Source organism: Gymnodraco acuticeps, unplaced genomic scaffold (genome assembly GCF_902827175.1).
Source record: "Gymnodraco acuticeps unplaced genomic scaffold, fGymAcu1.1, whole genome shotgun sequence".
In the NCBI taxonomy this organism is placed as follows: Eukaryota; Metazoa; Chordata; class Actinopteri; order Perciformes; family Bathydraconidae; genus Gymnodraco; species Gymnodraco acuticeps.
This window is the reverse complement of record NW_022990461.1, coordinates 90,729-234,907: the sequence shown is the minus strand read 5'-3', so window position 1 is coordinate 234,907 and position 144,179 is coordinate 90,729. Positions and strand designations below refer to the sequence as shown.

The following is a 144,179-nucleotide window of genomic DNA, read 5'->3' as shown; positions in this document are numbered from 1 at the left end:
TTTAACTTAAAGGTATCAGCTAGAAATTTCTCCAGTTAATTACTTAGAATAAGGCAATTGTCTTTTGTATTACAAGTTTTCTGAAATAGCATGTTTAAATATGCAAATTACCCATTATCTCATTAAATATGCACATATTTTAACACATTTCAGGAATCGAAATCTGAACTTTGGATATAGCCAGATTCAAAATGCTTGTTTCATTTTGTAGTCATATTAGTATCTAAGGCTTTTACAGAAGGGATATTGGATATCTCTTTTTATCATTCCATAAATCAGAAAATACTGTCAACAGCCCTAAAATATCCATTTTCGCCATGTTTTTAGGTATACAATGTTGTATAATTCAGGCTATGAATTATATATGAACAAACCCTTCTGTAAAAGCCTTCATAATAGTGATAGGAATATAACTGGTTTGGTGTCTCTACGTGCTACTGAAGTTGCAATTTCGAACTCAGAGTAGGAGAAAAAACTCATTTTGAGAAAACGACCTTTAAAGATTGCAGTGAGGCGCTAGCTAAACCCTCCTGTTCTTTGAATGACAGCTTGCGCATCGACGCACTCCGTGAAGGTATTTCATGTTCAGGGTCATTTTTTTTTATATAACCTTGCTTCATGCAAGTGACAATTGTTGTCGTCTTCTCTGTGAACGTTTTTTTCGCCGTTCTTTTGGCATTTTGAGATTTCAATTTCTAGCTGAAAGCTAACCAGGAAGTGTTTTAGCACACCACGTGACGCATCTGAACGAATCACGTTGTCAGAAATTGACACCAGCCAATGAGATTCGTTTCTTGGTTTAAGACCCCTTTGTGCTTTCACGATTGGTTGCTGATACAAAGGAAATGACCATATTTGGATCCGATGAGATTGTGCAGGAGAGACGGAGCTTTCCAGCGATACCTCTGTTGACATGGTGCACACAGCGGTCGCGGTACTTTATGTTACGTTAGAATGCTAACTTTTGGTGAATTTAGGAGAAATCTACAGACGCAAATAGACAAACTATAGTAAAATAAACACTTAAATGTGTATTTTGTACGTTTTCCTTCCAAAAGCCTGAAAGAAAACATGTTATGGAATCAAAATAGCACAAAATCTCAAAATTGACCAGTAGGCCTACTTGAAAAACGATGTTTTTGCCTGCCGTGTCTCGCCTTAAAACCGTGACAGTTGCCACACCCTGTACCACACCCGCCAGCATCCTCCTCCGTGCCGGTGCCTCCACTACAGACGCTACCTTGCAGCACATCAACAGGTACTATTGGGCCAGCAACCGCTCAAAGACCATGCCCCAGATGATCTTGGGGTTAATAAACCCAACCAGGTGAAACTGGATCGTTATCCAGGGAGATTGTTTTCAGGAAAGAAGCGCACTTTTGCCACTGCATGGTACAACAACAGACCATGGCTTGAATATTCGTTCAAAGCAGACGCAGTCTTTTGTTTCCCCTGCAGTTTAAAGTAAATACATCTTCATCTGATGCGGCTTTTACTGTCAAAGGTTTTTGTTTTGTTTTGCGACTGGAAACACGCATTACAGACTGATAAAGGACTGCTAAGGCATGCCGCATCAAAAGAACACATTTCATTTGAGAGTTTGTGGAGAGAGAGATAGATACGAGAGGAAAAAAATAAGAACATTAGTACTTTGGTGCACACAGATCAGCTGGCACAGAACCATTATTACGTGTCAGCTGTCGTTGATATTATAGCTTTTTTAGCTGTCAACCAACTTCCTCTCAGAGGTGACCACGATTCCCTCCACAGCATGTCCGAGTCAGGCAGTGGGCTCTTCCTATTGCTGTTTGAGTATACGCTGCACAAAGATGCAGAGTTGGCCAAAATAATGGAAAGCATTCCCCACACAGCAACATACACCTCTCACGACATGCAAAATGCAGTTAATCATCTCCGTCTCATACTATTTATCTCCGAGTGCAACGATGAGGAATCTGCCATCCTTAACCAGTGTGCCTTGCTCGTGATTTACCAGTGTTTGTGCTGCCACGCACACAATGTTTCAAAAGTGGTTTCTATGTTGCCCTTTATTTGTGTATGTATTTGCGATAAATGTGCGTCTTTGCGCAATGCCGTTGGCCTTGCTGTTTGATATATTGTGCCGCAGGCCCGCAGCACATGACGGTTTTGTGCCCTCCCATGAAAATCATATATGATTTTCATTTTATATGCATATATGCCCTCCCTTTAGATTTGTTCTGGTGCCGGGTCTGGAACTAAACAATGATATACATTACATTACATTTCATTTAGCTGACGCTTTTATCCAAAGCGACTTAATTAGAAATTAAAACTGCGGTCGCACATGTGCGTGCAGTGATGAGCGGCCCTTCGCGTCTGTGCGCCTGTCGGGGTGGGCAGCCGGTCGTCCCGGCGTCAAGCAGACGCGCGTGAGTCCTCCGAAATGACCCGTTTGTCATTTGTCTACATTTCGCATCCCAGCCTCCCAGGTCCTCCGGCAGCGACCCGGAAACGGATGTCGGTACGCCGTCTCGAAGGAAAACAATTTCTCTAAAGGCTCGTCGAGGAACCGATTATTGAGGAGGCTGTCTGGAGGAGTCTCTTTGGAGGAGCTATAACCGAGGGTACACTGATGCAGAGGAGAGAGGAGTCTCTCTGGAGGAGCTATAACCGAGGGTACACTGATGCAGAGGAGAGAGGAGTCTCTCTGGAGGAGCTATAACCGAGGGTACACTGATGTATTCTCCGGAGACTATTTCAGCCAACAGTGATGTTTAAAAGAGGCGTGACGCATGGCTGGACTTATGTCAACGAAGCACAGCTCTGCAAACTGTTTGTGTTTGTTGTACAATGTGTAGGTGTGTTTTGTAGAGTGTATGTGTGTGTTGTACATTGTGTTGGTGTGGGTGTGTGAGAGTTGATGTGCCGGGCAGACAGGCGGGTCTCAATAGCTTAAGGTAGTATCTGACATATAAATGGCCAAAAATGGTACATTCTCCGTTAGCCTACGAGCTCCACGTTCAAGCGATCAACTATTCCTTCACAATGTAGCATCACTTTGGATATGCACTTAAATTGTCCTGGACTGGAGTCTTTCCGATCATTCCCCTAGGAGGAGTTGGCAGGAATGTGCTTAAAATGCATGAGAAACGCACATTTTTCAAAATGGCCGACTTTCTGGGGGGCGGGGCTAATGGAAGGCAATTTGAAATATGTGTGCAATCATAATAGCAATATGTACACAGCGTTTCGTGAATATCGGAATAACTATATCCGAGTAGTTTGGAGTAATTTGCGACATGTAAATCGTCAAATTGTGTATTCGCTGTTAGCTTACGACCTCCACGATTGAGCTATCAAAAATGTTCTTCACAATTTAGCATCATATTGGATAGGGGCTGAACGTGTCTTGGATTGGAATTTTTTCGATCATTCCCCTAGGAGGAGTTCGCAAGAATGTGCTTAAAATGCATGAAAAACGCAATTTTTTAAAAATGGCCGACTTCTTGGGGGGGCAAATGGAATCTATTTACAAATATGTCCGCAATTCCATGAGGAATGTCTGTGCCAAAAATCGTGAAGTTTTGAGAAACTATATGTGACTACCACACAATAGGGGGTGCAGTGAGCATTTTTTTTTTTTTTTTTTTTTTTTTTTACATTGTCGAAAAGGTCATGGGCTCTGACGTGTGTCCCAAGTTTTGCGTCCGAAGCTCATTTTATGCTATTGCAATTTAAAAAAAATGTATAGGCCACGCCCACATTCTGAATTTGTTGCAACACTTTAAATCTGAGTTCGTAGTCACCCCGAAAAAATTAGTCCATCCGCTCTTGAGTTATAAATTGGTGGTGTTTTTGGCGCCCCCTATAGTCCAAAATGAAAATGCTTTGGTGTGCCTATTCCCCAAGACAGACTGAACCTATCTACCAAAATATGTGATGTTTGGATACATTGTTGATGAGTTATGAGCATTTATTTCTAAGCCCCGCCTTTTTGCGAGTACGTTTTGATTGACGGCGGCAATATTTATCGTCCTAACATGCTCATTTTCTACGGTAATGTGTCTGACCCTCCACCGATGCTGTATACGAAGTTTGGTGTTGAAAAACTGAAAATTGAAATGTAAGTGAATATTTAACTGTTTTGAACATTATGCTAATTTAAATTTTAAAAAATGTAGGCGGAGCTTAGGGTTCCAAGAGGATTATTTGTAAAGCAGGTCCACCCGGATATGTGTGCAACATTTCAGGTCATTTGGAGTTACGGTGCGACTTTGTAAATGTATTCCGAATTGGGATTTTGATAGGTGGCGCTAGCGAGCAGGTTGGAATATTTAACCCATTGACTCCAGAATGTCAAATTTTTCACCGGTCCTGGCGTCCGGGCAAAATTATACAACTTTTTAAGCATCCTAAGGCCTCAAAAACAGGAAACAGTAGCAGAAAAATAAATAAGATAATTCCACCAATAACAATAGGTTCCTCGCACTTCGTGCTAGGACGCCGTCGGGTCCTGGAGCTCCGTGCTCGGGCCCTAATTACAGGGACATTCTCCCTGGAGTAACTAAGGGCTAAGTGCCTTACTCAAGGTCACACTAGTGGTGGTGTTCCAGGCGGGATTTTAACTCACAACCTTCCGATCTTCAGCCTAGTTGGCGCAGGACCATCTGTCAAACTCCAATCTATCACCCAATCATGATACTCGCTATCCATTGTGAGATTGGACTTAAACCAATCACGTCACGGCATCACAATGGACAGAGCCACTCACGGCACGGCTTCTCCCCGAACCCATCATCAGAGGTATTCAGAGTAAGTAACAACACTACATGTTTCTATTTCCCGTTTACAGTCATAAAACCTATTTTTACAACCGTCGTTTTGGCGTCAACTTTTACATTACGGTATACAGTCGGCAACTTCAGTCTGCATAAAGTTAGCAAGCCAGCATTGCTAATGCTATTGTGTCTAGGTTAAATACACGTTATTATATTAATCAATGTCATTGTCAACATCCATGTGTTATACATCCGATTGACAACAGTCATTTAAATAAGTTGTTAAACGACTCTTGTAAGATTGGGCATGTTGTAATTAGTAACTACACTTCTGTGAGCAGTGGTACAGAAGTCATACAGCATACTGTATACACAGAGGTGGGAAGTAAGTAACTAAGAACATTTACTCAAGTACTGTACTTAAGTAGAATTTTGAGATAGGCCTACTTGTACTTCACTTGAGTGTTTCCATATTGTTCTACTGTGTACTTCTACTCCACTACAATTCAGAGGTAAATGGTGTACTTTTACTCCACTACATGTGTTTAGGGTCCGTGTACTTTTTGTCAGTTTGATTTTTCGTTTAAACCAAAAGCCAAAAAACGGAAATACCAGGGTCAGTGTATGTTTTGAATCCGTGTATCTACCGTCCAATTGTTTTTCTTTATTAAACACGTAAACGGAAGAGCGTCTGAGAGGCGTTTTTGCTTTTTGCCTTACTAAATGGTCTAATGGTCCTTGGAGCGAGGGGCGGGGTGAAACTCATGGAAGTGATTTCAAAACAAAAGCACTCGTTTGCTAAAATCACACATCACTACAGTATCCTGCTGAAGGAACGGTGATTAATATAAACAAGGGGAATTTAGCAATCACAACGAAAACGGCCAAGACACATATTGAGCCCAGAAAATGGATGTTATTAAGGGCTGTAAATATAATAAGCCTATGTTTAAAATGGACAACATTGTTAGGAGATTTAAACTATACAGCGGTTCTGCACTGCGGTCAACTTAGCCGCCTCTCGAGTTTGTTTTTTCAAATCAGCTGCTCTTCATTGTTTCTGCTATATTTGACGAGTGATACAAATGTTTGTTACCACAAGTTCTGACACTGACACTGTTCGACTCGGTTCTAGTTTGACTTCTACCAGAAATAAAATGAAGTAGGCCTACTTACTGTGTACTTTGTGAGTAATCCTCTGTCAATGTCCCCTCCTGAGAACAAGAATGCATATTTCTCTGCTATTTTTAATAAGCGTTAAAAAAAAACCTTTCTTCATGAGACTGATATTGTTGGACAGAGTATTTTAAGAGGATGGTAGACTTGATATCAGCAATATTTCCAATCAGTACTCCGGCAGCAGCATTTTACACCTTGGAAAGTCTTTAGAGTCTTTTTGTATGTGATATGGACCTTGAGTCTGGAATAAAGATTGGATTATCCTTCAGCACACTGACATACTCTGTCACTCTTTGTTACGGTAGAGTGAAGCAGGCAGGACCCAAATGCAGAATAAACTGATAACACCTTTATTTCAAGGATATGAATAAAACTCGGACAAAACAGAACACTCCCCGGTGAACTCAGTCACCAACAAAAGACGAACCAACACTGAACACAGGAAGAGCCAAGACTAAATACAGGGAGGGGTAATCACAAGACGAGAAACAGCCGGGCAGGGGAGGAGAAACACAAGGGCAACAGGTGAACACAATCAGACAACTAGACACACCAGGGAAACTAACGACAGGAGGAAAAACACAGGGAAAAGGACCAGACAATATAAACGGAGGAAAACACGACAGGGAGAACAGCAAAACACCCAAAACAAGACATACAAAACATGACATAACACAATAATCGTAACACTCTTGTTGGCCTCTTATGAAGCTGCTGTCTTTTAAAATATGATTATATATATGATATGCTCCTAGTTCATTCCTCTCAGATTCTTCCATCAGTCCCAGTCATTGCATGTCAGTCAATAGAGCTTTGAAAAATGTGTGAAATTCAACAAAAAATGTTTTGTGAGTGAAGGCCAGAGATAAATTATAGATGGTTTGATTGTGTAATTACAAGGTGAGAGAAAATAAATCCAAAAAAATGCTGCTTCAATCACATTAGTATGCATAGAAAGTGACAGGTGGGCCCGCCCCTAATTGTGTGTGTGTGTGTGTGTGTGTGTGTGTGTGTGTGTGTGTGTGTGTGTGTGTGTGTGTGTGTGTGTGTGTGTGTGTGTGTGTGTGTGTGTGTGTGTGTGTGTGTGTGTGTGTGTGTGTGTGTGTGTGTGTGTGTGTGTGTGTGTGTGTGTGTGTGTGTGTGTGTGTGTGTAGTTTCAAAGCGTTAGTCTGCATACTCTCCCTTCCTGTCACACTTACCTCTTCCTGCCATGGTATGCAAAACCTTAAAACTAGAAAATGAAGTACATTGTCTGATTAGATTTTTTCTTAAAGACTGTTTCTCTAAAAGGCAAGTTTGTGATGTTAACACTGTTTCGATGAAACAATGCAGTCTTGATAACTTGACTTGACTAACATTACTTTTTTTAAATATATGTTTTTTTTAGATGCTCTACTTTGATTTCTTTCATGTTATTTGCAAGTTAGCATCCAAATGGTTGGAAGATAAGGAGGAAGGACAATCAATACTGTATATAGTAAAGTGTGTCGCCAATGTAACCGGTTAGAACTGAAAGTGGCGATGAGGTCTTAAAATGTATGGAAAGGGTCTTAACAAAGGTCTTAAAAAGGTATTACATTTGACTTCAGGATTCCTGCATATACCCTGAATGGTCAGTGTATGTTTTGGTCATTGGATTTTCTTTTCACAAAAGGATATTCAAAAACAAAAAACGACTGGATATTTAATTTTCGTTTTCAAATTGAAAAACCAAAATTGAAATACAAGGCGTTTTTCTTTATCATGGTCAAAAATGGATTTACTAAACTTAAAAAACGGGATGATTTTCATTTTCTACTTCTCAAAACAAAAAATAAAATCACTAGAAAACAGAAACAAAAAACCCCTCGTTTTTTCATATTCTGCTACCGGAAGTTGTCTTTCAAAATAAGAGCGCAGATAAGGACGGTCAATCCGTGTGTCTACGGTCCATTTGTTTTCACAACGAAAACAGCCAAGACACATATTGAGCACAGAAAATGAATGTTATTAAGGGCTGTGAATATAATAGGCCTATGTCTAAAATGGACAACATTGTTTGGGGATTTCAACTATTCAGCGATTCTGCACTGCGGTCAGCTCAGCCGTCTCTCGAGTTTGTTATTATTTTTTCTGCCAATAGTTCTTCGTGAGATCGATCCTGTTGGACTCAGTAGGCTAGTAGTGAAACGACTCCCACAACAAGTACTATGAAGTACTTACTGTGTACTTTTTGAGACATGATATCAGCAATACTGCCAGTCAGTAGTCTGGCAGCAGCATTTTTACCCCTTGGAAAGTATTGCCCGCTATTTAAATTGACTTTGATTGAAGTTAATAACACTATTGATATAAGATATATAGATATAGCATATGTGATGCAGTCTTTCTGAAAGTTAAGAATATTTGTAATGTTCTGCACAGATAGTGCCTTAATTAACTTGAATCTGAAAACACGTGGCAGCTTTATTAATACAGCAGATGAAAAGATTTGTGGAAGGATACATTCTTCATGGGCTTCAATGGCTCTCAGATAAAGGGCGTTTTATGGTTGCTTGTGTTATCCTCAGATAGTGGTTTGTTTAAATAACTAGTGACATTTTAATAAATATTGCAAAAAAGGGCTCCAAAAAAGGCATATATATATATGTAACCTGGCCGGCTTAACCAGTCTGTATTTCTTCAAGCACCACAAGATTCATAGTTTATAAAGTACAATTCTGGGCCATTGATTGTGTCATTTCTCCAAACACATACAGTAATAATGCCTGTTTTGAAGCCTTAAAATTGTGCAGGAAAAGGACTTCACATTGTAGTATGCTTAAAGACAGGACTATTCAGTTAAGAGAAGAGAAAAAAGGGAACCAAATTGTTATAATGGGTGATGTAACATTAATGACAGACATAATATGAGGTCCTTGGCACTCAGACTTTAGAGGGGTCATTTTGTGATCATGGGGCATCACCCTTACAGCATCAGGACAATATCATATGGAGTCAGACACTGGAAGTGTGCTGGAGGCGTTGACTGGGACTGATGGAAGGATGAGGCTGATGAGACTGAAAAATCTGCGAGGAACGACATACATACACACACACACCCACATACACGCACAGACACATACACACACACACACACACACACACACACACACACACACAGACATGCAGACACATACACACAGACACACACACATACACACACTCACACACAAAGAAAACCTTTTTAATTCATATAGAGTTGTTTTTTCTATTTCTTCTGAATTGTAGAAATCCTTGGTGTTTCAATAACCTCGTAGCACATTGTTGCCCTGAGGCAACAAACCAACCCCTGGTTGAGGGGTGTGGGGGGGGGTCACATTTTATAATTGATATATCAGGGACCCCTAAGCTCCTAAAACACATGGTGAAAAATGTTTTTCCTTCCAAAATAAAAAGTCATACCATAGAGGGTTAAGGCACTATCTGTGCAGAACATTACAAATATTCTTAATTTGCGGTATTTTATTTTAAAAGTGTTCAGAAAGACTGCATCAAATATGCTATATCTATATAATATCAATATTGTTAACTTCAAAGGGGTAAAAATGCTGCTGCCGGACTACTGACTGGCAGTATTGCTGATATCATGTCTACCATCCTCTTAAATACTCCGTCCAACAATATCAGTCTCATGAAGAAAGGTGTTTTAACGCTGATTCAAAAATAGCAGAGAAACATGCATTCTTGTTCTCAGGAGGGGACATTGACAGAGGATTACTCAAAAAGTACACAGTAAGTACTTTATAGTAGCCTACTTGTTTTAGGAGTAGTTTCACTACTAGCCTACTGAGTCCAACAGGATCGATCTCACGAAGAACTATTGGCAGAAGAAATAATGAGAGACGGCTGAGCTGTCCGCAGTGCAGAATCTGTATAGTGTAGTGCCGAGAGACGGGAGTTGGAGGCGGGGTATCAAAGTTACAAGCTAGACTTTTATTTAGCATCTGAACACACATGTCAACAACTTCATGCCCGGGAAGCGAAGACCGGCGGAAACAGGAAGTCCGGCTCACTCAAATGTCCGTGCGGAACAATACCCCAACCCATAGATCCGTGGATGAATAATGTCAATCACCACACAAGCCCCCCCAGTATTGACCCATAGTCAAAATCCTCGTGCCTGGGAGGAAGTACCACCCGACCCCGGCGTGTACGGACCACAGGGGCCGAGGAGGGCGGGGCCGTAGGCGAGGGCAGGGGCGCCAACGAGGGCGAGGGCATCCCCACAGGGGGCGGGCCATGGGAGGGTGGCCCCGACGTGGGGGCAGAGCCAACTCCAACGGCCTGGAAATGTCCACGTGAGCAGGCTTAATCCGATCAACGGACACAGTCTCAGGCCTGCCACCAACGTCCACCACCAGGCTCTTGTCCCCGTGACGTATGACCCTGAACGGACCGTCGTAAGGGGGCCGCAGGGGACCGCGGTGGGCGTCGTGGTGAATAAAAAGGAAATCTGCCGACCGTAATCCGGGGGACACGCGGAAAGCTGGGTTGCTGTGCTGCGACGGGCGTGAATGTCCCGGCGGTCTCCAGCAGGGAGGAGCGCTACCCGGCTGCAGACCAGGGCACAGTGGCGGTGGGAATGAATTCCCCGGGGACCCGTAGCGTCTGGCCATAGACGAGCTCCGCCGACGAGGACTGCAGGTCTTCTTTGGGGGCACACCTGAGGCCGAGCATAACCCACGGGAGCTTATCCACCCAGTTGCCGTCTGTCAAGCCGGCACGCAGTGACGCCTTCATGGACCGGTGAAACCGCTCACACAATCCGTTAGCCTGGGGGTGATATGCGGTGGTGCGGTGCAGCTTGACCCCCAAACCCACAGCAACAGCGTTCCACAGCTCCGAGGTGAACTGAGAACCGCGGTCAGAGGAGAGGTCAGACGGGGTCCCGAAGCGCGCCACCCACGTGCTGATGAAAGCGCGGGCGACGTCGGAAGCTGATGTCGAGGCGAGGGGAACGGCCTCGGGCCAGCGGGTCGTCCTGTCCACCATCGTAGACAGGTAGGTGAAACCGTGAGAGGGGGGAAGCTGACCTACGAGGTCGACATTGACATGGTCAAACCTCCTCTCAGGCACCGCAAAAAGTTCAAAAGGGGCCCTAGTATGGCGGTGGACTTTGGCCCGTTGACAGGCCACGCACGAGTCGACCCAGGACCTCACGTCCTTCTTAAGCCCCTGCCACACGAACTTCTGCGACAACAACTTCACGGACGGCTTCCTACCGGGGTGGGAAAGATTGTGAAACGCCTCAAAAACGGGTCGACGCCTGTCCGCGGGGCCAGCGGTCGAGGCTGGCCCGTGGAGACGTCACACCACAGCTTTGCACCAGAGTCACCGACCGTGATCTCCTCCAGGCGTAATCCCGTGACCGAGGCCTTGAGGGTCTGGACCCCGTGGTCAGAGGCCTGGTCAGCCCCCATGCGGAGGTAACGGCCACCTTGGACATGCAGAAGGTCAGTGGCTTGTGATCCACGAACGCCGCAAACTCCCGGCCTTCCAGCAGGAAACGAAAGTGGCGAACCGCCAAATAGAGACCAAGGAGTTCTCTGTCGAAAGCGCTGTACTTGCGCTCCCTGGGAGTCAACTGGCGACTAAAAAAGGCGAGCGGTTGCCAGGCGCCGTCGACCCATTGTTCATGCACCGCGCCCACTGTAGAGGAAACTTCTGTGTAGCTATGCAGTGGGAGTCACCGACTCAGGAAGGAGACACGGGAAGAGCAGTAGCTTTGATGTCAAACACATGATGGTTTATTTGGAGTTAACGGCCGGAGGATTCACATCACAAGTCCAAGAGTCAGAGGTTCTGACTTCACGGTAGAGTTGCCACGTCAATTCTGGAGAGCCTCTCTCTTGCCAGCCCATCTAACTGGTTTCGCAGAGAGTAAACAACATATTTGAGAAGATAGCCTAAACAATGTGGGAACACTGAGCTACTTGCCTCGGACACCTATGACCTCGAAGATTTCACCTTGGAGTCCACAAATACAGAGAAGGAAGTGTCCCAGTGTACCCACAACACAGACCATCTGTGACCCAGTATTGACCGGTCACAGAATGGGAATAATAACATTATTGGCTAAGCAGCCTGTGTCCTTAAAGAAGGTAAACAGACATCAAGGTTTGTCCTGTATGTTACATCTTGGCGTCTATGACAATTATTTCCATAACACCCACTGCGTAGTCAGACGCGTCGGTGGTGATAGCGATGGGGGCCCTGTGTGACGGGTGAGCCAACATGGCAGCTTCGCTCAGGGCGGCTTTGGTGGCGTTGAAAGCGACCTCCCTTTCAGCCGTCCAGTCTATGGCCTGGCCGGGGGACTTGTCCCTGAGGGCCTCGTACAACGGGTGCATTGGTGTCGGCCGCCCTGTGGATGAACCGGTGATAAAACGTCACCATCCCGAGGAACTCTCGGAGCGCCCGAGCTGTAGGCGGTCGTGGAAAGGCAGACACGGCCTCAACTTTTGACGGGAGGGGGGCGGCCCCATCCTTGCTGATGAGGTGCCCGAGGAAATGGATGGAGGACAACCCGAACTGACACTTCGCCGGGTTGATAATCAGGCCGTGTTGGTTGAGCCTCGCGAAAAGGACCCCGAGATGTGCCTGGTGCTCTTCGGAGGAGGAGCTGGCGACCAGGATGTCGTCTAAATAGACGAAGATGAATGGCATGTCTCTGAGCGCTGAATCCATCAGCCGCTGAAAGGACTGAGCTGCGTTCTTAAGTCCAAACGGCATACGCAGGAACTCGAAAAGCCCAAACGGCGTAATTACCGCAGTTTTGGGGACGTCCGAGGGGTGCACCGGAACCTGGTGTTAGCCCCACACCAGATCCACCTTGGAAAAAAACCAGCTTGCCCGCCAGGTGTGCAGAGAAGTCCTGGATGTGAGGGACCGGGTAGCGGTCTGGCGTAGTGGCTTCGTTAAGGCGGCGGTAGGCACCACACGGTCGCCAGCCACCGGCTGATTTAGGGACCATGTGAAGCTGCGAAGCCCAAGGGCTGTCTGAGCGGCGGATGATGCCCAGACGCTCCATGTTGACGAACTCCGACTTGGCGACTGCCAGCATGTCAGGGTTGAGCCGCCGGGCCCTAGCGTAGACAGGGAGGCCTTCAGTGTCAATGTGGTGCTCTACCCCGTATTTGGCAGTGGCAGCGGAAAAGGTGGGCTGCGTCAAGTCGGGAAACTCACTGAGAAGGTGCTGGAACTTGTCGCCCTGTGAGAGTGAGCTGGAGAGCCCGCTGAATGACGCCTCGCCGCATGTACACGTGAACGAGGCAAACGTCAGTGCGTCCACCAGGCGGCTGTTCTTGACGTCCACCAGCAGTCCGTGAGCACACAGGAAGTCTGCGCCGAGGAGAGCGAAGGAGATGTGATCCGTGACGAAATCCCACTTAAACTGCTGACCCTCGAAGCACAGGTCCACTGTCTTTGTGCCATAGGTGCGAATAGGGGTGTCGTTAGCGGACGTTAAAGGTGGGCCGTGGCCTCCACCGGCAGCGTCCTCCACGGTAGCCGGCAGGACGCTCCGCTGGGCTCCTGTGTCACAAAGGAGTCTGTGACCAGAGAGGGTGTCCCTGATGAACAGGAGCCGGTTGGATGTGCCCACGCTCGCGGCCACTACCGAGCGCAGGCCTTGGCGTTTCCCGTTACCTTGTAGGTGCAGGGAGGACGGCACATCTTCGCTTTCGCCCCGTAGCGTGCATGGTAATAACACAGGCCAGGGCTGGAGTTGCTGACGTCGGCCCCGGAGCTTCTGCTAGGTGGCATGCCTGTACCAGGGAAGGTGCCGCTGCGTGTCGGGGACAGCACCTCCGGGGCAAAACGCTCGGTTGCCAGGAAGAACCGGTCGGCTTCTTCGGCCAAAGCGCGGGGCTCAGTAATAGCCGTGTTAGCGAGCGCTGTCTGTACATGCGGCGGCATGTGCCGAAGAAACAGTTCTATGAACAAAAAATTAGGTTCTTCCGTACCCAGCAGGCTGAGCATCAGTGGTCAGAAGGCTTGTTGTCCCCCAGGCTATGAATAGCGAGCAGGCGTCGGGCCCGTTCCGACCGTGACAGCTCGAAAGTCTTTAGCAGGAAAGCATTGAACGCTGCATATTTATCCTGGGCAGGAGGAGATGTAATAAAGCCCACCGTCCGGGTCGCAGTGGAGCTCCCCAGCGCCAAAATGACGTGAAAATAGCGTGCTGCGTCGTCAGTCACTCCGCGGAGGGCGAACTGAGCCTCCACCTGAGCGAACCATGCAGCCGCAGATGTCTCCCAAAACTCCGGCAGTTTGAAAAAACTGCGTTACTTGCCATGCTCGGTTCAGTCTCGGATCCTTCAACGAGACTTATGTCGGGGTCACCAATGTAGTGCCGAGAGACAGGAGTCGGAGGCGAGGTATCAAAGTTACAAGCTAGACTTTTATTTAGCATCTGAACACACATGTCAACAACTTCATGCCCGGGAAGCGAAGACCGGCGGAAACAGGATGTCCGGCTCACTCAAATGTCCGTGTGGAACAATACCCCAACCCATAGTTCCGTGGGTGAATAATGTCAATCACCACAATAGTTGAAATCTCCAAACAATGTTGTCCATTTTAGACATAGGCCTATTATATGTACAGCCCTTAATAACATTCATTTTCTGGGCTCAATATGTGTCTTGGCTGTTTTCGTTGTGAAAACAAATGGACCGTAGATACACGGATTGACCGTCCTCATCTGCGCTCTTATTTTGAAAGACAACTTCCGGTAGCAGAATATGAAAAAACGGGGATTTATTTTTCTGTTTTCTAGTGATTTTATTTTTTGTTTTGAGAAGTAGAAAATGAAAATCATCCCGTTTTAGAAGTTTAGTAAATCAATTTTTGACCATGATAAAGAAAAACGCCTTGTATTTCAATTTTGGTTTTTCAATTTGAAAACGAAAATCAAATATCCAGTCGTTTTTTGTTTTTGAATATCCATTTGTGAAAAGAAAATCCAATGACCAAAACATACACGCACGCACGCACGCACACACACACACACACACACACACACACACACACACACACACACACACACACCAGGGTTTCCGTTAGCCGGTAATTACCGGTTTTTAGCTGGTAAAATTTAATAAAAACCGGTAAATTCAAAACCTGCCGGTCAAAATGTCCGATGCTCCGATCGATCGGCCGTCGATCATTATCGGCCGATATTCACTCTTAATAGTTTGATCGGTGCTCTCTATAAAGGCCGATCAGGAGAGCTGGATCTGATCGATATGGACATAAACGCGAGTGAAGTGTAACCGGACGGGAGAGAGAGATCAGATCAGCTGCTCCATAATCACCTGAAGCTCCGCCCACTGTTTAGTGAGCTGCATGAGAAACTGACGGGCTGTCAGGAGAGAGAGAGAGGGAGAGAGGAAAAGAGAGCAGGGTGGGAATTTCACGACGGCCCGCACTTTGGCCGTGATGCCCTGTGAAAAAAAATGCAATTCACGGCCAAAGTGGCCTTGGTGCCCCTGTCAAAAGTTCCAGTGTAAACAACGCTAATAAAGTCATATTAGTGCGCGCAGTAGGATAGTCCCGGGCGATGCCTGTGCCCTGTGGATCAGAGCGATTGCTCTGCTGTGATTGTTCCGTCAGACATGCCGTGTAAACAATGCTAGTAAAGTCATATTAGTGCGCGCAGTAGGATAGTCCCGTGTCTGTGGATCAGAGCGATTGCTCTGCTGTGATTGTTCCGTCAGAAATGCCTGTAGGGGCCAGACAGCCTGCTCCTCAGCCGCGGGAGCAAGACAAGCACAGGTAAGCAAGCGGACCAAGCTGTTTTGATATGATTTAACTGAAGTATGTGGTAGTATTTGAAAGGACTTAACATTTACGTGTTTATAGAAAGTACTATTGATAGGTAATTACTAGGGCCGGGACTTTAACGCGTTAATTAAGATTAATTAATTACACAAAAATTAACGCGTTAAAAAAATTAACGCATTTTAATCGCACTTATTTTTGCACCGCGGAACGTTTCTCACTGGATGAGTTTCAGGCGTACCGATTATACTGGAGCACCAACTAACGTTCATGACTTCAGACAACAACAAACCACAGTGAACAACAGTGGGAAATGTTGTTTTAAAAAACGGACGGATGGAAGCGTCGATAAGAGCACGGTTGTGTGCAAATTATGCAAAAAGGAATTCGCATATCACCGCAGCACATCAAGCCTCAAGTATCACCTCAATGCAAAACATATAGCAGCTAGCGTGGAAGCTAGCGTGGACGTTAGCCTCTTTTATCGCGTTCACACCAAAAAGAGCCGGTACTAAAATTAGTTCATGAGAACCTTTTTACCCCCACGAAAGTCCCTGCTAGAGAGCAGAGAGCTGCTAGAGAGCAGGGACTTTCGTACGGCTCTCTTGTGAGAAAAGAGCTATATTTCTGATTGGCTGGGCGGATTGCAAACCACGCCCCGTAAAACTCCCAAAAAGTTTTGTGAAGCCGCCATTTTATTATCCTCGTATTAGCATTAGCCCAGCGCAGAAACGCAGAGAGACTAACTTATGGCAACACAAAATAAAACATGGGAGCGGTGGAGATGAGGAGGTGTCGGCGTTCTGGCGATTTACTCGGAAGGCTTCAGTAGAAGCTGCTGGGAGTCCCAGCAGCTTCTACTGAAGCCAGTCCCCAACTCCGGGGACTTCCGGCCGGGGACTTTGGGTGGTTTGCGGCCTGCCAGTAAACCCAAAGCAGAAGAAGAAGAAGTGACGTCAACGGCTTCATTTGCCTAATCCACCCCCAGGTTCAAAGAGTTCTCATGAACCAAGTTCTCATGAACCTTTGTGGGAAAAGTACTGCGGTGTGAATGCGCCTAATGGTATACTAAAATCCATGTGAAAAAAATTGCTTCTCACTGTTCTCAGGTCAAATATTTATATGTGATTAAAAATGCGATTAATTTCGATTAATTAATTACAAAGCCTCTAATTAATTAGATTAATTGTTTTAATCGAGTCCCGGCCCTAGTAATTACCATTGTATTAGCCTATTTAAAGTCGACTCGTTACATTTTGTCATGAAAACTACCGATAGCTAGCTAGTTTGGATAGCGCTAACGTCTTCCCTTCAAGGGGTCTACATCTAGTGTTGCTTCTACAAGCTAGCAGATAGCTGCACCTTTGAATCTAGTATTTTTATCTAGTATCTAGTATTTTTCTTGCTAAGCGGTTTTGATATAATACATGACTGACTTATGTGGTTTATGGCTGAACTTAACGTATACGTTAAAGAAACACTATTGCTAATCAGCCATTTGTAAAACGACTGGTGTTGACGTTAGTGCTACACTTTTCAGTCATGTTGATTGACCAGCGTAATTTAACCAAACGGCCTTTGTGCCCTGTCATGTGGCCTGTGTGCCCTGTCATGTGGCCTTTGTGCCCTTGAAAAAAATGTGAACGGGAAGGCCAAATGGCCTTGCTCCTAAAATGACGAAATTCCAAGCCTGAAAGAGAGGCTCCGTTTCTCCCGTGTTATTATTCAAAGTTAATGTAAACTTTTGAATAATGTACTTCATCTACTACAAGTAGTTTATTTGAATGTAATAATTATGGTGTTTGTTGTTTGCGGAATCATTTATTGAAAAATTAATCTGAATTTTTCCGATCCGTTACGATTATAAACTGAAGCAATATAAAAACGATCCCCATTAACTGAGTTTTAAACATCAGCATATCCGGTCCTAATCCGTAATTACCTGCTAACGGAAACTCTGCTACACAATTCTTATTATTATTATTGAAACATGACCGGTAAGTTTCAAATTTGTCCGGTAAAATTAATTCTGTCCGGACATTTGACCGGTGAGAAAAAATCCTAGCGGAAACCCTGACACACACATTATTTGTTATCTCCATCTATCTTACTCCCTCTCTAACACACATACTTGCTCTATCTTCATCCATCTCTCATTTTATTCAACACACACTCATACATATCATTGTTCTGTTTTGACTGTTTGATTTGTTCATGAATATTGATTGCAGTTTGCTGTTTGGAAAATAAATGTTGACATTGATACCTGATACTGATTTAAAAATGGTTTCAGAGAAAGTTGAAAATAGTATTACTTCAGTGTTTTTATAGGTCATATAATTCAATGGTAAAATGTCACATCTGGTGATATACAGTAAAAAGGGACACATTTAACTATTTTCCTCCAATATAAAACCCTGACATTATAAAATGCATGATTATATACCGGTATGGCGGAGAGATCAAAATATGTGGTTATAATGGGAGTGGATGGGACGTGAGTGGCTAATGTGTGAGTATTTTTGTTTAATCTGATTTTGTGCAAAAACTAATAATGCAAAAAATAAATGTTGTTGCTAATCTTTGACAAATTCATGTTTTAAAACTGGCAGTTAAAGGGTTAAAATCCTGAACATAATTTAACATTTCGTATTTTTGATCAGGACTGAAGTTGATTGAAAGATTTAACCCCAAAAAGTTTTTTAAAATATTAATCTGTTGTCATTTTAGAGCAGTTTTTGGAAGTGGACATTTTTGTCCCGAATGACTAATATGTAACTTTTTTGTTCAATCTGATTTTGTGCAAAAACTAATAATGCAAAAAAATAAATGTTGTTGCTAATATTTGACATATCCAAGACTGTGATAAAAAAAAAAAAAGCCGACCCCCCCCCCAACATTTATTATATGGAAATTAACTGCCTTTTTGTGCATGTTTTTCATAGAAAACGCAAATTCATGTTTTCAAACTGGCAGTTCAAGGGTTAAAATCCTGAACATAATTTAACATTTGGTATTTTTGATCAGGACCCTTACAGCATCAGGACAATATCATATGGACACTGGAAGTGTGCTGGAGGCGTTGACTGGGACTGATGGAAGGATGAGGCTGATGAGACTGAAGAATCTGCGAGGAACGAATTAGCGGCTGAGAAATAGTTATATATTAAAAGACACCAGCATCATAAGAGGCCAACCAGAGTGTGTCAGTGCTGAAGGATATTTGTGACCAGCTATCCAGGCCAGACTCTAAAGAAGTTCCAAGGTGTTAAAAATGCTGCTGCGGCGGAGTACTTGACTGGAAGTATTGCTGATATCATGTCTGTCATCCTCTTAAAATACTCTGTCCAACAATATCAGTCTCAGGAAGAAATGTTTTTTAACGCTTATTAAAAGAAAAACATGCATTCTTGTAGTCGGGAGGGGACATTGACAGAGGATTACTGGAAAAGTACACAGTAAGTACTTCATAGTACTTGTGGGGGTAGTTGCAGTAGTACTGAGTCCAACAGGATCAATCTCACGAAGAACTAATGGCAATAAAAATAATTCCCTCATCAAACTTAGCAGAAGTGGCTTGATTTTGTTCTCAGCAGGGGACTTTGACAGAGGATTTCTCAAAAAGTACACGGTAAAATTACTTCAATGTATTGTTAGTAGTATGCTAACTAATACAAAGTCAAACAGTATCAATTTCATTCAGTGTTATAGCAGAATGTTTAATACAGCGTATTTCTGATATTCATTAAAGATCACATGGCATTCCATATGATGTGTGTTATTGAGTTGGGTCACACACAGTTAAAGAGACAATGGTCGTTCTGAATTATCAATAGATGTATTCATTTTAAGTGAGCTGACACCGAGGTTAGAGGAAGTTCAGAGAAGGCCTCAGGTTATAAAAAACAGTTCACCTTTTTGTTTGTTAACTAGTAAAGATGTCAACGATGACGTTTAAACATATACAAGTATAGCTTTCAGAGAGATAAACATGTGGCATTTGTGTGGTAGGCTGCATGATAAAATGTGTGTGCGTTAAACATGCTTAGGGAAAATGTGTGTGTGTTCATTGCAGTGGCTATGCTGTATGATTGTTGGTGCGGGGCATTTCTGCGATTGGCTGCTGTGGCAGCAGGTGATGTACTCCCCATATTGTTTGTCTGTTGCAACAACTAAATAATAATTACTGATCAGCTATATCTGTGTTTGTGTTTTATTGATTCCTCTCTGTTTCATTCTTTCCTGTTGTGTTATGCTGGACCGCGACAACAAACTAATGGTAAAATTGTCTTTTTATCATTCATCAAAGATAGCAGAAAAACCTGAATTATGTAGGCTACTATGGAGGACAGAGGATTACTCAAAAAGTACACAGTAAAAGTAGCCTACTTAATTTTATTTCTAGTAGCAGTCAAATTAGCAGATGTGGGACCAAGTCATTGTTTTGCAAGTCCGAGTCAAGTCTCAAGTCTTTGCGCTCAAGTCCAAGTCAAGTCTCAAGTCAGGATGGGCAAGTTCAAGTCAAGTCCAAGTCCTAAACTTTGACAAAACGAGTCTTAAACAAGTCCTTATGTGCATTTCACCAAATGTAATGACATCGATCAACAGAATAATACTTACTAATCAAACTGCTCTTTATTAGTCACATTAATAATTTAATAATCCATTTTCTCTCTGCTGGTAAAGTAATGTGTGTTTTTCTCATTTAAGAGGGATCAGTAAGGTAAGGCTACCATGACAGTTTGATTCAGAAGGAGTTTAATGTATAAGATCCCTGATGTTGAGGTGACCAGAATGTTTATTTCCACTGTGTACAACATGTTGTAAGGGACCCACAATCTATCTTTATGCAAGGGATAATGTGCAGCGAGGCGGTCTCTACGGGGAAAAGAACACCTGAATCTATAGATCCCTCTGCAGGTGGTACTTTAAGTATATTTTGATGATAATACTTTTCTACTTTTACTTGTAACATTTTGAATGCAGGACTTTTTATTGTAACCGAGTATTCCGACACTCTGGTACTTTTACTCAAGTAGGCCTACAAGACCTGAACTTCTCCCAAAAATATTTGTATCACTCATTGAATATAGGCCTAGCAGGGGAACAAATGAAGAGCAGCTGATTTGAAAAAACCAACTCGAGAGACGGCTGACCCTGGTGCCAGAAAGCCACACATGGGATACACTGTGAACCTCTATAGCCTGTCAGCGCAATTTACATGATGCCTTAAAACATATAATAAAAAAGGGCGGTGCCGGCCATCAGCAAACCGAGCCGGCACGGTAGTTTTTTCATATTCTGTTTTCTATTGATTTAGTTTTTCTCAAAACAAAAAATAAAATCACTAGAAAACAGAAACAAACAAAAATCCCGTTTTTTCATATTCTGCTACCGGAAGTTGTTTTACAAAATAAGAGCGCAGATCAGTCGTGTGTCTCTATCGTCTCTATCCATCCATGTGCTCGGAAGTAGAAGGTCAAAAAGTGCGGTGCTAGTTAATAGACATGGATCAATACGTAGTCTTTCGCAACAGTCAAAGAGTGTGTCTCAGAGAAGAAGATATGACTGCAGAAAAACTAAGCCGCATTTTTCAGGTAAAAATACAAATAATACTATATAGACGACATAATCATAATGACTACAATCAGGGAATTAGCTAGCTACTAGCTAACATTACAGCTCTGTGCCTTTGTGAAGCCTGTTAGCCTAGTTGTTGGGGATTTTGCATCCTTGAAGTTCGCCTGAACCTGAATTATTATTATTATTATTATAATGTGAATAATTATAATAATAATCACTTAATTTAGAGGTTCACCATTTGGTGAGGTTTCCTCAGTAGTCACAATCATATATAAAGGTTTGGAAGTAACGACTAGGAGTTAATTGACTTATGATTGTTTTTGACAGGTCTCATCTCAAAGTCTCTATGTGAGTGATGACGCGAACGTGGCCTTGTTTCCTGGTGCATCAGGTGTTTTCAACTCCTATGATCTCACTCCCAGAGGTCACTATGAGGTGCATGGTGAGGACGATGTCCCGCCATCAGCTTCAAGTAACATGGGCCAACGATTTTCTTTCATGCGAACACCTGCAACTGCTTCTGCTAGTTCATCTGCACAGCGGGCTTCAGCCCCCCCAAGGGCCACTGTCTCCAAAACATTTCAAAGGTAACCTTAAAGTCGCTTACTAAGTTACTGTGAAACGTTATTTTAAAATGTACTAATTACGAGATGGGAAATGAATTATAATTTAATTTAGTTGAAAAATCGATAGATAAGATTTGAAATGAGGAAATTATCATTTCAAATCCAGTTTCCATTCTTTATATAATTCGTAGTTATTGTGTAATAATAGTTAATACCACTTTATGCACATTTTAACATTATTCCCTAAAAAATGCTCTACATTGTCTTTTGTTGATATACAAATGACACATATATATTAACCATTGCTATGATTATTAATGCCTTCAGTGTCATAGCATTTATGTGGGTATGATATTTTTACAGATCAGTGTACAGTACCTTGCTGAGCTGGTTGGTGGGAGACTGAGTCCCAGCAGAATGGTGGTTATCCGGTTTTTGGAATGCAAGGCTTCCATTCAGGGGATCATTGGAAAGGTGCAAGATGCCATTGGAAGTCATGACCCCATTATATTAACCGATGCCCAGGGAAATGAAATGTTGGAGTCAGAGGGAACAACAGGTGGACAATATTAATGAATTATGTGTATATATTACATGCCACAATACTACTCGTGACTGAACTAGCCACTTAAGTTATATTGTTTTTTTCTACTCCTAAGGGTCACAATACTGGAAACAAAATGCAAGAAGAATTCTTGCTGTAGCAGAACGGGACTTTCAGGACTTGCAAGGCACAAAGCGGAGAAGAGTGAGGTATCTTATGTATTCATATTACTCGTAGGCCTATACATAATTCAATCATTGAAGTACATTGTGTTTTTCTTGCTTTTATCCTTAAGCTTTCTTATTCCGACTATTAAAAACAACAGTTTTTTATTTCAAATCAGCACATATCTTCTGGCCATTACTGCTTATTTATTAACACTTTTGCATGCTGCTAGTGAACGGGTTCCCCCACCAAAAAAAGTGCCTGTCAATAAAAAAACTAAAAACTTTTCCCCACAATCAAGATTAGCAATTTACCTTGATACACCCTATTGCAATTTTGCTGTCTTGTTTTGAACTATGTATAACATGTAATAAAAACCCCATAGTAAAACAGCCCTGACTTGGCCAAGCTACATTCATAAATAAAACACTTGCATTTTATAATATTTCAAACAAACGGTAAGACCACGATTAGCATAAACGATTTAACAGTACCATTAACTATGTGTTATGTTGTTTCTGTTTAACAGCAGAAACGATGAACATGCTGCAGGCATTGGAGAAGTGACAGAAAAAATGTAAGAGCTGGTACTGGCATCACAGAGCTTATCAGATGTCACTGCATCAATCAGAGAGCTCACCAATCTGACTGCCACTCAAAGAGTCACCCTGAGTCCTTCCCAGCTACAGATCATCAAGCAAGGGTTTTGCTGAGTTGTTTGTTTGAGTAAGTATGCAATGAATACTTGAATAATTTTCACACACATAAGGTAACTTTAAATCCATTTAATATTGTGTCTACCATTGTACAAATACGCATTTTTACATTCACATAACAAGGTCATTTGTGTCTTATACACTACAGGTAATTGCATGTACTGACGTAGACCTTTGTGTAACAGGCCATAGTATGCTATAATAACAAAGACATTTTCCACAGCATTAAAGTTGTGTTATAAGTAAACACTATCACCCAATACACCAAAAATATTTAACAGGGATAACAGGGATTTTAACAGCATACAGAGAATGACTAGGTTTTCTCAATTTTCTTTTTAGGGTTCATCGAAGAGCCAGTCTTCACACAATGTTTCAAGAGCATCATTGGCTGCAAAAGATGTGTGGAGCAGTGGCAGGAGACCTCTGACTACTGTGCAAAATGTAGGGGGAACTCCGATAACAGCACCATAGTTGAGGTTAATGGTCTGTCAGAAGTATTTTCTGTTCTGAAATCCCTTTTTGATGAGTAACATGTTTCCCTTTTATACACACAGACAGGCATGGTGTTTTTGAGTTGACTTTAGTTACTGATATTTGGGTCACAGTTCTTGTTTATTATTTCTTAAGCATAAAGAGTAAAAATGTGACCACTGTTTTTATTGACATAATTATTTGATCGACATTAACATTTGTCTTTACCAGTCACCCACTGTCACCAAGTTTGTGTTGCCATTACTAATTTACATTCTTCAAAGGAATTGTTCAACATTTCAATGTTTTAGCTTGTTGCATCACTCTTCAGGTGACAGAAACCATTCGTTTAACTGTTGTTGCATCTAGAAAAAGAGACAGAAAAAGATAGCTCATCACTTGTTAGCTTTGCACAAATACTGGTAGTCAAAAGGAAGTGTTATTCTGCCTTGCTGATAGTCAAAAGATTAACTTTACAACAACACTAAACGATCCTGTGTGCTTGTTGTGACTTTTTTTATTTAGCACGGTCTCAGGACCTTTATGTGTTTAGTAAAGTTATATTCTGATGCTAGCACTTCTTATTGACTACCAGTATTTGTGCAAAGCTAACAAGTGATGAGCTATCTTTTTCTGTCTCTTTTTCTAGATACAACAACAGTTAAACGACTGGTTTCTGTCACCTGAAGAGTGATGCAACAAGCTAAAACATTGAAATGTTGAACAATTCCTTTGAAGAATGTAAATTAGTAACGGCAACACAAACTTGGTGACAGTGGGTGACTGGTAAAGACACATTTTAATGTCGATCAAATAATTATGTCAATAACAAGTATTTTACCCTTTCAGTTCTAATGGAGCAAATGTGTTTTCACACATTGCGCTGAGTTGTAGTTATGAGATGGAGCAATGCCTCTTTGTATGGAGCAAAGTCGTTATTCACTGCTCTAAAGAACAAGTCTGATATGTCAGAATATTTCTCTGCAAACTGATTCTCAACTGTAAGTTTGTCCTGTTCGGTTGAGAATGGATCAACTCCAAAAGTAGAATGTATGGTCAGTTGGGATCCCAGATGTTGTTTGTAAAGGTCGGCTGCTTCAAGTGAATGAGGCAACAGCTCCTGGGGGATTTTTTTGGGGCAACCACTGCCAGCCAAGTCGTTTGGTATGCCTTTACCTGTGAAATAAAGAACATACGGTTGATCTCACTTATAACTGCTTGTTGTCATTATTTGAATCTTCGCTACAGTGGTTTATATAACCTGGTATTCGGTGAGCATTCCACGACTCCACCACCATTGTAAGACCAATGTGGCACAACTGGCCTGTCAGGTTGGACACGCAGTATCTGACAAGGTTTTCATCCATGTCTAGTTCCTCTTGATCCACCAACTGCAGCAGGGCTGTCTTTAGGGGATAGTTGACACGATTATTGACCTCAGGCCAGATTCGTTCAACTACATGATTCTGAAATAAGAAACACAGATTTGACAACAGTTAATTAATCTGAAGGTTTAATGATAAATACTGTATGTTTTGGTCGATTTGGGAGACATGGTCATGCAGAACTGAAACAAAATATGCAACTATACAAACTCAGCAGTCATTATGCACATGTTCCAGACATTCTGCATACTGACTACCTATCCAGGTATTATGCATAATCACTGCAGAGCTACTCTTCACGTTTTACCAGGGATTGACCTTAAGGAACATTTCCAAATTGAATGTAAAATATATCTCATCACATAACTGGAATATAAGCTTTGATAAAACAGTGTGGTTGCCTCTGCAGTTTAATGTTAAGCTATAACAAGATTGAAATAAAACCTGTTTTGGCCAAAGTTAATGTCCAGTGGCATGTTGACTCTGAAAGCTAGAAAGCATAGTTATTGTAAAGAAAATGTGAATTATGTACGCAAGAAGACAGGCTGCTGAAGAAACACAGATAAAAGGGATAATAAAAGTGTGCATACAACTAGCGTGTTGCTAAATGAATCATTCAAATTATTGCACTGTACTCTTGTGGATGACGTCTGTAAGTAAGGCCTTCTCTCCTGATTATGGCGATAGGATGACAGCAGCTCCTGCATGAAGAGTGTCAAATAAAATTCCTTGCCATGATCTACTCGCACCTGATCCCACATTCCATTGGCAAGTACTGCAGGCCTATTGGATGAAAATAAAAATTGTTTTAATTTGTGCAAAACATTTGAAATGCAACTTCCCTGAATAAGTTGTTCTCAACAATGTATATGTTTAGCAGTTATTATATGGCCACATTGCAATATGAATGTGGTGGCCTTGTGTAAAATATGTACTATTATTTTAGGGGCTTAAGAGTAGGGGATTAATATATATATTACATATTTTATTTGCCATTTTTCTTTTTTCTCCATTGTCTAAAAGGCATTATTGTAATTGGCATGTGGTCAATGAATAGTGAATATCTGCAAATGGCCATAACACAGTGGGGGGGGGGGCCTAGGGCTGGGCAACAAGATAAAATATCACATTGTTCACATCACATCAACAACGTCTTGCAGAAATAACAGATTTGCACTGTCTCCAGTTTTAATAAATCCCTTTAGTGTCTGCAAATATATGGGCTTTTACCTGAAAACATCTTCGTAGATGACTAGGTTGTTTTTTATAGGCATTGAAGAATGAGCAACAATCTTTTTGCTGAAGCCATCAATGGCCACAACATGGGTGACCCCAAACATAGCCAGCTTTTCATTTTGGTCCATATGAACCTTTTGACCCATGTAGTCTGCTCGATATGGTGTGGAGTTGAGATTGCGAGCACCCTAAACGATAGGAAAAATTATTAACACAAATACAAAATACCATTACTCCATCTCAGCAATGGTTGCAGGTTTTGCGAATGTAATTACATGTTTTTGTAATTGTTAATATATATTGTCTATGTCAAATTAATGAGCAAAATAAAGGAAACTTTGGCCTGGTAATATCCAATCTCATAGTTTGTTGTCTTATATAAACTACACATACATTTCAAAAGTTTCATGATGCAAAATGTTAAGACTGAGACAGTAACATTGGCTACCTGACATCTTGCTTCATGGTAAGGCTGATGCGAAGTCCTGAGCACTGCTCCAATTCGTGTCTCTGCAGCATGCACTCCTTTTGTGGCGAGATACCCCTTCATCATCCTTCTTCCATATGTAGGTCCTGTCTAAAAAATATATACCAATAAGAAAAAATAACACACATGACTTTTTCATTCCAAATCATACGAGCTAATATGTTTATCATGAAAATAAACAAAACACACACACACACACACACACACACACACACAATCAAACTAGCAGTGTCATACCTCGGTAATGGCTTTAGCCACCTCCAACTCCAAATGAGCGTCTGGTAGTCCCATCAAGCTTGAACCCTTTGCAGCGCAAAATCTCCTCACATTTCTTGCAGAAATCCTCTTCCGCCTCCACTTTCGTGGGATATGCGTGCAGAAATTTCTGCAGATGGCAAACCCTGTTTTGCCATATCTAAAATGATATCAGAGTAAGGTTGCAAAGACATTTTCGCTCTTTCCAGTTTCAATCATTTCAATGCGTTCCCTTAAATATCATGTTTTGGCGAGCTGATTTCACCACGGAACCCCGAATCACGGCCTTATTTTGAAAGACAACTTCCGGTAGCAGAATATGAAAAAACGGGGGGTTTTTTTGTTTCTGTTTTCTAGTGATTTTATTTTTTGTTTTGAGAAGTAGAAAATGAAAATCATCCCGTTTTTTAAGTTTATTAAATCCATTTTTGACCATGATAAAGAAAAACGCCTTGTATTTCAATTTTGGTTTTTCAATTTGAAAACGAAAATCAAATATCCAGTCGTTTTTTGTTTTTGAATATCCATTTGTGAAAAGAAAATCCAATGACCAAAACATACACTGACCCCAAAGCCGTTTTCTGAATAAAAAAACGGATAACAAGAAGACCTAATTAAAAAAACTTCATTACATTTTCCGTTTTGTATTGAAGAATGAAGAAAAAAGGTCCGGTGGACCGGAAGTTAAAGAACATATTTCAAAATAAAAGGCACGAGGCAATGCTGTAAAAGTTCAATCCTGGAACCCATATAGATATGGCGCTGGATGCAGTGCTTGAATTGGAATGAAAAAGGTGCCAGTACTCTAAAATCAGCAACTTTTTCAAGTCAATTTTATATATACAGCCCACAAACAAGAATGTGGCTACTATAATGCTGGTGGGTTTGTCTCTTTACTACTGTATATTTTAGAAAGGTTCACTGTACTTAACATTTTTTATGATAGGCAGCGGATATGGCTAAAGCTCAGTAAGGTCAATATTAACTGAAAATATAGCAATCAAAGTCTAGATCTTCTGCTGAAGACACATGAAGCAGAGACCTTTCAGGTGAGAGCCCCTCTGGTGGTGTTCAACATTAATGACAAGGAAACAAAGCTCTGGTCAGAAGCATTTTTTATAAAAAGCTTTAACAAAATTAAGTATTTCTGTACATTTTGAATGCAATCTAACTTTCCAACTCAGAAAACGAAAAAGTGCCAAAAGTCTTCTCACATGGCTGAGCTGCTTTGCAATATACTTCACCACTGAAGAATACAAATATGTATAAAGTAAACTATGATGCAATCTAACTTTCCAACTCAGAAAAATGATAAAGAGCATGAACAAAGAACATGTAAAAACAAATGCAAAATGTGCACAATCTAAAATGAGAAACTGTAACTGCAAGTAACAAAGTCTGAGCCATGGTAAAGAGTTACATTGAACACCAAGCTGATCAGATAACTCCCTGGTTGGTCTGAAGTCCTTCTATCTCCAGGATCTGTACAAATCGGCACATTATGCCAAAAGTCTTCTCACTGGGTGAGCTGCTTTGCAATATACTTCACATTGTTAGAAAAGGCTCCAGAAGGCCTTGTGGACATCAGTATCAGGGGCTGGAGCTGGACAGGCTCTTTCATCAGCACTTCTCCTTCCCTTTGCCAGCCAGGACCTCACATACTGTTCCGGATTGAACTGTCCTAGTGATGGTCCATTACATTTAATGAAAACCAGGCTGGACAGTCGGCTGACAGAGAGAGCATTCCTTTTTGCAGTAAGGATATCGTTCATGCAGCTGAATGCCCGCTCACACTCACTAGTGGAGACAGCGATGGTTCGGACTGCTTTCAGTAGAGGCTCCATGGCAGCAGGTGTACGGGATGCCCTGGTTTCCTTGTATTCGCGAAAGCCCCTGAACAGTCTCTCTTCTGTCCACTTTCAGCACTTCGCACAAACGTAGCACCTCTACGTCCCCATACTGTACGTCTAACTCCTCTTCAGGCCAACTTCCAGGATGGATAACTTTCATGTCCTGGATTAGCTGATTGTCCCGGGCCTCCCGGCCATGTAATGGGATTTCTCTTGTGCTGACATGAGAGGAGGTTGTGGAAGTCATTCTGTGTCTCAGATTCTCTACCATACTGCGGAAAAACTGACCTGCATGAATCTGTACAAGCCTGCCATTCTCACGCAGGGCAACACCCTTGAAGGACTTCTCAGCTAGAGCTGTATGAACTGTAGTCATGTGTGGGCCAGGCATGGTGACCATGGATTCAAAAACTCGTATTTCTCGAGTTAAGAGCCTATCTGCTGTAGGCAGTGTCATCTCTCTTTTTTGGAGTTGCCGAGAGAGGTCGCTGAGCTCTGTGAGCGCATCGTACATCAGTCCCAGATTGCTGACAAACGTTGCAGATGTGAGCACATCATCCAGGCCCTTGTACTTTGCTCTGTCTCTGGAATCCCTGCTCGTGTCGTTTGCAGCATTTGTGAAGTGATCATGAAGCACTCGGTAGTTTTCCCAGACTGCTCTGACGCTCCTTTCACTTGAAGCCACCCAGCGGATGGACAAAACACGCCCTATCACCAGGAGACGCTGTCCGACTGCTTGCGCACACTGCGCTAACTGCCTCTGATTTTTGGGGGAGGCATGGAACAAGGAATAGAGTTTGTCAAAAAAGATCTGGAAATGATTGAGCCCTGAGACCTCCTTGACCACATCCCCAACTGCCAGCTCTAGACGATGATTGATGAGCAGTGCCACACAAACAGGCTTGGGAATTTACTACACAACTGGGTAGCAACGCCTGTTCTCTTCCCTAGCATGACTGAAGCCCCATCACATGCAAAAGAACGAAACACTGACCTAAAAAGTCCTCGTTAACATCTCTTCCAAGACACTCCATTAACGCCTTTGTGATGTCATCAGCCGTTGTTCCATCCAACTCGATCAGCTCCCAAAAAAACGTTTCGGGCTCAGCATCAGCTAATGCTGAGCCTAGACACACAACAAGCACCGTTTTACCACTAATAGTGGTAGATTCATCGACCAAAACACAGAGTTTTCTTTGGTTTTCTGTAATGTCTTTTGCCATTTTTTTCTTCAGCTCATGAGCTATGTGGTCGATGATTTCGCCACAGGTTTTATTGGAGTGCAAAACCCTGCCCACGTTCAGCCCATTCAGTTTCTGTACATTCAAATCAATTGGCATGTCTGTGAATGGCCGGCTATGTTTGCCAATTTTATATGCCGTTCGAAAAACTCTGATAGTGGTGTCTAATTCAGATTTATGCATAGACTGCACTTGATGTTGAATAGTTTCACGTGAAGAAGATGTAAGGATGTCAGCAGCTTTTACATGGGCTTGTGATTCTTTATGTTCTTTGATTTTTTTTCTCAGGCTAGCTTGTTGTTTGCCCTTGTCAACACCGAAATGAGACACTGCACACTCACCCCATTCAGTTGACAGTTTCAGTCCTTGTCCAGTGTGTATTCCCAAAGATTTGACATCTCTGCATATCCGACATCCTAGCTTCTTATCTTTAAGAAGGAGCCATGCATTGGTCTTGCAAAAATATTGCACCTGATCCGTTGTCCAGCAGTCAGGTGCATCGCTTTGCCCGGTGTTGGTGGTGGCAGTTGCGCCAGCAGCAGCTAACGTTAGAGGCTCTGGAGGAGGCGGCGGAGCTAGTGCTAATGCTAATGCACTAGAACTTGGAGCAGGAGGATCAACCAAAGAAAGCTTCTCTGTATTACAGGGTTCTCTGTATTTGAAGTTTCTTCCGGCGACAACCGCTGTCTTTTTGCACTTTTATTAATCCACGCTAACATTTTAGAAATGCTAATTTGTGACGTGACTTGCTTTCCTTCTCTCGGGGGCGTGCCTGCTCTGTTCTATCACTCTACATAGCCACCCACTGGGTGGGAGTTGCACTGCATAAACACAACACACGTGCATCTAGGTATGTAAATTGTAAAGCATTAAAACATGGTTTTACTAACAGTTTTCAGTATGTTGTTACTTCGGCATTATTATTATTATTATTTTGAAACGTGTATTACTATTAAATCACGGTCAAATAGGTTAATTTTGACATAGTCGTTTCCACCACAGTATTTACATGGAGAAGATAAGCCCCGCCCCCTCTCCAGCACGTTCTGTTTGAATGACAGGAGTAAACAGCTGACAGCCGCTGTGAAACTCCAGCGGTTAGAGAGATGAGAATGTCCGTTCGGCACCTCATGACGCATCTACTGAGTACCGGGCGGCTGTATATATATATATGGATGTATAATAAGAACGGCGGGAGAGTGTTGAGTACTGGTACGGTGCATGAGTACCGGAGTACCGCTAGCATGCCGGTACTGAGCAAGAAGTGCCGGTACTCCATGGGTCAGAACCAGAAGTGCCGGTACTGCGTACCGGTGAGTACCGGCCCAATTCCAGCACTGGCTGGATGCGCTGTAGGCTACTCTTCAAAATAAAGGTTCTAACTCTTTACACAGTGCAAAAATGACAAGCTTCATCTTTGATGAGCGATAACATTATTTTTGGCCATACGTTTTTCATAAGTCTGATGAAGTTGGAATCAGTTGTAGTTACAACTATCCCAAAAACTATGAAATACTTTTACTGTGTGTAGGCCTACTTCTTGATACTCTCCTGTCAAAGTCCCCTCCATGGTACAACAATGCCTGTCTTGCTGCTATATGTGACGAGCAATACAAATACTTTTAAGTTCTTAAGAAGACTGATCATTTTGGACTCAGTAGTTAGACTACTAGCGCAAAGACTATAAAATACTTTTATTTTGTACTTTCAGTCAAATTGTCCACCCTGAATACCCCATGCAGATGCTCCTGCTGTCTGTCAAGAAACATTACTTTCCAAAAATGGAAAGTTATCTTGGTCCCGCTCCCCATGTGAAACACAGGGTAAGTTTAGTGTTGCTAATGTAATGAAAATGGCTCCAGGCCCCACAAGGTATACGTTGTCAGCCATGTCGAGACCTGAAGTCAGCATTGAGCTCTTCATAACACCATCAATAGAGGATTGATAGACAATATACCTGAGATTGTGAATTTAAAGGTGAGGTGCATGCATGGGACAGTTAGGAGTTGGGTGGGAACCACTTACAAGCCCACATTGAGTGTATAAATCAAAAAGGGAGGAAACGGCATGCCTTTGGAATGCTGACACTGGAAGGGAAATATTTCCATATTGACCCCAAACAAATGTTACTATCCTTGATAATATACTGTACATTTTTTAAATGCCAAAATTGTACTTGGAAATAATATAGATAATTTGACAACAGCAAAAAGATCATCCTTTAAAATATTACGTCAATCAGTGAGATTTTATGGTGATTTATATATTTTACAATGGTCATAGGAATTATGGATGTATAATGCTGTGGGTGGAGGTGGGGGTAGTGTTTTATTTAAATGGATATTTAGATAGTCAACTTAGAAACATAAAGTAGGCTACTTGAAACATACATTTTGGTAACAATTGATCAATATGATCATTTTCTTGAGCTTTAAACTCCTGGGGTCAAAATTACCACCAAGGATAAAGGGTGTAAAGCAAATGTGAAGATAAAGGAGGGTTAATTATATAGTAGATTTTTGTTTTACAATATCCTAAAGTCTATTTTTAACACACTATTGAGTCGGCTTTTTCATTATATTTAAAGGTCATGGCCATTTCTACTGTTCATAATTCCATTGTTGAGGTGTACTAACATAAATGTATATTGTGCAATTTTCCAAACTCACATTGGTTTCTCATACAGCATCTCTGTATGTGTATTCACTCTCTGTCCTAAACGGCTTATTGGAGCTCCTGCCCCCCCTATGAGCCCAGTGGCCGTCTGCGAGACAGCGAGACACAGCAAAACCCAGGTGGATACCAGCCCGAACACACACACACGCAGTCTGGCTGGGAGTTTGTGTGTGTAATCACACACCGACTCACAGCCTTGCTGCGTCCCGCCGTTTCAGGGAGGAGAAATCGGCGGAGCTGCAGCTGAGAAAATATTGTGTGTGTGTGTGTGTGTGTGTGTGTGTGTGTGTGTGTGTGTGTGTGTGTGTGTGTGTGTGTGTGTGTGTGTGTGTGTGTGTGTGTGTGTGTGTGTGAGGAACGGCTCCGCGGACGTAACTTAACAGCTCCACGGATTGGTCCATTTGAAGATCGAGGATGTACTTTGTACGCCAGGGTGTACTCTGAGGGTTTGTGACTTTGCAGACCGTTTACATGCATAAAAACCTTCATATACAAGGGGAAGGGTAATAACCGGAGAAGCATGACCATTTTTTAGTACATTTTTCTCTTTTAAATTAAAGTAAATTATTTTAAAAGGTTGAGTCAATATAAGACTAAAATAGTTTAAATTGAACGTAAACTATGTCAAACACCACTCCTGAAATTGACTTTGGTTGAAGTTTATTATAATATTGATATTATATATAACATTGATTAAGCCTTACGGGTCCCTTTTAAAATATATATATATTTTGTATAATGTACTGGGCTGATCGTGCCTTATTTTCTATTTGAAAACACATGGCAATTTTATTAATATAGCAGATGAAAATATTTGCAATTCTTCATGGGTGTAATTGGCTCTCGAGATATAGGCAGTATCTGTTTGCTAACCTCAGATATTGATTTAATAAAATAAGTGACCTTTGAATACATTGCAAACATAAAAAGGTGCAGGAAAGGACTTCAAATATGACTTAAAGACTGGACTTTTTAATTCAGTCAAGAGAAGAGAAAAGAGAAGAAAGGAAAGAAAATTGTTATAAGGGGTTATTAATGACGGACATAATATGGCTAGGGAGGCTGTGGCTGATCGTGCGCTGATCTTCGGATCAGCCCTTAGCAAAAAAATCTATAAAATCCTATAGAATCTTGTAGAAATCTATAGAATCTTGTAGAAATCTATAGAATCTTGTAGAAATCTATAGAACATAGTCGCCATGCTAAAGAAATCTGTAGAAATCTATAGAAATCTCTAGATCATTCTGTAGAATACTATACATTTGTACTTTTCTATAAACTTCTATAATTAAAACTATAACAATCTAAAGAATTCTATAGGACAGAACCGACTCATGACATATCTGTAGAAATCTATAGATCATTCTGTAGAATACTATACATTTGTACTTTTCTATAAACTTCTATAATTAAAACTATAACAATCTAAAGAATTCTATAGGACAGAACCGACTCATGACATATCTGTAGAAATCTCTAGATCATTCTGTAGAATACTATACATTTGTACTTTTCTATAAACTTCTATAATTAAAACTATAACAATCTAAAGAATTCTATAGGACAGAACCGACTCATGACATATCTGTAGAAATCTATAGAAATCTCTAGATCATTCTGTAGAATACTATACATTTGTACTTTTCTATAAACTTCTATAATTAAAACTATAACAATCTAAATAATTCTATAGGACAGAACCGACTCATGACATATCTGTAGAAATCTATAGAAATCTCTAGATCATTCTGTAGAATACTATACATTTGTACTTTTCTATAAACTTCTATAATTAAAACTATAACAATCTAAAGAATTCTATAGGACAGAACCGACTCATGACATATCTGTAGAAATCTATAGAAATCTCTAGATCATTCTGTAGAATACTATACATTTGTACTTTTCTATAAACTTCTATAATTAAAACTATAACAATCTAAAGAATTCTATAGGACAGAACCGACTCATGACATATCTGTAGAAATCTATAGAAATCTCTAGATCATTCTGTAGAATACTATACATTTGTACTTTTCTATAAACTTCTATAATTAAAACTATAACAATCTAAAGAATTCTATAGGACAGAACCGACTCATGACATATCTGTAGAAATCTATAGAAATCTCTAGATCATTCTGTAGAATACTATACATTTGTACTTTTCTATAAACTTCTATAATTAAAACTATAACAATCTAAAGAATTCTATAGGACAGAACCGACTCATGACATATCTGTAGAAATCTATAGAAATCTCTAGATCATTCTGTAGAATACTATACATTTGTACTTTTCTATAAACTTCTATAATTAAAACTATAACAATCTAAATAATTCTATAGGACAGAACCGACTCTTGACATATCTGTAGAAATCTATAGAAATCTATAGCATTCAAAGAAAACATTTTTCTCTCTGGTGCAACCTATACTAAATTCTATAGAATGATATAAAACTCGTCTTTAAATTGGAATAGAGAAAATCATAGTAATCTACATCATTTTGTGGAACTGAGCTGCTTTGCAAAAGCTGTACGGGTAGATCCCTTTGAAATCTTTACAAATGTATACTGGATTATGTGCCCAATTAAATTATGTAACCTATCTAAACAAGTTTCTATGATACAGTATTCTATAGAATTCTATTGAGAAAAACAGTGATCCACAACATTTTATGAAACGCATTTAATAATCTGTAGATTTTTTATATCATTCTACAGAACTAGAATTATACCAAATAAATACTATTCTATACAGCAGATATACCGGTACTTGGCTATTATACCAAATGCTGGATATCCATATATTTGCACAATTTTGAACGGACTTCATTGTTGCTTATATGCGGATACAAACAAACAAAACAGTAGAGTCACTATTAATGCATTTATTACAATGAAAGGTTCACCCTGTACAGTGTATAAGAGTTATTTACAGTGAGAAAGACGGTAAACTGGAACTCATCAGTCTAAATACAAAATACATCTATATCTAGTCTAGCTCAAACTTCGGGAGTTTGCATAAATACATCCTGTCACCTACATTCATCATCACCCCTTTGTTTGCAATCTTCGTGGCTGGTACTGCAGACAACCTCAGTGAGGTCTGTACCAGTACAGTATCACTGGCAGTGTCACACTTTACAAAGTTATCATATGCACGGAACTGTGGAGCTTCTGGGACCAATGTCCTGTAGAATACATAGAGTCTATCACATCTACAATCTCCAATGCAGCCACATATGTTGTCCACCACTACCAATGAATGAATTCTACCCCAGTCCCCATTATCCAATAGGATTACAGAGTTGTCTCGCTTTAGATTTTCGCAATATGCGGAACTTGTATACACTTTACTGTCAATGATTGCTCATGTGTAACAAGACAGCGGAGAACCAAAATGTACAACATTTTGGTATTCCTGCAGTGCAAATCGCTCTGCAATAGTGAATTGTCTGATACGTGGTGTACCAAAGACGCTAACACTTGGCTGGATCTGGAGAATTTTCTGAGTATTTTTTGTTTTACTCAACATTCTACACAAGAAAGTTCCAGCTTCATCGGACATTTGTTCCATATATTCCTCTGCATACAGTGTCAGTTTTTGTCTGGCAAAGAAATATCGGAAGACTTGCATTTGCACTGCCTGAGTCCCGGAAAACAAATCCAAAAGCTTTCCACAGGCATCCTCAAAAACAAATGCCGAGTACGACCAAAGTGGACCCCAGTGCCGCACACTATTGGCCAGATGTGTCAGTGTGTGTATGTTGTAGGACATATGTTGTACTCCATACAATTCTTGTATCATGGTGACAAAAAGTATACTTAACGTCTAAAATATTGCTTTCCTGCAATGTTAACTATGTTGAAGCACTTATTTTAACTGATATTATACACATTAATTATACTCTTATGTATGTAGATAGTATAAGAAATGTGCAGAATATGACAGTTTAATGGTGGAGGTACACACATATTGATAGATGTCTTGTAATGCGCTGTTGAGGAACCTGCGACCCAAGTTGTGTATAAGATCAATACACCTTTGAAAATCTTGAAAGGGATGTGCAAAATATCTAAAGAATACCTTTATTAGTCCCACAGAGGGGACATTTGCAGCGTTACAGCAGGAAAGCTTAGTGTTGCATATCTTACATGCATTAAAATGTACTAAGTTATAATATAATAAACAATATGCTAAAAAAAGATTTTCAAAAATACAGATAAAAAACAAATCAAATCTACAAATCTAATCCTGTTGCAGTTCTTAGGATTTAGCAGCCCGGTATTACAGTTATTAAAGATGGCATATGTATATAAAGTATATATTGCACATAGTTTGACGGTATTTAACAGCAGCAAGTTACACAATGTTATAATCGGGAGATAAGTTTCCATTCATTTCGGCAAGCCTGGGCAACAACGATTAAAAGATTTCTTGCTCCCAAACCAATTGTATATTTCATTACAAAAAGCAGTTATACCATACTATGTTTAGGTAATGAATTATATCCTCAAAACAAACGCACACATAAATAACAAAGGAAAATACATAATTTAATAAATCCACAATATGATAACATTTTACAGATTCATTTAATAAACTTTTACAAAACATAGGTTGATGTTATATCAGGGGGAAAAATACATATTTAAACATTTCAATTATTCTCTGCATATTTAAGTAATGCTAGTTTATATAACAGATGAACAGATGTACAATATCCAGAAAGTAAGTGCAAAAAATATATATGATGTGTGCATTTCCAACATATCCTCTGAAAGAGTGTTAGTCGTTGAGTTGAGTAGTGAGCCATTCGTTTTTTTTTCGTGGTGCGATATCTGCTGAGAAGTCCTTGTATGCGTCTCCCGCTCTAACGTAGACTTGAAGTTTACAAGCACACACTCAATGAACCGGAAATGGAATTACGTCATCCCGTGGATCATCCAATGAGCGCGTAGCTCTTATCCGGAAGAAGTGGATCGGGACATACCCTAAATGTGATTGGACAATTCGAAACCTCGTACCCAGAGTTCAATGCAGTATATTAGCGGGATTTTTGATCGCTGGAGAGTGGAGATATATTTATTTTGAAGTTGAACGCATTATCACTGATTTTTCTATTTGTATGTTGTATCAGCTTTACCAAGATTCAATAACTAGTTGTGGAATAGATATAGATGGCAAACAAAATGGGTTTCGCTCTCTTTGACTTTTTTAATGAGAATGCGGTTGACATCGGCAAGGTTTCGTGGATCCAAGAGCCTTCGTCTTTGACAATGGAATCCGTGTCGGAGAATGAAACTGTTGTTAAAGTGGCGTGGCCCAAAGGCGGAGTGGAGGGGAGCGATATCCAATTGTCGCTGGCTAAGGTGGTCAAGTTTGCAGGTAAGCAGAATCCACACAATAAATATATATCTATCTATAGATGTTTTAATAGAGCTATGTCTAAATAATGTATCCTCACTCATAGCTTCGTTTTTATGAAATAATATTGGAAATAGTATATGAGCTTTATAATATCGGAAATTACTCACACTTTTGAGATCAATCTGAATCTGCTCTGAATCTTTTGAGATCAATCTCTGCTCTGAATCATGGAACCAAAAGTCCCACATATCTTGCGTGTCTGGAAAAAGTTATTTGGCATTTTTAGGGGGGGCACTTGTTTTGCCAAATAACTTTAGCTAATTCCAAAAAATCTAATTAGTGTGTGGTCCGACTGCTGCATTACACAAATAAGCAGTCAACAAGTAATATTGAAGTATTGTGCAAGAATTTACCTACATGTAACTGTCTTAATTGACTTAAGACTAAATAAACGAGGCGCCACAATAGAATGGAATGGACTAGATCTATAATCATATAAAGCTTGCTATAGATGAGGCTGCGTGTGTAGTATACGGGGAATGGAGTAAATTGTCCAGTACATTTTGTGGTAATTAATAATTAGAAGAAACAAATGTTGGACAAAAAGTGTGTGTGCTAGCCGGTGAGAAACATTGATATTTGTAAGCACCCTGAGGGTCCCAGTTAGACTGCAATGTCTATATTCTCAGACTACCGGGATCGATGTATGTACATATATAGGCACTCCTGTATATATTATATTATTATTGTTCTTTTCAGCTCAACGTAAGCAGCTTCTGCGGCACAGGGACGAGTTTGTGCGGTTAGGCAGTGCAGAGCTGCAGTCACCGGAACTGGGCCGAGGGAAGAGAGAACCGAAGAGGAAGCTCTCGGACATCGAAGACCATGATGTAATTTAATTTGTTTACATTTCTCCATTTTAGATTTGGTGGTTTGTGTTTGTCTGCATCATACTGTCAGTCATATGCAGTATATGGCAGTTTAATAAACGTGTTTATATATAATTTATAATTGCATCCTAGTTTTAGGAGTGTACTGCCATGGTGCTTGGGTTTCATCTAACGTACCCTAACGGCCTGTTTAATTAAATTGTGGAAGTGAGATACAGTTAATATAGTGTCTAGCTTTTGAGGAAATCAGTTAATCCATAGCAACATTTCACCATATTACATTATATTCACTATTTATAACTTATATTCATCAGCCATGACAAGTTGCATATATATAAGGCAATACATTTATTTCTATGTTATAGGAAGAACCATCCCTTCCCAAACCACCTTCAAACGCTGCCAAGAAGAAGAAGACAATGAGCAGCATGACATCATCGGTATTGGAACAGCTGAAGGTAAATATATATATATATATATATATATATATATATATATATATATATAAGCTCAACTAAGTGGAGTGTACTCTCAATACAATAGTAAGCATGCAACTCACTATTGTTTATGTTATGTACTATGTATTATCATTTTATGTCCGCGGTCCAATAAATAAAAAAACATATATACAATATCTATTTACAAGGGTAGAACTTCAAGATAATTTACAACTCGCCAGCAGGACTAGTGGTTTTTGAAATTCTGATACTCGTGCATATGGCTACATTGTTGTCAGCGTAGTGGTATTGCAGGGTGTAATGGTAACACATATAGAAGAAGTATAACTTTTGTGCCGTTTGACACCATTATATTTGGTTATATACACCATTAAACACCAACATTTCTGGTACCTTTATTTGTACTTTGCTTATGTATGTAGGTGTGTATGTATTTATGTAAGTATGTCTACCCAAAATTGTGTCATGCCATGGGCAAAAAGAAACATCACCTAGTTTTAAATAATTAATAAATATTTATTTGCAGGAAAAGTATTCACACAGCCACGACAACAGTGGACCGCCCGAAGCCGCATGTTCGCATCCCGACCAGGAATGCCGCAAATGCAAACTACTTCAACAACAAATAGACATCCTTGAGGAGGAGAAAGCTACATTGCTGGCGTCATTGAGAATGAACAAAAGTAAGTGTTCAATTTCACTTATTCAGCATTACAGATAATTGTTTTATTACATTGGGGGGAAGACAGTCTGGCGGGTCTGATCGCAGTAGCAGTCCAAAACATGGAGGATGGGTGATTTGCATTATTTCTGCTAATGCATGAAAACTGAATGCTGTTGTGTTCCAAAACCTTTATATATAAAATGTTTATGAATATGTTTTAAGTTTACATTAGAAAAAATATGTACTTCGAACCCATGTCTGAAATGTGCCAATGAATATTTCCAGTCGCTGGAGATGTTGTTGCCAAATTGGAGCTGCTATGTCACACGCCAGCTCCAAAGCTGCCAGATATGACAATGCCCATGAGGACACCTCCAAGTCCCTTCAATCGAGAGTCAAGTACACTGAGGTAAATTAATGAGTTTTACATTTTTTATGAATAATTATTACTGTCTTTTGGGCTTCTGTTATAATTGTAACGATTCTAGTACACACTGGATTTTGGTTGTACATGTCTCTGGGCCATGCAGTGTTTAATTATTTACAACAAACCAGCTTTTTCTGTTTAACTCTTTCGGCGCGGCAGGCGACTAGTCGACGTTTGACCTTAATGCACTCGTGGCCTACATATATGAATGGAATATATATATATCAAATATATATATATATATATATGAACTAAATATATACATATATGAAATACATATTATTTGAAATACATATATGAAATATCCAGCGCTGAGCAATGCACAAAAAATATAAAATTAGCGCCAAAAGGGTTGAGCACATTTTTCTAACAAACACTGCATACTATTGGGATGTGAAGTTAATTAGTTATTACCTTGCGTGCCTTACAGAGATGGAGATGATGGAGATGCATCGGTTGCTGGTTCCCCATCAGCAAAAAAGGTAAGGAATTATCTTTTCAATTTGATGTTTCCGCTAAGTAGGAAGAGAATTCCAGATGTATTACTTCCAAACCCATCAGCTGGACTAGTGTCATGGTGCAGTGCCTGTGTCAATTTGTATATTCAATTTTAATTATATCAAAATTGAGCCTCCGTGGCGAAGTGGTTGGTACCGTCAGCAGCAGATCAATTCAAAAGAGTAGAGAATTGTTTAATCATTCATTTCATTATTCCAGATCTCTTAATTGGCCTGGAGATTGTGCAAAATGGTGGCCTAAAGATCCATTTCGCCATCACCATTATAATATACGTTGAAATTCCAATATCATCCACCTACTGTAACCTATAGCAGCATAAATTCCGATTGCAAACTCCAATATCATCAATTGTAATACCTGCTTCAGTCTGTGTGGATATTAGATGGTACATTATTATTATATATATATATTTTTTTTTAAATTATTATTATTATTTGTTACTTGTCACAGTCAATTAATAAAATACAATATTATGCTGTTGGATTTCATTGCAGTTCCCAATAGCAAAGTGGCAGATTAGGCGATGTTCGACCACCTCGCTGCAGAAATTCATCAATGACCTCCTCCATGGCCTGTATTGCACAGAGTACATGGCCAAGCACTCACTTACTGGCTACAAGGCCAGTAAGGAGTCTGATGCTGGCAAGAGGAAGGACAGCATTCCACAAGAAGAGGTTGCTGAAATAATTGGTAAGATTTGTTGATATGTAGCAATAGTCCCAGCTAACAAATTTACGTATTAACTACGTAGTTACAACGTAGTGGTTTAGTAGAATTTCTGGACTGCCAGATACGTTTTTTTACTACGTAGTGAAATTACCAAATGGGCACTTTCTCATGACCTTTCGGCTTCCCCTGCAAATGTTTGTTTCTACTTTGTGCTAAACTTTGCTTCACATATCCTCCATGTTCTATGACTATTAAAGAAACATGTCATATTTTATCAAGACATGTCGTAGTTCCCGCTGTAAAAGCGCAAAATCTGAACAAAGATCGTACCAAAGATTCCAACTGCCAAACCGCCATGCAACTGCTCTATACATTGTGTGCAGTGTGCACACTTGTTCAGTTTACTTTAGTAAAATGTATTCTAGTTTTCACACAATTTTCACATACACATACAAAAACTAATAATTTTGTTCTATGGAGAAAATTGCTTCTATGCATTAATTAAATAACGTTAAAATTAACTAATATGTACAAAAACAAATCTCAGATCACCAAATAAACATCTACGTGTCCTTGTTACGTATTCACAACGTAATATAACTACGTAGTTGGCCTAACGTTGCTGAAGTACGTGCATAAACATGTACTATGTAAATACTACGTATTTTCAAGACATTACCTAAACGGTACCTAACCACTACGTCATATATACGTAGTGTGTTAGGTGGGAGTATGATGCAACTTGGCAAATAAAGTAGATTTATATTGAAATCATGTGCAAGTTGAAATCTTCCAAGTACATGGTAGTTATACATATTTTGTAGTGTAGTGGAAAACAATGTTGTGATGCTGGGAATTAAGTGAACTATTTGTAGAGTTTCTGTGTAGTAATATATAGTCATAAATCGACCATCTATTATAATATGAATACATGTACTGATTAAATTACTATTTATATTAACCATTGCATTAAAAAAAATTGATTGATTTATTACTCATGAATCAATATTCTTTGGTGAATAGCTTTAATGCAAATTTCAATATATTATTCTGTTATAGCGGCAGCAAAACAAATCTTCGCCACCAAGACGGACATGGAGGTACGGCTGGCCATCCGCCAGAAACTGAATGGGGCTGCCAAAGTGGTCTCGGCGAGGAAAGTGGCAACACCTCCAGACGCCAGCCAATAGAGTACAGATTCATCATTCATTTCATTATCCCAGAAGGTCTCTTGGCCCAAATTCGCATAACTTGCGAAAAAGTAGCTTACCGGCATAACAATATTATATTAAACCTTGTATATTGGGATATAATAAATAAATATAAATAATAAATGTATATAGCCCAATGTTCTATTACATTTATGCTCAGTTTGTATGCTCTAATCTTGGTACTTTTAACACACATGCTTATTTAAGGTACTTTATATTTGCTTGGATAGTAACATATTTTACTCACTGCCATGCTTCACAATTTTTATTGTATTCTGATGTAAATGCTCCAGAATTTCTGTGACTGCATCTGTATGTATACGTTGATCACTTTTGTTATGTAACTAATTATCTGTTACAACTGGAGATTAAAGCTAAGTGACATAACAATAGCTATTGTTAGTGTGAGTCTGTTACAAACAACTCATTGGAGTCTGCAGTACTCTACTCTGTTTTTCAGTCTATTATATGGCATGTAACACATAATTACTGTGGGGCATTCTCTAAAACATGTATCAAATATATAGCTGTATGTGACTCAATATCAGGCATTGCTATATAATTCAATATTCTATATAATGTCACAACACATGTGGTGTTAGCTATAGAAGATTCTGTATTGTCCATTCATATTGTAGAGCTTATTCTATAGAGTACAGAGCAGTTATATAGAAAACATCCATGGATTTTCTATAGATTATTTATGGAATCTATAGGAAAATCTATAGGTTAATTCTATAGAATTTCTACACCAATCCTGTACTGTTCTGCAGAACAATTTTATAGAAAACAGTAGCAATTTTCTATATGATTCTATAGATTATTTGGTGGAATCTATAGTAGAATCCATAGGTGAATTCTATAGAATATTTGCCACTATCCTGCAGTATATTCTACAGAAATTCTATAGAAACATCAATAGATTGTTCTATAGATTATTTTGCAGAATCTATAGTAAAATCCATAGGTAAATTCTATAGAATATCTGCAAAAATGCTATAGTATTCCTCAAAGAAGTTCTATAGAAATATCCACAGATTCTATAGAATATAGGTCACTAATTCTATAGTTTTCTACAGAATGGTATTCTACAGAACACTTCTATAGAAAGCATCCATGGGTTTTTCTATAGGATTCTATAGATTATTTTCTACAAAAAAACCATCTACACAGTATATATTTTCTATAGTACTATATTCTATAGATTATTTCCCAGAATCTATAGTAACATTTCTATAGTATATCCGCAAAAATCCTGTAGTATTCTACAGAACATTTCTATAGAATTCGTCCATAGATCTTTCTATAGTATTCTATAGATTATTTCCCAGAATCTATAGTTACATTTCTATACTATGTCCGCAAAAATCCTGTAGTATTCTACAGAACATTTCTATAGAATTCGTCCATAGATCTTTCTATAGTATTCTATAGATTATTTCCCAGAATCTATAGTTATATTTCTATACTATGTCCGCAAAAATCCTGTAGTATTCTACAGAACATTTCTATAGAATTCGTCCATAGATCTTTCTATAGTATTCTATAGATTATTTCCCAGAATCTATAGTTATATTTCTATACTATGTCCGCAAAAATCCTGTAGTATTCTACAGAACATTTCTATAGAATTCGTCCATAGATCTTTCTATAGTATTCTATAGATTTTTTTGCTAAGGGGGGGGCACTGGTTCAATCTCCACTGCAGTCAACATGTCGTTGTGTCCCTGGGCTTCACCCCAAATATAGCTCCTGTGACTCGAGTGCCGATTTTCGGGACTCGTGACTCGACTCGGACTCGCGCACTGATTGACGCGACTCGGACTTGGACTCGTGAATTCTCGCGCACGATGACTTGGACTCGGACTCGTGAATTTCCCCCCCCACGATGACTCGGACTCGACTTGTACATTGACGCTCCGACTTGGACTCGGACTCGAGCAAGTTTTCTCTGGAGTCTGATGTCCTCTATCCTGGCTTGTGCACCTGTGAGGCGAGTTCACGTACTGGCCCCCGCTGTTCCAGTCTAAAGATGTCTAGAGACACACCCTGTTACAGGGTGGTTTAGGCTAGGTTGCAGCTCCACCCTGTGGACGTATTGTGCCTGTGTTATATATATATCTGCCTCACGTGAATATACCTCAGTTGTATGATTACCTGCTCAATGTGAATACACGGCGTTGAGACACAGCCTGACTTGCCTTGTTTATTAATGCACATACATCTACAAACATGGTGTCAGAAGCTCAAATAGGACCCAGCTGGACTGCACGCTACTGTCCGTTGCTGAGACAGAGTGCGTTTATTTGTTTTGGTGAGGTTTAGCAGTTTCAGTTAGCCTGTTAGCATTAGCGTCACGTTGGAACAATGGCATCCAGCATCCCACCTCCGGAGCCTATGAAAATGGCGGGGGACATCCACGGCAACTGGGTGAGCTTTCGAGCAGAATTTGAGGATTATCTGCTTGCGACCGGGCTCAGCGAGAAAGTAAAGCCGCTACAAGCAGCTGCGCTCAGGAGGCTAATGGGGAACGACTGCCGACATGTTTACAAACACAACCTGGGACTCACCGCGGACCAACAAAAAGATGCGGGTGCTATACTGGTGGCACTGGAGCAATACTTCACACCCGCAAAGAACGTAATCTTTGAGAGGTACGTTTTTGGCAACCTTAAACAAGAGGATGGAGAGCTCTTGGATGCGTTTGCTACCAGGCTGAGGGAAAATGCTGCCTCTTGTGAATATGGAGCTATAAAAGATGAACTCATAAGGGACAGGCTTGTTCTCGGGATAACTCACGAGGGTGCTAGACGTCGCTTACTAAGGGAAAAGGACCTTAAATTGGACGAGGCCATTCAAATGTGCCTTGCAGCCGAGGTCATGGACAGCAAGTTAAAAACCATGTCACTGGGCAGCTCTGGACCTGGGGACAGCATTAATGCCACACAAGGACAGCGATATGGACGGAGGTCTGCCAGCAGGCCATCCGAGTCCACCAACACATCTGCACAACCACAGAGCATGAGAGACGCTGGCGAATGCAAGTACTGTGGCACACGGCACAAGCTTGGGCGGGACCTGTGCCCTGCTTTTGGTAAATCGTGCCGCTCGTGCTCCATTTTGCAAAAGTATGCATGAAAAGAGGCCAGCAGGCACGCCAGTTGAATGCTGTGGATGACCCGTTGCCAGGGGAACTGGAGGACAGCGATGAGAGAGACGTGTACACAGCGGAGAGCGTGGGGGCTGTGAACACTAAAGGTAAAAAGTGGTTTGTCAACCTGCCACTGCAAAGTGGGGTTCAGAGGTGCCAGCTCGACTCTGGAGCCACTTGTAATGTGATGAGCATTAAGGACAAGACGAGACTGGCGCCTAGAACGCCTCTTCTGAAGAGTCTCACCAGATTAAAACTATACAACAGTGAGTGGATGAGCTCATTAGGTGTGTACAGCACACAATGCATCATTAGGGGTAAGACGCACAGACTGGACTTTGAGATTGTGCATACTGGCCAGAGGCCCTTGCTTTCGGGTGAGACATGTGAGAGACTTGGTCTGATACGCTTCACCATTCCTGAGGAGCTGAATAAGGTGGAGCACTGCAGGAAGGGAGATCTGACCAAGGAGTGTCTGGTCAGCACCTACCACAATGTGTTCACCAGCCCTGTTGAGTCTCTGCCCGGTGATATTCACTTTGAGCTGGACAGCACTGTGGCACCGGTGCAGTGTGCTCCCAGGAACGTTCCAGTGGCCCTCAAGGCAGCTGTTAAGGCTCAGCTTGATCGATATGAAGAGGAGGGACACTTGACCACAGTCACTCAACCCACGGACTGGATTAGCAATCTTGTCATAGTGAAAAAGCCAGACAAATTGAGACTATGCATTGACCCGAAGCCTCTCCACCGTGCTCTGAAACGGTCCCACTACCTTATGCCCACTTTAGATGACGTGTTGTATAAGCTGCCGAAGGCACGTATATTCACCCTGGTGGATGCACGTGATGCATTTCTGCAGTGCCGCTTGGATGAAGAAAAAAGCCTGATGACAACATTCTGGACACTGTGGGGTAGGAAACGCTGGCTGAAAAAGTCAGGGCGGTTCCGGACATGCCAAACCCCACAGACGCAAAAGGGGTCCAGCGGTGTGTCGGATTTGTGAACTATCTATCCAGATTCATGCCACGCTTGTCAGCGGTATGTGATACATACCGCTGAGGAGACTGCTGGACAAGGATGTGATATGGCACTGGCTGCCCAAAGATGATGCCGCCATGAAGGAAATCAAGGCACTGGTCACGGCGGTGCCAGTCCTAAGGTACTATGACGTCCGCAAGCCAGTCACCGTACAGAGCGACTCCAGTCAGGCGGGTCTGGGCTGCTGCTTGCTTCAAGGGGGACAGCCTGTCGCATTCGCCTCCCGGGCATTGACCCAAACAGAGCAAAATTACGCACAAATTGAAAAGGAGTGCCTGAGCATCGTATTCGCCTGCCAACGCTTCCACTACTACCTATATGGGAGGGGTGATGTGACTGCAGAGACCGACCACCGCCCGCTGGTGGCCATCTTCACCAAGCCCCTCCTCAGTGCGCCAAAGCGCCTTCAGAGCATGCTCCTCACACTTCAGAACTACTGCCTTGCGGTGGTATACAAGCCAGGCCCTGAGATGTACATAAGTGACACGCTCAGCAGAGCCACCACCCCGCCACAGAGAACAGACACACTGTACCAACGTGAAATGGTCTGCAGCATGCAGCAGGAGCAGGGTGACACGGCGGCCATTCAGCAAGCAGACTATTTAAATGTCAGCAGCCAACGCCTGGCACAGATTCGGACACGCACTGAGGAGGATGTGTGTCTTCAAACACTTAAGTCTGTCGTGCTGGAGGGATGGCCAGGACACAAAGAGGAGACCCCTGTAGCCGTCAGGGACTACTGGGCCATCAGAGATGAGATTAGTGCACAGGATGGCGTGTTCTTCAGGAGTCAGCGCGTCATCATTCCAAAAGCTATGCGCCCGGAAATGCTGAGACGGATCCACTACAACCACGTGGGGGGCGAGGCATGCTACAGGCAGGCCCGTGATACACTTTACTGGCCCGGTATGCAAGTGGAATTCAAGGATTATGTGCAAAAGTGCTCTGTGTGCAATGAGTATGCACACGAACAACAGAAAGAGACTATGATGTCACACCCGCTCCCCACACGTCCCTGGCAGCTAGTAAGCATGGATCTGTACAGCTACTTAGCACAGAACTTCTTGCTCGTGGTGGACCATTATTCTGACTTTTGGGAGATCGACCTGCTCCCTGACCTATCAGCGGACACCACGATCCGTAGATGCAAGGCACAGTTTGCACGCTACGGTGTCCCAGACAGGTCCATTTCTGATGGTGGAGGCCAGTTTGCCGGTGGAGAGTTCCGGGCATTTGCGAGAGAGTGGGGTTTTGAGCATGTCATGTCCTCACCGAGGCACCCAAAGGCTAACGGCAAAGCGGAGCCAGCAGTGAAAATTGTAAAGAGCCTGTGCAGAAGGGTAGACCGTGCCAAAGAGGACCCCTGGAGGGCCATATTGCATTGGAGAAATACGCCCACTGAGGGTATGCATTGCAGCCCAGCACAGCGGCTTATGTCGCAGAGACTTAGAACCCTTCTCTCTGTGGCCGACCAGCTACTGGTACCTCAGGTCGTCATGGGTGTTCCTGACGAGCTGAAAATGAAACATCAAGCAGCAAAGCTGACATATGACCTGCCAAGGATCTGCCGGAGCTGAACGTCGGCCAGCCCATACGGATGAAGCCACTCCCAGGAGACAGGACGGGCCGATGGAGGAGAGGTGTGTGCCTTCAGCAGTTGGGACTCCGGTCCTATCTGGTCGGTGTGGAGGGGACCACGTATCGGCACAACAGGGTTGATCTTCGACCAGCAGAAGCGGCCCTTCTCCAGCTGTCAGTTCTCCCAGAATCGGCCCCGGAGCAGCCTGCGAGTCGGGGGAGCGCCAGAGAGGTCGTCGGCGTCCCCGAGGAGTCTCCAAGGCCATCATCCCCGGGGTCGTCGCAGTCTGCCCCGCAGACTGGGGATACACCATGCCGTGAGTTACAGGGCCGGGCCTTCTCCCGGAGCGGACGGCTGATTAGACCTCCTGACAGACTTGACCTCTAGGTCACACACACACACACACACACACACACACACACACACACACACACACACACACACACACACACACACACACTTGGACTGTGCCACTCAAACACACATGGACGATAAAGATTGAAAAAAATAAAAAATAAAAAGGAAGTGGAGAGATTGTAAAACAAATGTGATTGATTGTTCTGAGTTTATTGCTGATGTGTTCGGATCCGGCTATTATTGAAGTGTCTCTGCTATGTGCAGTATTTGTTTTTTAAATAATTAGATTAATGTTCTGATTGAACAGTTTAATGGCAGTATTGATCCTGTGTTGTGACTTAACAAAAGGAAGGAAGATGTTACAGGGTGGTTTAGGCTAGGTTGCAGCTCCACCCTGTGGACGTATTGTGCCTGTGTTATATATATATCTGCCTCACGTGAATATACCTCAGTTGTATGATTACCTGCTCAATGTGAATACACGGCGTTGAGACACCGCCTGACTTGCCTTGTTTATTAATGCACATACATCTACAAACACACCCAACATCGTGCTGTATGCTTTCACACATTCTGCTTCCACATTGGAAAAGAGCAGCACAAAATGCTTGTTATGTTATGTGGAAACAAGATTGAAGACAAGGCTCCGTAACACATTACTCTAAGGATCGAGTTCAGACATATATGCTGTGTTGAACACTATCATCAGAGTAGTGATCTAATCAATAAATAAAGATTCAGCCGATAACACGAAAGCACATGGCTACTTAACATGCAGAATAATGTCATTGTGCATGCTAAGTAGCCATGTGCTTTCTGGGGCTTAATCTTTATCAGTAAACTGATTTAACCGGTAAAGGTTCCTTCAAAATAAGAGTCCCGATCTTATTACTATCAAAATAAAAGTGCAAAACGAAAACTTTACCATAGGAAAATATTGGCATACAAATATAATCACTTCTCTAAAAGTTAACTCATTTTAAATATAGTTGGACATATTAAAGGTCATTTACAATAATACTATTAATATTAGTAATAGGCTTTATATTTGTATAGCACCTATTACAAGAATTGTAGCCAAACTCGCTTCACAGTAGTTCAATAGACAGATTAGTATGACATGACAGGATAAAAGCAATGTAGAGGAGCAGCTATACATTTCAACACATATATCCACGAAGATTAATACATGAAGACTTGTGACTCGGACTTGACTTGGACTCGAACACAGGTAATGATGACTCGGACTCGACTCGGACACTCCTTGGGTGACTCGGACTTGGACTCGGACACGAACACAGGTAATGATGACTTGGACTCGGACTTGACTCGGACACTCCTTGGGTGACTCAAACTTGGACTCGAACACAGGTGATGATGACTCGGACTTGACTCGGACATTCCTTGGGTGACTCAGACTTGGATTCGGACTCGACTACTACTCTCCCTTGGTGACTCGGACTTGGACTCGGACTCAAAGAGTGGTGACTCGAGAGTGACTTGGACTCGTGAATTGGTGACTTGACTACAACACTGCAACTAACAAGTGACATGTAGAGGTCAGTTGGCACTCAGACTCTACAGGGGTCATTTTTTGATCATGGGGCATCACCCTTGTACAGCATCAGGACAATATCTATGGAGCCAGACACTGAAAGTGTTCTGGAGGCTGATGCGTTGACTGCAAGCCCCCAGGAAGTGCGCCGGAGTCTGATGAGAATATTCGTTGTGGCCAAACGGCGGTACTACACTTCCTTTAGGTAGCTGGGCCCGGAAACACTTTTTCCCATTGACTTACATTGGGAAAGAGTGGTCTGTAACTCGTTGGATAATTTTTTTTAAACTAAATAAACAACCCAGTATGAACACTTGTATAGCCCTTATTAAAAACATTCGTTCCTCAAGTTGTAAAAATGTGCATACACTACATGCGTTTATCTTTACCCATGGATGCACAATAACAACGGACCCATATCACCTTACTGCCAGCCCACGGAGCTGTAATCATGGATATATTGCACATGTTTGCTGTAATTCATCATTTGTAAAATATTATACTACATGTGCTGTATGATGTAAATCTTGTACCGTAAATGTTGTATTAAATAAAGTTAATATTACCGACGTAGATGAACGTCCCTGTAGCTTATTATTGCACTAAGAAGCTTATTGCACTGTATATATAGGCCTATATATATATATATATATATATATATATATATATATATATATATATATATATATACAGTGCAATAAATATTTCATGCTAAATGAAGCTCTGTTGCTTGGATATCACTAGATCCTGTTACAGCGTAATATAAGTACATAACGATTGATGAGTACATTAGCATAATTACTAGCTAGCCGCTAGCTGCTAACTGCAGCCTCGTTAATATCAAATCCATCATAATAACAAATCATTACCGTGCTGTCATGAACGCACGGTGCTGTTACGTGTACGCAAATTGACGTGCTTGATGTGAACGAGCATTTTGGTTAAAGTTGCGCATGCTCTATGAGTGCACATACGGGTACTTCTCAGACAATGCCGGGTAATCTGTGACGTTTCACTCTCTCAAAAGTTGGGCCATTTTATCATCATGCGCCAATGAACAACTCTCATAGGAATGAATGAGGCCCCGCCTCCCACGCTGTATCCAGTTCTTATGATACATCCATGGTTGACTGGGACAGATGGAAAGATGAGGCTGATGAGACGGAAGAATCTGTGAGGAACGAACTAGGGCCAGAGAAATAATCATATTTGAACCCTTTAATTGCCAGACCAAGAAGAAATCTATGGACAAATTATTTCTTTGCATTTTTTTTTTATCAAATAGGACAAATAACCACAAACCATTTTTATTTTTTTTACTGACCACACAGTTTGGTTTTTATGAGCTTCTACCAACTGGTCAAGAATACATGTTTTTCTTTTATGGAAGATGAGCTATATATATCACAACCAGATATATGCATAAAAAATAATAAATTATAATAACAAAAAAAAAGAAATGGAAAAAAGTAATAGAAAATGTTTTACTTATAAAAAAAAAAAAACGTGCTCATCTTACTGTATATGCTGAATTGGCCTAACAAGAAACCACTGGCCTAACAGCAAATGTCTATATCCTGTGTTGGCCTAACTTTATAAATTATTATCGCTCTTTCACTCTGAGACTCATAAGGCAGTACTAGATTTAGTATGAATCTAGCTATTTACCATATTTTATTGGAAAACATCTCTGAAACTCTGAAAAAGTCGTATTACTAGTTTACAATATAAAGGCCAATTCGACCGGTTGGTTGACCTTATTTTCAAAAAAATGATTACACCCTTGTTACAAAAATGTTTTGTGCATCAAGTTATATAAATCTGTTATAGTGTAAGTGCTCTGACACTAAAATATGTAAAAGATTATATAGTTACCTTACAGAAGTTGACCAAAAAGAGTGATTTTTTCAGGAGTGATTTTTAGCATGCCAACTTTCTCAGTGGAAGCTAGCTGAAGGGCATTCTGTTCGAACCAGTGACATCTAGAGGTTGTATTGTGCATAACATGTCAACCAAACGATAGAGCTGGCTGAATCAGATGGAGTTACACTTTATTTATTTTTTTTCAACAAGATATCAAGACACAAAATGTGCTCTACCAAATGGTGGCGCTGGTTGTTAAAGGTTAAGACAGCATCATCATAAGAGGCCAACAAGAGTGACAGGGTGTGTCACTCTGAAGGATAGACCAGCTATCCAGGATATTCTCTGAAGATTTCCCAAGGGGTAAAAGCTGCTGCTGGAGTACTGACAGGAAGTAGTGCTGATATCATGTCTACCATATCCTCTTAAAATACTCTGTCCAACAATATAAGTCTAATGACACATTTTTATTTAAGATACATTCTTGTACTAAGGAAGGGAATTTGAAAAAGAATACCTGAAAAAGTACTTGTTGGTGTAGTTAAATTAGTATACTGAGCCAAACAGTATCACTCTCATTAAGAATTTATGGCAGAACATAATTTTATCTCTCATCAAAGATAGCAGAAAACATGCATTATTGTACTCAAGAGGGGAGTTTGACAGAGTACAGAGTAAAGTACTCTAAATAGTATTTATCAATCCTCGACCTCCAAGCTATTTTAATATAGTTTTGAAGAAGAAACCCAGCTCGATGCTGACTTGACCATGGCAAACGGGAAATACGGCCGCATCAATTCAGCAGTGTCAGTAACATTAAACAGAGAGATACTCATACTTTATAAGATAGGGATTCATAGCTAACAGTGCAAGACAGACAGCCAGATCGCGAGACAGACAGACAGGCAGACAGACAGGCAGACAGACAGGCAGACAGACCAACAGACCGACAGACGCGCACACACATACGCACCCACACACGGATAGACTGTCTTCTGCATGTTTTTCATGTAGCCATATATTCAATGTATTTTTTTTGTGCAAACACGCACTGCACTGTCTAGGCAAAGAGTATGAACCTTTATTTTGAAGAGTACAGCGCAAGCATTTCAGAATCTCTTTACACAGAGGGGACACAAGTTTATATATAAAAGACATGAAAAGTGGATTTTGCATAATAGGTGACCTTTAAATGCATTAAGTCTGCAGTGCCCCAAGATAAAATATTGAGCATCCATTGATCGTATTCAAAGAAATATCCATTGAAGATCATGAAGAACACTGGTTTCATGAAATGTAACATTCCTTTCTGAGTTGTCTGGAATACAGCCCCAATCCTTCATCTGCATGGTATTACTGTTTACTTTTTTTGTATGAAGAATCCACATTGAATCCTAAAATAATGTATCTATCGTTACTTACGTTCACTTACTATCTGAAATTCTCACTTAAAAATAAACCAAAAATATGAAATGTCAGACTTATCTGAAATATAAAACTTATAAGGATTTATTACTTGTGACAAATAAGGATTGACTTGAAACCAGCCTTGAAAAATATTATTGTCTCTTTGTTTACATGTGTGTCTCAGTGTATCTGCAAGGTTTTTGCCTGATAGAAAGGCAGCACATAGCATTTCCCTTCAAGGGACAAAAAGATAAAGATTGACATGACATTTTGCTGATTGATATGACTCAACAAGTTGTATTTTTGTAATGTGTCTGGGCTGTGATAGCAGAACACAACGACTGGCAGAGTTAAGCTGCACTCCCAGGTACAGGGCATTGCCTGCTGGTGGGTATAGTTATATGCCCATAATGATTCCCAGCCTGGTTGGGTAAAGTGTCATCTGGCCTGTGTGGAATATGACCCACTTTAGAGAGCAGGCGATGGTGATCCACTCATTTAAGCAAAATAAACCAGTTTTCCAGAGGCACTTCAAGGCCACTAGTGCCATGTCCACTCATTTGGAGAAAGTTTATGGGGCTGCCTAAATGTAGCCAAATGGCAATCAGCTGTAATGAACCCTCTGAAAAGCAAAGTGGGGAAAACATGTTCGGAAGCTACGTGAAATTAGGTAAGCATGTTACTGTGAGCCACAGGAACATGAAGTAAATATCTCTTAAATGTGTCAGGTTAAACACTTGGGTTTTACAACTTCCAGTAGCTTTTTTTAGTCTCGACTCCCACTCCTTTAGCGTGAGCTCCACCTCCGGTCATTAAGCTGACTCCAATTAGTCACTGCCAGGGTAAATAAGGGGTGGCTGTTTGTGCCATCTAGCAGATGCTACTGGGCTGGTAAAGCTGCTGCTCTTCTTTCATGCTGTTGCACTTGGTTACACAATAAACACAAAGACTGAAATTATCCTTACCTGAGCTCACCCTCAAGTGGCCAAGATGATACAATCGAAATAATAGCAATCAAAATGCACACTACATATCAAGTATCTGATTATTCTCTGGATTCTTTGGATTTATTTTATCCCATAGATCTGAAGTAGTGTGTGGTGCACATACAGGCATGACAGATCGGGTATGCGTGACCAAGACACAATCGGTTTCACAACAGAAAAGTAAACAAATTGTGCTTTCAAAAGCACAAAAAAGTGTTCATCTGGACAGATATTCTTTATGTTTACAGAATGGGTGGATATTTGACGAAAATAAATACAGACTAAGACAACAAGCTCAGCAGACAGTCATCAAATAAAATATGACAGTCTATCTTCTAAAAAAAACTATAAAATATTATTCCATTCAAATTGGGAAAAGACGAAAAATAAATAAAAAAACACTGCCAAAGATACACGTTTGATATAAAGAAGCCAATGTAACTCCTATGATATAGTTAATGTGCATATTGTTACTTCTTGATATCACAAGCTTTACCTTTTTCTGACATTTGCTCCTTTATGCAGTTTTGTGTGACAGACTTTTGGTGAGTGGTTTCAAGTTTAATCTGTGATTATCATCCTTTTTTACAGTCGATGCCATGAGTCAAACTGTCCTTGGGGATGTGACCGGGCAAAAAATGAATGGCCCTGACCTTTGTCACCATATGCTTCTCAAAAATATAAGTGATCTGCATTCATTCAGTGTAATTTTCCATATGGCATCAACAGCAGGCCGACAGAATGTTGCAGGCCCCTGACTACCTGTTCACCTTTTATATTTGTTTTGCTCCCCTGGCCTAGGGCTTTTTCTGACGTAGAATCATCTGGTTGGTCTCTGACCTTGGCTCCATGCCTGTCCACAGTGTCTAATCATCCTTTAGCTATGGATTGGCTACTCTCTACCTCTATCTGGCTTTCTCCCCATTGATGTTGGTCATTTTATACCTGAACACAATCATTAATCTGATTATGACTGTGTCTGGGTGCAGTTCATTAGTCTGGCCCAGCTGTAATACAGGCAGATGCCTGCTGGGCCATAAGGATTCATCACAGAGCTATCGAGGCCTGAAGAACACACCACATAGGACAGCACCACACAAATACACAGAGAGACAAACACAGGCTTAGTATTGAAGCTTGATAGAAGCTAATGAGAGAAAGATTCACTCAGAGCACTCCTACATATCGATAACTGCTGGATTTTGTTTCTGCTTAAGGTGTTTTTGTTGCCTTTTGCAGTCTCTACATACAGGGCTCCACTATAGCTGTAATACAAATCCACAAATATGATTACATAATGGATAGTTGGACTAGATTGGATGTCATTTGTCATTTGCTTCAATATCTTGATAATCTCTACATGGTTCATTCAAAGATAGTCCCATTGTGTTATGTAGATAAAAAACTGTAATTTGCAATAACATTTGCTATTCTGGACCATTAAAAAAAAGTAACAACAAACTGTTATAAAAGCAGCATGAACACATGTATTAGTATTGTTCTTATAGAGATCAAATGACTTGCAGCTGTGGCAGAAACACCTTCCACAAAAACAAGTGGCTTTTTCAAAATCAACAAAACACACAGAGAGAGACAAAGCTAAATAATTTGACTCCTTTATATAAATCAGTGACAGGTGATTCATATTTTTAGAGGGTGTTTGTAAAGGCCGGCGTTCCATGAGACACTTTTCCTGCTTGTCCATGTTTTCCAGCACTCTAGCCTTCCCCAGGCGCTCTGAGCGTTGTTACACCCTCCATACTTTGTTCTTACAGACTATAATGTAAGGATGACCAATACAAATATATCATGCCTTAGATATTTATGGTACTCTGTCCAGGAAAATGGACCCACTACTAATATTCCATCACTGTCTCTTTATGTTTCTTCTATCCTTCAACAATATCTTCTCCAAATGGGATTAGAAGTGCAGGACAATGGTGGGAATGTAATTCAGTAAATGTGCACAGCACTGATTTTATTGAATGATCTGGACAGCTTGTGCAGTATGTTGTGCTTTATTACTCTAATGAATTACTAAGAGGTAATATATCCTATACATTTTTTACAACATCCCTGCAATACAAAGTTTTTGCCATTATAAATCTCTTTAACATATATGGTACTGTTTAAAGTCTCACTTCCCCATCGTTCTTTCTCTGTAAAGGTTTTCTAATCATCCAGGAAATCCATGGGGTAAGGGCATTTCTTAGAAAACGAATTAGATATATCTAAATAATCCTCCTTAGCTAACGTTAACTATCTATCTTTTGCCAATTTCAACACAGATGTGTTGTTCATGATGTAGGGTGGATGTGTTTATTAGTTTCTTTTTAGTTTACTATTTTGAGAAATCACAAAAAGTCAAGTGTGTGCATATGTGGCGTACTGTGTATAGAGAGAGTGTTTAGTTGAGGAAAAGAGAAAGAGAGGTGGATTCGCAGACAGCAAACAATGGTTCAAGACCATAGACCGTTTAAAATAGACTCTGCTCTGTGCTTTATGAATCGATTAGCATAATGGAAATTAACGTTTATCAATGATCCGTTTGGACTTAGAATATTGGAAATTAGTATTAGCATTTGCAACTTGTTCTCGAAACCCATACATACATACATATCTAACAGCACTTTGCTTTTCTCATTCTGTCTCCGTCCAAGTAGCAGTTTTACTATGTCACTATTTAAACAGCTATTTCTGACTCTTGTTACTAGTTGATGAAAATTATCCCTGTGATTTTTTGGTAAACAAGAAACAGAGGGGTTAATTTAGCTAAACCTGCAGAAACACAAAAAAAAACATAATTCTCAAAACACCCAGTAGAGTGTATTGTACCCCAACTGCACAGGCTAACAAATAGCTTCACGTTTCTCCCGTGCAAGTGGCAAGTTTTCAAATTAGGTAGCATGCACACAATCGACGCAAATTGAGCCCATTTCTATGCAAAGGACCCTAGTGTCAAAAACAGTGTGAAATATTAGCGGTCTGAGAATGAAATGTTTTCTTTGCCATTATTCTGCCCTCTGTGTTGTTGGAACAGAGGCAAACGGTGTTCTTTGCTAGAAGGATAATTTCAAGCAGCCACAAAAAAATCAATCAGCTGTATAAATGTATGACCGTGTTTGAGCAATAATACCATTGCAATATATTTTATATAGATATTCAGACCTTGAGACGGGACAGATATAGCAGTTTCCAGTGATGCACTGCACTGCACAGCATCCACAATTTGCCAGTCGAGGTTTTATTCAAGCTTCTGATCCTCCATTGCTCTTTCAACACTTATACACAAATGAACATTTCAGTGTTGTTACGTTAGTTTCCTATACTTCTTTTCATACACTACAATGATGACTTAAAGATTTCCGTTGGTTTTCCAGATTTTTTTAAATAACAGTCTCCACCACTTTGTGTCCAAGATGGAGGAGAGTCCATAAATTGGGCATGGTGGTCAAATGATGAGCCGATTTTGAATCAATAGAACACCGCACCCTTGCAACAGCTTTTTCATTTGACATTTTAAAAGGACGTGTTTGCTCGGTGGGCAATAGAATGGTGGCTATTGTTCCTTTGTGGTGTTCAGATTGTTTATCGACTAGGTGAGCGTTCACCCGTGGCACTCTGTCAGTGTTCGAGTCCTCTGGAGACAACTGCAAATGTACTGTTTGTCTGTGCATCAATATACAAGTTGCATCAGAGAAGTTGGGGTCATGCAAACACACAAATGGTGGAATATCCAGCTTATACAATACAATGTAGTGCATGGATGCACTATAGAGAGGCGAAGTCCCTCCCTTTCCGGGGGAGCTCCATGGGACCTTATTTCGGAAAAATTATTTATTGAAGTCAATGGAGAGAGAAAGATTATCTTTCGATCCCGTATAAATTGTGCCACGAATTACACATATCCATCCATCCATCCATCTTCTCCCGCTTATCCGTGGTCGGGTCGCGGGGGTAGCAGTTCCAGCAGAGAGCCCCAAACTTTCTTTTCCCTGGCGACATCAACCAGCTCTGACTGGGGGATCCCAAGGCGCTCCCAGGCCAGCGAAGAGATATAATCCCTCCACCTGGTCCTAGGTCTACCCCTTGGTCTCTTCCCAGCTGGACAAATATGATGTTTGTCAATTTAAAAGATAATTTTGCAAGTCAAAAAAATAAAAATGTGTAATAAAACTGTGAAGTAACACTTTTTTTGTGTGAAACCAGCAGCAGTATTTTGAAATATATTCTTTGACACACAGGAAGCCAGTGTAAAGACTTCAGAACAGGAGTGATGTGACCTACTTTCTTAGTGTCAGTGAGGACTCGAGCAGCAGCGTTCTGAATCAGCTGCAGCTTTCTAATAGATTATTTAGTGAGACCTGTAAAGACACCATTACAGTAGTCCAGTCTACTGAAGATAAAAGCATGGACAAGTTTTTCCAAATCCTGCTGTGACATTAGTCTTTTAATCCTATATATTCTTTAGTTGATAGTAGGCTGATTTAGTAACTGTTTTAATGTGACTGTTGAAACGCAGGTCAGAGTCCATGACTACACCTAGATTTCTGGCTTTATCTGTTGTTTTGAACATTGCAGACTGAAGCTCAGCGCTAACTTTTAAACGTTCTGCCTTGGCTCCAAAAACCATTACCTCAGTTGTATCTTTGTTTAATTGGAGAAAGTTCTGACACATCCAGTCATTGATGTGTTCAATGCACTTACTCAGTGTTTGAATTGGAGCATAGTCTCCTGGTGAAATTGTTACGTAAATGTGTGTGTCATCTGCATCGCTATGGTAACTTATTTTGTTGTTTTTCATTATCTGAGCCAGTGGTAGCATGTAGATGTTAAAGAGAAGAGGCCCCAAGATGGAGCCTTGAGGTACCCCACATGTCATATTTGTCAACTCAGATGTGTATTTACCTATAGAAACAACGTTTTTTCTGTCCTTTAAGTAGGATTCAAACCAATTTAGAACTGTTTCCGAAAGTCCCACCCAGTTTTCTAGTCGGTCTAGTAATATGTTGTGGTGAACAGTGTCAAACGCAGCACTGATATCTAATAATACTAACACTGAAGTTCTGGCACTGTCTGTGTTTAAGTGGATGTCATTGAATACCTTTACAAGAGCAGTCTCAGTGCTGTGGTTTGGACGAAATCCTGACTGGAACACATCGAAACAGTTATTTAAATGCAAGAAGTTACTCAACTGTTGAAAAACTACTTTTTCAATGATTTTACCTACATTAGAAATGGCAGGTTTGATATGGGCCTGTAATTGTTCATTCCTGAAGCATCTAGATTATTCTTTTTTAAGAGCGGTTTAATGACTGCAGTTTTCAGGGCCTGTGGAAAAATACCTGAGTGAAGAGATTTGTTTACTATATGAAGTAGATCTGAGGCCATGCAACGAAAAACATCTTTGAAAAAAAAATCCTGTTGGAATAATATCAAGGCAGCAGGAGGAGGATTTCAGAAGTTGAATAATGTCCTAGAGGAAATTAGACATTAGATATCAAACACCATGACACAATTCCATCAGATTAATGATAAAAACCTAGAGCTAGTTTTTTATCATTAATCTGATGGAATTGTGTCATGGTGTTTGAATTGATATTTACGGTGGCCCTGAAGTGCAAGACACCACAGCATTTCACAAAACGCTACAGCATTTCACAAAACACTACAGCATTTCACAAAACACAACAGCATTTCACAAAACACCACAGCATTTCGGTCCGTGTACGTTTGGTCAGTTTGATTTTTCGTTTAAACCAAAAGCCAAAAAACGAAAATACCACCCTTTTTCCGTTTTTGATTTAAAACGAAAAAACGGAAAACCAAAGCCGTTTTCCCGTTTGTGTTGTCTGAATCAAAAGACGGATAACGAGAAAACCTAATAAAAAAAAGTCTGTACGTTTTGTTAGTTTGATTTTTCGTTTGAACCAAAAAAACGAAAATACCAGCCTTTTTTCGTTTTAAATCAAAAACGTGAAACCAAAGCCGATTTCCTGTTTATGTTGTTTATGTCAAAAAACGGATAACAAGAAGACCTAATTAAAAAAAACGGTCTGATTTTGGTTTTAGATAACAACTTCATTCAATTTTCCGTTTTGTATTGAAGAATGAAGAAAAGCAGTCCGGTGGACCGGAAGTTAAAGAACATATTTCAAAATAAAAGACAGGAGGATATAATGGCAATGCTGTAAAAGACCCAGAAGTCTGACGACCCTTGGCCCCCCTGCTTCCGGCACCCATGCTGACGAGGATACGTTTATTTATGCATTCACATGCATATATGCGTTTATAGAGATTAATTCAAGTAAGTAGTAGCTCTGTGCATAACTTGATTTCGCTGACTTCCGGTTTGTACTGTGTCGGCAAATCCAGTGTCCAGCTTGTCGCTGTGTGACAACCATTGAACAACGTCATGTTTGTTGCATACCTGCAAGATTTACCTGTGACAAATGTCAGCGATGTGAACAGAACTGTCACCCTACTTTCACCTGCACCTAGCAGCAAGCGGGAGAACAATATATCATACAGTCGACCCCTAAAACAGTTCACACAGTAATGGAACAGTTGTTAAGCATTATTTTGTCCAACTAGTCTCTACATTATGAATTTGATGTTTGTCTAAACTGCTAAGAAGCTGACAGCTCAGTTAGAACAGAAAGAAATGCAGGCCATAATCACTAGACGCTCAAAAGAGTGTGTGTAAGGCTTACATGAACTTAATTGAAACACTGTCCATTAGTTGATTAATAAACAAGACATTCAAGTCAAAGTTTTAGGCATTTTCATTTGTAGCACGCTGTAAATATGGACTGAACACATGCAATGTGGAAACACACAAATAGGTTTATTCTCAATACTCATAACAGTATCAGACACAATGAATTTACCGAGAGTGAAGATGACATGAACATAGTTACTGTATGGTACTGAAGACAAAATACAGTATATTGCATTTACCTCTTCCTCTAACTCTCTCTCCAAAAGTGGCCTCCATTGTTGTGCACAACAAAGTGTTCAAGCTCAGGTTTCTAAGTGATCTAATTGGTTACATGGCTTTTAACATGTGCATTCTGGGTGCAGGGGCTTGATAATTTAGTGTGGTATTTCAGTGGCAGTGTTTTGCAAACAACACACAGGCTGTTGGTTTTGAATAACGTGTCTAATGTAAATAAGAGTGTGTAGTTATTTGGTCAATCCAGTGTCCAGCTTGTCGCTGTGTGACAACGTCATGTTTGTTGCGATACCTACAAGATTTACCTGTGACAAATGTCAGCGATGCAAACAGAAATGTCGACCTGCTTTCACCTGCACCCAGCAGCAAGCGGGAGAAATTTTTCAAGTTGTACTTGTGAAGTTACGTCTACAATTAGGAGGGTGAGTAATTAAGCTTTTATTTCTGTAACGTTAAACTTATTGTTTTTCTTCAACAAGTTTGACTACATTGAAAGACAGAGGAGGGACAGTATGTGCATTCTTAATGAACATACTTTTTTTTTTGTATGTGTCAGGGACTCAGGGTGTTATGCTACAGGTCCATGAGGACAGGCCCCACAGTGAGTTCAGGATGGAGTGTTACTGTCTTAGTTACCGTCTGGTTCAACATGTTCCTGGGGATTTGGCTCATTTCAGACAGGTTAGACACAGCCAATAGTAAAACATCAACTTTAATATAACTAGCACAAGGTAGCTACTCCCCAGAAATGGACTGACTGGTCTGTGTGTGCTGCACAGAGGTCACAGTTGTGTTTTGTTCCTGTTCTGTTGTTAAAGAGTCATTTTTCTTCGTTCATAGTATAAAAGTAAATCAATTCATATCAGTATGTATAAGAAGATATAAGTATAGAAAACATCTAGGAACAAATATATGACTTATTTACTCCTTAAAATAGCACAATGTTATTAAACCAAAATGTTACCCTAAAAGAAATAATACAAAGCAAACTGATTACGTATTTATTTTGTTTCTCTTCTTACAGGTGGGGCTGAAAGACTCGACCCCCGCTGAGCTGGAGCATCATGGCTGCAGGTGTAACGTGTGTTACTCTCCTGCTCCAGTCACATGACTCCCAGTGGGTCCCCAGTACTCAGCTGTACAGAGCAGAGCAGCAGTGGTACAAACCAAGAACTATGGCAAGTCTGAGAATAATGTCATTGTAATTCAAATACTAAAACTACACACTCATCATGTCTCATCAATTATATATCTTGCTTAAACCCACAGTGTGTAAAACCAGGCCCGGTAGAGAACATGGCTGGGATGTCCGCAATCCAAAGCAGAGAACAATGTCAGAGAAAGTAAAGTGAGAGATTAGTAGTTATGTGAAAGTAAGCTTTCACACAGAATAGTTGATGTGTTGATGTCTCTGAGAGCTGCTGGATCTGTCTGCCCTCAAAGTGCGAGGGATCTACAAGGACTTCACCGCTGCTTCTGCACCACAGGTATCCCTGTGAGGTGCCACTAGTGGACTCGGCTCTCTGTAAAGTTCAAGCTGGCAGTCCCTTGTCATATGAACATCACCATGACAGCTAGAAGTCAAACCGCTGCCCACCAACATGCCCCACCGCCATGCTCCACCACGGCCAGATCTACCACTGTCTGGCTACAGACTACAACCATCTGCATGCGTTTTTGTTGTTGTTGTGAACATCAACAGCTGCCCTTAAGGGGATAGTTCTGGTCTTTTGAAGTGGGGTAGTATGTGGTGTATATATCCATAATCAGTGTACTACCTACAGTAGTCGTGTGGAGAAACATACAGGAGCCCCGGCACAGCAGAGCCATGTACTGCTGAGGACGTGGGCAAAAGCAACATTTATTTTATCCACCAAAAAAGCTATATCAGTTTAAGTGTACATTATTTAATGCTAAAAATAGCGATATTTTTTCAGGTGGGCCTTCATTTTTGGGTGGATAAAATAGGTTTTGCTGCTGTGTTTTTAGAAAAATGTGATTATTTGTGGCCTATTACAGATTTGTGCAATTACCAAGACACAAACTGGTACTTTTGGCACAATTATTAAACTCAAGTTGCCTTTCATCTATTGAATAGATATGGGTTAGCCCTACTAACCCTGCACCCAGAATGCACATGTTAAAATGATATCACTTAGAAACCTGAGCTTGAACACTTTATTGTGCACAACAATGGAGGCCAATATTGGAGAGAGAGTTAGAGGAAGAGGTAAATGCAATATACTGTATGTTGTCTTCAGTACCATACAGTAACTATGTTCATGTCATCTTCAATCTCAGTAAAGTCATTGTGTCTGATACTGTTATGAGTATTGAGAATAAACCTATTTGTGTGTTTCCACATTGCATGTGTTCAGTCCATATTTACAGCGTGCTACAAATGAAAATGCCTAAAACTTTGACTTGAATGTCTTGTTTATTAATCAACTAATGGACAGTGTTTCAATTCAGTTCATGTAAGCCTTACACACATTCCTCTTTTGAGCGTCTAGTGATTATGGCCTGCATTTCTTTCTGTTCTAACTCAGCTGTCAGCTTCTTAGCAGTTTAGACAAACATCAAATTCATAATGTAGAGACTAGTTGGACAAAATAATGCTTAACAACTGTTCCATTACTGTGTGAACTGTATGATATATTGTTCTCTCGCTTGCTGCTGGGTGCAGGTGAAAGTAGGGCGACAGTTCTGTTCACATCGCTGACATTTGTCACAGGTAAATCTTGCAGGTATGCAACAAACATGACGTTGTCACACAGCGACAAGCTGGACACTGGATTTGCCGACACAGTACAAACCGGAAGTCAAGGAATACAATTATGCACAGAGCTTGCATACTTGTATTAATCTCTATAAGCGCATATCTGCATGTGAATGCAGAAATAAACGTATCCTCGTCAATACGGAAGCAGGGGGGCCAAGGGTCGTCAGAAGAAAAAGAGGTATTTTACAGCATTGCCATTATAGCCTCGTGTCTTTTATTTTGAAATATGTTCTTTAACTTCCGGTCAAGCGGACTGCTTTTCTTCATTCTTCAATACAAAATGGAACATTGAATGAAATAATTAAATAATGTACACTTAAACTGATATAGCTTTTTTGGTGGAGAAAATAAATGTTGCTTTTGCCCACGTCCTCAGCAGTACATGGCTCTGCTGTGCCGGGGCTCCTGTATGTTTCTCCACAAGACTACTGTAGGTAGTACACTGATTATGGATATATACCACACACTACCCCACTTCAAAAGACCAGAACTATCCCGTGTGTAGTTTTAGTATTTGAATTACAATGACATTATTCTCAGACTTGCCATAGTTCTTGGTTTGTACCACTGCTGCTCTGCTCTGTACAGCTGAGTACTGGGGACCCACTGGGAGTCATGTGACTGGAGCAGGAGAGTAACACACGTTACACCTGCAGCCATGATGCTCCAGCTCAGCGGAGGTCGAGTCTTTCAACCCCACCTGTAAGAAGAGAAACAACATAAATACGTAATCAGTTTGCTTTGTATTATTTCTTTTAGGGTAACATTTTGGTTTAATAACATTGTGCTATTTTAAGGAGTAAACAAGTCATATATTTGTTCCTAGATGTTTTCTATACTTATATCTTCTTATACATACTGATATGAATTGATTTACTTTTATACTATGAACGAAGAAAAATGACTCTAACAACAGAACAGGAACAAAACACAACTGTGACCTCTGTGCAGCACACACAGACCAGTCAGTCAATTTCTGGGGAGTAGCTACCTTGTGCTAGTTATATTAAAGTTGATGTTTTACTATTGGCTGTGTCTAACCTGTCTGAAATGAGCCAAATCCCCAGGAACATGTTGAACCAGACGGTAACTAAGACAGTAATGGCGCGTTTCCACTGCAGCGGGTAGCCCCGTTTAAGCGTCCTTAACCGTCCTCAAGCGGCCAGGCCGGTTTTTGGTGGCGTTTCCATATAGCCTAGTACCGGCCAGCGGGTACTTTTTCCCTCTTTTTCCGGCCTCATAAAATCGTGGTTCCCTCAGACCAGGGCCAGGGCTGAACTAGTGATGTCAACACTCTCGACTGCTGATTGGTCAGAGAGAATCGTCACAAGATTGCGCGCGAGTTCATCCCTAGCGTCGCATATATATCTAGAAGCAAGCTTGCAGCATTTTTATACACAGCATTTTGTAAACGGAGGAGCTACAAAAATGGCTACTTCTAAGAAAAGCACACCGTAGTCGACCGAGGAGGTGACGACGTTCCTACATCTCATTGGGGATGATCAAATCCAGCGGGAGCTCGACGGAACAACTCGAAATGTGAACAAAAACAAAGCCGATCGCCCCGCCTACACTGCGTTGCTACCCCAGGTCCTAAACTGTAATGGAAATGCGCCACGGCCTGGGCCGGCCAGCGAGGCAGCCGAGGCCAGAGCGAGGACGCTTAGGGATGCTTAAACGGGGCTACCCCGCTGCAGTGGAAACGCGCCATAACACTCCATCCTGAACTCACTGTGGGGCCTGTCCTCATGGACCTGTAGCATAACACCCTGAGTCCCTGACACATAAAAAATAAAAAGTATGTTCATTAAGAATGCACATACTGTCCCTCCTCTGTCTTTCAATGCAGTCAAACTTGTTGAAGAAAAACAATAAGTTTAACGTTACAGAAATAAAAGCTTAATTACTCACCCTCCTAATTGTAGACGTAACTTCACAAGTACAACTTGAAAAATTTCTCCCGCTTGCTGCTGGGTGCAGGTGAAAGCAGGTCGACATTTCTGTTTGCATCGCTGACATTTGTCACAGGTAAATCTTGTAGGTATCGCAACAAACATGACGTTGTCACACAGCGACAAGCTGGACACTGGATTGACCAAATAACTACACACTCTTATTTACATTAGACACGTTATTCAAAACCAACAGCCTGTGTGTTGTTTGCAAAACACTGCCACTGAAATACCACACTAAATTATCAAGCCCCTGCACCCAGAATGCACATGTTAAAAGCCATGTAATCAATTAGATCACTTAGAAACCTGAGCTTGAACACTTTGTTGTGCACAACAATGGAGGCCACTTTTGGAGAGAGAGTTAGAGGAAGAGGTAAATGCAATATACTGTATTTTGTCTTCAGTACCATACAGTAACTATGTTCATGTCATCTTCACTCTCGGTAAATTCATTGTGTCTGATACTGTTATGAGTATTGAGAATAAATCTATTTGTGTGTTTCCACATTGCATGTGTTCAGTCCATATTTACAGCGTGCTACAAATGAAAATGCCTAAAACTTTGACTTGAATGTCTTGTTTATTAATCAACTAATGGACAGTGTTTCAATTCAATTCATGTAAGCCTTACACACACTATTTTGAGCGTCTAGTGATTATGGCCTGCATTTCTTTCTGTTCTAACTGAGCTGTCAGCTTCTTAGCAGTTTAGACAAACATCAAATTCATAATGTAGAGACTAGTTGGACAAAATAATGCTTAGATACGTTCACAAGAAACGTTACGTGGGAGAAAATATGTTTCTAGAAGATATGTAGAAAATAAACGTAATTGAGATACGTTCATAACGAACGTAACGTGGGAGAAAATAAGTTTCTCGCTAAACGTAATTGAGAATGCAGTTTAGTTCTGTGGGAACCTAATTTTTAGGAGACAGGGTTGCGGGAGTGGACATTGACAGAGGATTACTCAAAAAGTACACAGTAAGTACTTCATAGTACTTGTTGTGGGAGTAGTTTCACTAGTAGGCTACTGAGTCCAACAGGATCGATCTCACGAAGAACTATTGGCAGAAAAAATAATAACAAACTCGAGAGACGGCTGAGTGACCGCAGTGCAGAATCGCTGTATAGTTGAAATCTCCTAACAATGTTGTCCATTTTAGACACAGGCCTATTATATTTCCAGCCCTCAATAACATTCATTATCTGGGCTCAATATGTGTCTTGGCTGTTTTCGTTGTGAAAACAAATGGACCGTAGATACACAGATTGGCCGTCCTCATCTGCGCTCTTATTTTGAAAGACAACTTCCGGTAGCAGAATATGAAAAAACGGGGGGTTTTTTTGTTTCTGTTTTCTAGTGATTTTTTGTTTTGTTTTGAGAAGTAGAAAATGAAAATCATCCCGTTTTTTAAGTTTAGTAAATCCATTTTTGACCATGATAAAGAAAAATGCCTTGTATTTCAATTTTGGTTTTTCAATTTGAAAACGAAAATCAAATATCCAGTCGTTTTTTGTTTTTGAATATCCATTTGTGAAAAGAAAATCCAATGACCAAAACATACACTGACCGTACACTTACCTTTTTTTAAATTAGGTTTTCTAGTTATCGGTCTTTTTATTCAGACAACAACAACGGAAAAAACGGCTTTGGTTTCCCGTTTTTTCGTTTTAAATAAAAAACGAAAAAAACGGAAAAAGACTGGTATTTCCGTTTTTTGGCTTTTGTTTAAAACGAAAAATCAAACTGACAAAAAGTACACGGACCCATTTCACAAAACGCCACAGCATTTTACAAAACACCACAGCATTTCAGAAAACGCCACAGCATTTCAGAAAACACTACAGCATTTCAGAAAACACCACAGCATTTCACAAAACACAACAGCATTTCAGAAAACACCACAGCGTTTCACAAAACACCACAGCATTTCACAAAACACTACAGCATTTCACAAAACACCACAGCATTTCAGAAAACACCACAGCATTTCAGAAAACACCACAGCATTTCACAAAACTCCACAGCATTTCAGAAAACACCACAGCATTTCAGAAAACACCACAGCATTTCACAAAACACCACAGCATTTCACAAAACACAACAGCATTTCAGAAAACACCACAGCATTTCAGAAAACACCACAGCATTTCACATTGGACGGAAAGGGTATTCCTTTAGGGCAGGGGTGCCCAACCTTTTTTGAACCGAGAGCTACTTTTAAAGTTGACAGTCTGTCGAGATCTACCAGTCCAAATAGAGAGGCGTAGCCTACTACCAGGTAAATACACACTTCTACTTGTATAAAACTGACCTTCGTACGATGAATACTCCATAAAATAATGCAGATCCTTTATCTTACCTATTTCTAATCTACACACATACAAGTATTTAACTGAAGTTACACAACAGTGTTGTTGATACAGAGTTGGAGTTTATTCACACGTCACATACTACAGTGGGTAATGTTTTCAAGAAACATTGAACAGTGCTGCCACATATGACACAGGAAAAAAAGAAAAGACTCTGAACCCTTTCTTTGCCATTATATAAAAATAGTGTTGGTACAAAAGTATAAATGAGGCTTACTAATAAGACAACTGAGATCTGAAGCTACAGGAATCTGCTGCAACAGTGCAATAAAAAAGACAAAATTAACAATTTTTTTGTTGCATTTTAGTAGATTATAAAAAGAAATGCCTTTAAAATAGGATGCAAGCAACACTAGTTTCTTAACCTGAATTGATAATAGACTATAATCAATTTAAGTTTGCATTCTTATACCATTTTGTACAATAATTATAATGAATAAGTTCAAACAAACTAAAACGTACAGCTGATTAATAACGGTATCTAACTTGAGTTTTTATCAAAAACCTGTTGAAATGCTACTATTTTTTACTGTCCCCAAAAGCGCATCGGCAGCCTCCAGGAATGCTTCTTTCACAACTTCGCCGTCTTTGAAAGACTTCATGTGTTTCGCAAGAACGTGACTGACACGTTAAGATGCTCTGGTAGCAGCCTTGCTCTTGTTGTTGGGCCTGGTGGAAATGGACTGGTGTGCATTTAGCTGTCCTTTCAGGCCCCTCCCCTTTTGGGAGCGTAGGGCAGAATTAGGAGGGAATTCCGTCTCGTAGCATTTGTGCACTGTTTTGAAATGCCGCTCCGAAATTACCCTTCTTCGATAAAGCTACGCTCGCATTGCAGATGAGACAGATGGACTTTGAATTGGAATAAATACAAAAATAATCATCCTCCCACTCGGAGTTAAAATTATATGTTTTGCTTCTGCCATAATTGCGGTCTTGTTTGTGTGCGGACTGTCACTCCTGTTGACATGGGCTGCTTCTCAGGTCGACTATTTTAATTTCCTCGCTCCTCGGTCCTCGGTCTCACCGGAAGTTGATTTGCCTGCGCCATCTTGAGTACCGTCCCATGGCTCTTATTTCTGCCGGAGGACCGAGGATCGAGGAGCGAGGAGCGATCATGGAGGAGCGATAACCGAGGAACCACCAGACCATCCTCCGATGAAATCCTCAGATACTCGCCCCGCCCCCTTACTGTGTATCGCTCACTGATTGGACGATGCAGCGCATGCACTGATCTGATGCTTCTTGACATGAGAGCAGAGTGAAGAAAATACATGAATCTCACGGCAGGGGCGGATATAGACAAATATTCATGGGGTGGCAAGAGGGTGGCAGGAGATTTTGAGGGGTGGCATCCCCTGGCAGAAGTATATGCTGATTTAAATCGCAGTGTAACGGTACACGTACTGACATTATTCGGTACGGGCCCTTCGGTTCGGTACACGTGTGAACCGAAGGGTACCGAACGAATATAACGTTAAATGTAAAAAATTGAGAACATGAACAACTTTCTGGAAGTAATCTTAGGTATATATCATAGAGCGACCAAGTCATTTCATTGGACGAGAGGCATACTATGAGAGCTGGTCACAGGGATGCGTTCAAATGTAGTCAGTAATTTGAGGAACTATCGAAATGGTGAACGCAGATAAAGTTGAGCTCAAAAATCCTCCAGCATCATTGAAGTCTCCGGTTTGGGAACATTTTGGTTTCGCAGTTACGAACAAGGATGACGGACAAAGACAGCTGGACCGAACCAAAGCTGTTTGTCGGCATTGTTCAACTAACATTGGTTACGCGGCTGGCAATACATCAAACTTGCACACTCATTTGAAAAGGCATCACCCGAACGTGAATATCACCGGTACCAAAAGAAAAAAGACTGAAGTGCAAACCCAACTCCCGCTAGCATGTAAGCCTCCACCACTCGCAGAGAGTTCAGACCGAGCCAACGCTATTACAAACGCCAAATATCCTTATGTTGCCATGTTAGCAAAGCGCTACCTGGCTGTGTCTGCTACCTCTGTCCCTAGAGAGGGTGTTCGCCACAGCAGGAGACATTGTTAGTGCCAGCAAGTTCATCTTTCTTTAAACAACATGAAAATACAATGAAAAGCAAGTCCTAATGTCAACCTGGCTGCTTAGGTACAGTACAGTTCAAATACAGATCATTTCAGTTCATCGACATGCTGCACCTTAATGTTTATTTTATTATATTTTGTATTTATTTGAGTGAATATTCACAGTTTAATAATAATAAAAAAAAAATAAAAAATGTTTAATGTTGTGAGAATTTGTTCTGCTGTACCGAAAACGTGACCTAAAAACCGAGGTACGAACCGAACCGAAATGTTTGTGAACCGTTACACCCCTACAATCAATGTTAACTTGGAAAGCCACAATATTAATATTTTAACTCAATGACATTAGGTGATATTATTGTGGCACATCAGTAAAGCCTTACATATGTAAGGTGGCAGACGTAATTTAATGAATTTTAACTGAACAATAACTGAATGAGTTTGTTTCAATCTTAGACCAGCAGGGGAACCAAATATATGCACTGCTGCAATAAGTACATTAATTAACTGTCTCATCGATGTTTGTCTGAATGAATATGATACTATTAACAATCATATTATTCCTATCAGCTGTCAATCACTGTTATGATTCACATATTCATTTATTATTGAATAAACTATATTTTTTGGAGGAGTTAATGATGAATGTTCATCAAGATGCTTGCTCACCCTCCTTCAAATTTGAAAAACAAGTAATTATATCATTATTGATATACAGTTACAACCTTGACTTTACATCAGAAAGAACAAACATTAAAGAAGTGACTAACTGCCTCAGTTAGGGTTAGAAAACGTGTATTCAGCTAAAACATCGCTGCAGTTATTATCCAGTGGAAGGTCCTTACCTACTGGCCTAGTTAAATCAAAGTGGTTACTTTCTGTTGGCTGGGCAGTGTAGTTTTACACACCGTCTGATTTTACTTCCTCAGGACTTAAAACTGTTTTTTGGGGGCAGACCTCCACAAAGAAAAAAAATATATACACGCATACAAGGTCATCATCTTAACAGTTTGTTATGCTCATCGAGTCATCCGTGAGCAGAGCATCAAGTTGGCATGCCTATTACAGCTGAATGCGGCGATTACCATTTTGTTCAGCAAAACGCCTCACAAACGTATTAAGATCCAAAGCTTTAGTGCGTTTTGATTCAATGCTGAGTACAGCCAAACTTGACATTCTCTTCTCTGTAATTGTAGATCGCAACTACCTCATTCCTTCCGTCTACTTGGGTCCGAAATGCTTCTCGTTTTGCGCCGTCCACCGTTCAACTGAATTCGCCATCAATCATATTTCCAGTCTCGCGCCAGGGCCGGGGGAGGGGTTACAAGACTCGCGTCTTGTGCTGCATTCACTTGCACTCGGACATTAGAGATTTTCTCTCATAAATGTCCGATGAGCCACAACTTTTCTTTCAAAACAAATATGCCAACTGGGGTGGCAGCTGGGGTGGCAAGGCTATTGTTTAGGGTGGCAGTTGCCACCCCATGCCACCCCGGTAGATCCGCCCCTGTCTCACGGGAATCACTCCTCAGTTTATACCGTGTTTTGTTTCAATTCATGTATCATTTAGTTACAAATATGTGATATATCTGAACAACAAAGTGGTCAAAAATCATTTAATTCATTTTTTGGAAACATTTTCATGATCGCTTTTTTCGTTTTACATTTTCATTTATTGTCATTTCCATTCAGTCAGTCATTACGTGCTATTGAAATGTTAATTTACTACATATCCAAACAAACAAACAAAGTGTGCAATCCAATGAATGTTAATCTAACTGGGTTTTGTAGATAACATATCTCTTTTTCTTCTCTCAATTATTTTATTTATTTTGTGCACTCTAATCAATATTAATCAAACTATTGTTCGTTTATACATTTTAAGAATGGCGTTTATCTTTTTTGAGAATGAGTTCTTATTGTATTTAATGTATTTGGGTCTACAACAGATGATACAAATGTTTGTGTCAGTAAATGTGTACTAACAGAGGCGGGGGGGTGTGTGGAAATAACGGGGACAGAGCTGCTGTCAGACGATCAGCTGTGCGGCGTCATCACAAACGGACGTCGCTTCACGTGACGCTCCGGAGGAAAGGACGTCCCATTGCTCTTAAAACTCATTTCCCTGCTTCTTGTGGTTTCCTTGCGTCTCTCCATGCTTCCCTGGTGGGAGGGACTAAACGCAGGGAAACGACGCAAGTGAGGGAAGCAAGGATTTCATTTAATCGACCTGAGAAGCAGCCACGGACAACGTTAGCGAATTAGTGCACTGCCCACTAGCCACGCCCCGACACATGGGGTAATGCCGGCCAATCACAAAGCTTTGATGCGTTCAAGTGCATTATTCTGGCCCAGGAAGATTATGTTATAGGACATTAACGATAAAACTGAATATTGTTGTTCTATTTTTAGACACATCTCGCGATCGACCGGTCGATCGCGATCGACTGGTTGGGCACCCCTGCTTTAGGGAGAACACTTCTTGTTTGTGATTGGACAGAGCCAGCCAGAGAAGCAGTGCTGTGATTGGTTGTTTTTACTGCCAGTCAAAAAATGACGCTTCGTGATTGGTCAACACCCGACAGCGAAATATGTCCCAACACATCAGCCGCACACACTCAGAGCTCACAGCTCCTCATATCTGTTCAGAAACTGGACAAAAGTTAAACATGTACAAACTACAGACTGTCTGTGTCATGGCGAATACAGTCGCTGCTTTATTTATGTCTGTATGACGTTGTTGTGAGTGTGGACGGAGCAGCAACAGGTTAGTTTAGCCCATAGACTGTATATATAAAGGTTTAGCCTGATGGATCCGATTCCATTCAGAAAGCACGCATTTTAAAAGCTTTTCGCCTGCCGTCTTGTTTGCAGACTTGTTAAAGCGTTAATTCATGGGTTTTACTAACCGTTATCAGTATGTAGTTGCTTCGGCATCACTTTGAAACGTGTATTACAATTAAATTACGGTCAAATATGTTCATTTTGTTGTAGTTGGTATTTCCCATGGAATTTACATGGAGATACGCCCCGCCCCGCCCCGCCCCCTCTCCAGCGCCTTTGATTGATTGATTGAAAAGTGTATTAACAGCTTGTATATTGGGTACAGTACAGTACAGCTCAAAACATACAATTGTTAAGGGGATGCAGACCAGAGAAAGACTTTCGTCTTGTTTACATCAGGGTCCCCCATTTCCAATTCATCATGTGCCTCTTGTTTGAATGACAGGAGCAAACGGAGTAAACACAGCTGACAGCCGCAGTGAAACTCGAGCGATTAGAGCGATGCGAATATTGGGTAGTCTACCATAGTATTTACATGGAGATAAGCCCGTTAAAAACCATGAATGAATAAAGCATTAATTCTGTGTTTACTCCTGTAATTCAAACAAGACGCTGGAGAGGGGGCGGGCCGTATCTCCATGTAAATCCTATCGGAATCGGATCGACCAGGCTAAACTAACCTGTAGCTGATCCGTCCACGCTCACAACAACGTCATACAGACATAAATAAAGCAGCGACTGTATTCGCCATGACATAGACAGTCTGTGTTTTGTATATCTTGAACTTTTGTCCAGTTTCTGAACAGATATGAGGAGCTGTGAGCTCTGAGTGTGTGCTAACAGCTAACGGCTGATATGTTGGGCCAATCACGAAGCGTAATTTCTTGACTGGCAGCAAAAACAACCAATCACAGCAATGCTCCTATGGCTGGCTCTGTCCAATCACAAACAAGAAGTGTTCTCCCTAAGGAATACCCTTTCCATAATGTGAAATGCAGTGGTGTTTTGTGAAATGCTGTTGTGTTTTCTGAAATGCTGTGGCGTTTTGTGAAATGCTGTGGCGTTTTGTGAAATGCTGTGGCGTTTCGTGAAATGCTGTGGCGTTTTCTGAAATGCTGTGGCGTTTTGTGAAATGCTGTGGTGTTTTCTGAAATGCTGTGGCGTTTTGTGAAATGCTGTGGTGTTTTCTGAAATGCTGTGGCGTTTTGTGAAATGCTGTGGCGTTTCGTGAAATGCTGTTGTGTTTTGCGTTTAGTGAAATGCTGTGGCGTTTTCTGAAATGTTGTTGTGTTTTGTGAAATGCTGTGGTGTTTAGTGAAATGCTGTGGCATTTTCTGAAATGTTGTTGTGTTTTGTGAAATGCTGTGGTGTTTTGTGAAATGCTGTGGTGTTTTCTGAAATGTTGTTGTGTTTTGTGAAATGCTGTTGTGTTTTGTGAAATGCTGTGGTGTTTTGTGAAATGCTGTTGTGTTTTGTGAAATGCTGTGGCGTTTTGTGAAATGCTGTGGCGTTTGGGGAATGCTGTGGTGTCTTGCACTTCAGGGCCACTGTAGATATTAGGTGGACACAGGGACAACACATTTGTTGTACCTGATGCAGAGGCACTGACTGCTTGTCTGATTTTCTGAATTTTGTCAGTGAAGAAGGAGGCAAAATCATTGCATGCCCTGGTGGATAGGAATTCAATCCTGCGTATCGCCTTAGTTTGATCTTTGAACTCCAAGAAGGAATTGGTGCCAACCCTCTGTATCTCCTTCGTGTATTCAGCAATCTCCAGGAGGGTGGGCGAGGGTGAAAGGGTGAACGGAGAGTAGAGACAGCTGTGGGGTGAAGGAAGAGTATCCTCAGTGGTGATAGGGGGGGTGAAGGGTGGTGGAGACTCCTCCATTTGTCTCCCATAATCAAGACATTCCTCAGGGGGGTGCAGTGATAGATTTTCAAGGTTTTCTGAGCGATGTGTTGTGTCTTTCTCTTGTTTTGATTCCTCTTGTTGCTTGTCCTTGGCATAGTGTTTCCTGCGGTCCCAGAAAAAGTTAAAGTTGTCAATAAAATTGACAGAATGGTCAGTAGTTGAAAGCCAGGTGTTCAGTGCAAACAATCTGCTGAATCTCTCCACTCCTCTTCTGACTGGTGGTAGAAGGCCACTGATGAACACCTCTGCATTTAGAGAGCTGACAGTTTCCAACAAACATTTAAAGTATTTTTTTTTTCCTTAGATAGTTAGTGTATTGCCGTCTCTTTGCAACAAGCACAAACACAGGAGGATAGTTTATATTCTCTGTAGCGTCTTGTAGTAAATTCCTAACAAAGAGCTTATTTTAGGTTTGACAGTTTTAAAGAGCTATTTATTCTGTGCCACCCTATCTGTTGACACATACCGCCAGGGCTTCAGGAACGTCACAATATTGGATCAGACAGCAACACCCACACTATACATCTGTCTTATCACATTTTCTTTCACCTGTTTTATTGAGTTCACTGATATCTTTAACCAAACATGGTGTAGCAGAAACTTGTTTAAGCCTTTTACAACAATTTTGTCAGAAAACAATGCACTCGTGCTTCGTTTTTCTTCAACTCAAAGACAGAGAGAGAGAGAGACACAACCTGAGGGACAGTGAATGAGACACACACACACGTGTGTTGAAATGTAATTGTATCACTGTATATATATATATCATCAATAATATGTAAACATTTGAAATGTATGTTACTGTTGTTAATTATTTTGTATTGTGATGCTTTGGCAACATTGTTTAATTTAACTTTCATGTCAATAAAGCCCCTTTGAATTTGAATTGAGAGAGAGAGAGAGAGAGAGAGAGAGAGAGAGAGAGAGAGAGAGAGAGAGAGAGAGAGAGAGAGAGAGAGAGAGGAGAGAGAGAGAGAGAGAGCGAGAGATAGAGAGAGAGAGGAGAGAAGAGAGAGAGAGAGAGAGAATGAGGATGAGAATGAGAGTATTAGTAACGGGAGAGCAGCTGGGAGGCTGCCATTAAGAGATCAGCCATGCTTGGAGGCATCTTCAAAGATGTGTTGGTCACAGTGACTCTACTCTTTCTAACTCAGACATGGACTCAGTGCAGGTGGGTGTCAAGATAATTACATTTTAACTGCCAAAATGAAGCTGATATGTTGTTTAAAAATAGGGTTGAACTGGTTTTATTGAGTGAATAACATTTTGATTTTTGCTCAATGTTATAATTTAATCACTTTCAATATTGGAATAACTTGTAGGCAAGACCAATGGGATTTGAATACACAAATTGTTTTTTCTATTTCAGGGCTGAAGTTGATTTTTCATTAGTTACTTTACCAGATTGGAGAGAAAATGCAGGTATGACGTTTTACAATTACTAAGACTTGTGGATACTTTATATATCGTTGCAATTTATTAAATTAAAAATGTTTCAAAATCACACACTGACTTAAACCAATATTTGACTCATTGTTCTTCTTTCATAGAGTATGGTACACAGTGTTCCTACGACGGACATAACAATCAGATGTGTGACTGGACCCAACTAAGAACAGGTACAGACAAAAGCTGAAAGGAAAATGAACTGCAAATTTGAAAGCGAAATGTGTTTCTTTTAGGGAGGTTACAGTAAAGTTTATTAAGAGTTCACTTTGACAGTGAGAGACTGTGACTGTATAGTTACCTTTCATTTTGTTCCCACCCTTTTTGAAGAGGATTTGGAACAGCAGTCCACAGTTCTGTTATAATCTACAGGCGCGCTGTGACTGTGTGTCTGTACCTCGCTGCGTATCACTAAATGATCTGAAGCAGGCTCTCCCAGGGGCAGTGAAAGATGAGGGCCTGCACTTAAGGTTCAAAATTAGCACAAAACACACTAAACTGCAATTCTGCATTTAATGATTATTGCACCACAACAGATGTACTTCTTTTTTTTATTACAATTACAGAGACGAGGGAATGGTTTGCTATTTTTTTTAAGTAATAAAACTTATGATCTGACATAAAAGCTTATTCCTAACCTGCGCGGTTAAAAATAAATGTCACCATTTGACTTGAGTGGTTTACAAGGAATGGAGAGGCTATTGTCATTGGATTTGTACTTCAGAAGGTACTAATAAAACTAATAAACTAATAAAAAAGGGAGTTTGATCACTTTTTATTATGTTGATAAAAGCAGCTACTGATTACACTTTCTTACGGTCCTTTTCATCTGCAGAGGATGTGACTGTTTTAGAGAGCGGTCCACTGGTGCTGGAGGGCAAAGCCTATCTAGAGTTTTGGTATTTAGCCCCCGTTGCAGCTTATGGGACAGCACTCAGGACTCTGCTGAAGAGCAGCACGGGCCTGAGAGAAATCTGGACCTCACCTGTCCTCCCCGGGGATTCTTGGAGACAAGTATTTGTCCCCTTGAACATCATCGAACCAGGGACTCAGGTAAAATGTCATATAATAAACAGTATTGGGGAATCAAAATATAGTACTGTTAAATAAAAAATAAAAAATCTGCTTCTGTATCAGGTTGTAATCGAAGCAGTGTCCACGGAGGGACAGTTCACATTTAATCATCTAGGTGTAAGAAGAGGCTCATGTGGTAAATATATATCTTTTTTTAATATTAATATAACAACAGCCAACCTTTGATTCATATGATAAAACTAAAATCCTGTTATTTTCAGCTATGTATGGTGATAACAATGTGTATGCAAAACATAAACCAATACTGTCATAACACTTGTCAGCTTAGTGTCAGTGAAACAGCAAAATATCCTATTTCACAAAACTCTTCTTCTAAAGCTTTAAGATGTAAAAACAGTTTGAACTTAATATAAGGCAGTAGGAATGTTTTACTTATAATAAGTTATCAGTTACATATTTGAATCACATGTTGAATAACTGTGATCATTAACATGAATCCACGTACTGTATGTCAAGTTACTATTCAGTTATTCTAGCCAGAAGGTGTTGTGATTATAACGTGATTGTTTACTCGGTCACATCCCCCACAGGACAACAGTGTGATTCTAACACAGAGTTTTGGACAGATGAGTCCACTCGCTGCCTCTGTTCTGGGGGCCATCTCTCCTGCTCTCCTACTCAGTGCCCTAAGGGCCAAATCTGCGGTCCTCGAGTAGAAAAATCCAGTGGGATTCACGCCTCTGGGATGTGCACGATACACAGTCACACAGACTGCAGCACTTTTGATGGAGTGCTCTTCCGCTTCATGGCCTCCTGCACCTACACGCTGGTTAAGACCTGCTCACCCTCTGAGACTCTGCCATTGTTCAGTGTGGAAGTAGTGAATGAGAAAAACTGGAACTCATCTCTGCCAACTGTTCAGGAGGTTATTGTGGACATGGGGAACTTCAGAGTGTCCCTGCTGAAAAGACAGACGCATCGCATTGTGGTAAGTCACTTTAAAAGAGAAAATAGATAATTAGAAATACATTAGTGGGATCAATTGCTGATGTATAGTTTATTTTATATTTATCGTGCTCAGCTGTTTATTACTGTGTTTATCATCACCCATTAGGGAGACGATATTTTCAAGGGTAAAGAATATGTATTTCCTTACTATGTTCACCCCCTTTGGTGTCATAATGACTAAGAACTGCATGTACCATATACTTCAGGTTTGTGGCACCTTTCCGTTCTGGGGTAGTGAGTGTTGAGCTGGGAAATGTACTGAAACGAGCAGTTCCCCTATCTGCAGCCAACTCTACTGATAAACTGAGTTTATTGTAAAGTACAGAGTTTAGTGGCATAATGTCCCAGACTTATCTCCCTCATCAATTCCCAGAAGGGTGCTTCTTATGCTAACTGTGAGATACAGTTACTCCATATTGCTGATGACAGCCAGTAAGGAAGTCTAAAACTTTAACTTTCCTTCAGGTTAATGGTGTCTGGAAGAAGCTTCCACTGAGCCTTAACAATGGCTCTGTCAAAGTCAAGAGCAACGCCGCTGCTGTTAAACTGGAAACCAGTTTTGGTCTCTCTGTCTCATATGACAACGCTGGTGCTGTCCAAGTGGCGCTGCCATCCACTTACTCTGACCAAGTCTGTGGCTTGTGTGGAAACTATAACCACCTCAGAGAAGATGACTTCAGAAAGCCAGATGGAACAAATGCCCATGATGCTACAGGTTTGGCTGAGAGCTGGCGGACTTGGCAAAGCACTTCCTCCTGTGATACCATTCTAGTACCACATCAGTGTGACCCGCTGGAGGAGGCAGAGTATGCCAGTGAGCTGTACTGTGGGGGCCTTCTCTCCAGCACCGGGCCCTTTGCTGGCTGCCTATCAGTTCTGGGGGCAGAGAGCTACTTCAGGGCCTGTGTGGTCGGCATGTGCTCTACCCACGGTGACACAGTGGTACTTTGTGAGACATTCCAGATTTACACCGATATCTGCCAGGAGGCTGGAGTCACTATAACCACATTGAGGAACTCTATACTATGCCGTATGTTTATTTAATGACCCTTTAATGGGCCATTTATTGACCCACTGATCAAAAATAACAAAATAGTAAGAAATAATTACTTTGATAATGCAACAACAGTTCAAGCCCTTTCCTCTTTTCTTTGTTGCCCCTCTCAGCCCTTCAGTGTGGTAAGAACAGCCACTATAACTCATGTGCTGATGGTTGTCCTGAGATGTGCTCCGGTTTGGATGCAGTTGGCTCCTGTGGAAGCTGTGAGGAAAGATGCGAGTGTGACTCTGGCTTTAAACTCAGTGAGGGAAAGTGTGTCGCAGCAGAGGACTGTGGGTGCTGGGATAATGGAAAACACTATGAGGTAAGTGATTTAGATGAAACGGGAACACCTTTTAATTCACATTTTAACTTCCAAAGTGCTATAATTGAATCACTTAACTCTGTTTTGCCTGCAGAAAGGAGCATCATTCTCGAAAGGGGAGTGTGAGCAGCAGTGTCAGTGCGTGGGTACAAATGAGGTGCAGTGCACCACAATGCAATGCTCAGACAATGATGTCTGTAAAGTCAAGGATGGGGTCAAAGGCTGCTTTCCTTTCAAACCTGCCACCTGCAGTGTGTATGGTGACCCACACTATATCACCTTTGATGGGATGGCATATGACTTTCAAGGGGGCTGCAGTTACACGCTGACTACCACGTGCGGAGGAGAAAGCTCAGTACAGTTCACTGTGATTGGACACAACATGCATCTTCCCCACACGAATTTCACTCCATCCAAGCTGGAAGCTGTGGATCTCCAAGTTGACGATTTAGACGTCACACTGAATCAGAGCGGGAAGGTCTATGTAAGCACCAAAAATTCTCTACATATCACACAATGCCAACTTTGTTATATCATTGGGTTAATGGAGCGGAGGCTGTATGCAAATGTGTTACAGTCCATGCAAATGTGTCTAATGACCTGTAAAGGTCAGGTCCTTACTGGATATAAAGAGTGCTTGTTCTGTTTTATGTATTGTCCTTCCTTAATTACCACAGCTCACAACTGTAAAATCACCACAGCTCACAACTGTAAAATCAGCACACCCATGTTTATATGGTTAATTTATTACTCTGCGTAAAATCATTAGGGAAGTCACTTGTCTAGGGTTAAGAACAAACAAACTTCGAGCTGACCTACTTTCCTTTGCCGTGAACAGCTAGTTGGTCGATAAAAGGCTGCACTTAATATCCCAATAAAAATTAAATAGTGCTGTGTTTTTATGCAAGACTTTCTTAAGAAACTCAGTTCTCACAAATAACTATTGCAAATAATACATTTTCCTCTCTTTAGGTGAATAAAAGCAGAGTCCGACTGCCCTATTCCACCAATGGATCATATGGCTCAGTATGGGTCTACCTGAAGAACAATTATATCATCTTGGAAACAACCTTTGGCCTCAGAATGATAATAGACGCACAGAACAGACTCTTCCTCCACGTTGATGAACGCTACAAGTATGAACTTTGCGGACTGTGTGGCACCTTCTCGGACCGTCAGGAGGATGACTTTGTGACACCAGGAGGCCAACATGCAACTGGTCCATTTGAGTTTGGTGACAGTTGGAAGGTGCCAGGCAATAACGAGTAAGCTCTTCTTCTATAATGGTATCTATACATATTTTAGTGGAGATCACATGAATGCTGATAGTTTAAAACATACAAAAGGAAAAAGTGAGGCTGGATGTATAATAAGAACTGGATACAGCGTGGGAGGCGGGGGCTCATTCATTCCTATGAGAGCTGCTCATTAGCGCATGATGATAAAATGGCCCAACTTTTGAGAGAGTGAAACGTTACAGATTACCCAGCATGCCTGAGAAGTACCCGTATGTGCACTCATAGAGCATGCGCAACTTTAACCAAAATGCTCGTTCACATCAAGCACGTCAATTTGCGTACACGTAATAGCACCGTGCGTTCATGACAGCATGGTAATGGATGTTGTTATCATGGATTTGATATGAACGAGGCGGCAGTTAGCAGCTAGCGGCTAGCTAGTAATGATGCTAATGTACACATCAATCGTTATGTACTTATATTACGCTGTAACAGGATCTAGTGATATCCAACAGAGCTTCATTTAGCATTAAATAATTATTGCACTGTATATATATATATTTATATACAGTGCAATAAGCTTCTAAGTGCAATACGAAGCTACAGGGACGTTAATAATGTCGGTAATATTAACTTTATTTAATACAACATTTACGGTACAAGATTTAATCATACAGCCCATGTATGATAATGAATTACAGCAAACATGTGCAATATATCCATTATTACAGCTCCGTGGGATGGCAGTAAGACGATATGGATCCGTTCTTATTGTGCATCCATGGGTAAAGATAGGTTTCTATACAGCATCTCTGTAAACTACGTGTATTCACTGAATTTCACTCTCTGCCTTTAACGGCTCGTTGTAGCTCCAATAGCTCCAATAGCTCCAGCCCCACCCTCCCTGGGAGCACAGTGTGGTTTCGTGGGTTAGATGCGCGTTCATAATGCAGAGGGAAATAACTCTCAGAATAACGTTATTAGCTAATTTTTACAACTTGAGGAACGAATGTTTTTAATAAGGGCTATACAAGTGTTCATACTGGGTAGTTTATTTAGTTTAAAAAAAATTATCCAACGAGTTACAGACCACTCTTTCCCCATGTAAGTCAATGGGAAAAGTGTTTCCGGGCCTGGCAACCAAACGGAAGTGTAGTACCGCCGTTTGGCCAGCACGAATATTTTCATCTGAGTCCGGCGCACTTCCTGGGGGCTTGGGCGTACCATCTCAAAAGAAAGTGAAGAAAACATATTTTAGCCACAGAACATGGAAAACATTATACCTTCTACTCATGTTAGCATAAACCCCTGCTGGGCCAATGTACTGAAATATCTGAACATTTTTCTGTTAAGAGGCAGTTGTTTGTTCTTTGAAAATAAATAATAGCCATTAGACCATTATCTTGAAACCAATCTGACATATTGGCTTTCTTTGTAGTTTATGAATAACCTGAAGAAGTTGTCAAATTGTGTTTTCCTCACATAAATAGTATTAATAAACCTTATCAACATATCCGTTTGTTCAAAGTGGAACAGAAATATCACTATATCAGTCTAAACTTTCTCGTTCAGGTGTATTTCCCACCCAGATGATCCCAGACAATGTGATGTTGATGAGGAGAATGAGGCCTACAATGAGTGCTACATCCTACTTGGGGACGCTTTCAAGCCCTGCCATGAAACCATTCACCCAAGCATCTACCTCAGCGATTGTGCGTATGACTTCTGTGCTACACGTGGTGACCGACACACACTATGTGAATCTCTTAAGTCCTATGCAGCAGCATGCCATGTTGCAGGAATGGAGCTACCTCATTGGCAGACAGACACAGCCTGTGGTGAGTGTGTAGGTCAGACATTAGGATAAGAGTAACAGTGTGATTACTTTATAGTGTGTTTTCGACTTATGTCTAATGATATTTAGTTGTGAGACAATTAATGAACACAAAGTGTGTAATCTAAATGCATTTAAGATGGGAGGCAGTTTAACATATTAAGTATATTACCTAATTATTGATTTTCTTCAAAACGTTATGCTGTTGCTTTTAATTGTTAGGATTATGGCAGAGTCAACTGCAACTGGGCTGAGAGCCATGTCTGAGGCAATCTTCTTTTTTTTCTGTATATATATCTCCTATGAGGCCAAAAATGTTTTGTTCTGTTGTCCCTATTTCAGCTGAACCCACACCTACTACAATTCTTCGACCACCACGTTCAACTACTACTTCTACAACAGATCAGACTTGTAAGAGCATTCAGGGTTGGGAATGTTTTTTGTTACTGGTTTGGATAATCAGTGGGAAAATTAAATTCATAATGAATCATTTCAAAACCAACTTTGGATTTACTTTGCTTGCCTTAAAAACAGATACAGTATTTAAATGCATACATTTATTAGAATAACTTTGACTAATAATAATAATATTTATCTACGGACTGGATGAAATCATGTTTTCTTGGAAAATGTATTTTTATCTACTTTTCATAATGTTATGTTCCTATGCATAATAAGCCATAATACTTGTCATTCTGATCTTGTTTATATGATTTTTCACAGTATGTCCCATAAACTGTGACTTTGAAAATAATCTGTGTGGGTGGGAGCAGCTCATGCAGGACAGTTTTGATTGGACAAGACATTCAGGACCCACACCATCAAGCTTAACTGGCCCAAACCAAGACCACACCACTGGAGGTAAAACGTAATGTCAGGCGACGATATCACATCTGTAAAGTTGCTGCATTGATTTTAATTGTGCATGTTTGTAATGCTAATTTCAACTTTTCTGCAGCTGGTTTCTACATGTATATTGAAGGAAGTAGTGTAACCCATGGAGATTCAGCTCGTCTTTGGAGCTCAATGTGCCATTATGATGGACCACTCTGGCTGAACTTCTGGTACCATATGTATGGTTCAGCCAACGCCATGGCCCTCAATATCTACCTGCTCAAAGACAATAAAGCTACTAAACTCTGGTCCATAATGAACAACCAAGGTCCAGAATGGCATCTAGGACATGTTTATATCAGAGTGTCTGGTCCATTCCAAGTAAGTGACACCTTACAGACAATATAATGGCCTAAAAGAATATATTATTGAAGTTGTATATTAAAACATTTATTTTTCCCTTTGACATCTTTTAGATTTTACTTGAGGGAATTCGAGGCTCCGATGCTCAATCAGATGTGGCCATCGATGACATTTCCATAAACTTTGGCTCATGTTTAGGTGACATTCATTTAACTAAATAAAGCATTTTATATTTGACTAAATATATATGACTTGAGGATACAAGGACATTTCTAATGCTACAAATAAATTATATTATCTCAAATCATGACCATTTCTCAGGGTTTAAACATAACCAATAATGTCCTCCTTTAGGTAGTGTCCCTGGCCTGGTTAGTGGAACTGTGTTTCCCTCCTCAGATGTGGAAGTCCTCCCCTCACACCCAGGTAAGTGCACAGGAAGCCTTTTTTATGGGCCAATTGTTTCTACGTGAGAAAGCTGATTTGTGGTTAGAATTGAACATTTATGTCTCGTGATTGTACTCCCAGTTAAAGATTTTCTAAAGGGTTAGGAAGTTGCCAAGGTCCTCAATACTTAGTTCCTGTTCATATTTTGCAAATGTTTCCCTTATAGTCTGCAATTTGGACTGTAGCTTCGATAGCAGTCTTTGTAGCTGGAGTCAGATGATCAGAGATGCTTTTGACTGGACATGGCAAAGAGGTTCCACCCCCACTCTGATGACTGGGCCCTCTGCGGACCACACTGGTGGTAATACACCCTTTTTCTATGTAATATTATAAATGATCACAGGTATGACACAGAGGTATTGAAAATATCTATCTCACCGTAGAAAGTGTATGTGAAAATGTTGATCACTTCGCTTCTCATTCATAGATGGTCGTTATCTTTACATTGAGGCCAGCAGCGTGACGCATGGAGACACGGCTCGTCTCATCAGCTCTGAGTGTTCTGACTCTGGTCCTCAGTGTCTGCAGTTCTGGTACCACATGCACGGCTCAGCAGATACAATGGGCCTCCATGTTTACCTGCTCCAGGACAGACAAACAGAAGTTGTTTTGTGGAAGACTAATGACCAGGGATATATGTGGCAAATGGCTCAGGTGGACATCAGAACAACTCGAGCTTTCCAGGTGCAACATCTTCCACCAGGCACTCAAATTATTAAAATATTGTCAGCCAACGAAGTTGTAGAAGTAAATTGTAACAATAAGAGACTGCAAAATGATAACTAATCCTTTTTCCATAACTTAGATTATCATTGAGGGACGTAGAGGCTCCAATGAAAAGTCAGATTTGGCAATAGATGATGTAAAGCTTTATCGTGGACGATGCTCTGGTAAAAAAACATACACTGTGAATGAAAATCACTAAACCTTAAAAATGTGATATTTATCCCAAGGCTGTGTAATCTGATAATGTTTTAAATAAACTGTTGCAGATCTGAGTGGTGTTGAGTCAACAAGTCCTTCCAAACCTGATGGAAGCACAGCTTCTCCAAGTGTCCCTGTGCCATCCACTGCAGATCCAGAGCCCCCTCAAGTCAATGTAACTGCTCAGCCCTCTGAAGCAAATGTTACCATACGTCCCGTAGTGGCAGCAACAACCGACTTTAATAAGGACAACGTTACTCAAGCTCCAGATAACAGACACCCAGGTAAAGTTCTAATTCCATAGCAGCATGTGTAACCCCGGCTGTCTGAACTTTTATAATCTTTTTGTGATTTCCAGTTAATTAAAGATATCTTTGACTTGTGTGTGTAGTATGCCAACTCAACTGCAACTATGAACAAGATCTATGTCAGTGGACCCAACTTGATGTTGGGTCTGATGTTATCGATTGGACAAGGCATAGTAGCTCCACCCCAACTATAATGAGTGGGCCTTCTTCAGATCACACTACGGGAGGTAATTAGCTTTCTCACACAAGCCATGTAACTTTTGTGTTGTACTGTCTGCACACCCTTTATACCCCAGTTTCAGCCACACAGTCACAAGGTGAAAAACATTTTGGTTGTTGAAATAGTTATTCCCTGTTCAACCATAATTGTAGACTGTCAGGCTATGAGTTCCTGGTGTACTGTTTTACATAAAGATAAGATATCTTTCCGTTAACATCCTGAGGATGGGCAATTAATTAAGGGTGACTGTGGCTGTGAGGGAGTGTGGTCGTCTTTCCATCAGAAGGTTGTGGGTTCGATCCCAGCCCATGCAGTCAACATGTCGATGTATCCTTGGGCAAGATACTTAACCCTGGCCTGAGTTGCTCCCGATGGCATGGCCAACGGTGTGTGAATGTGTATGCGTGTTAGTTCCTAGAGTAATATACACTGCTCTGTATGAATGGGTGTGAATGGGTGAACGACATGTAGTATGTAAAGCGCTTTGAGGGGTCTTAAAGAGACTGGATAAAGCGCTATATAAGTACAGTCCATTTACCATTTAAGAAATGTTTTGCATTTTAGTGTTTTGAGGATATTTGGATTGTCAACATTTAGCAACCATTTCAGTTGCATCTTGATATACCTTGAACTTATAGTATGCTATGAATTTTTCTTTTTTTCAAACTCTTTTGTCCTTAACCAGGTGGCCACTATCTTTACATCGAAGCCAACAGCGCGTCACATGGTGACACAGCTCGTCTCATTAGCTCTGAGTGTTCTGACTCTGGTCCTCAGTGTCTGCAGTTCTGGTACCACATGTACGGCTCAGCAGATACAATGGGCCTCCATGTTTACCTGCTCCAGGATATATTAGCTGATGCTGTTTGGTGGAAGAGAAATTACCATGGAAATATGTGGCACCTGGCTCAGGTGGACTTGGTAACAACTGGAGGTTTCCAGGTAAAATGTTATTCTCCTCATCTGACTAATGATAAAAACTGATAAAAAAAAAAAATGAGTAATTGGTCTTGTGCTGGTATACCAACCCAGTCTCACGGCATTTCGTGTTCACCAACACGATTTTTAATCTATTGATTCGTGTTCACCAACACGATTTTTAATCTATTGATTCGTGTTCACCAACACGATTTTCCCCTTTTTTTCGTGTTGCACAGCACGATTTTAAAAACAATGTATTTCTACTGCCTGCAGCACGTCTTTTTCTCCGGTCGGGTCGAGGAAGACCGGAAGCTGTGTGGTTCATAAAAACATGTTCTTACTCAATATCAAGCCACAGTTATTGCTTTTATTTGAAATCGTATAATTTCGGACTTTTCTTGCCGTCTGTGAGGAAAATAAATGGGGCTCAGAGCCTCAGGATACTGAAATCTGTATTTTTTAAATCTTTTTTTCCTTCTAATTTGTTATTCTTTTCAAAATAACACACGTTATTTACTCACCAATAACACACAATTATCCTTGCTTTTATTTATTGGTTTAATTCCATAATCTCGGGCTTTTTTGGCGTCCGTCAGGAACAGAATTTCAAAATAAAAATAACCGGAAACAGACGTAGGCATTTCGAGCGATTACCCAAGATCTTCAGCTATGGTTTTAAGCTCGCTTATTGGATGTTTTAGCCGCAATGCATGCTGGGATTTGGTGTTTATATGATATGAAATCCGGAAAACATTTTAAAAGAATAAAATAATACTTAATTCCGAGCGCTCTTGCTTTTCTCTTTGAAAGTCATCACATAACGGCATTGTAATACACGGTTCGGCTGCATTACATATTACAGATCTGCCGTAGTTCTTTATTTATAGAGCCCTGATGAGAAGACCTTTGGAAAAACTGAGAAAATGCCGCCGAAACTGAATACTTGACGTGGATCATAAATATATTCAACAATTAAACAACATCTTCAATTTCTCTTCACACAATACGTCTCCTTGCAGTATCAACACTAATTCGGCTGACTTTTACATTTGATCTAATTCACAGATAGGTTATATTTACACCATAACGGTGCACAGCTGATATAAAAGGCAGGGCTCGAAATTTACTTTTTTCCTCAGTGTCCCACAACTGTCCCGAATTCTACTTTGTATTGTCCCGGATATAACCAGCAGTGTCCCAAATTTAAATTTGTATCGTCGCCCCCCCAATTATGCAGAATACATATAATTTGATACTTTTTTGTCACTTAATCATCACACCATAGACTCTGGTCCACCATGTAAGTTTAAAATACTTGTTCTTTTAAACATATGCATATTAGTCTGATCTGTTGCCTCTCCTAGAGTAGAAGGGAAGAGAGTTGTTTTAAGACATGTTTTTCTATTGTTTCTCAATATCCAGACTAATTTATCATTGTCATGTCAACATAGAAGAATTCTGATTTGTATTTTTCAATTCAATATGGTATGGCTGTATGGTCTCTGTGTTTTATGATCGGAACCCTCCATCTGGCAATACAAGTGGTATGAATGATAATAAAAAAACAGAAGTTCCATAATACAGTTTAATAAATGTATCTGTTTTCAGTTCTAATTACAAGTTATCCTCACAAGTCAGTAGTACTATAGGAATATAAATTGATCTATTCATTGATCTATTTATCTTCTATCTTCATTCATGAATGTCAATCATCTTGCTCTCACTCATTCACCCATTGCATTGTAAGCAAGCCCCCAGGAAGTGCGCCGGACTCAGATGAAAATATTCGTGTTGGCCAAACGGCGGTACTACACTTCCGTTTGGTTCCCAGGCCCGGAAACACTTTTTCCCATTGACTTACATGGGGAAAGAGTGGTCTGTAACTCGTTAGATCATTTTTTTAAAACTAAATAAACTACCCAGTATGAACACTTGTATAGCCCTTATTAAAAACATTTGTTCCTCAAGTTGTAAAAATGTGCTAATAACGTTATTCTGAGAGTTATTTCCCTCTGCATTATGAACGCGCATCTAACCCACGGCACCGCTTCGCCCGGCACGTTCATGTTACGTGTCCCGACCAATCAGAGCACACTGTGCTCACAGGGAGGGTGGGGGCTGAAGCTATTGGAGCTACAACGAGCCGTTAAAGGCAGAGAGTGAAATTCAGTGAATACACATAGTTTACAGAGATGCTGTTTGAGAAACCAATGTGAGTTGCGTTTATCTTTACCCATGGATGCACAATAAGAACGGATCCATATCGTCTTACTGCCATCCCACGGAGCTGTAATAATGGATATATTGCACATGTTTGCTGTAATTCATTATCATGCTACATGGGCTGTATGATTACATCTTGTACCGTAAATGTTGTATTAAATAAAGTTAATATTACCGACATTATTAACGTCCCTGTAGCTTCGTATTGCACTTAGAAGCTTATTGCACTGTCTATAAATATATATATATACAGTGCAATAATTATTTCATGCTAAATGAAGCTCTGTTGGATATCACTAGATCCTGTTACAGCGTAATATAAGTACATAAAATAACGATTGATGTGTACATTAGCATCATTACTAGCTAGCTGCTAACTGCCGCCTCGTTCATATCAAATCCATGATAACAACATCCATTACCATGCTGTCATGAACGCGCGGTGCCGTTACGTGTACGCAAATTGACGTGCTTGATGTGAACGAGCATTTTGGTTAAAGTTGCGCATGCTCTATGAGCGCACATACGGGTACTTCTCAGGCATGCTGGGTAATCTGTGACGTTTCACTCTCTCAAAAGTTGGGCCATTTTATCATCATGCGCTAATGAGCAGCTCTCATAGGAATGAATGAGGCCCCGCCTCCCACGCTGTATCCAGTTCTTATTATACATCCATGATTGTAAGGCACACTTCAGTTGCTAGCGTTAGTTGGCGCTAGCTAACATTGACACTTAAGACAACTAACTTACCACAGTGGAAGACGATGCATCATGACCAGGACTTGGGATGTTTTCGTTTCGGGAGTCGGCAGAATTGGGGCTTGCATCAGGGGGCTGTTTATTCAACCACCTCAGCATGTCTTTCTACTTTTTTAACTGTCGTGACCGTTGCATTGGTGCGAGTCTAGCAGCAGTCAGCAGCAGAGTGGATGACGTAGAATGCATTCTATGATTTGACAGCCCAATGACTTTGCAAATAACACCCATTTTGAAGTTTACTTTTAATTTTTTTTTCACTGTCCCGAAATAGTCCCAGACAAAATAGATTTGTGTCCCAGTAGGAATTTTGATGGTCCCCGGGACATCGGGACATCGTTAATTGCGAGCCCTGATAAAAGGACTGTAGTTTTTAAAGATATTACTGATTTTCTTTGAATGTAAGAATGTAAATACTGAGTCTGAAATAGTACAGCAATATGCTGTAAAATTATGTGAAGGCATGCATAAAACTACACATTTTCAGATGTTGTACGAAAACAAAAGTGTCCTACACATAATACAAAGTTATTATGGCTGTGTGTACCTTGTGTGCACCACCTAGTGGTTAAAGCACGTTATTGAATTTGTATTTGATTAAAAAAATATTAAGAGTACATACTTTCATAGGGGGAAAGTATAAATATAGAATATAAAAAATCAAGAAGATACTATAAGTGATCTCTACAATAAAACAGTTTAGTGCAGAATGTACAAAGATATTAATAGGAGGAGGTGCAAAACAGAAAAACGAATTAACCTTTATTTAAACATAAATAACAGATTAAGGTCTTCTTTTAAATAAGAAAAAAACTTTGGGGGTATCTATCTACAGATAAATATTAAGCCTGACAAAGTACTTAACGTCTAATATATTGCTTTCCTGCAATGTTAACTATGTTGAAGCACTTATTTTAACTGATATTATACATATGAGTTATACTCTTATGTATGTAGATAGAATAAGAAATGTGCAGAATATGACAGTTTAATGGTGGAGGTACACACATATTGATAGATGTCTTGTAATGCACTGTTGAGGAACCTGTGACCCAAGTGTTTCATTCATTGCATAACTACACCGTAGTTGTGTATATGATATGTCAATACACCTTTGAAAATCTTGAAAGGGAAGTGCAAAATAGCCATAATATACAGTCTTTAATTAACTATTAGTAGAGAATAACGAGTAATGAATATACTTTATTACTCGTTTCCATTCATGTCAATTGCAGATACATGTTTAGTCTTCTCAAGCACCAACTATCAAATATCTGTCCTGATTGTTGGCACTTGACAATCACCTTACCTGAATTTTACTCAGGTGTAACTAAAGTCTGATTTAAGGGTTGTTTATATTTCACATAATTAATCAGAATCTGCAAAGTAACTCAAATAAATGCAGTGGAGTAAAAATACCAGGTTAACCTCTGAATTGTAGTGGAGTAGAATTACAAAGTAACAATGAGCTGTCATGTGGGTATTAATGCTGCGCATTATGGACACAAGCGATTTTCACCCATTTATTAATTATATGTTTTATATTTGATAACACCAATGTGTTTAATACTGGCAACTTCTAATTGTGGTAAAAATGAAAAAGTTCAGTAGAGACGTCCCATAGAACATTTTGCGAAACACAGCCAGCATGTGTAGTTCTGGGGGGGCGTTCGATTCCAGTTTTGGATAGTCTGGCGTGGTTTTGTTCCATTTCACACAGCTGTTTGACGCTCTGCGTAACCTTACGGGGACTGTAGTCCTAAACGATAGCTGGGGATTATGGGTAGTGTAGTGTTTTAGGCCATCCTAAACTCAGAAATGTTGACAATCGCAATGATGCTCGAAATGTCCCTTATAGGCCTACGTCTGTTTCCGGTTATTTTTATTTTGAAATTCAGTTCCTGACGGACGCCAAAAAAAGCCCGAGATTATGGAATTAAACCAATAAATAAAGCAAGGATAATTGTGTGTTATTGGTGAGTAAATAACAGTGTGTTATTTTGAAAAGAATATCGAATTAGAAGAAAACAAATGTTTAAAAATACAGATTTCCGTATCCTGAGGCTCTGAGCCCCATTTATTTTCCTCACAGACGTCAACAAAAGTCCGAAATTATACGATTTCAAATAAAAGCAATAACTGTGGCTTGATATTGAGTAAGAACATGTTTTTATGAACCACACAGCTTCCGGTCTTCCTCGACCCGACCGGAGAAAAAGACGTGCTGCAGGCAGTAGAAATACATTGCTTTTAAAATCGTGCTGTGCAACACGAAAAAAAAGGGGAACATCGTGTTGGTGAACACGAATCAATAGATTAAAAATCGTGTTGGTGAACACGAAATGCCGTGAGACTGGGTTGGGTATACTGTACTTTAGCATGAACCTGTGCAATTTATTTCAGGTTATAATTGAGGGGCAAATAGGTTCCAATGATCAGTCTGATGTTGCTATAGATGATGTATCACTTCATCGTGGACACTGCAGAGGTAACTATTTTCTCTTGCTGACATTCAATTTTGTTCACACACATTGTAACTGGGAATGTGTCTGACTTGTTTGTGAAATATCATTACAGACCTAGCTCCAACTGCTTTTGATACACAATCCCCTACAAAGCCAGACACAACAACAAGGCCACAGCTTTCAACAACCTCCAAACCAAAAGAAACTACCACAACTGGTCCTGAAACTACAGCTAGACCCCACCCACTGACAACAGAGCACCCAGGAGTTGAACCCTCACATCAACCAGAACCTGAAATGACAGAAAACCCTCAAACAACAGAAGGACAAGAGCATCCTGTTACATCTACTAATGAACCCCACACTACAGATAGACCACAACCACCAACCAAAGCTACACCAAAACCATCGCAAACAACAGTTCAACCAAAACCACCAACAACAGCTACACCACAGCCATCACAAACTACAGTTAAACCACAACCACCAACTACAGCTACACCAAAGCCACCACAAACTACAGTTAAACCACCGACAACAGCAACACCACAGCCACCACAAACAACAGTTAAACCACAACCATCAACCACAGCTACACCAAAGCCATCACAAACTACAGTTAAATCACAACAACAGCTACACCACAACCACCAACTTCAGCAATACCACAACCTACAACAACCTACAACAACTAATAAACCACATTCGACAACAGGTAGACCACAACCTCCAACTGAAGCTCTACCACAGCCAGAAACCACAGCTACCCCAAAGCCATCACAAACAACAGTTCAACCACAACCACCAACCACAGCTACACCAAAGCCATCACAAACTACAGTTCAACCACAACAACAGCTACACCACAACCACCAACTTCAGCAATACCACAACCTACAACAACCTACAACAACTAATAAACCACATTTGACAACAGGTAGACCACAACCTCCAACTGAAGCTCTACCACAGCCAGAAACCACAGCTACCCCAAAGCCATCACAAACAACAGTTCAACCACAACCACCAACCACAGCTACACCACAGCCATCACAAACTACAGTTCAACCACAACCACCAACTACAGCTACACCACAGCCATCACAAACTACAGTTCAACCACAACCACCAACTACAGCTACACCACAGCCACCACAAACTACAGTTAAACCACCAACAACAGCTACACCACAGCCACCACAAACAACAGTTAAACCACAACCACCAACCACAGCTACACCAAAGCCATCACAAACTACAGTTCAACCACAACCACCAACCACAGCTACACCACAGCCATCACAAACTACAGTTCAACCACAACCACCAACTACAGCTACACCAAAGCCACCACAAACTACAGTTAAACCACCAACAACAGCTACACCACAGCCACCACAAACAACAGTTAAACCACAACCATCAACCACAGCTACACCAAAGCCATCACAAACTACAGTTAAACCACCAACAACAGCTACACCACAGCCACCACAAACAACAGTTAAACCACAACCACCAACCACAGCTACACCAAAGCCATCACAAACTACAGTTCAACCACAACCACCAACCACAGCTACACCACAGCCATCACAAACTACAGTTCAACCACAACCACCAACTACAGCTACACCAAAGCCACCACAAACTACAGTTAAACCACCAACAACAGCTACACCACAGCCACCACAAACAACAGTTAAACCACAACCATCAACCACAGCTACACCAAAGCCATCACAAACTACAGTTAAACCACCAACAACAGCTACACCACAGCCACCACAAACAACAGTTAAACCACAACCACCAACCACAGCTACACCACAGCCATCACAAACTACAGTTCAACCACAACCACCAACTACAGCTACACCAAAGCCACCACAAACTACAGTTAAACCACCAACAACAGCTACACCACAGCCACCACAAACAACAGTTAAACCACAACCATCAACCACAGCTACACCAAAACCATCACAAACTACAGTTAAACCACAACAACAGCTACACCACAACCACCAACTTCAGCAATACCACAACCTACAACAACCTACAACAACTAATAAACCACATTCGACAACAGGTAGACCACAACCTCCAACTGAAGCTCTACCACAGCCAGAAACCACAGCTACCCCAAAGCCATCACAAACAACAGTTCAACCACAACCACCAACCACAGCTACACCAAAGCCATCACAAACTACAGTTCAACCACAACCACCAACCATAGCTACACCACAGCCATCACAAACTACAGTTCAACCACAACCACCAACTACAGCTACACCAAAGCCACCACAAACTACAGTTAAACCACCAACAACAGCTACACCACAGCCACCACAAACAACAGTTAAACCACAACCATCAACCACAGCTACACCAAAGCCATCACAAACTACAGTTAAACCACAACAACAGCTACACCACAACCACCAACTTCAGCAATACCACAACCTACAACAACCTACAACAACTAATAAACCACATTCGACAACAGGTAGACCACAACCTCCAACTGAAGCTCTACCACAGCCAGAAACCACAGCTACCCCAAAGCCATCACAAACAACAGTTCAACCACAACCACCAACCACAGCTACACCAAAGCCATCACAAACTACAGTTCAACCACAACCACCAACCACAGCTACACCAAAGCCATCACAAACTACAGTTCAACCACAACAACAGCTACACCACAACCACCAACTTCAGCAATACCACAACCTACAACAACCTACAACAACTAATAAACCACATTCGACAACAGGTAGACCACAACCTCCAACTGAAGCTCTACCACAGCCAGAAACCACAGCTACACCAAAGCCATCACAAACTACAGTTAAACCACAACAAGAGCTACACCACAACCACCAACTTCAGCAATACCACAACCTACAACAACCTACAACAACTAATAAACCACATTCGACAACAGGCAGTCCGCAGCCTACAACTACAGCTACACCACCATCAACAACAACGGCAAGACCTCAACCACCAGTTACACCTGTACCAAGTAAGTTCAAAGTATTTCCGTATATACATGGATTGGGTATAATATATACTTTACACCTCACAGGTTAGGCACCATTGAAACCTGAAGCTTTGGGCATGTTCATATTTGTGATGAAATGTCACCTCCTCTAGTTTGATTAACAAAAAAAACATTATTTAAAGGGCACCTATCATGCAAAATGCACTTTTGTACGTCTATTATACATGATTATGTGTCCCCGGTGTTCCAGGGAACTCACCAAATGTCAGAAAACACAACCCTCTCTCTTTTCCTCCATACCCAAATCTGTAAAAACGAGGCTGCAACGGATCTGATACAGACTGATCCAGATTTGAATTTTTTTCTACATCACAAAAGTGGTGCTCCGCTTAGTGGTCAATTCTCCACCTATCAGGGGGATGTGGGGTTGGGCCACGGCCGGCCATTGCCGCTCGAAAGCGCTGGAGACGCTGTAGTACATATAACAGGCCTGTAAGTTGCGCTGTAGTCTACCACAAAAACAGCGAAGAAGACTTCCCTTGCATGGTGGCCATGGTTGCCCTTCTGTTTATTCTCCGCTGAGGCTCTTTTTCTCCCTCCCCGAGGCAAGCGTTTGCTCCTGCTGCTGTTATTCATTGCAATCCCTCCCTCGCTGTAATTATCTCCGGTTAGTCCACCAGCAGATGACAAACACCCACCTCTCCGCCTCTTCCAAGGAACGAGGGGACCGTGCGGCAGAGTTTCAGTTAAAGTTTAAATCTTCCGGACAAAATTAGAAAAGTGCCAGTCAAAGGTCTTCTTTGTTATTTATTGAGCTTTAAAACAAATTAATAATGACTCTATATAAATCATATAAAAATAAAACACGAGGACGGAGATCTCTTTTTCTCTTCTCTTGTAAGTGCTTGTGAAATGTGATATGTGGCTTTGACTTACCACTCAGCCCTGATTGTACTATAGACCTTTGTATTGACCTTTTGTTGTTATATATATAATATACACTCTTTCTCTTTAGCACCCTCTTGTCCAGAGAACAGTCACTACACCACGTGTGTCCCTGCCTGCAGTCCAACCTGCACACACCTGAATGGCCCACCACGTTGCACTGAAGATGAGGGTTGTGTGCAGGGATGTGTATGTGCTGAAGGCTTTGTTCAGAAAAAGAGGGTTTGTGTGCCTATCGAACAATGTGGTTGTGTGGAAAGGAATGGCACCAAATATGATGTGAGTGACAGAATAGCTCTTCATCAAAGTCACATGTTTTTTACAGTATAAAATACTTACGGCTACTTTTGTTTTGTCAGTTCTCTGATGTGTGGTACACCAATCACTGCAGTCAGAAATGTGAATGTGAGAAAGACCATGGCGTCGGTCGGATTGACTGCGATGACAAAGAAGAGTGCGATGGAAAAGCTGTTTGCCTTCAAAATGATGAGGGCAATTATTACTGCCAGTCTACAGGTACTGCAAGTGTCACCATTTAACTATTTTTAATTGTGATATATCTTAACCATGTTACATCTTGTGAAATCATTTATGAATTTCTTCACAGGCTTCAGTGACTGCACCATCAGGGAAGACCCTGAATACAGATCATTTGATAAAATGAAACACAAGTTTAAGGGTGACCACTCGTATGTGCTGGTCCGGACCAACTACTTGCCAAATAACCTTCCACATGTCTACATCGAGGGTATCAACACTGTAAAGGATGAGGATGATAGTCATCAACATGACGACAGCAGCAGTGAAGAAGACCACAGTCGCAGAGTTATGTATGATGGTGATGATGATGAAGATGACCATGATAATGACCATGATGATGACCATGATGATGACCATGATGATGATAATAGCAAACATGCTCACTCACGTAAACAGCACAAGAACAAGAACAAGAACAAGAACAAGAACAAGAACAAGAACCACAGCTCAAGTGAAGAGCACAAGAACAAGAACTATAACAAGAACAAGAACAAGAACAAGAACAAGAACAAGAACAAGAACAAGAACAAGAACCACAGCTCAAGTGAAGAGCACAAGAACAAGAACTATAACAAGAACAAGAACAAGAACAAGAACAAGAACAAGTACCACACACACGATCGCTCAAGTGAAGAGCACAAGGAGAACTACAGCTTACAAGAGCTTAAGATCAGAGTGTATAATCATACTGTGGTATTAAAGAAAAACCTGAGGCTGGTTGTAAGTATCAAATACATTTCTAACAATATTAATCTTTCCATGTCATTGAACTTTGGCTCCTTCATAGCAGGTACATTAGGATAAGATCATCATATTCTTGCAAGCCCAAAGACATCTGTGAAAGCGCTGAGTGGAATAACCAGTGTTTCTTGTTACAACAGCATAAATGCAACTGATGCATGCTGTATCTTTCTTTGTAATGTGAGATTTCCCTCTTGGCCCTGCTGTAAGGACATTAGCAATGGAGGATGGACATTTTTTTTACAAAGTGTGGCGCTCATAAACAGTGCTGTAGTCAGTGGCACTAAACTCAGTACAAATGAGTCTGATAATGTTGTTTTTTTGTAAAGAGTTCTGAAGAAACGGATTTAGATTGTGCTGCAATGGCAGGGGCCACTTGAAAAGTGATTACTATAAATTAACCTGACAGAGACATGTATGTTAAGGTTGAAAATAACCATCTTGTGGGGACTATGAATGTTTGTACCAAATATTGTTGCCAATGTATCCAATAGCTGTCGAGATTGTTCAGTCTCAACAACCATCACTACAGTAACACTGACACAAATGGCTAAAACTTAATATTTTCTCAGACAAGTCTACTTAATATAAGTTACATTGGGAATTACCCCTCTCTGTCCCCCTCCAGGTGGATGGAAGGAGAACAAAAATTCCCGCCTCACCGACTGCTGGTCTAAAAATCAGGGAACTTTGTTCTCGCATCTGCCTGAAGACCGACTTTGGCCTCTCCGTGGATTTTGACAGCCATGGCAGAGCAGGTAATTCATCAACAAATCCTTAAATCACAATGTAATTTCATACATTGTCAATTAATGAGTAATTTTTTTCTGGAAGAGAGTTAAAGACGTAATACGGTAATGCTCTGTTGTTTATGTTGTTTCTGCAGGGATCATTCTACCCCGCATATATAAAAGGAAAGTTGGGGGTCTGTGTGGGAACTTTGACGGTAAAAAAAACAATGACATGATGAAGCCAGATGGTACCAGGGCCAAGAACGTTAAAGAGTTTGGAGAGAGCTGGAGAGCGTGAAAGATTGGTGGACGTCGGGATAAGGCATCAAAAATACTCTGTGGAAATGTTGACGACTAGTTGTAACATCACTGTGGCATTCACAAAAAAGCTCAACACTGATGAACCCTTACCCTAATAAAAACTTAAGAGTTAAGGAGATTTCAGTTTTTCCTTAGACAGCATGTAATCTCCAAACCTAAGCTGCCAAAATGTGACTTGGAACGAACATAACCTGTGGCCATGAAGACTTTAAAAGGACTTGGACTATAAAAATTGTATACACACAAACTATATCACAGTAAAATAAGACATGTCTGCTGCTTACACCGTTTTCTGGGATTTTGCATTGTTTCAAGAATGTGATGTCCAACTTTCAAGTCCATTTTTTAAGAACTAACAAACTTTCATGAAATATCTCACACCTTTAATTTTTTAAAGAAATCCTTGTGAGATATATCAGATGTTGTCCGTTGTCATTAGGGTAAAGTATTTGTTATGCATGACAATACAATTATGTATCAATATCCAATATTGTTGGAAAGAAACTATGTAACTTGTACCTGTTCATAAAGTGTATTTGAATGACAAATGATTAAGTACTGCGGTTACATTGGTGTAGCCATTAGTCTAGACCAGTAGTTCCCAAACGTTTTGTGCCCAAGGCACACCAAAGGACAAGTAAAAATCTCAAGGCACACCTATTGTGCAAAATAGCCCTTATAACACGTGTTATCACTCATATCATGTAAAATATCTGTAAATGTGCATAATTATTTACTAATGCCAAATAAAATGTGACAAAGACAACTATATTACTCATGAAATATTATTATTAATAGTATTTCAGAAATTAATTTGAAACTTTATCAAATTAGGCTTCATCAAAGCAGCAACACACTCATTTAAACCAGACAGGTCACAAAATAAAAAATGAGGCAAAGGAAACTCAGCAGAAATTCAGCACAGAGAACTGTCAATGCAAGGAAGCTGCATTGTCCATGGTCCTGAACTACAAATTATAAATGTAACATTTCAGCAATCAGCATTGAAACATGTGCTATTGTAAATATTTTGCCGACTTACTAATTAGTGAGATACATGTGCCTGTCGGGGCGCGCAGAATTGTTTAATCCTTGGTTGCACTGAGGAGAGGGCCACTCGCAAGTCCTGTTCAACAGAGAGCCGTGACCTCCTGTTGTTCTTCATGTAAACCAGAGTAGAGAACGCCAACTCCAGAGATGGGGTCGTTACTAAAAATGTTTAATATATTACATATTACTTTTAAAAAAGTAATATATTACACTACTTCGTTACTATCTACATAAAGTAACTCGTTACTTTACTCGCCGAGCACGTACGAACTTCGCATGCGTGAGTGGCAATAACTTTCCTTACCAGCAGGCGGCGGTAGTGTGTATTTGTCATTCAAAACAGGCAACAACCGGAAGACAGAGAAGAAGAACAGACTACGTGATATCAACAAACAACAAATAGCGTGTCCGGTAGCTTCACCTTAGCATGTGTTCTTTGCAGGTGTTTGTTGAGGTTTGACGCAGTAGCGTAGGCAGAAATGTACTTTAGGGTGGGCCTGTAAAAAATATGGGTGGGCCAGATTTTTCATCAGCGCATCAGAAGCTAACAACAATCCCCGCCGGTACCGGTGGCAGATTACTTTTAGAATACTTTTGGAATACTTTCTTTTTCCATAACAGATGGGTATGTTTTGGTGAACAGGAAACACGTATTTTACTGTTTTAATGGCTTATCAAGAGCACAAACACTACATCTTGGTTTCATTCTGGACAGCTCTCTCATCTGCACCCCGCATAAAAAACATCACCCGGACTGCATTCTTTGTACTGTCTTAAAACCTTTCCTTAGAATATGTTATGAATTGTAAGGTGTCCTTGGGTGCTTTGAAAGGCGCCCCTAAATAAAATGTATTATCATTATTATGTATTATTATTATCTGAAACGATGCAATAACTTTTAAAACTTTTTCCAGTCACTTGCCCCATGCATTCAGCAGCAGCAGGCCATTCACTTTGATTTGATCCCGTTATAAATGTAATCATTTCGACAATAAAGAAATGCTACATAAACGTTATCTTGCACATTTTATCGAACCATCTCCGTTTCTAACTTTCAATATATTTTAAAAGAGATCTCTCTCTCTCATCTGCGTGCGGGGGCGGGGCCTCACAGACACGCTGCATCTCTCTCTCGCTCACAGACATGCTGCAGCGCTGTGCAGTATGCAGTGTGCACACAGTTCTGCCGGTAATGAATTACATTTACATTTTGTGAGGAAACTTTTCCACCAATAATTCCAATAAGTATTCCAAAATGTATTCACTTCAGGTTTACGAAAGTAACTGTAATCAGATTACTCGTTTTTCAAATGTAACGCCAGCTGAATACACTTGATTTTTGTATTCTGATTACGTAACGCCGTTACATGTATTCCGTTACAACCCAACCCTGTCTATATCTTTCCGGACTGTCCACCAGCAGATGAAAAACACCCACCTCTCCGCCTCTTCCAAGGGACGAGGGAACCGTGCGGCAGAGTTTCCGTTAACATTTTTCTTCTTCTGACAGCCCAGCAGCAGGAGAGGTGGGGAGAGGGAGGCGGGGCTATTTCATTGTTATCAGAAAATGATCGTATAGATCACTGCTAGATGAGGGCAGTGGGGGCTCTTCTTGGAGTCTGGCTTTTTTTTTTTAAAACCAAAGTTCATTAGTGAACTTTGAGCCATCATTTATTTTGCAGGCAGCTCTCTGCCTCTCTCATGTTATTATGGCCCGCGCCGGAACCAACAATCAGTTGTTACCGTAAATGAGTTCGGTTCAGAGGATAAAACACATACAACATTAATTAAACTCGATATTTGTTCACTTGAATTTCACTTTGAATGCTTGGATATTCTCAATGGGTGAATACATTTTTTTATAATAATAATAAAATTAAAAACAATTAAAAACAATTAAAATGACTCAGGGTGGGCCAATGAGTAAACTGGGTGGGCCTGGGCCCACCCTGGCCCTATGGTGGCTACGCCACTGGTTTGACGTGGTGTTTACAGCAGTGGATAACAGCTTCTGGTCTGGACACAGTTTGCACCTCACCGTCACATTCCTGTCTATTCTTCGGACGAACCTACACCTACAGTCTATGGGACGAACTCAAAATAATGCGCATACCTCCACCCCTCGAAAGTTATCGCTGACTCAGCCATGTTTATGCAGCACTGCACGTGGAGATGTGGACGCACAAGTCGCGCAGATTACGTACATATAAACCTACATAGTACTAATATAGTAAATTAAAAAATAATTATTTGTTGTGTAGTTGAATATTGCAATAATAACGTATGGTTGTCACAAAATCCCACGGCACACCCGGACTTGCCTCACGGCACACCAGTGTGCCGCGGCACACCGTTTGGGAACCACTGGTCTAGACATTTCAGTCTCAAGTGTAGCTCCAACTGCATTCTTGACATTTCTACAGTCTGTGTCTGATAATTACATTAAGAAAAACGTTTACACAACTTCTGTAACATGATATAATTCTGAAGACAAAGGCAGATATATGTTCTGTGAAGACAATAGGATTATTGTCATCCCGAGTGTACCTATAAATAAGCCGTTGTTACACTCAACAGCGACAGAGTCATGGGTCGGTTTTCATTTTGCTGCGTTGTCCTGTCGAGCTTGCTACCGCTCTGTAATGGTGAGTAAAACATCATTTAATATTGAACAGTTTACCAAAGTAATATCGTGGTATAATTATCTTTATTTCCTTTTTTTCAGCTTCTTATTGATAGAAGATTTAGAATACACAGTTACAACAATTGTTTTAATCATGACCTAGTTTTTTGTTGTTTGACCTAATTGTAACGAGCCCAATAAATAATCTAATTAATAATCTAAATTGACATGACTCACCTGATTGTATTTTTTCCAAATAATAATGGTAGATTATTAAAATGTGTTTCATAAGTGCAGTTCCACCTAAAATAAAAATAAATATGCTGGATCAGGTCATTGACCCTGCCTACTTGTGGTGGAAAACATGGCAGAAATCTTATATCGCAGTACATGTTACCAGGGGCGGACTGGCCATCTGTAGAATCTGGAGAACCACAGAACGGCCGGTCGTCAAGGGCCGTTGACGGCCGGCCGGCCCTTTTAAAAAAAAATGTGTGGTTCTTATCTGTCAACAACACACGAAGAAGAAAAAAGACCGGCCACACGAAGAGAAGGGATTAGACGCCGCGGCAGACAGGAAGAATAAAAAAACATGGATACAAATCAAAGAAAACGAAAAGAAAAAGGTGGGGCCGAGAAGGCGAGAACAAAAAAGATGAAGTCACTCGCAGGTGAAGCATATACATGTCGCAAATTGACAGACCTTTTTGGCAGCAGCGCTGCTACGAGCATTATCAGCAGCAGCTTAGAACAAGTGCAAGATGATGAAGAGAATGATGAGGGCGTGAGTTCAGATATACAGCCAGCCTCCTGCGTTCATGATGAGGGACAGAGTTGAGCTGCTGGAAGAACCAGCTCAACTGGCACACGTGCAGGGCAAGAGCAAGAGGTGGGTGAGAATTATCCCTTGAACTCAGTGGCGTTTTCTCCTGGAGGCCAAGGGAAGCCAGGCTTCCCCTGTTTTTTTGGATTGTAGTTATAATTTTAATAAATACATAAAAACACTTCGTTTAGTTTCGGTAATTATTCCGCCGGCCCATCTCTCCCCCATTCTCATTGAGTATTTTACAAAGAGTGAAACAGCGCCCCTCTAGATGTTATGGTGAAACAGTAGATTGCACTCTGTTGCGAGAGGAGGCTAGCCGAAATTGGCTTCCCTTGGTGAAAAGAATTGAGGGATTGACCAATCAGATGATGCACGTCATGCCTCACAATCAAATCAAATCGCATCAACTTCAGTTCGTACTGTAACTGTCATCACTGCCCTTAAAAAGTAGCAAGCAACTGAAGCAAGTGCAATTATGGAGGGTGGAGATTTGGAGTATTTCATCAAAAATAATTTTACTAAACTTCCGCTACAGGAAGCAGCTCAAAATGAAATCTGATGACAGGCCAATGCCCAAACTGGAGCTGTGCACAGAGAGGGAAAAAGGAGCGAGTCGGACGTAAAACTTTAAACAATAAACAGCGGATTTCTAACATTTGACATTTCATGTGGCCGGACTGGGTCAGTTTCCAGGGCTGAATTTTAGTCCCAGTCCGCCCCTGCATGTTACTTTATATCAGGGTAATGGTTTATGCAGTAGTCACTTTGTAAATTCAAGAAATTAAAATTAACATACAGTGCTTCATATTTAAGTATTATTTTGGTATTCCCATAAAAACAATTGCCTCCAATGAGACATTTGAAACAAAACTTGAAACAGTTTAACTGAAATTTTGTCAAAATGGAAACGTTAAGGTTCTTGACAACAACTTCATGTGAGAAGGGTTTCAAAGTGTTCAAGTGCTGATGAACACCATCCTGACTTTAGTCCCTGCAATTAAAAACAATAAAACAAAGCCAAAAACATCTTGACTTTACTTGCAGAATTTTCTCATCAAAATCTGAATGAATGTTGAACGAACACACACTTTTTTAATTTACATTTTAAAATGTATAAATTAATACAAAGTAAATGTAGAAGAGACAAGGAAGAGTAGTTCCTTAAAAGGAATTCATTTTAGAATGTGTGATTTTCTCTTAAACTTGGAAATAGACACTTCACTAAAACCATTTCATAGGAAAGATTGAACAACATGAATTGAACTTTGATATCCATGCAAGTCACCTCTTTCAGCTCAAGCAAATGCTGAACTTAAATGTTCTTGTTTTATGTATTCCATTGAAATGACATGTCTCTTATGATTTTCTAGCTCAATCCGCAGCTCCAACAGGTAAAATCACCTCATACACTGTAGCCAACTACTTGCTCCCAATACTCTAGTGACACATAATCTGCCTCCATGCCAACTCTACAATGAACAGAGACTTTTAGCTACAACTAATAATTTCTTTATATCTACACTACACCTACACTTGCTATAGAATAAGCTATGCTATAAGTCATATGCATGTTTACTATTTGATAGACGATCATGAGGGTGTGAGACACCAGAGTGATCATGAAATAAAACAGTGGATTAACAGTTATAAATCGATACAGTGTAAATGATTGATTAAAGATGTGTTGTGTGCAGGCTGTGCAGGTCCACCCCAGCTGTGTTGCTCTGGTCAAAACAGCAGTTGTTCAAGGGGTTGTTACTATGACACTTCCTGCGTGCTATTTAACGACTGCTGTAGTGACTACTTTTCAACCTGCTTACAAGGTGAGTGATGGTGAACACATGGAAAAGGAATGTTACACAGTGATGCCAGTTTGGGATTGAGGTGAGGTTTATAATGCACATTTTCATCTTGAATACTGGCTTTAACCCTTCGCCACCAAGAAGACAGAGCACAACAAGAAGCAGTACCAGACATACACTGGAAAATGACACCAACACTTCAACCTTCCCATCTAAAACAACAGCATCAGATACAACATTGGCACTATTGGATGTCAGCACAACCTCTGCCTCGATAGTATCTACTACAGGAACCATCCCAACAAGCAGAGACAAATTTACACGAGCAGATAACTCAACTTTATCAGCCTCTTCAACAACAACACCAAGCACATCAAACAGCAACACTACCCCTACGCTAGCAGACATTGTAAAAGCTTCTACAGTCTCTCCTTCTTCACCACCCAGCACAGCAGAATCTACCCTGGGGGAAGTGAGTACAACTTCAGCTTCTACAATTGCTGTTACTTTGGAAACCAGACAAGCAAACAGCATCACATCAGCACCAGCAAATATCGGGACAACTTCAGCATTGACAACCTTGAATATAAGACCACAAAGCACAACGAATGTCAATACACCTATATTAGAAAACATCGTAACATTAGCATCAACAGTCTCTGATACTACAACATCCAGCACAACAGAATCTGCACAGCTGGAAGTGAGCACATCTTCAGCATCGAAAACATTGCCACCAAGTACAATTAGTACATCTACATCGACAGATATCCCTCCATCTTTGTCATCCCCAGGCCCTCTAACAAAAGTTCCAAGTAGAACAAGAAGCACTACTGCATCAGATTTGGGCACAAACGCAGAGTCCATAATGTTTGCTTCAAAAGCAACCAGCCAAACAAACCGCAGCAAAGCTACACTAGTATATAACAGCACAACTTCATCAGCCTCTGTAACAACAGTAGCTGGATCATCAAACGTCAATGCTACGGTAGCAGACATTGTAACAACTCTAGGCTCCACAGTCTCTGATACTTCTTCACCCAGCACAACAGGCAGCACTGTAAAATTCAGCACTCACGTCTTAATATATATCTGTAGATAGATACCCCCAAAGTTTTTTTCTTATTTAAAAGAAGGCCTTAATCTGTTATTTAATGTTTAAATAAAGGTCAATTCGTTTTTCTGTTTTGCACCTCCTCCTATTAATTTATTTGTATATCCTGCACTAAACTGTTTTATTGTAGAGATCACTTATAGTATCTTCTTGATTTTTTATATTCTATATTTCTATCACAGACCTTCTACTTTCCCCCTATGAAAGTATACTCTTAATATGTTTTTAATCAAATATAAGACATAAAAACAATAATTCAATAATGTGCTTTAACCACTAAGAGGTGCACACAAGGTACACACAGCCATAATAACTTTTTTATTATATTATTAGTGTAGGACACTTATGTATGTACAACATCTGAAGATGTGTAGTTTTATTCATGCTTTCACATAATTTTACAGCATATTGCTATACTATTTCAGACTCAGTATTTACATTCTTACATTCAAAGAAAATCAGTAATATCTTTAAAAAATACAAGTCCTTTTATATCAGCTGTGCACCGTTATGGTGTAAATATAACCTATCTGTGAATTAGATCAAATGTAAAAGTCAGCCGAATTAGTGTTGATACTGCAAGGAAACGTATTGTGTGAAGAGAAATTGAAGATGTTGTTTAATTGTTGATATATTTATGATCCACGTCAAGTATTCAGTTTCGGCGGCATTTCTTCAGTTTTTCCAAAGGTCTTCTCATCAGGGCTCTATAAATAAAGAACTACGGCAGATCTGTAATATGTAATGCCGCCGAACCGTGTATTACAATGCCGTTATGTGATGACTTTCAAAGAGAAAAGAAAGAGCACTCGGAATTAAGTATTATTTTATTCTTTTAAAATGTTTTCCGGATTTCATATAATATAAACACCAAATCCCAGCATGCATTGCGGCTAAAACATCCAATCAGCGAGCTTAAACCATATCTGAGGATCTTGGGTAATCGCTCGAAATGCCTATGTCTGTTTCCGGTTATTTTTATTTTGAAATTCAGTTCCTGACGGACGCCAAAAAAGCCCGAGATTATGGAATTAAACCAATAAATAAAAGCAAGGATAATTGTGTGTTATTGGTGAGTAAATAACAGTGTGTTATTTTGAAAAGAATAACAAATTAGAAGGAAAAAAAGATTTTAAAATACAGATTTCAGTATTCTAAGGCTCTGAGCCCCATTTATTTTCCTCACAGACGGCAACAAAAGTCCGACATTTTACGATTTAAAATAAAAGCAATAATTGTGGCTTGATATTGAGTAAGAACATGTTTTTATGAACCACACAGCTTCCGGTCTTCCACGACCCGAACGGAGAAAAAGACGTGCTGCAGGCACGAAACACATTACCAGTAGAAATACATTGCTTTTAAAATCGTGCTGTGCAACACGAAAAAAAGGGGGAAATCGTGTTGGTGAACACGAATCAATAGATTACAAATCGTGTTGGTGAACACGAAATGCCATGAGACTTGGTTGGCACTGCAGCATCTACACTGGTGGAAGTGAGAACAACTTCAGCACTCGCCGTTGTCAATACGTCAGAAACTAGCCAATCGATTAGCATTATATCTTCACTAGCAAATATTAAAACAGCTTCAGCATCCACAGCCTCAGAAACAACAACACCAAGCACAACAAACAGTAATACTAGCCCTACACAAGCAGAAATTGTAACAACTTTAGCATCCACATTTGCTGATATTACATCACCCAGCGAAACTATAGGTTACTTACGTAACCCCAGTTCTCAGAGTAACATGAAGTGAGATGTCTCACTATGGGATGCGCCTCATCGCGGAGCAAACAGAAGCATCAATCTCATTACGCCAATCCTGATTGGCTGGTGATCTTGACGTCAGCGTCAGGGAATTCACCCCCTATAAGTAGCTTGCGCCACGACGCATGCGTAATTCAAACACCTCTTCTCGCTTCAGAGCACATCTCTATAGTAGCCGGAGAAGCTTAACGGTCCACAGACTGAACCCAAATATAACCATTTCGGTCGACGGGCGCTCGCCGGCTACTCCTTCTGCTTCGCAGGAAGACGGTAATACTAACGCCAGTTAGTATTGAAATCGACCTCGCCGTTTCTTTCCCCGGAAAGTAAGGTAAGGTTTTGATTTTTTCTCAAGCTAGCTACGCACCTGTTGCTAGCTAGCTTCCCCTTACTACCGACACCACGGTAGCAAGGACGCTTTTCTTTTTCTCTCTCACGGAGGAGAAAAGGATTAGAAGTATATTGACACACCAGTCAATATTCTTCCCCTATAAGTAGCTTGCGCCACGACGCATGCGTCATTCAAAATAAGCACCTCTTCTCGCTTCACCATAGCAAGGAGGGCCGTCTGGTGAGACATCTCACTTCATGTTACTCTGAGAACTGGGGTTACGTAAGTAACCTATAGTTCTCATTCATAACACTCCGTTCGATGTCTCACTATGGGAAATTGTAGCTCCCGTATTGTCAGACGAGCTTATCTCGAAAATCACCAAACCAACCAGAACTTAACAGGTAGAGCTCTGACTCAGCCAGGCGCCCAGCACTGCATGAGTCACACTGGGAGCAGAACGTCCAGCCTGTTAAGAGGCGGACAAAAGTGAGTGGCGAGGACCAGCTCGCCGCTGCACCAATGTCTTGGATGGGAGACATCCTGGACAGAGCCCAGGATGCAGCCAGACCCTGAGTCGAAAGAGTTCGCGGACCCGAGGGTGCCTGCGAACTCTGACTCGTATGAGCCCCAAAGCAATTGCTTCCACAAACCAGTGGGAGAGCCGTTGCTTAGTAACAGGCTTGCCCTTATAAGGGTTAGCCCAGGACACAAGGGGTTGGTCATTATGACGAAGCACCCTTGATCTGTCCCTGTACGTGCGCAAAGCACGGGCTGGACACGGAAAATCCGGCCGCTGTTCCCCGGAGGAATACAGTGGCGGGGAGGATGCCTCAATGTCAAATGTGGTACCTGAACCAACCGCCTTAAGATAAAGGCAGGGTTGGGCTTCAACCACACTCTGTTTGCCCTGGGACGAACTGAGTGCATGAAGACTGTACAGATAGTGCATGAGTGCCACTGGCTCACTTGGCAGCTGCCAGGGTCAGCTTCATGTCACACTGTATTCAGATTGTACCACTCACGGGCCAGGCCCATAGAGCCAAGCGCTCTGGGTGTGGGTGAAAGATTGCCCCCCCCCCGCTTGGGACAGTATGTCCCTGCGTAGTGGGAGCTGCCGTGGCTGCCCGCACAGCAGCTGATATATCTCCGCTAGCCAGTACATAGCTGGCCAGTGCGGAGCTATCAGGATAAGTGTGTGGCGTTGCTCTCTCACTCTGGCCAGAGTTGGGGGTATCAGAGCCAGGGGTGGGAACGCGTACAGAAGGCCCAGGGGCCAATCGTGTGCGAGTGCATCCATGCCTAACGGTGCATTTAGATCGCGCATCGAAAAGAACAGCTGACACTGAGCATTGTCTTTCGATGCGAACAGATCCACTGCGGCTCTGCCGTAACGCACCCACAGCTGGCTCACAATCCTTGGATGTAGAGTCCAGTCTGCATAAAGTGGTATACCTCTGGTCGTATTGTCTGTCCTCACGAGGACGTGATGTCCCCTGAGGAAAGGCAGAAAGCGTTTTAGGGTGAGAAACACCGCTAAAAGCTCCAGGTACTGTAATTTATGTGCGCCCGCTGGAGGTCTCTGCTCCAGAGACCCCTCACCGGGCGACCTTCATAAATACCTCCCCAACCTGTCAGACATGCGTCCGTGGTGACCACTTTCTGTGAAAGGACAGCACAGCACCCATAGGCACACCTCGTACTAGAAAAGTCGGGTGCAGCCAGTGGCGCAGTGCCATTACGCATTTCACAGTAACCATCACTCTCCGCGCACTATGGTGCGCAGGGTTTAGTTTTAGGGCGGCCACCCAGCGCTGAAACTCCCTCATGTGTAAGCGTCCCAGTCGTACGACCAGGATGGCTGACGCCATGAGCCCCAGCAATCGCAGGCATGATCTGAAGAGAACATGTTTGCGCAGCTGGAAAAGAGCGAGACAAGCTCTGAAAGCTTTCACTCTTTCCGCTGACAAGCGAGCTGAAAAGGGCACCGAGTTCAGGCGTAAACCCAGGAAGAGTATAGTCTGCGCGGGGCACAACATGCTCGTCTCTGTGTTTATTATGAAACCCAGGTTGAGCAGGTGCTTTACGAGGACATTTGTCTGCGTAACAGCCTCCTGCTCCGACTGTGCGAGAAGCAGCCAGTCGTCCAGGTAGGTCGCCAGGCGAATACCCTGTTGTCTTAACGGGGTTATTGCGGCTTCCGTACATCGTACAAACACCCTTGGACTGAGAGACAGACCGAAGGGGAGTACTCTGTATTCATAACAGATCCCCTGAAATGCGAATCTCATATATTTCCTGTGTGGGTAATATACTGGAATGTGAAAATACGCATCTTTCAGGTCGACTGATGTAAACCAGTCGTCTTGTCGCACGAGCCGCAGCAGAGATGTGTGAGTGAGCATTCTGAACTTATATCTTTTTAGATATTTGTTCAGAGCCCTCAAATCAAGTATTGGCCGAATTCCGTTCCCTCCCCGTTTGGGAACGAGGAAGTACTTGGAATAGAAGCCGCCCTGACTCTGCTCGGCGGGTACAATAGATATAACCCTCTTTTTTAGGAGTGAGAGAATCTCTCTCTCCAGAATATGGGCTGACTCTCCTCGGGCCTGCGAATGCAGAATGCCTGAGAAGCGAGGGGGGGTGACGGTGACTTGGAGTCTGTAGCTCCGTGTAACTGTCTTGAGAAACCCAAGCAGATGTCGTGAGCATCTCCCGCTGTATGCTCCTTCGAGCCAGCTGAGATGTCACGTCTCTTCCCCTCTGAGTCTCTATTTGTTGTGTTATGGGGCCCTCCAGTGTCTGAGCACTGTGGTGCCCCATTTCGACAATCCCCACCGACACAGCGCATGCGTGTGGCGGTGGTGCCTTTACAGCTCCAGCCGGCACTGCGCATGTGCGTGACGGTGGTGCCTTCACGACCCCAGCCGGCACTGCGCATGCGCGTGACGGTGGTGCCTTTACAGCTCCAGCCGGCACTGCGCATGTGCGTGACGGTGGTGCCTTCACGACCCCAGCCGGCACTGCGCATGTGCGTGACGGTGGTGCCTTCACGACCCCAGCCGGCACTGCGCATGCGCGTGACGGTGTTGCCTTTACAGCTCCAGCCGGCACTGCGCGCATGTGCGTGACTAGTGCTGCGTACCGGTACGCCGAACCGGTACTGGACTTGTAAAAAGTTTCGGTTCAAGTCCGGTTAAAACTGGAACGTCGGGAACCGGTACTTGGACTCGCAAAACAACTAGCACTTACGTATATTCTGGTGTCTGTGGTTATTTAAACATTCCCTGATAAACGTTATTCAGCGTCAATAAATGAGTGCTAATCCCAGTGTGCTCAGTGTACAACATCACATGTCACTTCGATTCACGGTTTGAAAACGTAGCATTTCGCCACATGCTAATGCTAACCGGAAGTGAAGAATTTTCTGAATAAAAGTATTAAGTTAATAGTGTGAACTTCCGGTTTTTTCAGAATAAAACTGATTTAAATTAAATAGTGTATTTAATTCAAAATTACGCCATGTCAACATTGATTTGAATTTCTAACAGTATGTATGTACATCACTATGTATGTAGTATGTACTGTATAATGTACACATGTAGAGTTGTAGAAAAGACATGGTGTACAGTCAGGGTTGGGAGGGTTACTTTGTAAATGTAATTAGTTACTGATTACTGATTACATGGCTCTGAAAGTAATCCGAATACAGTTACAGTTACGTGTCTTAAAAAAGTAACGTAATCAGATTACTTTTAGATTGCTTTTGGATTACTTTCTTTTTCCATCACAGATGGGTATGTTTTGGTGTACAGGAGACACAAAAAGCAAAAGGAATGTGTTTTTACTGTTTTAATGGCTTATCAAGAGCACAACTGAAACATAACATCTGAAACGATGTAACAACATAATAAACTTTTTGGGGATGCAGCTTGGGATGTGAGGAGTGAGGGACACGGCTTAGAACGAGCGTGTCACCTTCTGTCCTGCCAGTGTTGGCAGGACATGAATTAAAATGTCAAACTCGGACTTCATTTTAAGGACATTACGGCCAGGGGTGTAGAGCTATATTTGTTTAAGCACCGGATTGGCAAAACAGGAGAGTGTGTGCACCAGTCTGCCTTGATCTATGAATTCATGTCCGTGACTCTCACAGTATCTGCTGCCCGCAGCAGATACCTCCTTCACTTCATGAAATCTCTGCAGCGCCAGGAGGCAGCGGGAGGGTTAACTCAGCCTCTGAGAAGACGAGCACGCAGTGCCTTTCACGCACCGCCTTCACTGTGTTTACCTTCAGAAATAATCATTAGTAAGGCTAAAGAAAGAGCTGATGTGTTTTAACCACTCACACGCGATTTAAACGCAGACTTGTGTTCCTCCATGTTTCGCTGTTATTGTTTCACTGAGCGGACCCGCGATTTTTTTCCAAACGCTTTTTTGGTCCATCTGCGGCGGTAATAGGTTTTGTGGGCTGTGATGATTCGGCTGTACCTTTAGTAATGAATATTAAATGTTGTGAGGAAATCTTTCCACCAATAATTCCAATAAGTAATCCAAAATGTATTCACTTCAGGTTTACGAAAGTAACTGTAATCAGATTACTCGTTTTTCAAATGTAACGTGAGCTGAATACAGTTACTTGCTTTTTGTATTCTGATTACGTAACGCCGTTACATGTATTCCGTTACAACCCAACCCTGTGTACAGTACACTCTGACTGTACAGTCACTACAGTGTAGCGGCTACACTGTAGCCTATACTGTATAGTAGGTGTGTAACAGTGTAATGCGTATAGACTACTCCAGTGGTTCCCAAACTTTTTGTGCCCAAGGCACACCAAAGGACAAGTAAAAATCTCAAGGCACACCTATTGTGCAAAATAGCCCTTATAACCAGGGCTGCACATAACTGGTGCGCAGGTGCGCATGCGCACCTCCGCCAAAAAAAGAGCACCGGGTCATTTGAAACAAAGCGCATTTGCGTACCAACATTGAGAAGGAGAGAGAGAAGAGAAAGAGAAAAATAGAGGAGAGAGGAGAGATAGCAGAGGACGAGAAGAGATAGAGAGAGAAGAAGAGAGAGATAGAGAAGAGAGAGATCTCGAGCGATGAGCTAGGATAAAGATAAGCTAGATCTACTGAGCGCGCGATATCGTCTCTGATATCTCTCGATCCTCTATCTTCGCGCTCTCTCTGCTCGCTATTGCGAGAGAGAGAGAGAGAGAGAGAGAGAGAGAAAGATATTTGCGAGTTGCATATGAACCATGATATGAACTCAGGGCCGGCCCGTAGCGCTGGCTAGATGTTCGCCTAGGGCACCAGATCTGGGGATGTGCTGCGCTGGCAGATCTGGGAGGGAAAAAAACATTTTGACCGTTGGGGCTCATCCTAATTTTCGGCCTTGATGTAACAATATTCACAATTAAGTAAATGTAACACCCTTTTCACCGCTGTAAGTGATGAAAATGGGGGATGTTGGCTTATCTGGCGCCCGCAGCTCACAGACAAAATGCGAGTGAGCGAGGGAGAGAGGGAGGGTGGTACCAGCGCTGCTGTTATTATAATCTGGTGCCGTGCTAGCTGCTCTAACGGAGATAAGAAGAAGATGTTTCTACAATAATGTGGAGGGAGAGTCCTCTCCAGTCAGACTGAGAGGCTGATAAGTTAACTACAGCTCAGTGAGGTAAGGACTCTTAGTCGAAATTCAAACGGTTTGGTCACAATTTATGTAAACACATATTTCCAAGGCACTCCTTTGTAATTATTGGGATAAGCAGGTTTTAAATCATTTCAATGTATACTATAGGACAGTAACCAAAAATATCCTTTAAAACTGGAGATAAAAAAAAATGCATAAATAAATAAATGTTAAGGTAAAATAAGATATGAACAACACAAATAAAATAAGTTACATTAATTTGTTATTGGCTATGGTAGGTTATTGGTTATGTTCACATACTTATTTGATTACATCCACTTGTCTAAGATGACAACAGAGACTTTCGACCCAAAATCAGCTGTTGACTTGTGGATGCAAGCAGCTAATCAGACTCAACCAGAGAGAAAGAAGTAGGCCTACATCATCAGCTACCATGTCTGACAGAGAGGAAGACAGTGAGGAGAACAGTCAGGAGGGTAGTGATGACAGCTTGTAGGATTACTGGTCGTGCTAATGTTGTCTTGTGTTCACCTCTGCATGTGTGTTTTGTGTTCACCTCTGCATGTGTGTTCAATGCCGTGTGTCTGGCAAATAAAGTCAAGACCCCCTCAAAAGTTACGGTTTATTTCATTTTAAGGATGAGCACCAAGCAACATCTCCAGGTGCTCCTTTGAGAACCAGGGCAAACAAGTTATGTGCACCCCTGCTTATAACACGTGTTATCACTCATATCATGTAAAATATCTGTAAATGTGCATAATTATTTACTAATGCCAAATAAAATGTGACAAAGACAACTATATTACTCGTGAAATATTTATTAACGAAATATTTCAGAAATTAATTTGAAACTTTATCAAATTAGGCTTCATCAAAGCAGCAACACACTCATTTAAACCAGACAGGTCACAACATTAAAAATGAGGCAAAGGAAACTCAGCAGAAATTCAGCACAGAGAACTGTCAATGCAAGGAAGCTGCATTGTCCATGGTCCTCAACTACAAATTATAAATGTATTACTTTAAAAAAAGTAATATATTACACTACTTCGTTACTATCTACATAAAGTAACTCGTTACTTTACTCGCCGAGCACGTACGAACTGCGCATGCGTGAGTGGCAATAACTTTCCTTACCAGCAGGCGGCGGTAGTGTGTATTTGTCATTCAAAACAGGCAACAACCGGAAGACAGAGAAGAAGAACAGACTGCGTGATATAAACAAACAACAAATGGAGAGGCGAAGTCCCTCCCCTTCCGAAAGCCTCCATGGGACCCCGGAAGCGGAAAATTATACATTGAAGTCAATGGAGAGAGAAAGGTTATCTTTTGATCCCGTTTGAATTGTGCCACGAATGACACATATGATGTTTGTCAATTTAAAAGAACATTTTGCAAGTCAAAAAAATAAAAACGTGGCGTAAAACTGTGAAGTTACACATTTTTTCGTGTGAAACCGCTCAGTGAACTACAGGTCTCTGGTCTCGCACAATACGCGTCACCAACATAAAGATAGCCGTCACGTTAGCACATTTCACCACATTCTTTCAGAATGAGAATAAAAGTATTTTACGAGGTGAGTAATATGAGTGCAATGTGTAACGTTAATGTCAGCTAGCTAACATTAGCTAACAAGGTACACTAACGTGTTTTGTTTTAGCAACTAGTTTTCTCCTTAAGAACTTTGTGGTCTCTGTGTATGCTGTGGATAACATTAGTGTTCACAAGAACAAGGTACACTCCCGTGTTTTGTTTTAGTTGCTCTTCAGATTGAAGCGGCCAGTTTTATATCGACTATACTGTATGTGTGATCTCCTTTTTCTCGTTGTGTCATTTGAGTTTATTTGCTGTGTGTAGATTCAAGGATTTTGGTTATCTAGGCACAGCTGTGTGTGACTCCCTCTGGTACACCGGTATGTGTTTTCCTAATGTAGAGAGCATTGATTAATTAATAAACTACACAATGAGTCTAGATCCTGACCAAATCCTTTTTTTATTGTTGATCAAATGTTTTTCAAAAATGTATTCATACACATTTAGAAAAATACAATGTACAATCACAACCAATACAACACAAATTACAAACAATACAGAAAAAACAAACAATAACAACAGACAAGAGGACAAAACTATGGAAAAATAAACCCTCCCACCCCCAGATCCGGACCATCCTTGTATTATTGCTCATTCAATCTATTATAGCATGCTAACAAATGGTACTTACTTTATTTTTACAGATCTGCATGGGAGACGATGGCGCGATGCAGAGCGCTGTCTGTGATTGTGCACAGGAGATGTACAAATGCAGCCACGCTGCAGCATTGGCAATATTTGCCATGTGGCAGATCAGCTCCACAGATGTTGAGTGCCAGTGGAGGAAGCCTGGGACTTCCAAAGTAGTCCTGCCGGTGTCTCAACTTTACCAACAGCGAGAGGAGCATACAACCCACTGGCCAGAGACATCGCCAACTGTCAACTGGGGGGTTGTAAACGAGGCCGAAGGGGTGAAGGCTTTTGTGGAGGCCTATCAAGTGACAGTGTTAGAATCGAGTCTGGTCTCTTTGTGAGTGAGTCGGGTGTTTTGGGAGCATCACCCGATGGACTTGTGCAGCCATCTGCCCTGCTGGAGGTGAAGTGTCCACACAGCCAGAGGAACATGACCATCGCGGAGGCAGTCCAGTTACCATCCTTCTGTCTCCGTGAGGAGGGTGGGTCATATATTCTCAAGGAGAATCACCCATACTGGCACCAGGTCCAAGGGCAGCTGCATATCACAGACCGGAGTCTCTGCTACTTTGTTGTGTGGACCACGAAGGAGGCGATCATCATCCCCATCCCCAAAGACCCTGCATGGCATGGAAATCTCCTCCTCCTGGAACAATTCTACACACAGCATATGCTCCCTGTGTTGGCCAGTAGAGAGGAGCACATTTCAATAAACATACTCTTAACACCCTCGGACTCTGCGTTGTGTTTCGTATGTGTGATGGGGTGTTATGCAGAGGGGAGGAAAACAGGACACAGCAGATTGGGATTGTGGTGGAGATGCTGAGCAGTTATTTAATTGTTGCATGTAATTATTATTAAACTGCGTGCTTCTGAGTTATTCCATCTTTTGCTGTAACATGGATCTGTATGTAACTCTATATTTACTTATCTACCACACTTCCTTCTACATCATACACCATCATTATACATGATGGTGTATATAGGATATATATATTTGTATACATATCTGTAAATTGTATAATTTTATTTAAACGTCTTTTTGATCTCTCAAACTGAGTAAGATTGACAATAAAGTTGACTTTGAAAAATATATATATTCTTTATGAAAATAGTTGACTGTTGTCAAATGAATCCAAATGAAACGTTGGATTGAACTACAACTACGCCTTTAAATCTCTACGGACTGTTTTTCAGTGGGATGGCAAGTTCCTATCTTTAAACATTTATTAGTTTTTTCTCAGAACAGATTTGATTTTCTGAAGTTAATTTAACTTTGCCGACCATGTAAGGTCATCATTAAAAGGTACAATCAATTTGTTTAGGGTTGACTAAAATAATGAAAAACATTCACTTGGATAATTTACTGACAGAATAAGAAACTCAATGATGCTCTACTCACCTGTTCCTTTTTTATAAAGTGAAACAGTTGAAACGATAGATTTTAGTAAACTTAAAAACAACCTTCTCCAAAAGCTATCAAGGAATATACCGAATACTTGTTTTAGAACTTTATTACATATTTTTATATTAATAGTTTGAATGATCCATAATTGACAGAAGCTTGTGTTTACTGTTACTCATATATTAATGTCTTTGTAACTTCAGTAAACCACTACCTCACTCATTTCACTTTCATTCATCACGGTTCAGTAAACTAAGTGATACATGAACCAGTTTAATCATTATAATAACGTAGGATTGCAACTCTTTGAAAATGTAGGTGGCTCTTAAAAGAGCCGTTGTGTTTGGGTGTGCTGGTCTCAGGTCAGTCTAAGCCCTCTCTCCGCGGATGCGGCGGGCCAGCTGGATGTCCTTGGGCATGATGGGGACCCTCTTTGCTTGGTTCATCTTACTGGGGGGCAGCTACATGGATGTCGGTGCAGTCCACAATCATTGCGCAGTTGAAGGCAGAATTAATTTATTATTGACTCCGAATGAAGCACAACTTCATGTCATACAATACAATGACTTTATTTGTAATTGTGTCAACAAATATGAGCATTGATTAGCAAGCAGGACCTGCAGGAACAGAGAATGGTGATGGATGGAGCTGGGAAGAGAGAAGAATAAAGAAAACAGATCAACTTTATTATCGGGTATTAAAAATTCAATTTCAAAACAAGTTGCCGCTCCTACAGTTTTCTAGTATGTAAAGATGATTTCACATGACCTATGCAAAATATCACACTCAATACATGTGTGTCTCTGGGGGGTGCATTGTGCCTTTGATGTATATAAATAATATACCACAACCAAATACTATTACGTACAGTGGAAATCAGGTTGCCAGAGCAGGTCAGTGTGCATGTTCCTCAACATCTCAGCAGTTACAGGTGAGGTAAAGAAAATAAAAGAGAAAAAGGTCAGTGACAACACTTTAAAGTAACAACACTTTGAATAATTATCTCTTCTAACAATTTTCTCTCAATAAGCACACAACGACTGTCTTTCCAACAAACAGATTGTCATCACAATGAAACACGTCCAGAAGAATGTCATGCAAAGCTCCCTGCCTGCCTTCGACTCTCCCTGAACTGCTTCCTTAGCACCCGGTGGAGGGCGCAGTAGGCTACTCTTCAAATGTTTCACGAAATACTTACCATCATGTTTGGTTACTGTTTAACATTTTGGTTTACTTCATGTAATAAAATAATAACTTCATGGTAAGGCTACTAAAAATGACAAGGCTAAGTAATGTAATGCTAACTAACGTGCTCGCTACTCGTCGCTACTAGCTAGGTAGCTAACTTGACTATGTTCCATGCACAACATGTATATTATGATATTACCTGATATGTCTGATCCAGCGACTCCTGGTCCTTTCATCAGACGGGAATCGATAGAAGGAGCAAGTGGTATGATCACTTTTATGACTACAACCTGGTACAAAGCACACAGGCATCTTGTAAAAGTGAATTTATTTTTAGCGATCTATAATTTATTGGAGGGAATAAATCAGTTATGAGATCTTCTTCTTCTTCGCTTTAATTACGAGTCTTATTATAAATCACCGAGCATGCCTGTGACATCACTTACGCGACCCAGAATGGGATTTGGGATTTGTAGTCTTTGTAGTAGCGTATTTTTCATAGTCTTATATTTGAGCAGTTTTACGACAAAATTTGACTTTTTTGACATGGAAATGATTGTTTAAGACTGACAAACATCATATGTGTAGTTCGTGGCACAATTCAAACGGGATCAAAAGATACGTGTTCTCTCTCCATTGAATTCAATGTAAATTTTTCGCTTCCGGGGTCCCATGGTCCGGAAGTAGATGGGCGTGACTTCGCCTCTCCATAGCGTGTAGCTTCACCTTAGCATGTGTTCTTTGCAGGTGTTTGTTGAGGTTTGACGTGGTGTTTCCAGCAGTGGATAACAGCTTCTGGCCTGGACACAGTTTGCACCTCACCGTCACATTCCTGTCTATTCTTCGGACGAACTCAAAGTAATAGGCATACCTCCACCCCTCGAAAGTTATCGCTGACTCAGCCATGTTTATGTAGCACTGCACGTGGAGATGTGGATGCGCAAGTCGCGCAGATTACGTACATATAAAGCTACAAAGTACTGATATAGTCAATTAAAAAATAATTATTTTTGTGTAGTTGTATATTGCAATAATAACGTATGGTACTTGTCACAAAATCCCACGGCACACCCGGACTTGCCTCACGGCACACCAGTGTGCCGCGGCACACCGTTTGGGAACCACTGGTCTACTCTACACTCTACCTTTCAGCAACGTTTTAGGGATTTAGGCTCAGTCAGCTCAGGGACTGTTTGGTTACTTTAGTTTGGTAAATGAAATAAATGTTTGAACTTTGTAGTAGTTCACTGTAGTTGCTGTCATAAGTCATTTGTAGACTAAGTGGCAAAAAGTGTTTTTTTTACATTTCTACTTTGTAGAGAAATGTAGACACAAGTTGGAAGGGAGCACAATAAACCTGACGAGTTTGAATTTGAGTTGATTATGAGTTAATTTTCAATTGATAATTAGCTCACAATAAGTTCACTTTAGTTACTCACACAACTTGACACAAGCCATGGGTTCAGGTCCGGACCTGAACCTTAACCTCTGGACTTGAGTCCGGACCTGAACCTGAATGTGAGTCCAGGTACGCAGCACTATGCGTGACGGTGGTGCCTTCACGACCCCAGCCGGCACTGCGCATGCGCGTGACGGTGGTGCCTTTACAGCCCCAGCCGGCACTGCGCATGCGCGTGACGGTGGTGCCTTTACAGCCCCTGCTGGTACTGCGCATGCGCGTGACGGTGGTGCCTTCACAGACCCGTCAATTGTCCGCCCTTTGAGAGAGGCCGTAGCTGCTCTCAGAAGGGGAACAGTTGACAGACTGTTTATTGTTTTTCTTTTCATTTTTTTGAGCTGCGCCCTTGGCTCGAAGCCTGGATGCGTCAGCGGAAAATGTTTTATGACAGAAAAATCAATAAGTGTGTGACATGTGTTTATGCGGACTTGAGGATGGTGTTGAGGCATCTCTCGAGGCGGCGGGAACACATTTAGAGCTGGGGAACCGTAGACTTCCAGCTCTGTCACAGAGGGGAGAAGGAGGGGCTGTCACGCCGCTCGCTTCTTCTTCCTCGACTGCTGGCCGAAATTCTGGGTTGGCTGCGCCTGGGCTGCAGCCGGAACCGGAGAATTTCTAGGCCAGCTCGCCCTCGTCCCCTGCCTGGGCTGGGGACTCGGGGTGGACTGCGACCTCTGCGTTTTCGGTATTTTTAACCGAGCAGGGTTCGGGGCAGCTTGGACGAAGGGCTGCCGCTGCGAAGGCAGCGGCTGGGCCCTTCGAGGGAGGCAGAGGTGGAGGGCCTCGTCCTCCTTCTTTTTCGACTCGCATCTCCTCTGCATGGAGGCAAGAGCGGAGCCGAAAATCCCCTCGGGAACGATGGGCATGTCAAGCACATCCTCCTTTTCCCGGTCTGGGAGGTTGGTGAGGTTGAGCCATCTAGCTCTTTCCTGCACCACCATGATCCCCATTATTTTGCCCGTGGCCTGGACGGCGAGCGTTGGACACGGAGACAAATGTCTGTGACCGCGGCCAACTCATCCAGAACGGCCGGTCCAGGATTACTCAACATATCCTCACAGAGCTCCGCTTGGTATGCGGTTAGCAGTGAGGAAACGTTCAGAGCCCTGGCGGACAACGCTGCGGCTCTGTAGGACCGTTCAGTAATGGTCGACTGGAAACGGTTCACCTTCGCTGGCAGCGTGGGGTTCCTGCTTGGTGACGGGCCCATCCTCGGTAGGAGGTGGGCTGCCACCAGCAGTTCCATCGGCGGTATGCGGAGCAGGCCGAGCCTCTGCAGGCGAGACCATAGTGAGGTCTCGCCGGGAGCTCCCGCCTGGTGAGGCGTGGGGCTCCGTTCCCGCGTCTCTTGCCGCCACCGGGTCCCGGCCTGACACGGCGCGGGATCCCGGTTCCGCAGCTGCCGCTGTTAGTGAGCCCCAGACCGACACAGTGAGGGGCTCAGTCTCTGCGGACGCCCCCGTGTCTTGATTGCCAAACGGCGAATCAGTGGACATGAGGGAGTCCTGTTCCAACAAGCTAGCTTGGTGTGCTAGCCGTCGGTGGAGGCTCTTTCGGGTGAAACGGGCACAAAGCCCGCACGAGCCGGGGTTGTCGATAGCCTTCTGGGCGTATTCCAGCCCGAGGCAGGACGAGCAGACCTGGTGTGAGTCTGTGCCTGCTATCTTCACCCCGCAGCCGCATGACCGAGCCTCCGAGTCCCTGACTCCTCTGGTGTGAGGGGGAGAGGCGTCCATCTTATTCGCCACGTGGCGTGGAGAGGACCCGCTCGTAACAGGTACGTCGTTGAGAGAAAAAGTGTTACCAACCCGTCCTTAATCCGGAGAAAAAGGGACGGTGTGGGTCCTTTGTTCTCAAAGAATATTGACTGGTGTGTCAATATACTTCTAATCCTTTTCTCCTCTGTGAGAGAGAAAAAGAAAAGCGTCCTTGCTACCGTGGTGTCGGTAGTAAGGGGAAGCTACCTAGCAACAGGTGCGTAGCTAGCTTGAGAAAAAATCAAAACCTTACCTTACTTTCCGGGGAAAGAAACGGCGAGGTCGATTTCAATACTAACTGGCGTTAGTATTACCGTCTTCCTGCGAAGCAGAAGGAGTAGCCGGCGAGCGCCCGTCGACCGAAATGGTTATATTTGGGTTCAGTCTGTGGACCGTTAAGCTTCTCCGGCTACTATAGAGATGTGCTCTGAAGCGAGAAGAGGTGTTTGAATTACGCATGCGTCGTGGCGCAAGCTACTTATAGGGGGTGAATTCCCTGACGCTGACGTCAAGATCACCAGCCAATCAGGATTGGCGTAATGAGATTGATGCTTCTGTTTGCTCCGCGATGAGGCGCATCCCATAGTGAGACATCGAACGGAGTGTTATGAATGAGAACTGCAGCATCTACACTGGTGGAAGTGAGAACAACTTCAGCATCCACCATCGGGGATACAACAACACAGAGAACCAGTACAAGCAGTACTCGAGTTGAGCGGGGATGAGGGGGGATGGCCTCCCCCCTGAAATAAAAACGGTCAAAATCATCCCCCTTCTAAAACTGCCATTCCCCCTTTCCATCCCTTATGTCATTTTATCAATGAACATGGCACTGGTATTACTGCTATTTCAACATTAATTTTGCGCATTTTGAGTTAAATACTGTGGGCGAGGGAGCACGCACATATGCAATGACATTTTTACCAAGTCACTGACGCTATGCTATGCGAGTGCCCTAGAGGGCGCCAGAGCGCTGTGATGCGCCTATTTGATCGATGCCAGAAGCGCAGGTAACGGTCATCACAATGGCCAAGCGACCAGGAGGACAACGCGATCTGACGGACTTCATATTTAAAAATACAAAAAAATAACATTTCAGGTAAGTCAAGAGTCAGTAATCTTAGTCATTACTCATTACTTTACTCACCAAAGGTGTAATCTATGGACATAAGCAGCAATAACAACTTAGTTTGGAGTTTAGCTACGTTTTTCTCTCGTGTTAGCTAGCTGGTAAGACTCAAAACTGTTGATGAAATGATACCACCACAACCAGAAGAGCTGAAACCCCTCCTTCAAGCAGTGAACACTCTGGTCATCTCCACAGCTGAGTGTGAACGTGGGTTTAGTCAGATGAACATTTTAACCACAACTAGAAGCTCCCTAGAGGTAAAAAGCATGTCAGCCTTGCTTTTCATCAAGTGTGTTGGCCCTCCACTGAACAAGTTCAGACCAGAGGTATATGTCAAGACTTGGCTTCAAAGCCATTGCTTAGCTAACAATCCGAAAGCAAGAGCCAGAAAAATTGAGACCAAAAAACATGATTGTGAAAATCTTTGGAAACTTATATGAGATGGGGGAGAGTGGAGTAGGCAGCCATTGACAACATTGGTCCTATTTTGTATTGTAGCGAATCGATCCTGATAGGCTACTCTGGGTGTCACTTAGGCATCCCCCGTCTCTCTGCCAATCATCTGAGCTGCACCGTGATGGTGGCTGAGGTGCGGGCCTGTGGTTGGTGGTGCGGACGGGGGAGGGCGGGGAGTTGTGACGTAGACAGTGCTACATCTTGTGGTTGGTTTAGGAAATAAGTTAGTGTGCGGTAGAACCCACGAAGTGTACTTGACCTGTTATCATCTGTCTTCAAATACTAGTTATTAAAGCCTAATAACTACAAGCCTGTCTCCGACTCATCTTCAATCAATCAATCAATGTTTATTTATATAGCCCAATATCACAAATGTTACATTTGTCTCAGTGGACTTTACAGTTTGTACAAAATATCAGTATGACAATACGACACCCTCTGTCCTTAGACCCTCACATCGTACAAGGAAAAACTTCCAAAGAAAACCCACAGTTATGGGAACGTTACAGTATTATCTGTATAATTTTTTAATATATTTTCATATTTTGTAAACAATTTCAATTTGCACTTAATGCCCTGTTAAAAAAAGTAACATTGGGAATGTTAACCTACAATATTTGTATTTGAACTGCAATAAAATGATGACGGATCAATATTTTTCTAATTTTTTTTCTCAATTTTTTCATGAAGTGTTTAATTTACATAATGATTGAATGAATAACGATACAAATGTAACCCTTTAGATACCAGTTTTGATCGTATACCAGTAACTGCTTTTTTGAAAAAATACACTATAATTCAATATTCTAAAAACTATTTTGACTTTATTATTAGTATAATCAGTTGATCCATCTGAATAATAAATGAGGGAGTGTTAACCTACAAAATTTGTACCATAGACTTCCATTATAACCACATTTTTGTATCCCCTCCCACCCTTTAAATTAAAGTGAAAAAAAGATTTTGCACTAATTGTCCTCTGCATTTGACCCTAAATGTTAGTTGTACCATGGCAGCCCGGGGACCGACTCTAATTCTGAGGTGCCTTGGTCAAGAGCAATGAAAGGAGTATCTGAACATCCATAACATGCATGTTGTTTTAGGAGTATAATAATGATCTTTATGCTGGTTGGTCTCCCACCCTCTGCGGGTTATCAGCACAAATTATGTCCCCATATGATAAAATCCACCATCCCCCCTGATTTTTTTTTACAACTTGAGTACTGAGTACAAGTACATCTACATTAAAATATACACATTTGTCTTTGTCATCCACATCCTCTCCAACAAAATCTCCCATTACAACAAGAAGCAATAATGCATTAGATGTGAGCACAAACCCAATGGCCGTAGCTTTTGCTTCAACAACAACAACCAGCCAAACAGACAGCAACACATTCAAACCAGCAGATAAAAGCACAACTTCAACAGTCTCTGCACAAACAGCACTCAGCACAACGAACAGCAATACTGTCATGTCCAAGAAACTTATAGTGAAAGTTTATTCTTTATGTTAGTTTTGTCATGTCCCTTTGTCCTGTGCTTTATGTTTATTCCCTTAATTAATTCTCCCTCTCATTTCAGGCCTCCACGCTCCCCGCCCCCTTCTGTCTCCTGCGTCCTTGATTGTTTTCCCCGCCCTGATTGTTTCCACCTGTGTCCCCTTTACCTGTGTATATATTGTGTTAGCTCCCTCCTGTTCATTGTCGGTTCGGATTCCCTACAAGACCAGCTGGCGCCTCTCGATCTGCCCGCTGACTTGGACTCTGTCATATCCATGGCAATAAGGATAGACAATCGTTTGACGGAGAAGAGAAGGAATAAATCCAAGGATGCGGTTGATCCGCCTCTCCAGAGGAGACGCTCGCCGCTGATACTACTTCTAAGAGATGTCCCGATCCGATCACGTGATCGGAGCCGATCACGTGATTTTTAAAAAATCGGAATCGGGAGAAAAAGATTGGGGATCGGGAATCTTTTTTTTATAATTTTTTTGAAATTATTTTATTTAATGTTACAAAACAAAAATGACCATGTTCACATCTTAAAGTCATCCTGAGGCCTTAGTTTTGGTTTTAAAATTACACAACATCATGTATCTGTTGCTTCTTTTGGGCTTGTTTTCATCGAACTGGTTGCTTATTTCTCTCAAGTCTGGCAACAGAGTGGGCAGGGCGCAGTGTCTAATAGTAGCAGTAAGCTAACGAGAGGCTACGTTCAGCTGGTGACTCAGGAGTCGGCACAGAGAAAATGTCAGCAGTTTGGAAGTATTATAAAATTGAAAGCGAAGGCAGTGTAACAGCCAGATGCAATGTTTGCAAGAAGGAGGTTCCGCGTGGTGGAAAGAACAGAGCTACGTTCAACACGACCAATCTAATACGCCACCCGAGAAACAAACGCCAACAACAACACGGCGAGTACACTAGGGCTGTACCCGAATATTCGTTCGTTGGAGTACTATTCGGGTTTCAATTTCGTTATTTGGAAATTCGTTTTGTTTGTTTTTTTCATTTTTTTCCCCCGTTTTTATTTTTTTATTTATGGGATTCTCCAATATCAACGTAAGAGCTTGTGCCTCTTCGGGGGGTGCTAACACTTAACCATAAACGTTATCGTTTACTTTCTCCGTCTTTATATGTAGATATTACTTTTCTCCGTTAATCTCCGTCACGTTGTTTCCAAAGCAACAACAACTTCCTGTCAACAGCGCTACCTCTCCTTGAAAATAAAAGCATGTCAACAAATAGGAAGCCAAGCCAAATTACACTTAACCCTCTATGGCATTTATTTTGGGAGGAAAAAAATGTTTCACCATGTGTTTTAGGAGCTTAGGGGTCCCTGATATTATATCAATTATAAAATGTGACCCCCCCCCTCACCCCTCACCCCTCAACCCTCAACCAGGGGTTGGTTTGTTGCCTCAGGGCAACACTGTGCTACGAGGGTATTGAAACACCAAGGATTTCTACAATTCAGAAGAATGTGTGTGTGTGTGTGTGTGTGTGTGTGTGTGTGTGTGTGTGTGTGTGTGTGTGTGTGTGTGTGTGTGTGTGTGTGTGTGTGTGTGTGTGTGTGTGTGTGTGTGTGTGTGTGTGTGTGTGTGTGTGTGTGTGTGTGTGTGTGTGTGTGTGTGTGTGTGTGTGTGTGTGTGTGTGTGTGTGTGTGTGTGTGTGTGTGTGTGTGTGTGTGTGTGTGTGTGTGTGTGTGTGTGTGTGTGTGTGTGTGTGTGTGTGTGTGTGTGTGTGTGTGTGTGTGTGTGTGTGTGTGTGTGTGTGTGTGTGGTGTGTGTGTGTGTGTGTGTGTGTGTGTGTGTGTGTGTGTGTGTGTGTGTGTGTGTGTGTGTGTGTGTGTGTGTGTGTGTGTGTGTGGTTAGCAAACTATGGATAAGCTTAAAATGAGAATAATTTGGGTAAAACTGTGAGCTGGATTTGGGGCCTTTGGACATGTGTTTTTGAGGACAAAGGAAGATGGGGGGGGAAGGTGAGAGCATGTCTTGAGTTGCATTCAATTTAGATCTAGCTACAGTGATTGGGGAAGCCTAAGGTGTTGGTGATATTTGGGGCTGCCAATCAATGATGTCCGAATGGGAGGATCTGATAACTCCTCCCATTGTCAAAGAGTAGAAAGACACGCGGTGTTCAGCCTCTTTCATCTGGCTGGCTCACGTGCAGGTAAATTCGGGATCCCAGGGATTAACTGTGTTGAATTTGTACTGTATTGATTGTATTGTATTGTCATATTATCATTAAAGTAACGGTTATTTGGTAGCTCTGGATTCCTTCCTGTATTAACCAGCTTGATAGGGACGCGCGGAGATTTGAAAAGCGGATCAGATATCCCTTTTAATCTCTAACAAGTGGTGATCCGGACGTGCCAGATATAACGAAGCTGAGGAAGAATCCAGACGACCGTAATGGGTCGGGAATAGGCGTTTCACAGTGTTTTTAAAGTTTAAATGGAATATACAATGCATATTTTACTATGTTAGGAAAGTTATATACAAAACGTAAACGTTGATCGCCAGGTAGACGGAAAGTCCTGCGTGACGTAAATAGAGCAGTTTGGCGCGGATCTGCAGGTAGTTTATTCCTGAGTGGCGTGGAGACGGTGCAGTTTGTTTGGTTGCGAGGTTTGATTCCTGCACGACAAAACCTGGAAACACGATATTTTAGATCGGGTCGCCGTTTATAACTGGGGTTAAATAACAGACCAAGGCTGAAAGCTAAAAGCCAGAGGTCAGTTATATGTTAAATCGAGGGAGAGCGTTTCCCTTTGTCTGTAAACTTAATTTGAAAAGCTAACGTGGGATAAAGGGCTCTTCACGATCTGTGTTTCATCATTCGAGGTACACTAGCCTGTTGAAATAAACATCACATTATAAAAGCTGGACAAACTGTACGGGGAATAAATCGGTGTGATTTATACCTAAAATACCTGTGTGAGCAATTGTCTGCGGACCTCTGCTGCTGCCATCTAGTGGCTGAAAGGGGGTAGCACACCCTTGACATTTTTCATTACATTGCTGGCCGGTATTGAAGACTGGAAGCACGTTAATAGTAACAACGACAATAGCCCAGTATATTAATTAGAACTGATTTTAGAAAACTGGTACAAAACAATAAGGAATTGAACATTTTTTACAACGACAGCACCAGGAGATGAGTAAACTCAAGAATCTGTAGAGTGTAAATACATTGTGATAAACACATTTTACACTCGAACTGTTTGCACATCATAGACAAGGAATTTAGACAATATAAATAAATGTTCAGAAAGTAGACATAGGCCTACACTTGATTCAAATTGCATTACTGTGATCCGATTGGTGTGCTCTGCAGGTTTACTATTGTTCGAAGTAACAGTGGGATTTAAAATGAGAGAAAATATGGGGATGTTTTTTTTTTTTTCGTAGTGTGTGGAATATGTGATGCTGGAAACATGTAAGTATTTCAGAGTTGTGTTGGGTAAATATGTAACAATGGATGAAACAATTTTTGGAGTGAGTTTTTGTAATATCATTAGTAGACATTAATTATGTTGTTTAGATGGGATTTAACAACTAAGACAGATAGTAGTACTTTGATGGGCTCACTTCTGAGTGGTTGAGCATTTCTAATGGTGTACCTCAGGGTTCTGTTCTAGGTCCACTTTTATTCTCCATTTATATTAATAGCTTGGGTGATAATGTGGAGGAAGCTACCTTACATTTTTATGCGGATGATACTGTGATGTATTGTGCAGGTACCTCAGTTAAGGAGGCTGTTGTTAAATTACAGACTGTTTTTAACACTGTTCAGACTCAGCTCTCAGTGCTTAAGCTTCTTTTAAATGTGGATAAAACCAAGTTAATGCTCTTTTCAAAAGCTAAAAAGTCACCAGAGCCTGTTTTAGATATTGTAACCATGCAAGGAAAAAAACTTGAAGTGGTAACCTCTTACAAATACCTTGGTATCTGGCTTGATGACTGTCTTTCTTTTAAACTGCATGTAAATAACCTGCTTAAAAAACTGAGGGTTAGGCTAGGTTTTTTTTTATAGAAACAAGTCCTGTTTCTCTCTTGAGGCCAGGAAAAGGCTAGCACTGTGACCTTTTTACCTGTGCTGGACTATGGTGATCTATTTTATATGAATGCGCCGGCCAATTACCTCACCAAGATAGATGCCGCCTATCATAGTGCACTAAGGTTTGTGACAGACTGTAAGACTTTGACTCATCATTGTACCCTGTATACAAGGGCAGGGTTGCTTTCACTTACTGTACGGCGGCTAAATCACTGGTATCTTTTTATTTATAAAGCAATGTTAGGGAAACTTCCATCTTACATCTGTTCCCTGATCTCACAGCGTATTGTAAATGGCTACTGCCTGAGATCTAAAGCTGTGGTTGTGGTTGTGGTTTGGACATGTGCCAACTGCTAGGACTGTATTAGGAAATACAGCTTTTAGATGCGCAGCGCCGCTAGCATAGAACAGTCTACAAAAGGAATGGAAGCTAAGCAGTTTGATTCCATTTCATGTTTTTAAAGCTAGGATAGACGCTATACAATCAGAAAATATTGGTGTCTGTAAATGCTACTAGTATACAAACTGTAGTATCATATAATGTCCTTTGTTTTCTGTCATGTTTGTATTAATGTTTGGAACTAATTGAAGCAGGTCACCATTGTAAAAGAGGTCTATGATCTCAATGGGTTTTATCTGTATAAATAAAGGTTTTGAATTGAATTGAATTGAGTATGATTAGAAAGAGACAGAGTGGAAAGGGTTGGATTTATTTAACATCAGTGTGCTAGACTTCAATAGGTAAGGTGTCCCGAGACCTGGACTCCCCCTTTGAGTTAGAAAGGCTTTGATCCCGACCCTCCAAGCAGACAAAAGACTTAACCCAACAGGAGACTCCTCCTTCTCCATCGTACAGACAGAGAACCAGAGCTGAACCAACAACAACAACAAGACTACATCAAGACTGCAGCCAGAACTATCTCCACCTGTGGCATCCAGAACCAAACAGCATGCTGACATACAGAGAGATACTCTCATCAGCCCCTCAGACAGGACATGAGAGCAGAATCCGCCCTCCATAAAAACAGCAGAGAGACTGTAAAGGAGGAGTGCAACAACAGTGGCATGATGGGGCTGCAGATGTGACTGGGCCAATGGCTGCCTAAAAAAGTTACAGCGGATGGATTCAACAGCTGATGGACTGAAGAGAAGACAGAATCAGAGGAGTTGGCATGGTCGATTAGAAGTGAGGAGGCCGGGGTCACGGCTTGAGAAAACCAGGGGAGGAGAAAAGGAGAACGGGAATGAGTGAGTTACACATAAACACACTTATTCACGAAACGCACATTTAAATAACTTGAATTAACTTCATAAAGACAGAAAGATTTATTAATCAATTGGTAAATTAAAAATAGCAGTAAAGAGGAAAATATTAAAGTAAAATAAGAATCATCCTAAAACACACGGACAGAGTAGAACCATATTCTTCAATATTTTCATCATGTTAACAAATCATTCTTTAAGACATTTTTATTCACGTGTGAATAAAGTAGTGATCTCATTGGTTACAATATTGATCACCATTAAAAGGATAGTTTTAGGAACCACTCTATAGGACAAATCTTTGTTTGTATTAATAGCTGGTGCCAAGCCACATATTAAATTCCAATCTAAAGTGTTGATTTCACCATTGTGGCATAGTTATTACCATAGGACTTCGGTTTTAAATCCTTGATAAAGGAGGGAGTAATTGTTGCATGTTCGGACACCCAAGGTTCCACACACTGCTAAAAGAGTTTATAATTGTTTTTTAAGTAGACCAGAATTAAAGATAAATGAGTATGATGAGCTATGAAATGCAGAGCGACACAGATCCTAGTAATGTTTTGACTCAACATAATAGTTATGTACACAAGTTTCTGAAATAGATCATTAGACATTTTAATACTAATTAGGTGTAAATGGATTGCAGTAGTAGTAGTACTCGAAGGAAGTGAGTTTTGTACCAAGTTTCAGGAAAAGTGGGAGGCAGAAGTCCCAATGACAAGTGAGAATCATCTTGAAAATCATGGTTGAAATCGTGACATATTTTTGTAGACAAAGGATACTGGCCTAGGCTGAAATGTCAAAGTCTCTGCAGAGCACGACACATGGCCAAAAAAGACGGAGACCAACTGACCTTTGACCCTGACCGACAGTGTAACTTGACAAGGCACTGTGGATGACTGACTCTGGGGTGAAGCTGACCAAACTTGACATGACAACCAGATAGTGTGAGTGTGAATGTATGCCGGCATGTGATCAGTGTAACTGCATGATTCTAAAACAATAACCAACCAAGCATGTTTTTGGACTAACATATTATTTTGGAGCTTCAAGGGAAACGAGAGGTTTCCTAAGAATTCCACAAAAAGGGGCAACCGCACATGTGATATTTTCCTCCCACATGAGTTGGCGGTTTGCAAATGTAAAACTAAAATCTGAAGATTCTGTTTCTTTTAGGCCTGAAGGACGGAGAGGAACACTTCTTTTCACTGAAGTGTTCGCTGTGGAAATAATGATAATGATGTCAAATTGAAAATAATGTTCGTTATGTCCCTAACCAATTACCTGACAGTTTTTGTTCCCCTCCCATTACAGAGTTTTGTTACACATGATTTCATGTGTAAAAAGGGGGGAGTGAGTATAATGTATAAATGTTAACATGGCTGTAAAATTCACAATTTACATTTTTCTTTTAAGGATTGACAGAAACCTTCCGCCCCAACCCAGATGTTCAAACTGAGCATTGAATGTAATTAACCTGCTCCATATCTGGGGATAAGATACTGTTTGATGAATGTTGAGATGTTTCTAAATATTGATTTGAATTATAACCGGTAACAAAGAAGCAGTGGCCAAGGGGCTACTGTGAAACCGAAGAAGTTGACCTGTGATAATGAAACAATTTTGTAATATTTTAACATACATTAGAGTAACTGAGGTTTGAAATGTAGAAAGAACATATTACAGTTAAAGCTAAAACATAGTAGTGTATTGAGACAGAATTGAATTTAGACAACATCATGTAACTAGCCGGGTAAAGAAGTAAAAGCCATAGACTTTATTATTTAGGTCATTATGGGGATATACATTTCATCTAAATTTATAATAGAAAGACATTTGATGACAGTTGGTTGGAATTCTGTATTCATTTTTTCAGCGTGATAATATCTAAGCACTGACAGGTAAGAGCAGTATCACCAGGAAATCATTCACTTTGTTAGTATCATGATTTTGGTTGTTTTTGAATCCATAACATTAGTGTGTTTCTTTACCAGAAACATTAGCAGTTCATATTATATTTAGATTTTAAATAGGATTTCATTTAAAAATAAACACGGATGCTTGTCAGAAATTCAGAGCTATTGAAATATGTTATTTAAATTACCTAAAGATGTTGGGGTTCTTATTTAGTTGGCACAGTCCAAGTATTAAGATTCTGAAGCTGCACTGGCAGATAGGAGGTCTACAATTAATTTAGAAAACCTGTTCACAGACGGCTGTTGTTTCAAGACACCCCACCAACAGGCTCCAAGTGGGTCAAAACAGCTGAGCGTAGGCTTGAGGGAGTTGTATCAGATTTCTCCACACAGGTCGCTGGCGCCAAAAGGGGGACCCGAGAAGCACGAGGCCGACACAGCAGAGTTCGTCTGGCTGAAAGTCATCAGGACAAAGTGGCTCAACCCCAGGCTCTCCGACCCCGACCGATTGACCCAGCGGACCTCTTATGCCGTCTGCCTGGGAGAAAAGGGGGACAGCTCGTACCACGGGAGCCAGTGTGCGGCGGGGAAACCACCTGCTAGGACCAGGGGACGACATCAGGACGGACGTGGCCCTGGCAGACGTGGACTACTCGGAAGCAGCGGACTGGAGGAGCAGGACCCTGGAGACATCTCTACAGCATCGACCCGGAAGCCGCCATCAGCGGGCCGGAGGACGAGGAGGAGGAAGACATCTCTCTAGCAGGCAGCCCAGAAGCTGCTGTCAGCGGATCGGGGGGACAAAGACACGGCAAGCCAGGACGGCACAGGGGACTTGTCGAGGCAGCAGAGGAGTCTACTTCTCTCTGATCAGTTCCACCCGTGAAGGGGAAGCCGCATCTCCCCCTCCCTATTAGCTGTCCTTGTGGGCTATTCCTCCGAGGGGGGGGGGGGGGGGGGCTGATGATTCTAGCACTCAGCTACCCCCTCATGGTTCCTTCACTGCCATGGAAAGTGGTGTTCTGTCTCCATGAAGGTTTCAAGTACTCTAAATACCAGCTTCGGATGGATTTATACAATGTTTGGGGGACGGACTTGTCTAAGTTTATCTCTGGAGAAGGAGATAAAAAGGGGGATTTGTAGAGTTATATTTGTATTTATTCATGTTAGCAAACTATGGATAAGCTTAAAATGAGAATAATTTGGGTAAAACTGTGAGCTGGATTTGGGGCCTTTGGACATGTGTTTTTGAGGACAAAGGAAGATGGCGGGGAAGGTGAGAGCATGTCTTGAGTTGCATTCAATTTAGATCTAGCTACAGTGATTGGGGAAGCCTAAGGTCTAAGGTGTTGGTGATATTTGGGGCTGCCAATCAATGATGTCCGAATGGGAGGATCTGATAACTCCTCCCATTGTCAAAGAGTAGAAACACAGAAACACACGCGGTGTTCAGCCTCTTTCCTCTGGCTGGCTCACGTGCAGGTAAATTCGGGATCCCAGGGATTAACTGTGTTGAATTTGTACTGTATTGATTGTATTGTATTGTCATATTATCATTAAAGTAACGGTTATTTGGTAGCTCTGGATTCCTTCCTGTATTAACCAGCTTGATAGGGACGCGCGGAGATTTGAAAAGCGGATCAGATATCCCTTTTAATCTCTAACAGTGTGTGTACGTGTGTACACACGGCGGCGTGCGTTCAACGCTTCAACGCTTCTGCCCATTCACTTTGAATGGGGTGACGTCACGATTCGCCGAACTGCATTGTGGGAGCAAAGCGTAGCTTCTTTCGCGGTGCTCTCTGCAAAAGTAGAGCAATGTTCTACTTTTGACGCTTCGACGGAGGCGTCAGCCAATCGAATCATATGCCAGTACAAGCTCTAGCCAATCAAACCGCGTGCTTGGGTGTCTGGGGCGGGAGATTCATGTGATTGGTTGTTGGTCGAGTTTCAGACCCCCCCGCCGGCAAGCGATAACGCACGCCGCCGTGTGTAGGGGCCGTAATGCTCACAAGTGTCTCTGTTCTTCCAGCTTGACGCTGCTCAAAGTTGGAAACAACTTTGAAGTTGTGTTGAAGTTGTCAGCGTTGTCTCCAGTCTTCAACGTGCTCTCACTAACCTGAGTGAGGAGGCGGGACTTGGCGGATTTTTGTCCAACAGCAATCAATGAGTTTAGTTCTTAAAAGTTGACCATTGCACTAAAATATACTACAAAATAACTAGATAAATAATAAATAATTATTAACAAACAAAATACAAGAACCTTGTAACCTTGGTTTATCCAGTGGGTTACACTAGCACATGATGATAAAATGGCCCAACTTTTGAGAGAGTGAAACGTCACAGATTACCCGGCATGCCTGAGAAGTACCCGTATGTGCGCTCATAGCGCATGTGCAACTTTAACCAAAATGCTCGTTCACATCAAGCACGTCAATTTGCGTACACGTAACAGCACCGTGCGTTCATGACAGCATGGTAATGGATTGTTATTATGATGGATTTGATATTAACGAGGCGACAGTTAGCAGCTAGCGGCTAGCTAGTAATTATGCTAATGTAAACATAAATCGTTATATACTTATATTACGCTGTAACAGGATCTAGTGATATCCAACAGAGCTTCATTTAGCATGAAATAATTATTGCACTGTGTATATATACAGTATATACACAGTGCAATAAGCTTCTTAGTGGAATAATAAGCTACAGGGATGTTAATCTAACGTCGGTAATATTAACTTTATTTAATACAACATTTACGGTACAAGATTTAATCATACAGCCCATGTAGTATAATATTTTACAAATGATGAATTCCAGCAAACATGTGCAATATATCCATTATTACAGCTCCGTGGGATGGCAGTAAGGCGATATGGGTCCGTTCTTATTGTGCATCCATGGGTAAAGATAAATGCATGTAGTGCTTAACATGAACGTGCCGGGCAGCGCGGTCCCGTAGGTTAGATGCGCGTTCATAATGCAGAGGGAAATAACTCTCAGAATAACGTTATTAGCACATTTTTACAACTTGAGGAACGAATGTTTTTAATAAGGGCTATAGAAGTGTTCATACTGGGTTGTTTATTTAGTTTAAAAAAAATTATCCAACGAGTTACAGACCACTCTTTCCCAATGTAAGTCAATGGGAAAAAGTGTTTCCGGGCCCAGCAACCTAAAGGAAGTGTAGTACCGCCGTTTGGCCACAACGAATATTCTCATCAGACTCCGGCGCACTTCCTGGGGGCTTGGAAAAATCGGTATTGGCAGATTGTCAAAATCAAATGATCGGAATCGGATCGGGAGCAAAAAAAGGCGATCGGGACATCCCTACTACTTCTTCTTGGAGGCCCCGTCACCCCTCACCACCTGCGTTCCGGACAACAGCGCCCCCTGGCTCCGTGGAGGAGCCAATGCAGTTGGGCCGCGCCAAGCTTTCGATGGCAGAACGTCAGCGTCGATTAAAGGAGGGTCTGTGCTATACTTCGGGCAGCGCGGACATCCACAAGCGGCTTGTCCGTTAAAAGAGGAGGCTCACCAATAAAGAGGAGTACGTTGGTGAGCCGGATCTCTTCCTCTGACTTCCCTCCTCGCACCCTGACCCGCATCCAGGTAAAAATCAGAGACAATTTGGTTACTCATGGTGCTCTCATTGACTTAGGGGCAGACGAAAGTCTTATGGATTGGGGTTTAGTTAAAAAATTGGACATAAAAACTAAACCTCTACCCCAGCCTCTTGAAGCGAGTGCTCTCGATGGGCGGCTGTTGTTTAAGGTGACTCACCAAACAGAGCCTTTAGAAATAAGATGTAATGATAACCATCACGAGACAATGTCATTCCACTTATTTAACTCAGCCCAACATCCACTCATTTTGGGGTTTCCCTGGTTGAAACTTCATAACCCTCACATAGATTGGCAATCTGGGAGGGTGGAGGGGTGGGGAAAGAATTACATAGATCACTGTGTTAAGCAGGTATAGTGGAGATTGACAGATGTAACACTGGGAGTGTTAGGCAGGGAACCATCCCCGAAATATATTTTCCTGATGTACTTTCAGTCCCTTCCTGCTACCACGATTTAAGTGAAGTATTCAGTAAATCCAAGGCTCTGACTCTTCCTCCTCACCGCCCCTATGACTGTGCTATCGACCTGATTGCTGGGTCTCCAATTCCTAAGGGTCAACTATATGCTATTTCAGGACCTGAGAAAGAGGCCATGAAGGACTATCTTGATGCCTCCCTCAAAACAGGCCTTATTCGCCCTTCCTCATCACCAGCAGGAGCGGGGGGGTTTTTTTGTTGGCAAAAAGGATGGGTCTCTTAGGCCATGTATTAACTACTCCCCTCTCAATGACATTACGGTTAAAAACCGGTACCCCCTTCCTCTCATCTCGTCAGCCTTCGAGCAGCTTCAGGATGCCAAGGTTTTCACCAAGTTAGACCTGCGTAACGCTTATCATTTAGTCAGGATCAGGGAGGGCGATGAATGGAAGACGGGTTTCAACACCCCTTCAGGCCACTATGAATACCTTGTAATGCCATTTGGATTATCAAACGCTCCTGCTGTTTTCCAGGCTATGATCAACGACGTATTGAGGGAGTTTCTGAACCGTTTCGTTTTTGTATATCTTGACGACATTCTGATCTACTCCCCTGACCTTGACACCCATAAACAACATGTCCGCCAGGTCCTACAAGAGCTGCTCAAGAATAGGTTGTTTGTCAAAGCAGAAAAATGTGAATTCCATGCAGAGACAGTCACCTTTTTGGGCTTCATCATTTCTCCAGGTCAGGTTAGGATGGACCCAGAGAAGGTTAGTGCAGTAGCTTGTTGGCCTACCCCAGACTCTCGTAAGAAAGTGCAGCAGTTTTTAGGCTTTGCAAATTTTTACAGACGTTTTGTGCGGAGGTTCAGTGTTATTGCAGCCCCTCTTCATGTCCTCACGTCCCCTCAAGTGCCTTTTTTGTGGTCTGAGGAGGCTTTTTCTCGGCTTAAAGGAATGTTCACCTCTGCTCCCATACTCACCTTGCCGGACACCACTCGGCAGTTTGTGGTAGAAGTGGATGCCTCCAACGAAGGGGTGGGAGCAGTCCTCTCCCAGCGACTACAGAAGGACAACAAACTTCACCCCTGCGCTTTCCTGTCCAGGAAGCTCTCCCCAGCAGAGAGAAATTACGACGTGGGAAACCGTGAGTTGCTGGCCGTGAAGCTGGCACTGGAAGAGTGGAGGCATTGGTTGGAGGGAGCCGAGCATCCTTTCGTGGTCTGGACCGATCATAAAAACCTGGAGTATATAAGAAAAGCCAAAAGACTGAACTACCGCCAGGCTAGGTGGACCTTGTTTTTTAACCGTTTTGACTTTGTTCTTTCCTTCAGGCCGGGGTCTCAGAATGTCAAGCCTGACGCTCTGTCCCGTCTGTTTGACCCTGTGCCTGCAGTCAAGGAGCCGGAACCCATCATCCCATTAAACCGGGTGGTAGGAGCGCTGACTTGGTCAGTAGAGAAGGAGGTAATACGAGCCAATGCTGGAGCTCCTGCACCAAGGGGTTGCCCGCCTAACCGGCTTTTCGTTCAGGAGGCCGAGCGACCACAGGTGATCCACTGGGCTCACACTTCGCTGCTCACCTGTCACCCCGGAGTCAAGAGAACTATGTTCATTATAAAACAACGTTTCTGGTGGACATCCATGGAGAAGGAGGTGAAGGAGTATGTGGAGGCGTGCCCTGTCTGCGCTCAAAACAAGACCTCTTCCAGGACGCGAATAGGACTATTACAACCACTCCCTATTCCCAACAGACCCTGGCCAGAGATCTCCATGGACTTCGTCACTGGCCTGCCCCTCTCTAGAGGTATAACCACAGTTCTTACGGTAGTGGACCGGTTTTCTAAAATGACACATTTCATTGCTCTGCCCAAGATGCCCTCAGCTAAGGAAACGGCTGAGGTCATGATGCATAATGTGTTTCGGCTTCATGGTTTCCCAAAGGATATTGTCTCCGACCGGGGCCCCCAGTTTGTGTCACGCTTCTGGAAGGAGTTCTGCAGCCTCATCGGTGCCACGGTCAGTCTCTCGTCTGGATACCATCCGGAGTCTAACGGCCAGACAGAGCGCCTAAATCAAGAACTGGAGACCTGTCTGCGCTGCCTGGTGTCCCAGAATCCATCCTCCTGGAGCGAGCACCTCACCTGGGTTGAGTATGCGCACAACATCCTCCCTACTTCTGCCACGGGCCTGTCCCCGTTTCTCTGTGTTTATGGCTACCAGCCGCCACTGTTCCCAGCCACGGAGAGAGAGGTCACGGTCCCATCTGCCCACGCTCTGGTCAGGCGTTGTCGGCGCGTGTGGGCTGCGGTTAGGAAGATCCTCTGCAGGAATTCACAACTGGTTAAAAGAGCAGCAGACCGAAAACGCCGACCAGCCCCTGTATACCAGCCAGGCCAAAACGTCTGGCTTTCTACACGAGAACTTCCCCTCCACGTACTCTCCCGTAAACTGGCTCCCCGGTTTGTTGGTCCTTTTCCCGTCACCAAGGTCATCAACCCGGTTTCAGTGAGACTACGGCTTCCCAGGTCCATGAAGGTACATCCCACCTTCCATGTAGGGAAACTAAAACCATTGAAGGAGAGTAGGGATGCTCCGATCGCCAATTTCGGGGCCGATCGCCGATCGTCGATCGCCGGAATCAGTATCGGCCGATACCGATCGCCGATCCGATCGAGTGGGCGGGGCCTAAATGGAAGATTTAAACATCACTTTAAATCTTCCATTTAAAGTGATGTTTAAAACTCAGTTAATGGGGCTCATTCACTGGAGCTTCCACAAACAACAATCAACTTAATTATTACATTCAAATGATGTACATTATTCAAGTTTACATTCACTTTGGATAATAACACGGGAGAAATTAGCGGAAGCGCTCTCTTTTCCTCTCTCCCTCTCTCTCCCTCTCCTGACAGCCTGTCAGTATCTCATGCAGCTCACTGATCCAGTAATGAGTGACCCGACAATGAAGAATACATATATTTATAATAACTAGTTTAGCTTGTTCCAGAGGTAGATAAAATAGCTAAGTGTGTTAGGTCTAACTCTTACGGTACGTCCACACAGCAGCTTTTCAAAAATCTTGAAAATGTTGGAGCTGGGCGTGTCTGAAAGCTTGGGGATTTTTTGCGACCAACAACCAATCACATGAATCTCCCGCCCCCGACATACAAAGCAAAAAACCCCGGGGATTTTATGCGAACAATATATATATATATATATATATATAAACTCCCCAAACAGGCGAAAACCTACCAGTTTCACCCACTGTCTCTGCCACCTCCCTCCATGCCTGGTTCCTCCAGTTTGTATCCCGTTAATAGTTCTGGTCGTAAAGAACCGGGTGATTTGCTACCGTAATTTCTCGTTTGGAATATGAGGAAATGAACTGCGGTCTGGTTCTCCCTGTGTGTGTGTTTCGCTGCGCTTACCTGTCCGGCGGGCGGAGCTGCAGGATTTCTGCTTCACACACGTTGCATATTATGGAAGCCCATTTCCGCCACTTGAAAAAAATAAAATCCCCATGAAAAGTCATAATTATGAGATAAAAAAGTCGAAATTATGAGATAAAAAGTCATAATAATGAGATAAAAAAGTCGAAATTATGAGATAAAAAGTCATAATGAGATAAAAAGTCTTAATTATGAGATAAGAAAGTCGAAATAATGAGATAAAAAGTCATAATTATGAGATAAAAAGAGACACTTTGTCACAACAGACAAACTAGCAGCTCTTTGGCTCGAATTCTCCTATTTATCTTGATACGGAAATGGATTGTGAGAACATTGAGGACTACTTTAAACATGGATTTACAACAGATGAAATACTTAATTTGCTTGCTGATTCACATGGAGTTGTACTAAGCAAACGCACCCTTGAAAGGATTTTAAGCAAGAAGCAGCTCTGGCGAAAGAATAAAACCGATGTGGCTGAGGTGGCAACCTTCATTGAACAGCAACTGGAAACATCTGGTCAGTGTCATGGTTACAGATGGATGCACCAAAAATGTTGGTTACATGGAATTGTGACTGACAGAGAAACAGTGCGAATACTGCTACAGTTATTGGATGGTGAAGGTGTTGATCTGAGGTCAAGAAACAGACTGCGAAGGCGCATCTACCACAGCTGTGGTCCAAACTATGTATGGCACATTGATGGTTACGACAAGCTTAAGCCATTTGGAATTGCAATCAGTGGATGCATTGACGGGTTTTCCAGAAAGATGATATGGCTTGAAGCTTACAAAACAAACAAAGACCCGAAGATCATCGCTGGCTACTTTATTGATGCTGTTATCAATGCTGGTGGGTGGCCTGCCAGACTCAGACTTGATTTAGGAACAGAAAATGGCCATATGGCTGAAATGCAGCAGTTTTTGCATTTTTCTGAGAACCAAGCTGAAACAGACAATGTAACCTTTGGTCCAAGCACTGGAAACCAACGTATTGAACGATGGTGGCTGACCTTGTGAAGTGAGTGTGTCCAGTTTTGGATGGACCTTTTTGACAAACTGAGTGTAGATGGCTACTTCTCAGACAACTTCTTGGACAAGTCCTTGATCCAGTTCTGCTTTCTACAAATAATACAGGTACTTGTCACATTATGAAATAAATAAATGTTGAATGTGGTGAATATTTTTAAAGAGCCACAAATGACCATGTGTAAAATAGAAATTGCCTGTTTTCCGTGGAGAGTGAATAATAAGTTATTGTTTCTGGCTAACAAAAATATGTGGGTATTCAGAGTAGCTGTGTCAAATAAGTAGGGTTTATTTTCGGGTTTATCCACCACATTTTTATAGCTGTTAAGATATAACATTAGTTGCACTGCTGCAATTTACATTTTACAGTTATTAATATGATTGTGCCAACCTACCATAGTACAACTAGAAGACACATCTCACAAATATAACAAACCATGGGTCAGGAGTATACTTGACTAAGGCAGTAATCACCACTGCCCAGTATTTTTATACATTCTATTTGACTGAATATTATTTGCCTCCTAGGAAGAACTTAATGAGGTTGTATTGACTTGGAACAATCACAGAGTCCGTCAAGTCCATAACTCACGATCACCCCATGGACGTCCCTCCATATTGCATGCAGTCCCTCATCTGTATGGAGGCAGAGATTGTTTGCACCACGTGGACCTGGAGAAAGTTCAAGTCTGCCTTGATGAGTGTGTGTTCAAGGACTTCCCATGTGATGAAGATGTGTTCCATATCTGTGTGGATCTAATGTCAGAGTATAATCTGAAATTAACAAATGATGTGTTTGAAACTGTTAACCTGTATATCACACTCAGACAACTGATGAACAATGAACTGGATCATTAACTTTCCTGGGGCAGTGTCACAATTTATATTTCAGAAATGTGTATTTGTTTCCTGTTTCATTCCAGAACAAATTGAAATATATATACTGATTGCAATTGTCAGAATTATGATATACTTTAACCTGTGATGAATGAAAATATAATTGTAGCTGTTTGAGACACGTCAAATATGTACCAAATATTCTCAGTACATATATTTGTATGTACACACAAACAAAGTCATGTGTTGCCCTTAGATTGACTATGTGTAAAAACAGGATACAAATGCAAAATACACACATGTATTAATATAATTATTTATTCAATTATTTAAACAGATAGCATACAAAATTGCTGTTTTCATTCATGCTCCATTTATCTGAATCCAACCAATCAGCTGGCAGACTTCAATAAACCTATAAATATATACAATAAACCTATAAATAACCTATAAATATCCTACAAATATAGGTCTGTGAAGTATTTTGTGTAACAAGAAGAACTAAACAAATGCAACGGCCTCTCTCCAGTCATTTCGATATTATTGAACCTGAAGCTTGTTGCTTCGGCCCTGGGAGACCACAGAGTAATCCCCTGTTTCCTCGACTACGGTCTGGGAGCCGACAGGAAAGTTCAACACATGCATAATGAATGCTATCCATGCTATCTGACTGTACCACTTCGGTTTGGTGATGTTACTGAATAATCGCTATGGCATTAGCATTTCCCCCAGAATAGCAAACTGAAAAGCGATAAAGAACGACAGTGCAATGTACAATTAACGCATGACTTTTTAACCACTGTGTTACATGTACTGTAGGCTACTATAATTAGTGGTGTATGTACCGTAGCTGAGATAACATTTACGGGTTAGTTAGGCTAGCAGCAGAAGTATGCCTACACTATTGTCATTAGTGGCGTGAACGTTACCACAAAACTATAGGCATAGGCCTATATATTATAGTTCATAACAGGTCATGTCAAAGCTATGAACTGCATTGTTGTAGTTTAGCTGCAATATAGGCTATATAACATCTAACATTTACAAAAGTCACCTTATTTAGGACTAGATGCCGTTTGCATGGTGGAGAGCAGCAAGGTGATGAAGGGACCTTTGAAGACAGCGCCACTGCAGCGCATGCGCACTTCTTATCTCATAATTATGACTTTTTATCTCATTATTTCGACTTTCTTATCTCATAATTATGACTTTTTATCTCATTATTATGACTTTTTATCTCATCATTTCGACTTTTTTATCTCATAATTATGACTTTTTATCTCATTATTATGACTTTTTATCTCATAATTTCGACTTTTTTATCTCATTATTATGACTTTTTATCTCATAATTTCGACTTTTTTATCTCATAATTATGACTTTTCATGGGGATTTTATTTTTTTCAAGTGGCGGAAATGGGCTTCCATAGCATATCGCTATTTTACTGTCTTTTTCGGACACCTTAAAATAATGCCAGAGCGGTGAAGCCATTTTGGCGAGCATGTTTTGCCGCACACAGATAACAGTGTCATGTATTTTACGTCATGCGATCGGCTCTCGCGATCGGCATGTTTAGAGAGCACCGATCGATCGGTAGAGAGTGAGTATCGGTCGATATCGATCGGTGACCGATCGATCGGAGCATCCCTAAAGGAGAGCGCTATGGTTACCACCGCCAAACCCC

General features: G+C 41.4%; 3 protein-coding genes across 3 annotated transcripts; 2 read left to right on the top strand and 1 right to left on the bottom strand.

The window, feature by feature from the left end:
• Window positions 1–24,575: 24,575 nt before the first annotated feature.
• On the bottom strand, window positions 24,576–27,386 carry LOC117552572. Its single transcript, XM_034226147.1, has 6 exons — window positions 27,137–27,386; window positions 26,861–26,989; window positions 26,407–26,600; window positions 25,812–25,959; window positions 25,053–25,257; window positions 24,576–24,967 (listed from the first exon to the last, which is right to left on the bottom strand). Exons 1-6 carry the CDS (start codon window positions 27,188–27,190, stop codon window positions 24,663–24,665), a joined length of 1,035 nt encoding a protein of 344 aa, XP_034082038.1. The 5' UTR covers window positions 27,191–27,386; the 3' UTR covers window positions 24,576–24,662.
• A 10,562-nt stretch (window positions 27,387–37,948) lies between these two features.
• Window positions 37,949–43,526, top strand: LOC117552571 (BEN domain-containing protein 6-like). The gene is made up of 8 exons (XM_034226146.1): window positions 37,949–38,314; window positions 39,056–39,186; window positions 39,552–39,644; window positions 40,171–40,327; window positions 40,594–40,717; window positions 41,166–41,217; window positions 41,749–41,944; window positions 42,983–43,526. Exons 1-8 carry the CDS (start codon window positions 38,107–38,109, stop codon window positions 43,111–43,113), a joined length of 1,092 nt encoding a protein of 363 aa, XP_034082037.1. The 5' UTR covers window positions 37,949–38,106; the 3' UTR covers window positions 43,114–43,526.
• A 5,394-nt stretch (window positions 43,527–48,920) lies between these two features.
• On the top strand, window positions 48,921–99,942 carry LOC117552562 (zonadhesin-like). Its single transcript, XM_034226136.1, has 21 exons — window positions 48,921–49,218; window positions 78,983–79,380; window positions 79,866–80,430; window positions 80,568–80,764; window positions 80,859–81,242; window positions 81,737–82,029; window positions 83,575–83,840; window positions 84,560–84,697; window positions 84,795–85,051; window positions 85,147–85,231; window positions 85,388–85,459; window positions 85,647–85,781; window positions 87,618–87,874; window positions 93,236–93,320; window positions 94,235–94,540; window positions 97,329–97,537; window positions 97,618–97,774; window positions 97,866–98,176; window positions 98,435–98,518; window positions 99,168–99,297; window positions 99,426–99,942. The coding sequence occupies exons 1-21, from the start codon at window positions 48,921–48,923 to the stop codon at window positions 99,566–99,568; spliced, it is 4,770 nt and encodes a 1,589-aa protein (XP_034082027.1). The 3' UTR covers window positions 99,569–99,942.
• Window positions 99,943–144,179: the final 44,237 nt, after the last annotated feature.

What these genes read in the sequence shown, in the direction of transcription:
- LOC117552562 (XM_034226136.1), top strand. Translation starts at nt 48,921, where the DNA reads ATGAAGCCACTCCCAGGAGACAGGACGGGCCGATGGAGGAGAGGTGTG. An exon ending in ATAATGGAAAACACTATGAG is followed by an intron (nt 80,765 to 80,858) that starts GTAAGTGATTTA and finishes TTTTGCCTGCAG; the next exon opens with AAAGGAGCATCATTCTCGAA. An exon ending in CACTGAATCAGAGCGGGAAG is followed by an intron (nt 81,243 to 81,736) that starts GTCTATGTAAGC and finishes TCCTCTCTTTAG; the next exon opens with GTGAATAAAAGCAGAGTCCG.
- LOC117552571 (XM_034226146.1), top strand. Translation starts at nt 38,107, where the DNA reads ATGGCAAACAAAATGGGTTTCGCTCTCTTTGACTTTTTTAATGAGAAT. An exon ending in TAAGGTGGTCAAGTTTGCAG is followed by an intron (nt 38,315 to 39,055) that starts GTAAGCAGAATC and finishes TGTTCTTTTCAG; the next exon opens with CTCAACGTAAGCAGCTTCTG. An exon ending in CGAGAGTCAAGTACACTGAG is followed by an intron (nt 40,718 to 41,165) that starts GTAAATTAATGA and finishes CGTGCCTTACAG; the next exon opens with AGATGGAGATGATGGAGATG.
- LOC117552572 (XM_034226147.1), bottom strand. Translation starts at nt 27,190, where the DNA reads ATGGGACTACCAGACGCTCATTTGGAGTTGGAGGTGGCTAAAGCCATT. An exon ending in ATCTACGAAGATGTTTTCAG is followed by an intron (nt 25,960 to 26,406) that starts GTAAAAGCCCAT and finishes TTCATCCAATAG; the next exon opens with GCCTGCAGTACTTGCCAATG. An exon ending in GAATGCTCACCGAATACCAG is followed by an intron (nt 24,968 to 25,052) that starts GTTATATAAACC and finishes TTTATTTCACAG; the next exon opens with GTAAAGGCATACCAAACGAC.